This window comes from Mytilus edulis, chromosome 6 (assembly GCF_963676685.1).
Source record: "Mytilus edulis chromosome 6, xbMytEdul2.2, whole genome shotgun sequence".
Classification (NCBI taxonomy): domain Eukaryota; kingdom Metazoa; phylum Mollusca; class Bivalvia; order Mytilida; family Mytilidae; genus Mytilus; species Mytilus edulis.
The window spans coordinates 18,644,567-18,788,745 of record NC_092349.1 but is presented as its reverse complement, the minus strand read 5'-3'; the positions used below and the strand labels follow the sequence as shown (position 1 = coordinate 18,788,745).

The 144,179-nt window shown below is 32.7% G+C and overlaps 8 protein-coding genes across 9 annotated transcripts in view; 4 read left to right on the top strand and 4 right to left on the bottom strand.

Moving 5' to 3' along the window:
- Nucleotides 1–17,765, top strand: part of LOC139527284 (uncharacterized) — a 17,986-nt gene extending 221 nt beyond the window's left edge. The window contains exons 2-9 of the mRNA XM_071322629.1: nucleotides 811–1,384; nucleotides 2,102–2,287; nucleotides 3,782–3,889; nucleotides 5,087–5,298; nucleotides 6,190–6,580; nucleotides 6,939–7,070; nucleotides 13,040–14,780; nucleotides 15,976–17,765. Coding sequence (XP_071178730.1) covers nucleotides 841–1,384; nucleotides 2,102–2,287; nucleotides 3,782–3,889; nucleotides 5,087–5,298; nucleotides 6,190–6,580; nucleotides 6,939–7,070; nucleotides 13,040–14,780; nucleotides 15,976–16,135 — 3,474 coding nt within the window. The 5' untranslated portion in view covers nucleotides 811–840 and the 3' untranslated portion in view covers nucleotides 16,136–17,765. The remainder of the gene's footprint in view (nucleotides 1–810; nucleotides 1,385–2,101; nucleotides 2,288–3,781; nucleotides 3,890–5,086; nucleotides 5,299–6,189; nucleotides 6,581–6,938; nucleotides 7,071–13,039; nucleotides 14,781–15,975) is intronic.
- A 23,570-nt stretch (nucleotides 17,766–41,335) lies between these two features.
- LOC139527283 (uncharacterized) lies at nucleotides 41,336–61,048 on the top strand. 2 transcript variants are annotated; one of them, XM_071322627.1, is made up of 8 exons: nucleotides 41,336–41,455; nucleotides 46,033–46,059; nucleotides 50,793–51,179; nucleotides 51,839–51,922; nucleotides 54,362–54,436; nucleotides 58,232–58,480; nucleotides 59,760–59,792; nucleotides 60,304–61,048. In XM_071322627.1, the coding sequence occupies exons 1-8, from the start codon at nucleotides 41,350–41,352 to the stop codon at nucleotides 60,714–60,716; spliced, it is 1,374 nt and encodes a 457-aa protein (XP_071178728.1). In that variant the 5' UTR covers nucleotides 41,336–41,349; the 3' UTR covers nucleotides 60,717–61,048. The 2 variants fall into 2 exon arrangements, with proteins under 2 accessions (XP_071178728.1, XP_071178729.1); XM_071322628.1 differs by lacking the exon at nucleotides 51,839–51,922 and having other exon boundaries at nucleotides 41,337–41,455.
- A 3,863-nt stretch (nucleotides 61,049–64,911) lies between these two features.
- LOC139527282 (uncharacterized) lies at nucleotides 64,912–69,574 on the bottom strand. Its single transcript, XM_071322626.1, has 5 exons — nucleotides 69,266–69,574; nucleotides 68,427–68,545; nucleotides 67,314–67,429; nucleotides 65,881–65,999; nucleotides 64,912–65,247 (listed from the first exon to the last, which is right to left on the bottom strand). Exons 1-5 carry the CDS (start codon nucleotides 69,530–69,532, stop codon nucleotides 65,134–65,136), a joined length of 735 nt encoding a protein of 244 aa, XP_071178727.1. The 5' UTR covers nucleotides 69,533–69,574; the 3' UTR covers nucleotides 64,912–65,133.
- A 1,271-nt stretch (nucleotides 69,575–70,845) lies between these two features.
- LOC139527303 (uncharacterized) lies at nucleotides 70,846–89,822 on the bottom strand. The gene is made up of 6 exons (XM_071322656.1): nucleotides 89,747–89,822; nucleotides 75,032–75,309; nucleotides 73,292–73,404; nucleotides 72,696–72,811; nucleotides 71,810–71,934; nucleotides 70,846–71,113 (listed from the first exon to the last, which is right to left on the bottom strand). Exons 2-5 carry the CDS (start codon nucleotides 75,299–75,301, stop codon nucleotides 71,813–71,815), a joined length of 621 nt encoding a protein of 206 aa, XP_071178757.1. The 5' UTR covers nucleotides 75,302–75,309; nucleotides 89,747–89,822; the 3' UTR covers nucleotides 70,846–71,113; nucleotides 71,810–71,812.
- Nucleotides 89,823–92,860: 3,038 nt separating this feature from the next.
- On the bottom strand, nucleotides 92,861–97,692 carry LOC139527301 (uncharacterized). The gene is made up of 6 exons (XM_071322655.1): nucleotides 97,647–97,692; nucleotides 96,485–96,760; nucleotides 95,970–96,088; nucleotides 95,355–95,470; nucleotides 93,975–94,102; nucleotides 92,861–92,963 (listed from the first exon to the last, which is right to left on the bottom strand). The coding sequence occupies exons 1-5, from the start codon at nucleotides 97,683–97,685 to the stop codon at nucleotides 93,981–93,983; spliced, it is 672 nt and encodes a 223-aa protein (XP_071178756.1). The 5' UTR covers nucleotides 97,686–97,692; the 3' UTR covers nucleotides 92,861–92,963; nucleotides 93,975–93,980.
- A 4,030-nt stretch (nucleotides 97,693–101,722) lies between these two features.
- Nucleotides 101,723–102,292, top strand: LOC139526246 (uncharacterized). Its single transcript, XM_071321377.1, has one exon. The coding sequence runs from the start codon at nucleotides 101,723–101,725 to the stop codon at nucleotides 102,290–102,292; it is 570 nt and encodes a 189-aa protein (XP_071177478.1).
- Nucleotides 102,293–119,931: 17,639 nt separating this feature from the next.
- LOC139526013 (interleukin 17-like protein) lies at nucleotides 119,932–123,169 on the bottom strand. Its single transcript, XM_071321194.1, has 2 exons — nucleotides 123,099–123,169; nucleotides 119,932–120,648 (listed from the first exon to the last, which is right to left on the bottom strand). Exons 1-2 carry the CDS (start codon nucleotides 123,111–123,113, stop codon nucleotides 120,085–120,087), a joined length of 579 nt encoding a protein of 192 aa, XP_071177295.1. The 5' UTR covers nucleotides 123,114–123,169; the 3' UTR covers nucleotides 119,932–120,084.
- A 7,737-nt stretch (nucleotides 123,170–130,906) lies between these two features.
- LOC139526014 (interleukin 17-like protein) lies at nucleotides 130,907–131,768 on the top strand. The gene has a single exon (XM_071321195.1). It carries the CDS (start codon nucleotides 130,916–130,918, stop codon nucleotides 131,441–131,443), a length of 528 nt encoding a protein of 175 aa, XP_071177296.1. The 5' UTR covers nucleotides 130,907–130,915; the 3' UTR covers nucleotides 131,444–131,768.
- Nucleotides 131,769–144,179: the final 12,411 nt, after the last annotated feature.

Genomic DNA, 144,179 nt, shown 5'->3' with positions numbered 1-144,179 from the left:
TAAGATTGCTGATACATGTTCGACACTTCATCAATGTACCTGCAACCATGTTAACTCTTTATTTCTTCGGATGTCTACTTAAAGAAATGTATGGAAGCCAATATGAATGGCATTATAAATGAATCTGTCCCGATTGAACTAATGACACAGTGATCAGGTGATGTCATTCATCAATCCCTTTTCCATGGTGGCCTCAGCTATTTTGTATCATGACATCAAAATTTTAACGGGAACCATTATGATGTCCAGTAAATTGTGGACAAATAGCAATAAGGTGTATTTGAACTTGTCCCCACTATCATGTCAGACTATATTCGGAAGCTACCAGTAAAGTGGAACCCTGTTGATTTCACTTGACGCTACACTTACAACAGGTACTGCCTAAATCTTTCGTCTACTTGATTATAATAATTTAGAGAAGACTTGTGCATCATGTCATGTGTTTATTATGTTTTATATTGATAGGAAATTAAACATGTTAAACGAGAAATTAGCACATATATATCATTGCCATGATTACTGAGTTCGAAAGGAATTGAAAGATACTGGCTCAGGTTGTCTTATAATAATCCAATCATACCACATCTTTGTTGGATTCTCATTAGCAATTATACCACATCTCCATTTCCTTTGACTTAAACAAGTATTTCTCTAACATGTCTAACTGACTAATGTGGCAAAATATTAATTAATTAGAAATGGTCAAATGTTCATGATGTTATACAACATGATTACAATGTAAATTGTACATGATACTGTAACAACTCTTCATATATATTTGATATGTACATGTAGTATTTCTTCTTTCAGGTAAAGAAATAAAAAGCTCTTGTAATAAAGATGGCAGGCAACGGATCAGAGAAATCTAAAGACTTCCTTAATAGACTAGCTGAGTTAAAAAAGAGATCATATGAAGTAAAATTTGACCTTGATGGAAGTGATTACACAGCCGTTGAAAATATTGGTATTGGGGCATATGGAGTCGTTTGCTCTGCCATTCATAAAAAATCCCAGGATCGTGTTGCTATTAAAAAAATTCATAAAGCATTTGAATTTGAAAAAATCGCTACAAGAACATACAGAGAAATAAAAATATTAAAACATTTTAAACATGATAATATTATATCAATTCGAGATATTCTTAAACCTAAAGGTTCTGTGACGGAATTTATGGATATTTATATTGTGTTAGATTTAATGGAGAGTGATCTGCATAGGATAATTTATTCCAAACAAGAATTAACCGAAGAACATGTTCGTTACTTTTTATATCAGTTGTTACGAGGGTTAAAATATATTCATTCTGCAAAAGTTATACATAGGGATTTAAAACCTAGTAATTTATTGGTAAATGAAGACTGTCAATTGAAGATCGGTGATTTTGGTAAGTTTATCGATATATATCATGTACTGTGATTTATTGATATTTTCGTTGGATACCAATTTTTCGTGGATTTTGTGGACACAGGGAAACCACCAATTTAAAAGTCCAACAAATTACAAATTTACTTAAGGAATGTCTGCAGACTTTGCCAAAACCATGAAATTAAATATCCATGAATATGCAAGTTTTCTTCAAACCATGAAAATTGGTATCCACAATGTCAAAAATAAATGAATCCAAAGAATATAATTAAGGTATACCTACACATGCATGACAAGAGAACATTTGTATAAATCTAGATATATTGAAATGTTTTAGAGGTTTATTTTCTAAAAGTTTATCCTCTATACTCTTAAACTGAACTGTGAACACATACAATTACATGTAAGAATTAAATTGAGGAATGTGTCAATGAGACAACAACCAGCTGACCAAATAACAGAAAACATCCCAAGGCCACCAGTGGCAGTGGATCTTGAACAAAACAATAATATCTTAAATCCTGCACTTGGAAGCAGGCTTCAGCTGGTCCTTAAAAAAAATGTGTACTAGTTCATTGAAAATGGACGTCACACTATAATGCATGACATGACTAAAGTCCAAAACATGTAAATGAACTAAAATTAAAAACATTGAAGACTAGCAAAGGCCAGAGGCTCCTGACTTGGGACAGGCATTAAAATGTGGTGGCGTTAAACATGTTTATTTCTATTCTAGGTATGGCTCGAGGTTTATTGTCAAACCCAGAAGAACCTAACCATTACATGACACAGTATGTGGCTACTCGATGGTACCGAGCCCCCGAGATCATGTTGTCCATGGTGGAGTATTCATCGGGAGTAGACATGTGGTCTGTCGGATGTATATTTGCTGAAATGCTTGGAAGGAAACATCTTTTCCCAGGTATAGTTAGGATAAAAAAAATTAAAAGAATTTGTTTAACTTTGCTTTTAGCACTGTTGGTTTTATTCGTGAGGAGTCAGGTTTTTTAATTGATGGTGGAAGCTGGAGTGCCTCAATTGGAGCCTGTAGAAAACCATGACTTTTGACGGGGAAACTGACAATCTTTGTCAATTAAGATTGAAGTCTATCACGCCTGTCTAGTGGGGGTTTCAACTGACAACCTTAGTGTTAGCAGGCGAGGGAGTTTCTTGCTATATTAAAGACCCATTGGTGGCCCTCGGCTGTTATCTGCTCTATGGTTGGGTTGCTGTCTCTTTGACACATTCCCCTTTTCCATTTTCCATTTTATTTTAGTGTTTCTGTAGTTGAACAACTTACACCACTTGGTAACCTAGAACTGTAAGAATCTGATACAAAATGGATGGAAGAAAATATGGGTATATGCAATAAAGACAATGCTCAGCATAATACTTGTACAATAATTATATAAAAATTAAAAAGACAATTTTGGCATTCAAAAATAAATCTCACAATAGGTGTAATCATTTGTTCAGTTCTAAATAACCATGATGATTTATACATGACAGCTGACATCATGGACATATTGTGAATAAATTTTTCATCTACTGTAAAGAAATTATCATGATTATTGCGTGAATTTATGCTATCACAATTTTGTCATTTTCGAATAAAATGCGATTTTAAATTTTGCAATATATAGAAAAATCCTGTTTAATTCATATACAAAAAATTCAAAATGCAAGTAATGATATTGCCATTATCATGATTTAATAACCCTGTTGCATTTTTGGCAATAATAAAATCATTGCAACAATTTCTGAATTTACAGTATTTTATCTCCGCTGCATTGTGACAGATAGACAAAATAAGTCTTCACTCTCAATAACACTATGAACACCACTTCTCTGACATTGTCATGAGACTCATTGCTTGTACATCATGTACATTGTACATGTTGTAAGCTTTCATACTTGGTAGGACACTTTTTGTCATTTTGTGTAGCTATATATATAGTTGATCATACATCATAAACGCTACCAAAAAATCTGTACCTAAACATGCTAAATAGAGAAAAAAGCAATTATGATTTAGTATTGTAAACATTAAAGACACCAGCATTAACCCTGTTTCAGTGTGATTCACAAAACACCAGCAAAAGTGATTTTAAATCTTAAATTAACCGACCTAACTGACATAATTATGTACCTTCATGACCTTAGGATTTCTTTCTTTGTGCTATTTTGTGGCCAATTTCAGTGTGATCCCAAAACACCAGCAAAAGTGATTATCCACTCAATAACTTTAAAACTGTAATTCCATTTTAATTTGTATTAACATGATTAATGTGTAGTGAGGAATCCATAATATACATAATGTCTGCATAGTCTGAGAAATGAATGTACATGTATATGTTTTTGTGATATATTTTTGAAATACAACAAAATGTAATTAGTGTGTTATCTTCTATTTCAGGAAAAGATTATATACAGCAGATAAGATATATTATAGGTGTACTGGGATCACCATCGCAAGCCGTCATGGATTTATGTAACTCAGATTTAATCAAAAACTTTGTAAAGCGTAAGTATAACCAATGATTGCACTCTTCACTATGTACACAAATGAACACTTCAATCATGTATATCAAGTATACATTTGTATTCATTTCTGGTGCTTTCCCTATTTTTTAAGCCACAGGACACTTTATTGTATACAATATAAAAAAGAAGATGTGGTTTGATTGCCAATGAGACAACTCTCCACAAGAGACCAAAATGACACAGACATTAACAACTATAGGTCACTGTACAGCCTTCAACAATGAGCAAAGCCCATAAAGCATAGTCAGCTATAAAAGACCCTGGAATGACAATGTAAAACAATTTAAACAAGAAAACAAACGGCCTAATTTATGTACAAACAATGAATGAAAAACAAATATGAAACACATATATAAACAAACAACAACTACTGAGTTACAGGCTCCTGACTTGGGACAGACACATACATTAAAAATGTGCCGGGGTTAAACATATAAGTGAAACCCCAACCTCCCCCTAACCTGGGACAGTGGTAAAACAATACAACATATTAACAAACTATAAAAATCAGGTGAAAAATTCTGTTTGTCAATAAAAATTTAATACATGTAATATGACAATTCACTTCTTATGAAATTTGATACATAGTTTAACATGCTTAATAGAATTAATGGAAGAAAGCCCTCTTTTTAAATTGGAAGATTTTTGTCATACATGTACCTCAGTTGTAGAAAGTTTTACATGGAAAATTTCACATCTTTATTCAAATGTAACATTTTTCACTTTTAGCAAACTACTATTTGACCTCCCACCCCCAAAAAGTTAGTTTGGTCAAAAATAATTACAATACACCAAAAATACCATGATCATGATAATGACAATTGTGTGAATTACAAACTGACCTGTGGCTTTATTTGTTTTCGTCGATAGATGTTTTCATTGATAGAGGATTACATTTCTGGTATTGCCAAAATATCCATTCAAGCCTATAGAAAATAAAATTGAGAATGGAAATGTGATACATACATGACATAAAAGAGACAACAAACTGACCAAAGAGACTTAAAACAGCCAAATGTCACAAATGGGTCTTCAACATAGCAATGAACTTTAATGAAAGTTTGAAACCTTTCTTTACCTATACCATGTATACCCACAAAATCTGTTAATAATTGTCATCCAATGACTAATAATTAATGAATCCACAAGTATGTAAAATATTGGTTCTGCATTTTAGAACTTGGTAAAAGAGAAGGAATTGCATGGACAACTCTGTTTCCAAAAGCAAGTCGTAAAGCAATAAACTTATTGAGTCGTATATTAGTGCTGCACCCTGGTGAGAGAATAACTGTTGAGGAGGCTTTAAAACATCATTATTTGTCAAAATACCATGACCCGGATGATGAACCTGTTTGTGTTCCAGCTTTTAATTTTGATTTTGAAAATCAGGTTGGTACATCACATTCATGTTGCATTGTGTTACCTTCATATATTGCCCTTCTTATGATCATACCGGGGTATTAGGAATTTTTGTAAAAAATTCTAAAAATGATAGAATGATAGATGGGTACAATTGTGCACACAAAAAACAAACAAACATTACTTCTTTTTTTTATAGATTAGACTGTTGGTTTTTGTTTGAATGGTTTTACACTAGTAATTTTTTGGGCCCTTTATAGCTAGCTGTTCAGTGTGAGCCAATGCTTTGTGTTGAAGACTACTTTGACCTATTATGCTTTACTTTTACAATTTGTGACTTGGATGGAGAGTAATCTCATTGGACTCATACCACATCTTCTTTTATATAAATACAGTATTTACATTAATTTGCATGTTAATTGTTTATTTTATGATGTTTAGCACAATTTTTCAATACTCTGTTTGACCTGATGGCTATCAGATTAAACTGTAAATAGTATTTCCTTGAGTAAACCACATACTTGTTTTAGAACCTGACAAACTCAAATCAATTTATCAAAGAACTCACTGAAATATTTGTTCAATAAATTATTTTGGTGACCAGTGTTAACATGGTTAAGTAAAACATTAGAGTGATTTTTGCAAATTTTGGAGTGATAAAAGGTAGAATAACAAAAATACTGGAAAATTTTAATCAGAAATTTTGTAATCAAATCATGCAAATGGCAAAATCAAAAGCTCAAACACATCAAATGAATTGATAACTGAACTATCCTTGGTACAGGCATTTTCTCAAAAAAGAAAATGGTTGACTTAAAAAGCACTGATTTATTACCCAATGATATACATGATATAATACCTATGGTTTTTATACGAAGTAAATAACTGAACCCGCAGAATGCCTTTTTTTTTTTTTTACAGCAATTGAATTTAGAACAGTTAAGAGATATGATATATACAGAGAGTATGGAATACCACCAGCCTAAAACATTCAATGCATTTCTTCGTCCTGCCCCAAAGGAACCTTCTGTATCCAAGGCAACGGTAACCACAGAACAGGTTGTTCCTGAATCAAGCAAGGTCAAAGTTGAAGTAGGCAATCTAGAACCAAGGTCATTAGCTGATGTAGAAATGCATAGTGCAAAAGTTGAAGACTCCAAGAAGGAAACTAGTCACACAGTTGATTCTCAGAAAGCGAAAGATGCTACAAAATCTGAGGTCAAGGGTCAAGAAGGTCATACAGTTTCCTCCAACACAAAAGAATTGATAAAAGCAGCGTTAATGAATGCTAATCTGAGAAAACAAAGACAGGGTATGTCAGTATAATTTATCCCTTCAAAATATTTGCTATATAAAATAATATCAATGAGAAAAAAAATAGATTTGAAGTATAACCACTATGAGACCACTAACAAAATAGATATAGAAAAACCTTCAACAGAAGCGAAAAATTTTCTATAGAAAAAATTGTCTTTAAGATCAAACCTTCAACAGATCTAGACAGATGAGTGATATAGAAAAATAGTTTCTTGAGATCAATCCTTCAACAGAATGACAGGTGTTTATACCATTGGGTTAAAAATGTTTGCTAGATTTTCTTAAACTATTTGAATTTTACACTTAATGTATGTCAGATTGTCTTATAAAACTATTTGACTTTTTCACTGCAGAATCTTTAAATGAAGAGAACAATAAAAACAAGCCAATTACAGCTGCTCAGAGACAAAGAGAAAGAGAAGAAAAAAGGAGAAAGAAGAAAGAGAAATCATTGGAAAAAATGAAGAAGAAAAAAGGCCCCAAAGGTTTGAAAATGTTGTAATAATTTATTTTGAAGTAAGGCCACACCAATTTAATTTCTTGTTCTACGGATGTTTGGACTCCAAAATTTGGGGCGAGCGAGCAAGCGATTTGAAAATTTTAATAAAAAAACATTTAATTTGCAAATTTTTGAGGTGAAGCTTGAAAAGTAAAGGCGAGCGATTATAATTTTTGTAAACATAAAATAGTAGGTTTTGACAATATTAAAACTTGATTTATCACTTGTAATTTAACATTTCTTTAATTTCTGAAGTATTTTTTCCCTGTTCACCAAGAAATAATTAAATCTGGTCTATGTATGTGTGGATGACAATGAGACAATTCTCCATCCAAGTCATAATCAGTTTAGGGGCAACCCCTTAATGTTATAAATATCCCTTTAACATGTTTTATGAGGGATCAATATAAGTTATAATATATCTGTTTGTACAAAAGGGCTCATATTTTCTCAAAGAACTATATATCTATCTGGTATTAAATGGTCAAAACATGTTCAAGAATTTTGTAATATTCCTGGACTTTAACCATGTTAAATTAACACATTTACTTTAACAGTTTAATATTATTCAAAATAAGTCATGTAAGTGGACCCCTCTTTCAGAAAAAGTTGTTTAAAATATGATGCAACTCTCCTCTGTTTGAGTACAAAATTCTAAGTTTTCCAAGGTTTTGTATAGAAGAACTATACAAATCCTTGGTATTTCTATTTTCTTTTCTACATCAGTAAAATGACCCCTTGTCTAAGGGAGGGTTGTTCTCAACCTGATAATAACAAACAAAGGTCAAAGTACGGCCTTTTACACAGGGCTTTGACACAGACCAAGCAGCAAGCTATAAAGGACCCCAAAATTATTAGCGCACACAATTGGAACAGGAAAACCAACGATCTAATTTATATATCCAAACTGGAAAATACCAATGAACAACATCAACAAACTGCTGAACGACAGACCCCTGAATCAATCAGGACAGGTGCATAAACATGCAGCGGCTATGGATAGTTTTGTTTCACCAGCATACAATATAATTGCAGTTGAAGGCAAATCCTTATGAAGTTCTTTGTACTTTATTCTAACAACGAACATTTTTTATAGGGAATATAAGTAAGGGGGAAAGAAACCAATTATTTTGTTCTTTACAGGTATTTCCGCTGAACTTTATAAATTTATTTCGGAGCACTACCACTATAGATAAATAGGTTTCATGCTGAAACAAATATTCTCACATATATTTACACAGTGTGGTGGGGTGCTTTTATGTTTAAAATCGTTATATACAGGTTAGACTGTGATTTTAAAAACAAATGTTGATATCTTTTTATATTTTCAAAAAAAAAACGGTGCGGGAAATGGACATGATTACATTTCCGGATGCGGGAAGCGGGAATATAAAAAAAAAAAAAATCTGTTTTGAAAAAAATAGGTGCAGGCGGGTCTGTCGATCAAGGAATCAAATTGGTATGGCCTAAAGAATACAACTTTTCTTATGATTTTTAAAATTTTTTTTTTGGAATTCAAAGTTTTCAGCAGATGATATTTTGGTTTACATCATAATTTATGTGGAAATACAAAACAAAAAGAAGGATTTTTTTCACTATTATAATAACTATCTTTAAGTTAGTATTTTAAGGAATAAAAAATTGATAATACTATAAACTTGATTTGCCTTTCTGACAGCATCAGGTTTCCAAAATATGCTTGGAAATGAAAGCATTTTTTAAAAGAGCTGTTGACCTTTCCTCCTTTTGACAACCACTGTATATCTGTTAATTGATAACACAAGTTTTTATCTCTATGTTGTACTATTCATGAATTTGATTGCAGATCATGTGTGATGGAACTAAAATATTTTGAGTTATCTCCCTTCACACATAATTGCCAAATATTTTAAGCATTGAAAAAAGGGACTGTGCATTCAAAATATTCATGATGTAGGGTCTTTTTTTTTTTTATAAATATTTGACAATAATACTTATATATTGTAAAAGGGACCATGCATTCAAAGTATAGGTTCTTAATTGATAAAAATTTGACAATTATACTTGGGAAATATATTTTGTTAAGAACTAATGTTTTTTAATTAGAATTTATTATAATTAAGAAAAAAGTAAAAAAACAGCTTGAATTTCTTTTAAGTCTTGCTCAATTCTTCATTACGATCTAGAGGATCAAGTTTTGTTGAGTCAAATAAGAAAATCAACAATTTTAAACCTCCAAAAACGTTATCAAGGGGAATAACTCTAACTCATATTACGCCATACTGAACCTAACTATAGGAGATGTATAGTCAATATTATCATAAAAAACTGAATTATTCAATAATAGATATCACCTATCTTGATGAACATGAAGTTTAAGGAAAGTCCAGCTTCTGTTTGTTCTTTTTAAGGAGCCCCTGCATGGAGTCAGCCAAATGGGAATATAATCTGTGAGGAAAGAATTTTGATGATCAATTTCAGTTTCGATTAACTTTAAAATAAATTTCCGGTCTCACTAATTAGCGACAACAAGAATTTTAGCGACAACAAGCGTCAACAAGCGACAAGAAGCGACAACAAGTATTATTTTAGCGACAACAAGCGACAAGAAACTATTTAGCGACAAGAAAACATATTTTTTTAATTAAAATTAATTATTGCAATAAATATTAAAAGAATATGCAAAAGAAAATAATTTTAGCGACAAGAAAGTTATAATTGATAGAAAAAAATGAAACATTATTTACATAATATTTTATCATCTAACAGCCAGTATTACGTTTAATTATTGTGTTAACTGTTATGAGAACACTTTTCCTTGTGTTTTAGAACATATTATTTATCTTATAATTTGTTTTTTTTTAAAACTCTTTTCGTGCAATATATATATTAAGCTCGCAAAATGAATTATTTTTGCATCATTGTCCTGAATATATTGACACAAATTGTGAAATACAAAGAACTGAAATCAAACAAGAGGAAAAGAAAATTGAAATGTGAATGTTTTCATCTTTTTATTTGCTTATTGTCTCATTAAACGATATGTATCATGTTTATGCATATTGATTGAAGATGAAAGGAAATTAATGACAATCTTGAGTTTTCAACAGGTGTTCACTATTTCTTCCTCACAAATGTTTCCTTTCTTCGTCTATCTATATAATAAAACATTTTAATTAGACATATCTGCTCGTATATTTAAAAAAAAACATTAAATACAAATTTCTTTATATCTAATAAAAAAAAATGTTTTCTTGTCGCTTGTTGTCGCTAAAATAATTCTTGTTGTCACTTGTTGTCGCTTGTTGACGCTTGTTGTCGCTTCTTGACGCTTGTTGTCGCTAATTAGTGAGACCCTAAATTTCTAACAAAATTTAATTTGTCCCGTCATTTTCTGAAAATAAGATATATGTATCCTTTCTAAGAAAATAATTTTGATTCTATGTACTAACAGATCTTACAAGTAACAAAAAAAATGTGTTGTATGAGAAGAGTGAGAATCAGCAGGTCAGTAAACAGTTCATCAATGATTAACGACCAATAGGTCATAGGTTAATGTTAATGACCTCTTAAAAATAAATCTATAAAATAATAATCAAAAACTACTACCATGTCTAAAAGACTTTTTGGGGCCCTTTATAGCTTGCTGTTCAATGTGAACCACAGGCTCTGTGTTGAAGGCCGTACCTTGACCTATAATGGTTTACTTTTATAGATTGTTATTTGAATGGAGAGTTGTCTCATTGGCACTCATACCACATCTTCCTATATCTATCTACTAGCTTAGTCATTGAGGCCATGAATGAATCATAGATTCTCACACCCCTCCCCCAGTATTTTCAGAGCAAAAAATAAACCATTTTGACTGATGATTATTTTCTATTATTAGCTCACCTGGCCCAAAGGGCCAAGTGAGCTTTTCCCATCACTTTGCATCCGTCGTCATCGTTAACTTTTACAAAAATCTTCTCCTCTGAAACTACTGGGCCAAATTAAACCAAACTTGGCCACAATCATCATTGGGGTATCTAGTTTAAAAAATGTGTGGCGTGACCCGGCCAACCAACAAGATGGCCGCCATGGCTAAAACCAGAACATAGGGGTAAAATGGGGTTTTTGGCTTATAACTCAAAAACCAAAGCATTTAGAGCAAATCTGACATGGGGGAAAATTGTTTATCAGGACAAGATCTATCTGCCCTGAAGTTTTCAGATGAATCGAACAACCCGTTGTTGGGTTGCTGTCCCTGAATTGATAATTTGAAGGAAATTTTGCTGTTTTTGGTTATTATCTTGAATATTATTATAGATAGAGATAAACTGTAAACAGCAATAATGTTCAGCAAAGTAAGATTTACAAATAAGTCAACGTGACTGAAATGGTCAGTTGACCCCTTTAGGAGTTTTTGCCCTTTTTAGGCCATTTTTAACCATTTTTCGTAAATCTTAGTTATCTTGAGTAAAATTGTTTATCAGGTCAAGATCTATCTGCCCTGAAATTTTCAGATGAATCACACAACCCGTTATTGGGTTACTGCCCCTGAATCAGTAATTTTAAGGAAATTTTGCTGTTTTTGGTTATTATCTTGAATATTATTATAGATATAGATAAACTGTAAACAGCAATAATGTTCAGCAAAGTAAGATTTACAAATAAGTCAACTTGACCGAAATGGTCAGTTGACCCCTTTAGGAGTAATTGCCCTTTATAGTCAATTTTTAACCATTTTTCGTAAATCTTAGTTATCTTTGACAGAAATCTTCTACTCTGAAACTACTGGGACAAATTAATCCAAACTTGGCCACAATCATCTTTGGGGTATATAATTTTAAAAATGTGTCCGGTGACCCAGCCATCAAATCAAGATGGCCGCCACAGCTAAAAATAGAACATAGGGGTAAAATGGGGTTTCTGGCTTATAACTCAAAAACCAAAGCATTTAGAGCAAATCTGACAGGGATAAAATTGTTTATCAGGTCAAGATCTATCTGCCCTGAAATTTTCAGATGAATCAGACAACCCGTTGTATGGTTGCTGCCCCTGAATAGGTATTTTAAGGAAATTTTGCTGTTTTTGGTTATTATCTTGAGCAAAGTCAGATTTACAAATAAGTCAACATGACCGAAATGGTCAATTGACCCCCTAAGGAGTTATTGTCCTTTTCTAGTCAATTATTAACAATTTTCTTAAAATTTATAAATTTTTATTAACATTTTCCCCTGAAACTACTGGGCCAAGTTCATTATAGATAGAGATAATTGTAAGCAGCAAGACTGTTTAGTAAAGTAAGATATACAAACACATCACCATCCCCAAAACACAATTTTGTCATGAATCCATCTGCTTTCTTTGTTTAATATTCACATAGACCAAGGTGAGCGACACAGGCTCTATAAAGCCTCTAGTTTTTGAAGTTGTTAAATGAAAATTTAGGTATTTTTATGCCCCACCTACGATAGTAGAGGGGCATAATGTTTTCTGGTATGTGCGTCCGTTCGTCCGTCCGTCTGTCCGTTCGTTCGTCCATCTGTCCCGCTTCAGGTTAAAGTTTTTGGTCAAGGTAGTTTTTGATGAAGTTGAAGTCCAATCAACTTGAAACTTAGTATACATGTGCCCTATGATATGATCTTTCTAATTGGAATGCCAAATTAGAGTTTTGACCCCAAATTCATGGTTCACTGAACATAGAAAATGATAATGCAAATTTCAGGTTAAAGTTTTTGGTCAAGGTAGTTTTTGATGAAGTAGAAGTCCAATCAACTTGAAACTTAGTATACATGTTCCCTTTGATAAGATCATTCTAATTTTAATGCCAATTTAGAGAATTTATTCCAATTTCACGGTCCACTAAACATAGAAAATGATAGTGCGAGTGGGGCATCCGTGTACTGTGGACACATTCTTGTTTTATAATGAATAGCCTAACAGTGTTTAAAAAACAATTATAACAGATGTACCTTTTAATTTATAATTCAGGAATTGAAAAAGTACATTCATTGTTGACAAATGAAGACAAGGAAATGTTAGAGAGATGGGCCAAGATGCAAAAGAATGTCCAACAGATTGCGCCAAAACCAGACCCAAGTCAGAGTCAAAACAGAAACGAACAAACTATAACAATTATTAACATCCAACAACAGGTTATCACAATACCAAAACAAACTGAGCTTAGTAACCAAGGTCAACAGACTGCCGATGCAACATCTGTTGGAACAAAATCTTTCTCCCAGCATGCATTTGGAATTCAAAACTTATCTGGTCAGAGAGGTTCCCTACCGGTTCAATCTGACTTAAATGAAAGTGAGAAAATTCAAATTCCACCGGAAAGACGTGAAAGTGACTCGTGTGTTTATCAAATACATAGACAAGAAAATAAACAGAATTTGTTGTCTAATTTACAACAGAAAAATGTGTCTGAATCTACAAAGAAAAGTGAGAATGTTCCAGGATTTTCTACAATAAACATGCAAGATTTGAAATCACTAGGGATCACAAACATGCCATTGCAGGAACCAACTTCATTTGCAAATGTTGATGGGTCTTCAGATAAACTTCATACGAGTAGTTCTAATGAAACATTAGAGAATCCTAGTCATAACTTTACTAATAGAAGATCACCTTATTCACAAGGATCTCCTTCGAAGGACTATAGTAATAATGGGTCTCCTGAAAGTTATACGTCTCAGGGCTCGCCAGAGAATTTCCTAAATACCTCAGATAGTAGTGACCACAGTCAGACAAATTTACATGCTACGAATGTTTCTCATAGTGCGCAACCAACAGGAATGCAAAATTTTCAGAATTTTACTCAGAATGCTCAATTTACTAGTCAGAGTAATGAAATAAACTCAAATGCAGGAAATTTGAGTACCAATTTTTCAAATCAAATGACATCTCAGGGACTAATGTCTAATCAAACACAAGCACAAGAACAACTGCGTAGTAACCATGGTAACACTTCACAAAATTATACTAGTCAACAAACTAGTGAAGTTTTCCAAAATCAACCATCGAGAGAAATGCAACCAAGTTTTTTCAGCTCATCATATACCGACTCCTTCTTAGGAGGACAGTCCTTCCAAGATACAGGAAGTTTTCAGCCTTATGAAAGCCAACATAGTCATCAAAATAAACTATCAAGACGTGCGTCATCTAACCAAGAATTTTCTGATTTTACATCCTGTCAGTATGATGGTTCAATGTTAAACCAGTTTGCCCAGTCTTTTGAAGAAACAAGTAATATTCCACAGCAACAAAACTTTCAAAATTATGACCAAGTCAATAGTACAAAATTAAACGATGGATCTTTTTCAGAGATTGGTTCAGGTTTTATGAATCATAATCAAAATTTCCAACAGGATTTTGGCCTACCATCATCTTTTACAACACAATCAGGATTTATACCAAGTTCATCAACCAGTATACCCTTTCAAGGTTATGCATCAAACCAGCCGTCCACAGTTACCCAGCCATTACCATCAAGTCAGCTTCCTGTAGGAGACCGAACGATTCCATCAAAACAGCCAGCCCTACAAATCAATACAAACATGCCACCTGATCTTATTACTGTCTTATCAAAACAGTTTTCCAAATCCCAAGTGGAGGATCCCTGTCCCCCAGTTTTAGCCTTGACCCCTAGAGGTACTGGGGCAGGTTATGGATTAGGAATGGGGATGGATTTAGATTCACTGATTATGGATTCACAGGACACAGAATTGTAAGTTTTTAGATCAAGCTTTTTTATTTTGATTTGTAAATCTTTATGCATGGATTGTTATGAAACTTGGATAGAAGCTAACCAGAAAATAGCATCTATAGACATGAACATGATGACAGAAAAGTTTTTTTTCTCATAGATCTTCTCACTTTTTAAGTCAACATTACACTTCACACTGACTCAGACAAGACAGGATACTTTGGAACCTCTTACATATTTTGTTTTTAATGTCTGCATGTGAATATCATGCAATCACTATTACATGAATTAAAGATTGTCAAATTTAATTTATGGCTACTCTTGTTAAAACAATGTCCTAAAAACTGAAATAATAAAAACCTAAATAACAATAATCTTAATCATTTTAAGTTATATCAAGGGCCCTAACTCTGAATCTGTAGATTATGAATTTAGCCAGAACTGATCTAAAAAATATTTGTATATAATATTGTTAATGAACATTTTATTGTCAATGCCAAATATTGGTTAGATGGTTTAAGCATGAAGAAAATAGTAATATTTTACAGAAATCACTATGGTATTGAAAGTTTCAACAATTTAAGGCTCGTCATGGTCCTTGGACTTAGGAAATTCACTCAAATAATCATTTTTTTACACTTTTTTGTCATGCTTGACAATATTGACTTGATATTTTTTATATAGTTTTATCATGACAAAATACAGATCATGTTCAAATTTTGTTCTAGTATGAAGATTTTCTCCTGAGTTATTATCCTTGGACTTAGAAAATTCAATCAAATATATTAACCTGTTTTTATCCCTTTTTTTTCGTCATGCTTGAAGACATGGAAGATATTGTTTGATAATTGGTTTATAGTTTTATCATGACAAGGAACAGATCAAGTTTGAATTATGTTCAATCCGATGATTTTATGCAAATTATGGTCCTTGGACATCATCCAACAATGTCCCACATGGGAAATTTTCTCAAAAAAAATAATTAGTTTTCCTCCTTTTTTTCGTCATGTTTGAACATTTTTACTCAATATTTGTTATATTGTTTACACCATGACACATTATAGATCAAGTTAGCATTTTGTTATAGTACAATGCATTTTTAACCGGTAGGGGACTATTTATTGCCTAGCAATTCTCTCAGAATGCTTGTTTTTATTTACATGATATAAGCGTGTCATAACTTGAATTCTTGTAACTTTATCTTTGTACTTTTCAGAGGCAGAGCCGAGCCGTCACCATTGTCATCATCTTTGTTAACCGATTGGATGGATGTCACGGGAGATCTAAATATAGACATGGATGCGCTAGAACAAGAACTAAGTTTACAGTCGCCTATGACATTGTCTTATAGTGATCTCTCTATGTACCCATCATGATATAGTTATATAAATAGATGTGGATGCATTATAAAATGAACAAGTTGAGAACTTAGCTTACATTCGCCAATGACATTGTCTTACAGACCTCTCTCTATGTACCCATCGTGATGTAGTTCTATAAATAGATGTGGATGTATTAGAACAAGTGGAGAACTTAGTTTAAGTCACCCATGACATTGTCCTACAGATCTCTCTTTATGTACCCATTGTGATGTATAGTTCTATAAATAGACGTGAACTTTAGAGTAGAAACAATATTGATCAGGTTCCAGTTTTAAAAGGGGGTATGATAATAGATGTGGAGAACTATAATGGCCATTTCAGGATAAATTAATATAGCGTAAGCAATGCTTGTTTGCCAATTTGCACAAAGCATAGTGAAAAATTAACTTCAAGATCAATTATATGGTAATAATATGTAATTGCAAACAATAACCCTTTGTCACCTGAATTAATTACTTTATTTACACAGGGGTCTCTAAATGCTTCTGTTTGATGACTTTTAAAGAGTGTATGTTTAAGAATGTCAAAGGAAAATAAGATGTTTTAACAGTGATTTGTTTTATATCGGTAAAAAAGCATTAATAAAGTAGCAAATGGTTAATTCGCCGTTTCAGAATCTAATGCATTCTGGGTAATATTTTCACAAGCGTTCACCAAAACGTGATTAGTTTAAAACATTCTAAACAATGGAAATTGAGCCAAGGATGTAACGTTATTTTCATTTTGGTGTACGAGCAATGAAATAACCTATGATTCTTTAGATTTTGATACGGTTAATTGTGTAAATGGTTTACAATGAAGAAGAAAATGCATGGTGAATTGTGTATGATGAAATAGTGAATGTAGTGGTGAATTATTTAAATGATGATTGGTGAAGGATGCAATAAATAATGGTGAATTATTTAAATCAGTGTAGGATGTAGTGGAGAATGGTAAATTATGTATTGTAAAATTGGGTTTACTACCTGATAAACTTAAAAATACTATGTTTTTTTAATTTAAAAAATATTGAAATTTCTAATTGCACTTTTCCTGTATATGAATTGATTCATTGGTAATTTGAAGAGTGCAATATCATTGTATGGTTTGGGTGAGAAAGTTGAATGGTGTAAGTGGGAAGTTGACATGAATCAAGAACAGTATTTTGTGAATTTGTGTTGTATAGAGGTGACTGATGTCATACCTGGCAACTGTCACTATTTGCAGGGGGATTTCCCTGATGAAAGCACCCAAATGGTAATTTTGAAAGAGCAATTTTGTCTACAATTTTAAACAAAACAGATAATTTTACAATGGCTATAGGTTTTAAAAGTATGAAGAAGAAGAAAAAACAACATAAAAATACATTTAAAGGCCCCCTTGAAGGTTTCTTAGGACTATAAAAGCCATCTTGCACACAAAACCCTAATGGGCATTTTGAAAAGTTGACAGGTGTGATTGTGTCAGTGGAAGGTAACACAAATCAAGAACAATTTTAAGACATATCTAAACATGCTAAAGACATGCATCTGTGATAAATGTTACAAAACGAGTGCAGGTTACAAAATAGTGATAAAAGCATTATTTAGTTATACTTTAGATACATATATATTTGATTCTTTCAGAAAATAGATATAAACATTTATGTGTTGTTGTTTATAAGTATGAACTTTAGAAAATGTGTTTTATTGGAGAGGTTGTGGATGGAAATTTACTGAATAGAGAATTAAGGGAGCTACCATTTGATTTTTATGGGGGGGGGGGGCTAGGATGAAAAATTTTGTCCTGCATTTTTTTTTAGTTGTAATATCTGTCCTGCCTTTTTATTTTTCACTCTATTCGGTCCTGCCTTTTTTTTTTTTTAGTTTATCCTGTCTTTTTTTTTACCTAAATTGTCATCCTTACTTTTTTTTTTGCAAGTGTCTCATCCTGCCTTTTTTTTTACTCAAAATTCCTGTCCTGCCTATTTTTTTCAAATTTCATCCTAGCCCCCCCATAAAAATCAAATGGTAGCTCCCTAAGGGCAAAAAAGATAAAGAATAGAGAATAGGGCCAAAAAATATGAATAGGTAAAAATATAAAAAAAAAATAATTAATGCAGTTTTAAAATATAAAGTATAGAAAATGATGGGTAAAAGTATAAAAAAAAAAGAGGACTGTGGCCTACAAATTAAGGAACACAGAAATGAGGGCTCCCCTTCCAGATAGTCGTGTATGATAGTTGGTTCCAATGGAAGTTTCTATTTAAGGTTTATGTACCCTTCTGTAGCCGTTTTTGTACGAATTTTTCAAACCTCAATTGTATCAAAACTAAAGTTATAATAAATAATAGAGATAGGCCATTTAGTACATGTTCCATGGGGAAATTTGATGCAAAGCATTATTTTTTACTGTTTCATTGCATTTGATAGAAAAAGAGGACTTTGTGGCAAATAAATCAAGATTTTTATAGAAAATCCACAGCCTTTAATACAGAGATTTCTGTTATAAAATTTGAAACATAAATTACTCACTTGATTTTCTATGATGTGCTAGTGTTTATTTTTTACAAAAAGTTCTAAGTAACCTGTAAATTCCAAAACACCTCGTGCTGAGTCACTAAAGTCGAGCACACCCTAAAAGGTGTACTTGATTTTGGCCATATTTATACTTGTCTTAACCAAAAACTACATTTATAAACTTGTTTTAAGGAAATCAATGCTAGCACTGCATGCAATAATCCTATATCTATCAGTCATCAAATTGCCAAATATGAGAGTACAAGGATAAAGGCTGTGGATTTTCTATAAAAATCTTGATTTATTTGCCACAAAGTCCTCTTTTTCTATTAAATGCAATGGAACAGTAAACAATAATGCTTTGCATCAAGTTTCCCCTTGGAATATGTACAAAATGGCCTATCTCTATTATTCATTATATCTTTAGTTTTGATACAATTGAAGTTTGAAAAGTTCGTTCAAAAATGGCTACAGAAGGGTACATAAACCTTAATAGAAACTTCCATTGGAACCAACAATAACTTATTTTCCACAAACAATAGTATTGTTTGTGGAAAATAAGTCCTATAGGTTGCACTTTGTAAATACAGCTGTTTCTCAAACCATGCCTCTTTTGATGAGATATAGAATATTCATAGAAAATTAATTTTGTTTACATACTGGTTCCCAGTTCTGATCTTTAGGTTGCATCTCATAGAGACATAAGTTGGGAAAGTTACCAGAAAATATACATGTGAATATTGTTTATATTGAAATCTATGGTAACCCTACAGTCGAGGTAGGGATAGTTAAAAATTTAGTGTTAGTTTAAACTCTTAGAGGGGCATATAAGCGTTGGAAATATGCCACACAGCCCTATATTTTGACCTTTGAAAAAAATAGTAGTGCATATGAACTTTCCATTCTCGGATATGATTTTTTTCAAAACTTCATAGTAAAAGTGGTACAGTTTTAGCCGTAAAGGGAGTTCCTATGGATAAATGCATTGTCAATATTTAAATACAGAGATGCAACCTATATGTCATTCGAAAAAATCAAGTATCTTGTTGTTAGTTTCAGAGATTTTTTAGGTTTAAACTATGAATTTAATTATATAGATATAGGAAGATGTGGTGTGAGTGCCAATGAGACAACTCTCGATCCATCAAAATAACAATTTTTAAAAGTAAACCATTATAGGTCAATGGCTCACACCGAACAAAAGCTATAAAGGACCCCAATATGTTTGTATGAAGAAACTTGAATGAAATCCGATTAATGCAGGTTTTACTGTAGGACTTTGTGGATTGTCATTCAATACTGTGCACACTGTAAACTTTCTTCTCTGATACTGCTACCACACTAAACTTGAATGTTTCTCGTGTAATTTTGTTGAATTTTATATGCCCCACCTACGATAGTAGAGGGACATTATGTTTTCTGGTCTGTTCGTCCGTCAATCTGTCCTGCTTCAGGTTTAAAGTTTTTGGTCAAGGTAGTTTTTGATGAAGTTGAACTCCAATCGACTTCAAACTTAGTACACCTGTTCCCTATGATATGATCTTTCTAATTTTAATGCCAAATTACAGCTTTTACCCCAATTTCACGGTCCACTGAACATGGAAAATGATAGTGCGAGTGGGGCATTTGTGTACTGAGGACACATTCTTGTTTTATTTACAGTTTTTATACGCCCGTCAAAATTTTGACGGGACGTTTTATGGTATACAAATGTCCGGTGTCTGTCTGTCTGTCTGTCTGTCTGTCTGTCTGTCTGTCTGTCTGTCTGTCCGTCTGTCCAGCGTAAACATGTCGCACCGTAACTTGAGAACGACTTATCCAAATTTCATGAAACTTAACATAGTTGTTTCTTATGATGGTCAAATGATCTGTATACTTTTTGGTGAAAATAAGATTTAAACTTTTTGAGTTACGGCACTTTGTAACTAAAACAGGGGTGTGTTTTTTTTCACATGTCGCACCGTATCTCAAAAACGATTCTTGATTATGGCTTAAAACTTTAAACACTTCTTAATTATATTAATCTTAATATCTGTATACTTTTTGGTGATGATTCAAAATTTTATTTTTGAGTTATTGAGTATTTTGTAAAAAAGGGGAGGTTTTATTTACATGTCGCACCATATCTCAAAAACGATTTATGATTATTGCTTAAACCTTTACACATGTCTTTGTTATATTAATCTGAAGATCTGTATACTTTTTGGTGATGATTCAAATTTCATTTTTAAGTTATTGAGTATTTTGTAAAAAAGGGGGAGTTTTTTTTTACATCATCATCATGTTGTGCCGTATCTCAAAAACAATTTATGATTATTGCTTAAAACTTTACACACTTCTTTGTTATATTAATCTAAAGATCTGTATACTTTTTAGTGATGATTCAAAACTTTATTTTGGAGTTATTGAGTATTTTGTTAAACAGGGGAGGTTTTTTTTACATGTCGCGCCGTATCTCAAAAATAATTTATGATTATTGCTTAAAACTTTACACACTTCTTTGTTATATTAATCTAAAGATCTGTATTCTTTTTGGTTTTAATTCAAAATTTTATTTTAGTGATATTTAGTTTTTTGTAAAAAAAAAAACAGGGTTGGGGGTTTCACATGTCCCGCCGTGTCTCAAAAACAATATATGGTTATTGCTTAAAACTTTCTCAGAAACTATTTGCATAAAACTTCCACACAAGACGTCGGGCGTATCATGCGCTCATGGCGCAGCTGTTTATTTGGCTAATATTTCAAAAAATGTGCAGTTAAGCAAAAGTGACAAGTATTAGATTCATCAGAGGGTCAAGTTCTATTTATTCTGAAAATTTAAGGAAAATTGGACAGCCTATTTTAAACAGTTTATCACTGAATTGTCTAATCATGTCAATATCCACATTAGTCCTATAATATAAGACTCTGCAGGTTCGTAGATATCGCTTACATTTAAAGTTTTAATCGGATATATTTTTTTACTATAAATGTTGAACCTCATAAAAAAACGTTGAATGTAAATGATATGAACCTGCAGAGTCTTATATTATCATGTATTATAGGACTATATCCACATGTTTGATTATTTTCTTGAAAAATATTATTGATAAAGAGAAACTTTAAAAGTACAAATTACGACACAAATAGATCTACAAATAAAGTTCACTTCACAAATAGTCAATTGGCTGTTTATAGGAACTTCTGTCTTTGTGGGGGTGATTTAAATCCACTTTTGGCGAACTGTAGAAGATGGTGAGAATCCTTAAAAAAAAGTAGAATTCATCAGCAAAACGAAATCTATGAAAACGTCAACATGGCTGAAATAATTGATTTTTTACCCAGTTTTACCGAATCTACACTAGATCTAGACAGCTTTTGACCTTTAAAAACGATTTATCCCATTATTTTGTGTTTATTGTCGAGACTGCGACTTCTGATTCACTAAGCCAGAAATATGGGTTATTGATCTGATCTAAAGAGAATTTTATGGGGCAACAGCGGCATAAGCAAAATCTACTTTAAAGCTTTATACATTTCTGAGGGTTGATATACCTGGATGCTTCATACTTTGTATATAGTTTCCGTCAGTCATATTTCCATTGTTCTTTACTTCATTTTTATGGTTCAGTGCCTAATTGAAAACAGTTTTGACCTGACCTCGACCTCATTTTATGTTTCAGTGAACAAAGTTATGTTTATGAAGTCAAATCCATGTCTCAGAAACTATAAGATCCACTTCATTTGGTGTATGGATTATTTGAAAGTGTTTATGTCCAACTGTCCAACTGACAGGTGTCATCTTGACCTCATCTCCATTGTTCAGTTGTTAAAGTTAATTTTTGGTCTGTTTTTTGGTGGAAGAAGACTTCAAGTCTTCTGAAGACCTATGGTGTCGACTTTACAACCGTTACAATCTCCGTATACCGCATCCGTGTCTGTGCATTACAATTTCATTACAACTTCTGATTCTTGACACCATTTTTACACATGATTAAGCATCTGAATCTTTTTATTTGTAAATTAGGATTGAAAAACAAATCACTATCGTAAATATGTACCCTTTTATTTATGTAAATTATTAGATTTGATCTCATCTATTTGAACATTGTTTGTTTACTTGTATCCGGATGTTTTTAATGTAGATATTTGTAGTACGCATGCGTGAATTTGAATTTGGTCAAATCGCCCTGTGATCAAATTAATAAGCCAATCAAAAACCTTTTCTGAAGATTATTCTAACATGCTAGATTTTGAACTTTGATGTTTTCAGGTGTAACACTACAAATTCGGACCCGACCAGAAAGCACATACAGACAGTAGTATATTTTTAACACAAAATAGTTCCTACGCATGAGTGTAACTTTCAAAATATGTAGGATATTTAGGTATTTTTGGCATCAAATGAAAGCTGAAGCACTGGTGATCATTGTAGAACACTTTTGGACTTTTTAAAATTTTAAATATAAAAAAAAACTGCACCTTCATCTTGTAAAATCGTGAACATGGCACTGCCGCAGGTAAATGTTCATCTGCAAAGAGGGTTCTTGCACAGCTTAAGGATAAAAGCATGGCTGATTAGCAAAATTCAATGATGCAGTTCTACCATAAGGATAATACTGAATAGTGTTTTTTTCACTAATTTATTGACATAATACGTTATTTTTGTATTCAATTAAATAATTTAAAGCACAATGGAGTATTCTTTTTTTTCACAAAGACAAACACACAGGTTGGGACCCCCCCCCCCCCCCGCCATTATTAGTGGTGTCCCTTAACTGAAGGACTGTCCCTAAAACAAGGGTCATTTTACTGTTGACAAATAAAGAAAGAAAATTATTAAGATTTTTAACTCAAAAGTGGGAAAATTCATTATATTGGAACAACTTTTCTAAATGAGGGATCAAATTAATAAAGAAGAAATAAGTTTAGAAACATCACAAAATTCTTTTGACATGTTTTGACCCTTTAATACTTGATAGATGCATAGTTCTTGGGGAAAGTTTCATCAACCAATATGAATATCAAGGTGCTCATTTTTACAATGGGTTGTTATGTTCTTCCAATGAGGGATAGTCCTCATTTGGAGTGTCGTTCCTAACCTGTAAAAGGTCCATCTTTGTGCATAATTCAAAATTGGAAATTTCAACAAGCATCATATATTCTTACACAAGAAAATAAACCCTGGTCTGTTACCTATATGTTCATCTTTTCTACTGATTTAATAACTAGAATCATGCAAACAGACTTAAGAAAAAGCTCATCATACAAATATGACACTTTTTCTAGACAATCCAGATCGTGCAAAAAACTTCGCTAAAAATTGTAACCTTTAAAATTGTTGTCGTGCACTAAAAAAACCATGGGAACTTTCAAAAGTTGGCAGGTATGTAAGAAGTCTTACTATTTGTATGCCCAATTTATGGGCATTATGTTTTCTGGTCTGTCAGTCCGCCCTGCTTCAGGTTAAAGTTTATGGTCGAGGTAGTTTTTGATGAAGTTGAAATCCAATCAACTTGAAACTAAATACACATGTATGTGTTCCTTATGATATGATCTTTCTAATTTTTCTGCCAAAATGAAGATTTTACCTAATTTTCACGGTCTACTGAACATAGAAAATGATTGTACGGATGGGAAATTTATGTACTTATGACACATTCTTGTTTGAAGAAAAAAAAATACGCCATAACGATAATGGCACAACGCAGGCTGGGTTAGTGGGGCTGCTTTTATGGTAATTCAAGATACCTTTTATTCACCTTCTTCCACCTCAGAGCTATCAGCTCTTTGATTTTCTTATATTGTACAATGCATGCAATATGTCAAATATAGTTGGTGTATGTTAATATTTACGATGCACATGTCAGTGTTGTAGGATTTTGTTTTTACCTTGACCTCATTTTCACATTCAATATTAGTTAATGTATTTGTAGTACATGGCTCAGTAGCTTTTAATTGTCAATTCTTTTTGGTTGATTCAAATTCATTGCATATTGTAAAATGCTTAATTATTGAATCCCTGTACGAATAAGAAACAGATGATCATACAGGGGCGGATTCAGCCATTTTAAAAAGGGGGAGTTCCCAACCCAGATTAAAAAGGCACCCCCCCCCCCCCCGGGATCCGCCAATGCCATAGTTGATAACCTAGTGCATCCAACGAAGTACACATAAAAAGTAACAAACGACCGTCAAAGAGAATACAAACGTTGTTTAGTTATTGACACATTCCCTACATCTTTTTTTATTATGACTTGTAATGAGTAGGTTATATAGGTACTTTCGTTTTAATATTGTATTCATATTGCGTAAAAGATCAAACTTATTTGTTATGTATTATGTTTACTTGTTTTTGTTTAAGTGTCATTGAAATCGAGTTAATCCATTTAAATTGATATGTTATATTGTTTCTTTTTATGTTGTAATGTTAAAATACTGTCTCAGGTTAGGGTGAAGGTTGGTGCCTGCTAAAACGTTTAAACCAGCTACATTTTAATCCGTATATCCTAGGTTAGGAATCTGTTGCTCAGTGGTTGCCATTTGTTGGTGTGGTTGATAATCTGTGTTTCTAGTTTTTAAACATATATTAGAGTAAGACCGTTGGTTCACCTGTTTGGGTTGTTTAACACTAGTCAATTTGAGAGGGTGGGATCGGTGGGTTTTATAGCTTGCTTTGCTCCGTGTTGTAGGCCGTATATAGACCTATAAATATTTACTGTTTATACATTAGGACTTGAACGCTCATTAGCACTCATAGAATATCATTTATGCTTCTTATCAATAAATTATATTTTACAAAGACTCTAGTAAGAGATGTTTATCAATGGGGAATTTACGAATTAGGTATTATATGCATTATATCTTATTTTGAAGCACAGCCTTCTGGGTTGATGATATCCGCGAGGACAAGCAGTCCATTGCCATTGTCCGCTGTATCAAGATAAAGTGGCAGATCCAGATATATTCTTAAGAGGGGATAATAGGGGTCCCACTCCAGTCCAGCTTCGGTGATTCCATATATGATCAACCAAATTTTTCCCCCAAAAGAAAGGGACACAGCCACCTCGCCCAAACCCCTAAATCCGCCTTAGATATACTCGATAAAGGTAGATGATTACGATACTTTAAAGTGTTCAGTATGCCATTCCTCAGAACTAATACAGTTTTAAATGTTATCGAACAGTGGTCATCGGTTCTCTTTATTATGATAGCCATTAATTGTAGTCTTTTGACGAGTAGGTATTGGACACTTGTTTTTATCGTTTATCATAATGATTGTCCACATAACAGATAAGGTGCTAAACGACATCGTAAAAACAGAAGATGTCATTATTTAATTCAAATATGTCCATCAAAGGTCACTTGAAATATGTCGTGTTGACAAATAAACATAAATCACTGAAGACTTCTGCCTATAATATAAAAGAAAAATAAAAGAAAACCTAGCCTGATATATTTGCCTTTTTTGTTAGCTTGTTTGTGTGTAAAACATCTCTTATAAGGTCTTTCTGGTTAGTTATTTAAATAATCACATTTCTACATCGGTGGTCTCATAGGACTAGGAGTGACCTCAGTAGTGTGCCCAACTCGAACGTGGGAGTCCTTGGGTGATGGTTTGAATGGCGATTTGAGCGTCAATGAAAGAATTTTGTTGTCAGTGTAGCGTGCGTCTGGCGTACATACGAAATATTAATCAGGGGCGGATCCAGCTATTTTAAAAGGGGGTCCTAACCCAGGACAAAGGGGAGGGGGGGGGGGGGGTGGGTGTAACTTAATGTCCTCATTCAAATGCAATGATCGTCCAAAAAAGTGGGGTTACAACGCCCGGAACCCCCCTGGATCCGCAAATGTTAATTCATCTCTGATGAGTTTATTTACAGAATTCAAAACTCGAATAATGACTAAAAAATGCATAATGAAGGACAAGAAGCGGGAATGAAGAACTTAACAGGCATAAAAATAAGGAATAGAAAGTAAAGAGTGCTTAAATAAAGAGAGATTTTAAAGGATTAAGGTTTCAACTAAGCTTGGTATTGAAGGACAAAATAAGAAACAAAATCTGGTTCATTGGTTTAATAAGTTCAATAATTTCAATAACAACTTTTTTACGTTCTGAGGTTATGACCCTTGAAGTTGTTTTAAGGGAGCTACCATTCAATTTTTATGAGTCGGGGGATGGGGTGATGGAGGAGGATGAAATTTGAAAAAAAGGCAGGACAGGAGTTTTGAGGGATATAAATAGGCAGGATGTAAAAACTTTGCCAATAACCAAGCATCACCTTTATTTTTACAAAAATGTCAAGGCTAACTATTAAAAAAGGCGGGACAGAGATTACAACTGAAAATTAATGTAGGACACATTTTTTTCATCGGTGCTATTTTTGTAACTAAAAAAATACAGTTTTTGTGTTAAACACTAGACATGTTTTTGAAGTATTCGTCGTCCACAATATCTTTATTCTCATAACCATTGCAGATACATAGGTACAGATCGAGAGAGTGCAAAATATGTACATGAATGTGCATCTATTTACAAAACATACATAAAATACAGTGGTTTCAAAATAATATATATTTTAGCCAGGAGGACCCACATGTTTATTTATACACTTTATAAGCTTACATAATCTTTTTAACTCTGACTTTTTGTTTAGTTTGCACATCAGTTTTCCAAATTTTAGTGTATTAACACGAGCCAAACAGTACTTATCAAGGTATAATTTTCTGCTGTCGTTAAAAAATGGACATTCTAGCAGATAATGCAATTCGTTTTCAATGTTACTAATATTACAAAGATGACATTTTCTATCATTTCTATTAACATTATTCCACCTCCCTGTCTCTATTGGGAGTCTGTGGTTTGTGGTTCTATATCTACATAAAATAATACTTTCGTGCATATCCAAGATATCGAAATATTTTTCAAAATTTAATTCTATCTTAAAAATTCTATAATTTACTGCTTTTGTACTAGACTCTTGTAATTGTGTATCCCACAACTGTTTATATTGGTCTTGTAATCGCAACTTAAGTCCATTTTTAACCATATAGCACTACCAAAACGTTGAGAAATCCAAATATATGAAAACCACATTCATCCAATATATTTTTAACTTTACTCACAAAAAATGTACATGCATTATTAACAGTAAATTGTGTTTTTAATAGTTTATATGCGATAGAAGATAGCTTAGTCTCTTTAGCAGATAATAACCTACACCAATAAGACACTATTTTTAATTTAATATCAATGTCCAAAGGATATCTACCAAGTTCACCGTATACCATATAGATAGGTGTGGAATTTTTCAGTTTCAAAAGGAGTTTACAGAATTTCAGATGGGATTCTTTCTATAATTTCAACATAACCATGCCCCCAAATTTCACACCCATACCAAAGAATGGGTTTCACAACTTTATCGAAAAGATCTAAGTGGCATTGAATAGAAAGATTATGAATGCGGCCTGCTTTCAACACATTAAAACATATCTTTTGTTGCTTTTTCTGCTAAGTGTTTCTGTGCTATTTTAGTATTATTAGTTCTAGATAATAACATGCCAAAATAGTTAAATTCTTTTACAATTTCAATATCTATATCAAAATGTGACGGCATTCTTCCTCTAGAAAAAAATCATCACTTTAGTTTTCGTGACGTTAACTTTAAGCTTCTAAACATTACAGTATTCACTGAGAGAATCCAGTTGTTTCTGTAAATCATCGATCAGCACTTTCTGCCAACAGTACTGTGTCGTCCGCATAAAGGATTACAAACAGTTTTAAATAAATTTGAAGCTTGGACTCCATTTCTTCAGAAATACGCTCAAGCCCCCGCAGTCTTTTGTCCTCCAAAAAGTGTTCTAGGTCATTTACATATAATAGAAATAATATAGGGGATAAGTTTTAATGAACCTTGGCGGACACCTTTGTTACACATAAAATAGTCTGACACATTACTGTTATATACAATATTTGATTTAATATTTTCATATAAATGGATAATTACATTATACGTTTTCCCATTTATATGTTGAGTAAGCAACTTAAACCAGAGTCCATCACGCCAAATGGTATCAAAAGCTCTTTCAAAATCTATAAAGGCTGCAAATTACTTTTTTTTCTTTTGTTTCAAAACATAAAAAAAAAGCCGACAAAGTAAATAAATTGTCAGTCGTACTGTATCCAGATCTTAAACCAAATTGACTTTCATTCAAAACATCAAAATTTTCGACAAATGTCTTTCATTCAAAAGTGCAGTGAATAATTTACTCATACAACTTAGAATAGTAATCGGTCTAAAATTTTTGGAATTAAATCTATCTCCCTTGTAATATTGCCAATCAACCATTTTCTAGGTATTATGTACCTGTGTCAAATATCATATAAACACTTGTTCATAAAATAGTAAAAATACATCAACAGTAGATTTTATATATTCATTTATAATAAAATTGAGAATGGAAATGGGGAATGTGCCAAAGAGACAACAACCCGACCATAGAGCAGACAACAGCAGAAGGTCACCAACAGGTCTTCAATGCAACGAGAAATTCTCGCACCCGGAGGCGTCCTTCAGCTGGCCCCTAAACAAATATATACTGGTTCAGTGATAATGAACACCATACTAAACTCCAAATTGTACACAAGAAACTAAAAGTTAAAATAATACAAGACTAAAAAGGCCAGAGGCTCCTGACTTGGGACAGGCGCAAAAATGCGGCGGGGTTAAACATGTTTGTGAGATCTCAACCCTCCCCCTATACCTCTAGCCAATGCCGAAAGTCTGATGTCAGAAGTTGTAACCAAAGAAAATAAACAAAATGACAATACATAAATAACATAACCCTATCTTCACCACATGCTTTATTATTTTTCATTTTTCTAATACACAATATTATTTCATCCCTGGTAATAGGCAGATTTATATCATAATAATTCGACCCATGTTCATCTGGGTTATTACCAGGTTAATTTGTGGTAGCTGTGTCAACATCCAGTCAGGATTCTACTTCGTCAGAATTATCTCATTACGCCAGTTCATTTTCACAATCGTAGAAATGGAAGCCATTGTAGGGATGACGCGCTACCAATTTTGCTCTTGGAAATCGATAAATTTATCTACATTACACCATTACGATCCTTATATGTCAGTTGTATTTTAAAAGACAAATGTATCAACTAGCTAATGAGCAACAGTTAATGATCTTGTGTGCATTGATTCAACTTAAAACTATTGTCTGATCGGTTGTCAGGTGGAATTTTCGAAAATTCATAAACATTAAAAAAAATTCGAATTAAAAATTTCGTGGAAGGGCAGACTAGATTTTTTTTAATGTATAAAGACTATAAACCCAAGTTTTCACACACAAAAAATTAAAATTTTTCAAAGATATGCATTTTCATCATCCAACTTGAAAGATTGTCGTCAAGTACTTTCAGTAAAAAAATAGCTATTCGAACACACCTTCTCTGTTTTTTTGTGACTCATTAGATAGGTATTTCACTTGACCCATATATTTCATCTTTTAGAACTGTTATTTTTTTGTATTATAAAGTCAATCTGTAGCTTTGATATATAAAAATGATAGAATCTGAAGCGAGACGATGTATGAAATATTCTTACTTTGTACGATATCAAGACAAAATTTTCAACTCAAACACGCCTTTACATAAAAAGGTGCACTCGATTTTCTCTTTTCGATACAATTGTTACCCATTTTTTGGATTTTTTTCTTGAGTCACTTAATGGAAGGGCAGACACGAAATTTTTTTAACTAATAGATTGATATTTTTTCCGTCCGTGGTAATTTTTTCAAAAAAATCGGAGTTTATGCATTTTCTTCATCCAACTTGAAAGATACCAATGTCGTCGACTTGAAATCTAATTGTTCTGCTTAACTATGTACTAGATAAATCGAAAACTTATGCAAATGTAATTGAGAAGAAAATTGTAATTTTGTTTGTTTCGATTAACTTTTAAAAATTTTGTCACTATAGTAAACAATACAGTACACATTTATCGCCTTCTCTAACAAAGAGCTTCGATTCTTTTGTTCTATTTCAACCGGGTTTCCGACTGCATCTACAGCATAGATATATCAGGTTGTTGTTTTCTTTTCCATTGATTTAAAAGTTTCCAGAATTCTCCTGGAGTATTCAATTTTAAATTTTTAACACAAGAAAACACTATTTAATCCTCCGACAAGGTCAGTATGCGGTGGAAAGGAGGGGTACCATACATTTTGACTACTGTATGTCATTGTGGAACCAAGCAAGTTTAAACCCTCCTTAGAGGAACTCATTCTGAGGCTAATAGTGAACTGTGTATACTTTTCCATCATTTTTATTAACATATCGATTCCATTTGTCACATTTTTCAAATAATTTGTCTGTTCATCCTATCAATTACACTTTTATAATCATTAATCAACAGTCAATTAATAAAAATTACTTAAAATGCCTACGATGCATCTTTTCCAATTATGTATCAATTACATATCTTGATTAATGTTTATATCAATCACGGATTTCTATAGTTCAAAACAATCAAAAATAGAGATATATCATCTTAAATTATTTGTTCAAAGATATGATGTTTATTAAATGAATAAGATTGAAAAGTGTTTTTTTTTTTTATATTTTATATAATTATATTATTAGCAATATACGTATATTATGATGATTATACAGGTAGATCATAATTTACCTTTTAATAAATCAGACATAGTTTACCTTGATATATATGTTACAGTAAATAGGTGAAATTAGGAATTACACGTAATTACTAAACATTTCAGTAAATACCTGTAATTACTAGCCAATTTAGTAATTACATGTATTTACTAGTTGTTTCAGTGATTACTGGTATTCACTTATCTTTTTAGTCATTTTTACAGCTATTTACTAATATGATGTTTTTGTTTTAAAATTAAAGATATAATTCAAGATACCAAATAAGAAAGTAAAAGGGTAGGTATTTTAGGGCTTCAATCCTTAATTAAGGATTAAGGAATATAAGGCACATCAAAAGTGTATACTCTCTAGTGTTTGTGAACTGAAACTGGAAAATGGTTGTTTGAAAAGTTTTGAAACTTCCTAAAAATCATTTTCAGCATGCAAGACAATGATATCTATCCACTATTGAGAAATACATTTGTGAGAAGTTTATAGGCAACTCCGTCACCTCTTTTTGATGATAGACATTCGATAATGCCAAATTTGGTTGAATAATCTTGATAATTCTTAAAATCTCATAATTTCTTTAAATTAAAATCTCAAACAGGCATACTTGCCCAATGACACAAGTTAAATTCCTTTTACAAAATAGGTTTATTTAAGACTTCTTTTGTCAGACTACATGTTGCGATGAAGCTGACATTCTTCACAAGCTTTCTCTTTTTTTATGATTTTTCCAAGACCTCCAAACTTAAGTTTATAAACCTGCAATAAAATTTTATCATCGTTTTTACTTGTATAAGTCAACTAAATGGTCCATCCCTCTTGTTTTACTTTCAATGTTGTAATTCTGTTTCTTTTTGTCGAAACTGCGACTATTGTCGCAAAAGCAATAGAGATATAGCAAACCATTCTGCCATCAGAAGCGTCCACAAGGTTTTCAAGATTTCAAGATTCTTTATTCTTCAAACACCATAAAGTTACAATGGTACAAAGAAGTTCATCAAAAATTATATAACGATAAAAGATAGATAAAGATAAATTTATTTTATTATAGTGTCACATATTGATTGTCATAATAAAGTACACAATATACATATCATCACATAAAACATTCAATCAATACCCAGCCATAAAATTGACTTATGAGACACCTTTAAAACTCTATATTTACACTAAATTCTTATAAAAATCTGTATTAACACTAATTTACAAATACGTTATCTGTTAAGTAAAAACAAAATAAACTTGGCGATTAAAAAGTAATGAATAAAAATAAAGTAAAATAATGTTACTAGATCTATCACAGTTAATAAAATTGCAATCCATTGAATAAAAATACTTCAGTATAAAGTTATAAATTAAAATTAAAGAAAAAAATCAGGTTAACCTTAATCTTGTTTTAACACTAGTTAAAAGTGAAAAGTTTTCGACGTAAAAAGAATTTATGCAGACTCTTACAAAAATATTGCTGTATTTCTTCGCAGTTCATGATATTAACAAATTGATCATTTAAACTCATACTGTTAAAATTTTCAATATATTTAACGCATTCGAGTAAAAAGTCATATCTCAAATCTGAATATAATGGACATGTCATTAGAAAATGTTTTTCTGTTTCTTTTTCATCTAATTCACAGTATCTACAAAGTCTATGTTCAAGCGGAGTAGGCGGCCTGGAGTAACGCCCGGTCTCCAGGGCTAGCGGCAACGAGCCAGCGCGAAACATTGCCATGCATCGTCTCTGATATTTTGGAATGTTTATTCTGGTATATGTTTCAACATTAACATTGTCTTTATAAAGTCGATAGGTACGAAGTTTGTTTCCATTTACTTGGTTGCCTTTATCATTTAAAAGTTCATTTCGCCATTCTACATTGTCTAAGTTGATGAGTTTTTCATGGACCACTTGCATTGCATTGTTCACAGAAACGCCAATGTCCTGTACAACAATATTACTATCCACCTTGTCTACAATTTTATTCACCTCAAAAGTCCAACCTTTTCTTCTTCTGAATGACCATCTCCAAATCTTACTTAGGAGACGATTCTCATCAAGTCTATAACGTTTACATAGTAAGCGTACACACGATTTTCTTAGTTTAGTCTTGGTCGAGGTCCAGCCCATATCTCCTCGCGTCGCTATATTCGAAGTGTGTTTTCCTACACCCAAGAAGAGTTTACATGCTTTATTCTGCACGGTCGAGATTTGGCTAAAGTTTTTAAAGCCCCAAATTCCACTTCCGTAGAGGAGTATAGGCTCTACCATAGTTGAATAAAGTTTGCTAAATACACTGTGGGTCACACCACCGGCTGATATCACTTTTCCATATACCGCTCCAAGAGCTCGACTAGCTGACTTTGCGAGCTCTTTTGCATTCTTTTGAAACGTTATATGTTCATCAAGCCACACACCTAGATATTTGTACGAGTCTGTGAACTGTATCGATTGACCACCACAAGAAAATGTACTTCGTGAGATTGTCATTGTAGAAGGTCTGAAATGGACAACTTTTGTCTTATCACCATTTATAGTTAACTTCCAATTTTCACACCATTCGGTAACCGTATCCATCATTCGCTGTAAACTAATTTCACCAGGAGCCAGCAACACTATGTCGTCTGCATATAATAAAACACTGAGCATAGAGCTGTCCATCTGTAAACCACATTTTAGATCGTTGATTTTGCTGGCTAAATCGTTTATGAAAATAGAAAACAACGTGGGAGACAGTATACAGCCCTGTTTCACACCGCTAGAAACGTCAAACCACGGGGTATTGTCACTGTTAACCCGTACAGTACACTGTACATCTGTATAAAGAGATTGAACTGCACTTAAGAATTCACCACGGATGCCCAACGCTTGTAACTTATACCAGAGTAATATACGGTCTACCGTGTCGAAAGCCTTTTTCATGTCTATGAAACACGCAAATGTTGATTTACGCGATATTTTTCGGTCGTTTAGAGTCAAAAATAAGGAGTGAATATGTTCCTCACAGCTTCTTCCTTTCCGGAACCCGTTCTGTTCGTCACATAAACAGTCATTTTCTTCTAGCCATTGACTGAGTCTTAGATTTAATATAATACAATAAATCTTGCATGGTACTGAAATTAATGTTATTCCGCGATAATTTAACGGATTACGATTATCATCTGCATTCGGCTTCAATATCGGATTTATAACACCCATTGTCCATTGGGATGGCACTTTTCCCATACGAAAGCATCCACTTATAATTTCGAAAAGTAAGTCTACAGATACTTCATTCTTCAACACTTCGGCCGGAATGTCATCGATTACTGTCGCTTTTCTGTCTTTTGCACTGATCACGGCCTGTAATACTTCATCTCTTGTAATTGGCGCATTTAATTCAGATACGTCTCTTTCAGTGTTAACGTTATCGCTATCTGTAGGTAGTTGAGCTGTATTGTCGGACGAGAACAGAGTTTTAAAGTCATATTTCCACCGGTCAAGAACAGCTGCTTTATCTGTTTGAACAACCCCGTTATCATCAACAATTGCACACGGAATGCATTTTGAGCGTTCATTATGTATTCCCACTTTACCTATCGATCGCCAAAAGTCACGTTGATTCGAGGAGTATAGTTTATCTTCTAATTTTTGACGTTCCTCTTGCTGGTACCGACGTTTGAATTTACGATTGAGACGGTCAAACGCTTTCCTTTCTGCGCAGAATGCCTCTTTTAGATAACGCTTCACTGAATTCGATCCTTTACTTTTTAACCACTTTTTTTCAGCTATACACGCTTGATCCCATTGTCGGCTTAAAGTTTCATTCCAGTACGGCTTGTATAGAGACTTTTTCTGTTTCATATTTCCGTTTGAATAATTAATACTTGGTAACCTGTTATTCATTTCACAAATAATAAGCGATTGAAAGCTGTCATATGCATTCTGAACATCTTTTGTAATCCTCATCGAATTTTCAATATTACGGATGGTTTCGTGCACTTTACTTGTAATCTCTTCGGTATTTAGAAAATCATTTGGAATATCTGACACTTTATATTTCCGACGTTGATTGAACGTGTGGTCTGATTTCTCGTTATATTTATCATCACACATAGGCACGTGTATATCACAGTATAAAAGAGAATGATCTGGTATTTTCTCCGGGACGTAACCAATTTCAGCGATTAAATCTGACATTGACATAATTTTAAAATCTAAAATAGACTCGGTATCTTCATAAGGCACACATATATAATCCACTACGGATCTACCAGATCCAGAAATACATGTAAAATCACTATCATTAAAACGGCCATTTAGCATGGCAAAATTTACATCACATAGAAAATTAATAAAAACATCTCCTTGATGATTTTCAGTAGCATCAACAACTGTTCGGGGTTTAATTAAATCTACTCCTTCAATGTAATCTAAGTTATATCCAACACGGGAATTAAAATCGCCACATATCATAATTTTACCCATATTTTGGTATGTATATATATCCTTCAACAAATTTTGAAAAAATACATCCGATTCCAGTGACCTAGTTGATTCTGCGGGTGGCAAATAGCAAACTGCTATACAGAAGCATACATCGTTCACTTTAGAATTAAGTTTAATCCATAATACTCCTTCATATTCTGAACTCAAAATATCGCAATCAAAATTATCTAACAGGTCTAATTTCACTAGTAATCCTACTCCACCGGATCCCCTAATAGCATTTCTGTTAAGATTTTTTCTGTTATTTCCATAAAATTTAAAACCATTTATTTCCAAATTTTCGTCACGACGTAAAAAGGTCTCCGTGACGGCAAACACATCACAATTTGAATACTCCAGCACCAGTTTCCGGAACTGCGAGTTGTCGTTTGTCTTCAGTGACCATCCCCGTGCGTTCCAAACTCCAAGCCGCAGTAACTCCTATTGTTGTTTCTTGACGAGACGGTTGCCAACTATCTTGTAATCTTTCTCCTTGCCCATTTCTCTCAGAACTGTCCTGAAACTGGCTTGTAAGTTTCTTGTTTCATATGACTGATCATTGTCTATGTAAATATTTTCGTATTTCTTCACAGTTTTCAATTTGCGTTTGTTCTTCATAATTTTAGATTTATCATCATAACTGTTCGTTTCAACAATAACAATGCCAGGGTGTGGGCCTCTTGTTTCTTTTCGGTGCACTGATTTAAGTGTTATGTCCTGAAGTTCTAACCCGTCCTTAAGAAGTCCTTGTACCTTGTTAATTGTGACGACATTGTTATCTTTTTCTGTCTGTTCGTATATGAGATTTCTGATGACAAATTTATTTCTGTTGTTACTTTCAGTTTTTACAGTGTTTGTTTCCTTCATCGTTTTTTCCAGCGCTTGTATTTTATCTTGCATTGCTGTCATATCGGTTTTAACCTCATCTCGCACAGTGTCAATTTTCTGTTTTAGTTTTGTGTCGATCATTTCCGAGATTTTCTCTGACAGTTTTTCTGTAATTTTACGTTCAAAATTATTCTCCATTTCATCTATGCGACGTTCTAGTTTTTGACTCACATCACATAAGTTTGTTGACAATTGTAAGATCAAGGTCTCTATTCTATTTTGGGACGTCTCGTTAATCATGGGTGCGCTCGAAATTGTCGGTTTCATTCTTTTATTGTCACTTGAATTTTCTATGTAATATGCGTCTTGAAATGACAAATTTCTTTTTCTTTGTGTATTGTTAAATAGTTCACTACTCACATGACCATTGTGTTGATACATCGATGAATTACTGGACAATTGATTGTTTACATTTTCCTGTAAGAATGCCGGACTCGCTCCATTAACTCCACACACTGAGTATTGTGTATACTGATCCATTTCTATCATTAAACTGCTATTTACTATTGATTGTTCTTCACAAATGTATCTGGAGTATATTGTATATACTTTTCTTCACAAAAATCACTTATTATGCACTAAAATACTCGTAAATTGCAAACTTTTGTAAGAGCACTAAATTCAACACGTTCACTCTAAGTCACGTGAACAATCATATAACATAACACAAAACACACATGACAAGATGAGATGAAAATATCAAATAAAATAAAATAAACAGTATAGTAGCGAAGAGTTGTGATTAATCAGGAAGACTCACTTGCAAAGTTATAACCCTGATTAATTTGCACAGCTTTTTCAACTTATTTTTAATTTTTAACTGAAATGGTTTTTCAAATTTTAGTATGTTACATCTGTGCAAGAAAAAAGTATCCAAATATTGTGCTCGAAAAATTGCCACTATGTGGTTAACTGCATAGCAGTTGTAATTATGTGCTTATTATGACCTTATTGTGTTGTTCTCTGTTTGTTCACTGTCATTATTGTAATTGTATTTTATGTTATTTTGCTATAGCATTATGTTGCTTCTGCAATAAAATATCTTCATTCATTCATTCATTCATTCAAAGTTCTTTACATTTTGATTACTTTCTTAAATTATCCTGGATTTCTACCAAACTTGAACAGAAGCTTGTTTATGATCATAAGATAATTTTCAAGAAGTAAATTTTGTAAAAATAAAATTATTTTTTCCGTATTTTACTTATAAATGGACTTAGTTTTTATGTCAGTTAACATTACATTGAAATTCACACTGTGGTTAAAGTTTTTAGAATTTTAATAACTTTCTCAAAATATCCTGGATGTCTACCAAACTTGGACAGAAGCTTGTTTATGATCATAAGATAATACTCAGAAGTAAAGTTTGTAAAAAAATCCTTTTGTCTTAACAGTTAGTAAATAGGTGTAAAAAATCCTTTTTCGTATATTCCTTATAAATGGACTTCGTTTTTTTCAGTTAATATTACACCTACACTCTGCAGTTTTTTTTTTAAACATTTATTAGATTTCATAAACCATCCTGGATTTTAATCAAATTTGGACAGAAGCTTTTTACAGTACTAGTCAAAAGATAGTGTCTGGAGGAAAATTTTAATATTTTTTCACATTTTTGTTGCGCCTGCGGCTAACAGCAAAAGTAAGCGAGATAATGATTCCGCGAAACCTTACAATTTCAAATCTGAATATGAACATATCTTCAGCTAGGGGTTGAATTGAAGGTCACATATCGTATTCATTGAGGTCCATGAAGGTCACATATCGTATTCATTGAGGTCCAATTATTCACTTGCAAGTGCGCCAGTACAAAATTGACTGCCAAACAAATTATTAGCTGATCATATAACAACATTGTCTTAACAGTTAGTAGACAATAGACAATACTTTATTATTAAACCTCAGACACATAGGTGTACAAGAGGACATCATATATTCACGTATACACATGTTTATACATTCACACTAAACATAATAATGCTACATACATGGTAAAATATAGCAAAATGTCAATTTACAAACTACCATAACATTCAACTCAAAACAGTTTAGTTTTTAGTTTAGTAAATAGGTGTAAAAATGCATTTAAAAATTAGTAATTACTGGTAATAACTGGACCGTTTCAGGAATTACTTGTATTTACTAAGTGCATTGGGGATTACATGTAATTCCTAAATTTTAGTAATTACATGTAATTCATTATTTCACCTATTTACTGTAACATATATATAGATTTGGTATGAGTGCCAATAAGATTATTCTTTATTCGAATAAGACAAGTTATCATCTCTACATCCAAGTCAGAATTAATAAAGTAAACCTTTATAGGTCAAAGTACGGTCTTCAACGCGGAGCCTTGGCTCACACCGAACAGCATGCTATAAAGTGCCCAAAAAATTACAAGTATAAAACCTATCAAACAGTAAAACCAACGGTTTAATCTATTTAAAAACGATAAACATTTATGAACCACATCAACAACCAACAACCATTGATCGTCAGGTTTCTGAATATACATTGTGTTTGTCGCTGAAAAAAGAATATTTTAGCAAGAAGTAAAAACTATGTCTTCACATATGTCATAAAGGAACCGTCAAAGCTCAAATGTGCAGATAATTGTTTTTTATCATGTCCGCACAGTCAAACGGACGTCGATCCTCAAATAAACTTGATAATCTTTTTTAAATTTACGTTAACTTATAGCTATTTAAAAAATAATTAAACGACACTCAGAAATAACTTTGACAAATGAAGAAAATAGGCTATCAGGTCAGAAGTTAAGCATGCATGGTTTAATTGCTCCTTGGTAAAGTATCTTTCCCACTTTTGTATTATCGAAATTTCGTTTCGTTTTGTTTTGTTTTTTTTTTTGCTTAATTTCATATACATTTTTAGGAAGGAAAATATATAGTTATATCTTTAATTGGATCGACCAGTTTGAAAGGTTGGAAATTGCAACTATTTTTAAAGTTTTTTTTGTTTATATAACTCTTCAACTGTTCGGCTTTCGGCGTTTCTGATGAAGATAATTCCAGAAAAGAGCTTCGGACGTATGAAATTCATAATGTTTTTTTATGAAGAGGATAGACACAGAAATTAACCTTTGCATTAGATCAGCTACCGAACCCTCATAGAAATTTTGCACTGCTTTTATAACTTTTATACACAAGTTTCACTAGTAAAAAGACGAATAACCAAATGGAATTACTATGTAAAAATGAATTCTAAATTAATTTCTATTTTATAATATTTCGGACATCGAAAAACATCCAGTGGAAAATATTACAAGCTTATCAGGACAAACATATATTAATGGGATTTGATTATGATTGTTGATTTGTACAAGACTGATGTATAGACCTTGCTCATTGTTGAAGACCGTACGGTGACCTATAGTTGTTAATGTCTGTGTCATTTTGGTCTCTTGTGTACAGTTGTCTCATTGGCAATCATACCACATCTTCTTTTTTTATATTGACAGCTGAGTAGGACTTCAAGTATAAGTTCTAGTTCCTCTTTTCACCAGAACGCATACGGGTTCGACGACAAAATTGCAATTTCTAAAAATATTTATTTCAAATGTTCGTAAAATAGAAAGCATCAGAATCTACTTTTTCTATCATTTTCATGATTTTAATGCCGGAATTACAATAAATCGTCTCTAGTCAAAAACAACCAAACGCCGAATAAAACATGATATTGTGTGTTGAGGTATATACTGATCGCCCAAAATAATGTAGCCATCAGTTGCATGGAATACCAGATGAAATTACCTCGTTAGATACCAGGAAAGAATTTATATGCTTGAAATTAATAGACATGAGATACCATGTATACTGTAAACAGCATACGACAATACAACAACAAAAATGAATCGCAGGAATTGCCAAAAATTGACAGTGCTAAGACCAAAGAAACAACTAACAGGCTGGAACACCAGAAAATGAAACGACCAAAAAAGTAAACATCAACGCACAACTCATGCTCCAGAAACTAGATTGACGTCCTTTTTTGTGATTTGTATAAAAATACAAATCTGCTTCAAACTTGTATGAACACATATTTAAATTGTGAACAAAAGTCACTCACGGAATTGGTTAAATAGCAATTTCTAAACGTTCAGTAGCATGCATTTCTGGACACATTTATGTTCCCCTTTTTCACCTCTTTCAAGAAATAAAATAAGATGCATTAACCGTGTCCAAATCCTTACTGTATCTACGTATACCTAATTTACTGTGTCCACACTTTTTGTTCAAATAGTTGCCCATATGTTCTGTGATTTCGCGGGAATCTCATTACAAAAGCATGCATTTTATCAAAGGCGGATTTAGGGGGGGGGGGGAGGGGGCAGGGGGCTCGCCCCCCTTTTTGAGAAAAAAAACATTTTGTTGATAATATAGGAAATCACCGAAGCGTGACGGGGGTAGTGGGCCCCCACTTATGAAAATTTCCGCTAGATCCGCCACTGTTTATGAAAAATTCATTACATTGCAAGATAATCATAATGAATGATTTAGCGTGAACACAAATATAAACCACAACGTTTATCTACACACATGTGACGTACAGTGACCATAAACAGTGATTGCTACAAAATCGTTGATTAATTAGGGGAACGAGATTGATTGACTTTTTTTACGAGATCTGATGTCCATTTCTCTGCCAAGCTTGACGGATGTATATCATACAACCAATAAAATCGTTTTAATATCGCAAAATATGTATGAAAACTCTATGTTGTAACGGACCGTCAAGTAGAAAGCGTGATCAACGCCAGGATTTAACAAATATGGCGCTGGGCCAGGCTATCTTTCTCTTCACCGTCATTGGTATGTATCTACTTTTTAAAAATTTATTTTCTTCTCTCAAAATTATTATGATAAAAAGAGGAGACAAAATGCGATGAGTCATCGTTTTGCAGTGCTTAAACGTGTTTAAACATTTCTTCGATTATAGTATGAGCATATAGGACTTATTCACGTCTGCTTTTCGATAGAATGAAGAGACTGACATAAATTAGATGAAGAAAATGAAATAATTACTATTTTATAACTTTTGTTATGCAAAGGCTGCCGCTGATGTTTCTTGTTTTTTTTTTTGTATCCGTATGTATTTGTTATAAACATAATCGACAGCATTTTTCAGCTTTATTACAGCGACTGTCCGATTGCAGAAGAAAAATAATCTACTTGATATTTGCAATTGGAACCTTAAGAAAAATTCTGTCATGATTTCTAATAACTAAATACATTATGTTGAGCCATTTTTACATGTATGTCGAATACATGCAACTGTAACAGTACTGTTGGGGAAATTTTGATATTTTAAGAAAGCCACTTGTTTTAGGTAAGTCATTCAATATCGGACTCACAGGACTTTGACTTAAATCCTAATCAGTTCAAAAAGATTTCAAAAAGAATCCTTTACATGTATGTGCTTATCTCTAAAGGGATTCAGAACTAATGACATGTGACTTAATTAACTTTTATTTCAATATTTAGTTTGTTTTATTAGGTTGCTGGGACTTTTTTTATATCAAGAAATATATAAATGAAAACTTAATAAAACAAATTGAAATAATATAGTAGAAGACAGAGCTGAAATAGTGATAGAGGGTTGAACGTCCAGTGGGTGATAGTACATGCATATCAAGAACCAAGTTTTGCAAAGGCTGGACCGCTGAGCAAGATTTTAAGTGCACAATTTTGGTTTGGGTCAGCTGAGGATCCCCTCCGTGTGCTGGATATTTCTCTATGTTTAAGACCTATTTGTGGCATTCAGCTGTTGTCTGCTCCTTGGTCGTGTTGTTGTCTCTTTGACATATTCCCCATAACCATTCTCAATTTTATTCAAACTTATTATATCACAAGTTAACAGTCCTTCTAGAAACATGGAACGATTACACTTGAAAACATTATTCTGACTCCGTTGAGACCAGTCTTTATTTGTACTCATCAGTACCGCGTGCTAACAATACGATTATATCATAAAAAACAATCAAATACCGGTATTTATATTTCTGGCAGACCAAACCCAGATTTCTTATAACCAAGGCGAGCGACATTTCAAGTATTATACCACATATCAGTGGCGGATTCAGAAATTTTCATAAGTGGGGACCCACTGACTGACCTAAGAGGGGGCCCGCTCCAGTCACGCTTCAGTGATTCCCTATATAAGCAACCAAATTTTTTCCCAAAAAGGGGGGGCGGGCCCCCTGCCCCCCCCCCCCTAAAGCCGCCTATGCATATGTTGTTCTAAAAAAAATAACGAAAAACAAAATATTTTACTATCCTAAAGCTTCTCCACATCGTCTTACTAAAAGAGATAAAGTAGTAATAACAGATACTGATATTAGAAAGTTAGAAAACACGATTTCATGAGTATTCCAAAAGAAAGTGGTTTTTCCTTTTTCAACTGTTTTAGTTTGTTCTTACTGTTTCACCATTGCCCCTGGGGGATTGGGTGCTTGCTAACATGTTTAACCACGCAACATTCTGTATGACTGTATGTGCCTGTTCTAAGTCCGGACATTTATTATTCGTTTATTATTTTGTACATAAATTAAGCCGTTGGTATTCTCGTTTGACATTTGTCTTTTCGGGGTTTTTATAGCTTACTATGCGGTATAGACTTAAAGTTTGATTATTGTTAAAGGACGAGTACATATCTTAAGAAAAGATCTCCTTTTATGCAGTTGACACACATACCAATAATGAGGTTTATTACAAAGAGCATACATAAATTCTGAATTCATTTGTAAATCAGTTTATTATTATAAAATGTAAATAAACATTGTGTAAGCTATTTTGATCAATTATTGTCATAAATAAACTGGAAATAAACAGCCGTACATTCAACCCGTTATTTTGACAGCTAATTGATTAATTGTAAGGAGAGAAGTACTAGTCGTTAATTGACCGTTTCAGAATCTAAAGCATCATGGGTAATTTCATTGTTCGTACCCCAAAGTGCAAATAACGTTACGTCATTGGTTGAATTTCCATTGTTTATAACGTTTTAAACCAATCAAAACGCTTTGGTGTACGCTTTTGAAAATATTACCCAGGATGCATTAGATTCTGAAACGGCGAATTACAAATTGAAAATTGTCAAACACTTTCTCAGGAGAGGTGAATGTTTATTTTTGCTTCAGTCAGCATTTTTTAAAATTTAACACTACAAGGTTTGGGAAAAAAACAGTTTCCGAATATTTTTTTTTACCTGTGCTCAAACAGAATATTTTCCCCATCAATTTGGGAATCAGAAAAAAATACCCCTCTTTTGAAGTTAAAAGGTCGTTCCTTAAATATTTGACTCCCTTTCCAATCATTCATAATTATAAATAAGAAGTTTAGCTAATGTTAACTAATCCCTGTCCTGAATATTCATGGAATATTTGCCGCTGGCCGGTAATCAAAACCAGTCACGTTTTGTAAGAATTCAGTAATATTAAAACAAAAAATAAGATTTTGTATGATTGCCAATGAGCCATATTTTCACCAAAGTTCAAATCAAGTTGATGCAAGCAATTAAAGAAAACGCTACGGCCTTCAACAATGAGAACAACCCATACTATAGGTTCGGCAATAAGAGGTCCCTTCCAATTTGTTAGTTTCAATGCTTTAAACAGATACGTTTTAAGTTATTTAAAAGAGATCTCTACAAACTCGTTAAAAGGATAATTTAATCTAACTCGTGCATGGCTGTTCATCCTGAAAACAGGTGCAAATTTTCAAGAACAAATACGCAAAAAGAGTCCTGGCAAAATCAACAGGGTATACACGTCAAGCACTGGAAACTTTGTACGGTCTTACACAGCTACTAAACAATAAGATTGAGAATGGAAATGGAGAATGTGTCAAAGAGACAACAACCCGACCAAAGAGCATATAAAACCGCGGAAGACATATGTATACCGCTTGTATACTTTCTACAATTGATTGTTGGCTGTTTTCTGTTTAAAGCAGGCGAGGAGAAGGCGAGTTCAGATATTTTAAATATATTATCGCGAAAAATGTTTGAATATCGTCTGTTCTATAATATTAATGTAATAAACTTAATTGACATATTAAGACGGATGATTAGTAATGAATAATTATGAATGATATCTTTGGTTTAAAGACAGGACGCATATAATTATAATATATCATCCGGAATTAACACTTATATGACAAATTTTGCATTTTGATTATTTAAATATACCACATTGCAATAATATACAATTTAAATTAGTTTCCTCTACAGTTTTTTGTGATAATCGATTATCATTTATATCATTATGTACAGTGATAGTTGTTATCAATCATGTTGAAATAATTTAAGATATAATAAAATTGAGAATGGAAATGGGGAATGTGCCAAAAAGACAACAACCCGACCATAGAAAAAAACACAACAGCAGAAGGTCACCAACAGGTCTTCAATGTAGAGAGAAATTCCCGCACCCGGAGGCGTCCTTCAGCTGGCCCCTAAACAAATATATACTAGTTCAGTGATAATGAACGCCATACTAATCATTTCTATAAATCATATGAAAAATGATTTCATTATTATTGGTGACAATTTTTTTTAGGGGGTAACTAGCTAGTGGGATTTTCTCGCTGCGTTGAACACCTATTGGTAGCCCTCGGCTGGTGTCTGCTCTTTGGTCGGGTTTTTGTCTCTTTTACATATCCCCCATTTCCGTTCCTTCAAAAGTCAATCAAATCTTCTTTGATTAAAAAATCAAAACCGACAACACTGACAGTTCGTACGTCTATTGTTACTAGAATAATTTTATCAGGAACTGTCAGGCCTATAGATATAAGTGACAACCTTAAATTTTTGGTGGTCTTTTGGGCCGCAGCGTTTTTACTTCGAACGCAGGTGGTCGTAACTATGTTCACACACACGAGGGGCCAGACAAAAAGACTTGCATATTCGTATTTGTTATTTCCCTTGTCGGCTCAATCGCAAGTTGTCGTTGGTTAAAATAAATGAGGGGTCAGGCAAAAGACTTGCATATTGGTATTTGCTGCTCTTCTTGTCAGCTCAAAGCCCAAACTGTGTCAGGGAAGGGTGTCACCATCCTGTTATGTCTCTTTGTTGACTTTAAATATTTACATGTTTAACATTCGGCTCCTCACGAGGGTCAATATAAAAAAACAAATATATATAATATTACATACATAATGTTTGCCACTGGACGTTAAATCAAATACATTCAGCATCTTTGAGAAGAAACAAACTTAACAGTCAACATTTTCTTTACGTTAAGTATTGGTTGTATCATTAGGCTTATGTAATTCCTTATGTCGTCGACAAATGTTCAATTAAAAGAGTAAAGCAGATAAGCTCAACTGAAGTTCTGTATATTACTCATAAGTATACATAACCATAAAATGTTTTCTTTTTAACATTTCAGACACAATTTTAGAAACTAACGCCAGAGGTAAGTTACTTTATAAAGTTAAAACTGTTTTGTTTTTGGACCAATGAAATTGAATGTTACTTTTTTACAAGATCCTCATTTTTATTTTTCAGTTGTACCCATTCAGACAATCGTGTTACCATATTTATATGTAACTCCGGAGGAATCTACTTCAAATTGCATAATAATGAAGAATAAAGCAGTACAACTCATGTCTGCTGTCTTTGTTGTACTTACAGGCTCAAATCAGAACAACGGTGTTTATAATGTCGCTTATTACAAGTTTTATTTTTGTGGTAAAAATTAGCATCGAAGGACCGGTCATCGAAGGACGCATTTTAGGATGTTCGCTCCTATTGGAAATCTTGTAAAATTCCCATATTCTTACACAATTTATCCTTTTCCTGACATGTTGATTATTTTTATTTAAATAACGTGTGGTTCGTGCGATCTCAGTTCTTCATTGGTCAAAAGAAGGAAATATTTGCTTGCATATTGTTTTAAAATCATTAGGGAAACAGATTCCACCACCTGTATAAAATTCATGTTCATTTCTCATAGCTATTAAAAGTACAAGAGAGAGAATAATTTTCCGCCAAAATTTCAATTGCTTTTAATTATCTCGAAAATAAGCACATGGACCTTTTATTATTTCTGCTATTTTAAATTCCTTTATTAATGAAACGTAACGATCAATTTTATATTAAAAAGCTTATTATTTTAAAATTAAAAAGCAATAATCCTTAAGGTAACTTCAGATAAAAATTATGTCGAAACTACCCTTCTTATATTCACGGATTGGATAAATGGTGAAACAATTGTCGAATCTTTTCAATTTTATTCACTTTTTGTTGTTGATTTTTTTTGAAAGCATATACATAACTTATAACTTATATATACAACTTATATCGTTAATAAATAAAGATAACCGAGCAATTATTAAACACAGGTGAGACGGTATGAGTAGGTATTAGAAAAGACTTAACATAGAAACCAGATGATATGAATAATAATAAAATGGCTATAAATGACAAGTGTTACGTATTAGATACAACATTATCCAATCATGTACATCTTTACTCTACTGTTGCCCTCAAGACGCCATTATCTACATTTTAAACTGATTGTTGCCTTCAAGAAGATATAGGAATAAAGTCTCACGAAAAATATATCGGAAATCGCTTTTACCAAGCCAGGAATAATTTTTTTTTATGATAACTGTTTTCATACGACGTGTTGTTGGTTGAGGTTACAAGAGCGCAATTATTCGTAATGCATTTTCCATAGGGTACCACTAGTGTTCCGTATTTTTTTTCTCGAAGACTACACAAACTAGGGAAAAACAGGTGGCAGTTCCTGTTACTAGAAATGCCAGTGTTGCATTACAACCAACAAAAAATATAGGGTCATGCGGCTCAAATTGACTTAAAATGCAGTTGAAAAAGATCGTCTACTTTTTACGCTTAATGAAAAAGGCATATTTTTAATGGCTCCGACGTGCAGAAATTGAAGATATTTTCTATACTTCGTAAAATGTGAATATGATTTTCGGCAATTTTTAAACCTAATTGGATAAGCTTTCGATCAAATGTAATTCCAATCCTGTATCAACCAATCAGAAGACGTATAGGATTCTATTCTGAGTACCATCTTTAAAATGTAAACAAATAATTGCGCTCTTGTAACCTTGATGAAGTCTAACGCTTGAAATTCAGTATTTTTGTTAATGTTAATATAAAAACATCTGTGTTTTTTTGTTGTTTTTTTTTTATCATATTTACGGCTGTAATTTCTTTTTTCATATTTGTTTTTGATTCATATATGTATTTTTCAACTTTTCCAAATAAAGGGAGGTAGCTCAGGTAATAGGGGAGATAAATCAGATTAAATAATTTTATAAAAGAAAGTGTTTTGAATTTACTTATTTTAATATGTAGCAAGAAGTTCGGTGACCCCCTTTTTTTAATCTCAAAGCATGTTATAAGAGCTATCTTCTCGCATATTGTCTTTTTAAAAATTCTATGGTAGTTTTCTTTTTACCCCACGAAATTTTCCGTGCATAATCTATACAAAATTTTGCACAACCTGAAAAAAAGTCTGGTGACCCATACTTTCTATTATATTTTTGAATAAAAAGCATGATAAAAAATCATTTTGACAAAGAATTAAAATATTCTATAGATTTTAATTACGACGCCCTAGCTATCTTAGATATCCAAAACTACATAAAACAAATGCTTTATAGAATATATGTAAATGATCACTCCTTTTAATGTTATTTATAATTATTTTTTTTAAACTAGATATACATTTCTTTACATATATAACGAAACAAACACAAAGAAAAAGAATAATTTCCCAGCGACAATTATTTCCTATTGATGATACCAGGGACAAATTAATTTGAGAGGCCCCTCATGGGGAAGTCCTAGTAATCACATAATCACCATTTTTTTGCCAATATAATCACATAATCATTAAATATTTGCTTATCTTTAGTAATCAAATAATGATAAACTAAAAAAACAGTCCTAGGTAGTCAAATAATCATGAAATATTTGGCTTAATAATCAAATAATCATTAAAAAAAACGGCCAAGTAATCACATAATCAAAAACCCCATGAGGGCCCTCATTTGATTGATGGATATTATCTCTAAACGACTTTCACACGATAGCGTTTTTTTTATTGCCACGTAAAACTATATGAGAAATGTTCTTTCATCAAAACTACATAAAAAATTGGTCAGGTGCAGGGGACACACGTATGTATGTCCTTGCGAAAATTAAAATGTATAAAACAAATACCTCATACATGTTATACACTATACTCATAGCTATAAAGTCGTATATACTTAACAGTTTTATTACTATGTGTACATACCTCATACATGTTATACACTATACTCATAGCTAGAAAGTTGTAACTACATGTAATTAACAGCTTTATTATTATGTGTACATACTTACTTCATACATGTTACTTTAAGTACTACATTAAGAAACGGATTGATGTTATCGGCGATTCTGTTATACACATCTAAATAACTAAAAAATGACATGCCTGAAAAAAATGTTCAAACCACTAAATTTATATTTTCAAGGCATGTCACCTCCAGTGATGCAATGTCAATACATCTGGTCTCGCTCCATTTGGGATTCATGCAAATACCTCTGGTTTTTTTTTGCATCTTTTTATTGATGTGTTACAAATGCATTTAATAGGTTTGAACATTTGTGAACTACTGTTGCCTGTAGTTTGAATCTATTTTGTTTGACGCCATTTCATAGGTTATAAACATCTAAATACATGCAACTGAAAAATGACATGGCTGAAAAAAATTGTTCAAACCACTAAATAGATATTTTTCAAGGCATGGAGGTTATATCTTGAAGTTCGGATTACTTCGTCAAAATTATCTCCCCATTACGCCACATAATTTTTAAAATCGTAAAAATTGAAGCCATTGTAGTGATGACGTGCTCAATTTTGCTCTTGAAAATCTATCCACATATTATCATTTATACGATCCTTATACGCCAGTTGTATTTCAAAAGACAAATGTATTTACTAGCTACTTATCATCATTTAATGTACCTTTATGCATTTGGTCAACTCAACTTAAAACTATTGTCTGATCGGTTGTTAGGGGACATTTTCGAAAGTTTAAAATTATTCTAAACATATCATATATCCCAGAGAACTTGAAATTTACGATAACGGATTCTACAAAAAACAAAAGGTCTGCGTAATATCTTGATTGTTTTCTTTATGATAACACCAACGTTAGAATTCAAAGTGACAACTATGACAAACGTGATAATTTCAGTTTTTCCATTGTTAACTTTCCAATTCTTAGTAGTGAAATTCTCGCTTCTCAACCGTATGGTGTATACATATCTCAATTAATGCGATTCGCTTTTGCATGTTAATTTTAACTGCACCAACAGGTTTGACGTCATTAAAATGACTGAAATTGATGATAGATAATTTTTACGAACAACACCACGAGTTGATTGACCGATATGAATTGTCTGTATCACAACTGACTCACGTTGTTCATTAATTTATTACCAGAATGGTCATTTCATCTGTAAATTCACCGATTATGTCCTATTTTGTTATTGTGAAATAAGACGGAATTTAGTCGCAATAGAAGTGAGGCAATGTCAATGCATCCGTTCTGGCTCCAATTGGGGTTCATGCGATTACCTCTGTTTCTGTTTCTTTTCATTGGTGTGCTACAAACGCATTTATTAGGTTTTAACATTTGTGAACTACTGTTGCCTGTAATTTGAATCTGTTTTGTTTCACGCAATGCTGTGATTGTCATTTTTTTGCGACCTTCTTAGTCTTATAATTTTATCCCCCTTTAGAACTTTAATATTTTATATATTAGAAATACGTTTTTGTAAATACGAATTAATAGTTAGCGTCGTTCGGACAGTAAAGCAAATTTTGACGTACATTGCAATTCGAATAAGAATTGACGTTAGGACGTACAACGTTTCGAATGCGAATTAAACTAATTCGAATTAGTTAATGCAAATCAAATTCGAATTACGCGAGAACTCAGCATAAAGCTAAATTCCATTTTAAACCGGAGTAACTCATTAAAATCTGATGATGTCATGGTCACATGACAAAATTATGTCTTTGATCTGATACACAAAACACTGTCAGCCAATCTGAAGACGCTTTACATCCAAAATTAAATTACCATAACATATCTATAAATCTTTCCTACATTTCAGTTTCAACAGTGCAACAACCATATCTTCTTGGAACAGAGATCCTGATTCAAGATAATAATGGACAAATGCGGTCATTGGGACCGAATGAATTACATCTGGCTGGAGATGCAAAAGTTGGTCTACCAGGCGTCAAAAGTCTTCATGATATGCCTACCTTAATGCACGGTGAAGGGATGGATATACCTCATAAATCAGACCATCGATTTAATGGTCACGTGTCTAACAACAATGGATATGGCTACGGGGGCCAAGTTGGGGTTATCAATTTACAAAACAATAATTTCGGAAATAATGATAAATCAACACAGGTTATTCATTTACCACATTCTGGTTATAAAAAGGGATTTAATACTGATTTTTCCGGACCAAGAGAACATTTCAATAAAGGTGAGATTTCAGTCAAATACGTTTTTAAGGAATGGTAGTGATTTGATCAAGTAACAAAAAAATATAATCTATTATTATTTAAATTTTCAGCACAAAATGGGTTATTCTTGTTAAAGTATTTTATCCTTGTTAAAATGTTCATGTACATATTGTTCTACTTTATATATAATTTCTTCTAACTCATTGTCTTAAATTAACATACATGTACTGTGTTACAGTATTGAATACTCAAATTTTAAGATAATCCTTTCTACGGCGGATATTATTATCGTTTACCTTGTTTACATAACTGTTATGCAGGTAAAAAAATACTTGTAGAAACAAAATTGTCGAAATTATGGTGGCCTTCGGTTGTATTTTACTCTTTGGACGGATTGTTGTCTCTTTGACACATTTCCTATTTCCATACTCTATATTTTATTTTCCATATAATTTAACTGTAGGGAAGTACCTAAGTTAGTCATATTTTATATGTAATATAAAAAGAGGAGGACATTGTGTTTACTATTTAAAATTGGTTCATTTCAATAAGTCAATGATATTTCGTGTGCTGAATTGTTGATGCTTATTCAGTATATGTTTGGATGAGGTGCAGTATTAGTGTTCACACAATTTTTGTCAATATATATTTAAACAAAAACCCAACATACATTTAACAGGAAACAGACCACAACAAATACATAGACATTTTGAGACGGTAACAAATGAAATCTCCCGATATATTTCATCGGAGTCACACAGAGGTATTACCATACAGATCCAAGCTTAAGCTTTGCTTTAATAGATTGATTGTAGCAATAATTTAATCTTTTTCGATGTGTCATTAGCACATATGCACATTTACTCGTTCAAGCCTCACGCTGTACTACTTCTTGCTTCTTAGCTTTGCTTAGCTCACATTGTGATGCTTGGTTTGTAGTCACCTCTGTGTCTATCGTAAGCTTATAATTGTTGCTTCGTTATAGTTTGTGCATATGTAATTGTTAGCTTTAAACTGTGCTTGTTCTATTTAGTGCTTAGTTCGTTTCTGTGTGAGTTATATTTTAATGTTGTGTCGTCATTCTCTTATATTTAATGCGTTTCCTTCGGTTTAGGTTTGTGACCCGGATTTTTTTTTTTTCTATCGATTTATGAGTTTTGAACGTCGGTATACTACTGTTGCCTTTATTTAGTACATATTTTACTTTTATCTGTGATGTTTAGTTTTCATAAAACTTGTATATAGTTTAAGTATCTGCAAAACTCAGCATTAAGAGATTTAAAATGAAATATAATCCTTTATTTTGTTATCTCATTTCTCTTGCAACTCTAAACCTGAAAACCAAAAGAAACAGAATGATATAAATCTGAATCACATACGGCATTCTCTCTGTCTTATTTTTTAAAATGATAATTCATTTTTTAATCTCTTTTAAAGCCTTTTTGCAAAGCCTGCCAAATCTCGTTTAATCCATTGAACATAGCTTGCCAAATTAAGTTTTTATTGTATTTGTATTTAATATATTTTCCACTGGATATTTTATGACACATTCTTCAATCATTTTAAATTTTCCTTCCGCTATTTTTTTTATCCAAATTTTGTGGAATTGAGACTTCCTATGTTTATTATATTTATTTATGTTTCAAAGTTATGTTGTTGAATTGGAAAGTAAGACTTCTATACGCGTTGCAATAGATCTATGTAGTAGACATACATCCTTATTAAAATGTTACATAGAGCTTATTATTAACATATTTTGTACTCATTCCAGCCTAAATAATATAACTGCATGCTTATTTTAAGATGTAAAAATGTTTTCTTTGTATTATTACCCATTACACCATTAACCAGTTTTTGGAGGTATTCGTGTTGCTTAGGTCTTTGGTTTTCTATGTTGTGTCGTCTGTACTTTTATTTGTCTGTTTGTCTTTTTTTTTGGCGTTGTCAGTTTATTTTCAATCTATGAATTTAACTGTCCCTCTGGTATCTTTCCCCCCTCTTTTGATTATTATAATACACTATATTGCATTCACCTATTCCGCCTGTTCGACTCACAAACATTTTTTGCAGATACTATACTGAATTGTATAGCTTCATATAAGGTCAACTGATGAGGTGTTTTTACAAAGCTTTGAATTTTTCGAAAAACTAAGGATTTTCTTATTCCAGGCATAGATTACCTTAGCCGTATTTGGCACAACTTTTTGGAATTTTGGATCCCCAATGCTCTTCAACTTTGTACATGTTTGGCTTTATCAATATTTCGATTTGAGCGTCACTGATGAGTCTTATGTAGACGAAACGCGCGTCTGGCGTACTAAATGATAATCCTGGTACTTTTGATAACTATTTACATTTGGATCTGTCACACATTCGCAATCTGTTTGCATATACTTACCTTAAAGTTTTAATATTTTGTATACATTAAATTTTCGGGTTCTTTAAACTACGAGTAGGGTTCTGCCCTTGCACAACAAAAAAATGCAATTCTGTTATTAAGTTTGTATTTTGAACTGATATTCATAATTGTTATTTGTTTTAAACCATGCAATACCATGAAAATGATTATACAATGTATACTGCATCAAAGACATTATATGAAATATTTGAATCGACAGTTTACACATTCCCACCGAATGTACAAAATTCAATAATATTTAAAACAAAAACAAAAATTAACTGGCATTGTGTAACTCAGAAGTTCGATTTTAGAAATATGTTGAAATGTTAGCTTCAAAATAAAACCTTAAAAGAGAAACGAAAGATACCAAAGAAATGTATGCAATACTTTCACCGTGGCAATTATTTTAAGGAAAATTAATGTTAATACTAATATATAACATGATTTCTAGATATAAAACATAATAACAATCGATTCATACGATCATCAGTGATTCGTCTTTTGTAGAAGAAACGCCCGTCTGGCGTACAAAATTTTAATTATGGTTTCTATGGTTAGTTTATCCCTATTTACTAACAATGAAATTTTTTTACGGAAATCAGGATTGCACTAGTCTATTCATCATAGTGTAATACACTTTTTTGTATGTTTATGTAATCGCCGAATAAAAAGACAGTTATGAAATCAAATATTTTAATTCCATTTTGAAGTTTATTGTTATATTTTTTTATAGAAATTATAAAAAAAGACAAGAATTTAAAATGATATCCTACTTTTACTTTTACTTGTTTTCCTTCAAAGGAAGTTCTTTCAGTCACGGGGACAAGTTTGGACCGGAATTTTCGTTCAGAATGCCACAGAAACAAGATGTTGGAGGTAAAGTACAACTGTTTACATATTGGAAACCCATATATTTATTACACACGTGCATAGTTGAAAGATCTTTTGATTTTTTTTTACCTTAAAAGGTATTAAAAACAATACAATCAAGGTATAAGAAATGAAAAGTGGGATTACTAAATTGATTCTAGGAAAAGCGCATGTGGAATAAGTTGTTGTTCCAGCAAACACTGTTTTAAGCAACATGTTTGGTACATTTTGAAATCGTTATTCTAACCCCCAGGCTAGTCATAAAAAATGTATTATCACCTTAGCATATCTGTGAAAAGAAGGAAGGCTTTGATAATCATACATTTATATCAGTTTAGCAAATTTAACCACATGAGAAAAAGCGTGCATACACAGTAAAGCAAAGTTTGGAAAAGCTAGCGCCGCTGTAAAAGCTGTTAAAATGGTAAAAGTTTTAATATTTTGAAATAGTACTTGCATTGCTTTTTATTTAGGAATATTTGCGTGATAACGTTTGCAGCGACTACAATGGAGCGTAAAGATAATGCGGCGCATGCATATCTTCCTTGATCGACCAAAATAAAGAGGTGGCTCTTTGAAGTATAAGAGTCTTGGAGGTACTGTTTCGTTCAATTATATTGTTTTGAATAACTTTAGGATAAATTTAGATCATTTTAATTTAAAAAAAAGAAAGAAAAAAGACGGACATGAATGTGATTATAAAAGTGGCAAGAGCAAATACATTGAGCGAAGAGACCATTTAATATTAACATGTATGGTAAGAAATCTAGAAGGTAAGAATATAGAATCAAACTACATGTATTTTAATTAATCAAACGGACGGCAAAGAGGATAACTGAAAAACTTTTAAAACAATGCAGAGGGGATAGACATATCAGATAACACTGCAGAAGACGGCCGATTATTTTACGATTCACGATTTCATTAATAGTCATTTACGACCAATTTTACATACAACTGGATGGGTTGCATTTTATTAATAGCAATATTCTTTTTAATAAGAAAAGGAAAAAAAATCAATAAAGGTGAGGAGGAATACAAAAACATTATACAATTTGAATATATGACTGTACAGACACATAGATCACGTTAATCCAACGATAAATTTTGAACAATTTGAAGATATTTAACATGGTTAAATTATTATTTTGTATTTAATTCATTTGATGTTATTTCGCATAAATCAAAATAACCCTTTATTATTTTCGGCTGTTATGGATTTAGCTACAACACGAACGCTCAATCTCAAATGGGCGAAGCCAGAAATATTTATGTATATAATACGTGTGGATCTACTTGATTTATAGGGACATGCAAAAAATAGTCAAATTCATCTTATGCAACTTTAAAAAACCTTAGAATAAATTAGACAGAACTGGTAATGATAGTCCTAATATTATGAAAACCCAATATAGTCTTGAGTAACTGAACAATTTTTAGTTTCAAAGAATAACCAATAAATTATTGAATTTTAATGTAGTCAGATAATAAAAAAAGATCATATTATGTCAATTATTTGAATTGAAGGTAGTTCAACTGTGAAAGTGTGAGAGTTGTCCAGCAAAAGCAGGGTTTGAGGTTCTATCATGTACTCGCGCATGTTCCTTAGCGCTTCTTTGCTGCATGCAAAGCGTTAAAAAAATATTTTACATTTCGCTCAATACTTAGTAGATACCGCATTATGTTATGCATCTAATATCTTATATTTCTTTCTAGCTATATTGTTTATTTTGTAACAAATAAAATGTCAAGGATATGTGTTTTGTAATATTTTTCAAAACTGTAAACAAACAATTTGTGGTAAAGCAATACTGCTCGATCATCCTACCACTGAATCATCTAAAATTTACCTAAAATTACGATTCAATGAAAGATAAGTCTTAGATAAAAGAAGATGTGGTATGAGTGCCAATGAGACAACTCTCCATTCATGTCACAATTTGTGAAAGTAAATCGTTATAGGTTAAAGTACGGTCTTTAATTCAGAGCATTGGCTCACAACAAACAGCAAGCTATAAAGGGCCGCAAAATGACTAGTAAAAACCATTTATACTGGAAACCCAACAGTCTAATCTACAAAAAACGAGAAACGAGAAACTATGGTGGCCAGTTAAGGCCATTTCGCGTTTTCACCATTCATTTTCTATAAGGTGAAAACGCGAAGTCGAAAACTCGAAATCGGAAAAGAAAATTATTTCGCCTTTTTCGCGTTTTCGACTTTGTGATTTCGCGTTTCGCCCTATATTATATGAAGGGGGAAAACGCGAAATGGTATTAACCGGTCACCATAAGAAACAATTATATAAGTCTTGTTTCATGATTTCATCAATTATTTTATCAGGTCCAGCACCAGGAAAGTGTCTAACTTGTTGAACTTTAATTTTAATATTTATTTTATATCATAAGATAAAATTGAAAATGGAAATGGGGAATGTGTCAAAGAGACAACAACCCGACCATAGAGCAGACAACAGCAGAAGGTCAACAATGGGTCTTCAATGCAGCGAGAAATTCCCGCACCCGGAGACGTCCTTCAGTTGGTCCCTAAAAAATAAATATACAAATTCAGTGATAATGAACGCCATACTAAACTCCAAATTGTACACAAGAAACTAAAATAAAAAATCATACAAGACTAACAAAGACCAGAGGCTCCTGACTTGGGACATGCGCAAAAATGCGGCGGGGTTAAACATGATTATGAGATCTCAACCCCCCCTATACCCCTAGCCAATGTAGAAAAGTAAACGCATAACAATACGCACATTAAAATTCAGTTCAAGACAAGTCCGAGTCTGATGTCAGAAGATGTCACCAAAGAAAATAAACAAAATGACAATAATACATAAATACCATCAGTCTAATAGCAGTTTACTGACATGCGAGCTCCAGACTTCAATTAAATTGATTGAAAGATTATGTCTTCATCATATGAATATCAGGTACAATCTTTCCCGTGAGGGGTTTGGTATCATACTATCATAACATATATGAGAAGACAATCACCCGTGTCATGCCAACAACTGTTTTTTTTTTAAATAAATGTGTTTAGTTCCGATGCAAAGACCCTATAAGTGAATCAATATTAACGCCAAAATATGCAATATTTAATAACCTGACAACAGTATCGTAACTATATCCCTTTTTTATAAGTCTATGTAAAGGTTTTGTTAGCTTCTGAGGTGAATACTGACATTTTTGTGCTTCATAAAGAATACTTCCATAAAGTATTGGATGTGAAATACCTGAACGTATAAGAAGTCTTCATGTAGAGCTATATTTTTTTTTTATATCAGTTGATTTGATAGTATTCTAGCCAGTACTCCATTAAATAAATAAAATATGTTTCACAGTTCAGAAAAAGCAAAAAAAAAAAAAAAAAAAGAACAAACAAAAAACAAACAAAAAAACCCCCTAATGAATCAAATCTTAAATCATTAATTAAAAGGGGTAGCACTTTATATATGAACTCATGAATTACATTAAAAATTACGAATAGAGTCTCAACATGTAACAAGTCAAACTGAGTTATATAAGATACAAAATAAAATATACTACAGATATCTCTTGCATTTTAAAAAAAAATGTTTATACACCATGATTTTATAAATGTTAACTTTCCGATCGAAAGGAAAATTATGATATATTGCAGAATACACTTTATACTGAACATTTGATATTATTTTGAGCCTGAATAAAAGAAACAAGTGTCTTTAAATATCAACTGATTTGAAAAACCCATCGTTTAGAAATATATTTTCTTTTATAATAGTCCAATGAGAACTTTCTTTTTATTTATAGGCAGTTTCACAGGACCATCTGTTGATATTTCACCACCAGGACCTATTCAAGGACCAGTGAACCCTGGTCCAGATTTTGGCCCTGGTCCAGATTTTGGCCCTGGTCCAGACTTTGGTACTGGTCCAGGTTTTGGACCTGGTCCAAATGCATTCGATGGTCAATCAAACCAAAACTGGGGAAATAATGCACCTAACTTTCAAGGACCTAATTTCGCCAATGGAAACCAAGTTGGACCTCAAAATGTTGCCAGTATGTAATTAACATTTTATGATTTTGCTATAAAACGGATCTTTGAAAATCTCGAGACAGAAACTTTTCGCTCGAAGTATGATTCTGTAATTTGCATGTTGACAATATGTACTGCGTTTCGTCGTCTCATGGCGTCAGAAAAGAGTCGGAAGAGTCGCTGGGCTTCCAAATTGTTGTAAATCACAATATTTGCTAAAAAATACCTCATAAACAGGCTTTGAAAATTTGGTAGAAATGCATGCGTCCAAAATATCGTATGTGAACCTAACATTTTTTATAGATGGCAGCAAGGTAAAAAACTTTGACATATCTGGTTTACCGAAAAACTTCATTTATTTCAATAAAAACAAAGAAATGTACAAGTATTTGATTCCTAAATCGATTGTACAACAATTTACAACAACTGACATTGGAAATTTTGTAACATGTCGTATTTCTAATGTTTTGATTGGTCTAACTGTATGCTATTTTGGAATATCAAAGATTTCCTCCCGCCAAGACGATTTGTGTCAAAAAGTAGCTTTAGCCAAAAAAGTCATATACGAAATTTTGGAAGTTCAGTGACGATATGTATTTCATACGTAGATATGACTAGTTAAAATGATTACAGATAAACCAAATGGCATTGTCTATCTTGGTATATATATTAGTATTGAAACGGACCTCGTTGTCGATTTCTGGTAGGAAATCTGTGAAAGAATATACTTCAGTTGTATCTGTGGTAGCCTTATAGTCTTGTAACATTTGATGAATGTGATGAATGTTGTTATCAAACATTGCACAATTAAGTGAAAACATATCGTCGCTAAATTAAAGATTTTATAGGAAAAGAACAATTTACCCAAATAGGTTTTTTTATTGCATCTAAACATTTTACACAGGTAATCCTGATTCATTGTCTCTATGTTGAGTATGTATTCCTACACAGCGAAAAAGTTCTGCAGTTCTAAGATAGTATCGACAGAATCCTTAGTGCATTTTATTCAAATATTTTAAAAAGTTGAGTGATATATGTAAAATTAACCTAGATATTCACAAACCTAATCTCCTTCAGTTTCGGAATGAGTCGGTCGAGTTTACACGTCACTTAACTTCTAAAACATTTATTACAGCATATATTGAACGTTTGTTAAAAGCATTTTAATCTGTGATTTTTTCAAAAGAAATTCTATCAAGCTTATTAATTTGAAAAAAAATATTGACATGATCTTTAGTTGTTAATTTATGTCATTTGGTCTTTTTTTTTTATGTTATATTTATCAATTTCTAATCGTTCTAGATCAAGACTTTAGCATTGACTTAGGTCAAACAGGTAAGCTATATTTACAACATATATTACGTTCTACTATATATGTGACACATCAAAGTGAGTAGAAAAAACAAACACAAAAACTAAAACAGCTGTAACAATGTGTGTGCATTTTTCAACTTCCTTACATGAAATTTCATAAACAGCAGTTCTCAGCTTTGAATAGTCAATATTGAGCACCGATTATGCTGATGATCAATTCGAACTTAAATATGAATAAATTAATATGTTGGATATACTTCAATGAGACATCAACCAAACGATGTAAGTAGGATAGGGGATGTTTATGATTATATGGAGGGGATATCCTCCGTATCAGGTTTGACTTATTTGTGGTGTTGTTGCCCATTAAGGATAGATGATGTCAGCGATAACGTCATAGCGTCACGCCCGACGGCTTCTATACATGACTAAAGCTGAACACCTCCTACTACTGATGTATTATCCAACCAATATATCGTTTTAATCTTATATAAATGAAACTTGAAAGATATAATTCTCTGTTGCCTAATAGGAAATGCATGGGGAAATCAAGGATGGAATCAACAGCAAGGGCCTACAGGATGGGAACAAGGTTGGAATCAGGCAGGATGGAACCAACAGGGAGTGTTCCCTGGAGCAGGATTTGGTCAGCAGGGAGGAGCTTTCAATCAAAATCAAGCTGGTGTAGCGCAGCAACAAGACTTCAATCAACCATTTGGTAATCAGAATTTAGGAACAGGAGGGCCACTACCAAATATTGCAACTCTTAATAGTCCCGAAAATTTCCAATCAAGGTTTTTAGGGGGAGTGGTAGCACCAGTAGTAGCACCAGTTAAACCAATGGGACCATTGATGACGAAATCAGATGTTAATGTTGATACTATCAAACCAATACTTCCGGGAGATGTTGCCAAAGGTCCCGTGCCTTTGAATACGGTTTTTTAAAAGGTTTTTAGGATGTTCCACTTTTACTCAAAAATAAAGGGTAACTGATGTTTTTATTAAGTGTGCTGAAGAAAATATCTCTTGCAATTCACTCTATTTGATTTTGCATCGTTTTATTTTCGCATAAATAGGTCCATAAGGTTAAGGAGAAAAGTACATAAAATAATCAGGAAGTGACTCAAAATGAGGTTGATAAAGATGTTAAAAGGAATGTTAGCTTATTATTATTCAAAATTGCAGAAATACGGTTAAAAGTGGTTTATTTGAAATTCATCTTTACCAGTTGGAAAATGGTGTATTTACTACATTTGTTAATAAAAATATTAAAACATTTTGTACCTTTAAAATTTGGAATATTGCACAGCAGCTATTGAATTTTATCGCACTGCGGTTAAATTATCACGTTGTGATTGGTTTAAAGTCAACCCGTGGTGACCCCCATGGATCCTTAGGGGTTAGCAAATTTCATAGGGGCTTCATGACGTCACATCCACTGTCAATGGTGATGTCATGTATTAAAGTTGTTGTTTTTCATTGTTTGTTTTTCAATAAAATGCCCCATGGATTTTGCTAACCCTCTATGGATCTGTAGGGGGTCAGTAGCAAACCATATAACTTATAGTATCCAAAAGTATAACATGACACATTATATAACGCAAAATCACAAAAATACCGAACTCCGAGGAAAATTCAAAATGGAAAGTGTAATAAAATAGCAACATCAAAAGCTCAGAAACATCAAACGAATGGACAACAACTGTCACATTTCTGACTTGGTACAGGCATTCTCCTAAGTCGAAAAGGTGGAATGAAAGTGCCTTTAAAGCTAACTAAACCTCCTCTCATCGTAGAATCCTAGGTTAAACTTATGTATGCGTTTCGATCCCAGGAATAGATTACATGTACCTTGGCACACATTTTTGGAATTTTGGATTCTCAACGCTCTTCAACTTTATACTTGTTTGGCTTTATAACTATTTTGATCTGAGTGTCTCTGATGAGTCTTATGTAGACGAAAAGCGCGTCTGGCGTATTAAATCATAATCCTGGTACCTTTGATAACCAATTCAAACGGCCAAATATAGTACGCAAAACTTAAGTGTTAATCTATTCATGCGGTAGAAAATCTGTAGTACTTTGCAAAGTTTTTGTAAAAAGTTCATATAAAATTATGACTATGTCAATGATAATAATTCCACAACTAGGGTGGTGATAATCTTGGCAAGGAAATTTGCAGCAGCAGTGTCTTCAGACCAGTGGTTAAAAAATCTTATTATAGTTACCAATATTAAAATTTGTACGCTAGTTTGTTTATAAAAGACTTCTTAATGACGCTCGAATAAAAAATAAGTACCAACAAAATTTGCAATTTTCGTTTTAAAAATTGTGTCTCGTCAGTTATTTAACTAAAGGAAATAAGAAACAAAACCAATGTAGATGTTTTTCCTATGGTTATTTGTTTTGGCTTTTTTTAGTAAACCTTTTTTCAAACTTTAAGAAAGATTTACCTGAAAATGGCGAAATATATAAATGAGTAAAGGAAAACGGTAGAGAGAAGACTTATAAAGTCCAGATTGTGGTCACACGTCTTCTACTGAACGTTATGTATGAGTATATGACTCACAGAAAAATAAACGTTGATCAGCAATTTCAAGGACTACTGATCTGAGTGTTCATCCCACTCATGCATTACATTTGGCATAAAGGCTCGCGAGTCAAACATTAAAAATGAAAATGAGTAATTGTAAGGGAACACCATACCTACACAGTGTATACTGTCTAGTAATTGACATTCCCGAACTATAACAGCTTACTTGTAGGCTTTAGTCAGTGTACATTGTACACACACATACAAACCATTACAATAGAACAAAGTTAATAAAACACAACTGTAAACAAACTTCCCTTAAGTATAAAGGAGACTCGTTATATTATCTTCTTCTAGCACATCACAAAACGATTAGTCAAGATAGTAGGCTTATTATTAATTACACATACCTCATATTTCGGAATCTCCCATGTGGCATTCATATAAAATCAATGCAAATGACAAATTTATAATGGAGTCGAAAAGCATTTTAACAAAATCTTAACCCAAAAAAGTGACTAATCTTGATAGACAAACAGCATGGAGTGGTTAAATAAAGGCAACAGTAGTATACCGCTGTTCAAAACTCATAAATCCATGGACAAAATACAAAATCGGGGTAACAAACCAAAACTGAGGGAAACGCATTAAATATTAGAGGAGAACAACGACACAACATTAAAATGTAACACACACAGCAACAGACTAAGCATTGGACAAAAATCCGATCGAAGATACCATTGTGACATGCGAAACAAAACTCGAAAATAAAATAGATAACGCCATGGCAAAACTGAAAACAAATTACGAAAACCAGTGTAACAAGTCTATACAACATTGTGTAGAAAATCAAAGACCGAAATCCGCAGGTTATCTCAAGAGCTCTGGAAGGGAAAGCATGTGCCAACAGTTGTGTCGCTTGTGTTAAGTCCAACTCATGTGTTTATTTTCATACAACGATGTAATAATCGGGGAAAATGTACGGCAGAATGGCTACGACTATCGGAAATAATCCGTGGTCGTCCTTAGAATATCGTATCAACATTTGATCAACTTGGATATTGAATACGCGTATAAAGTGGCTTCTGGTATGCGTTACATATAAAAACGGAAACCAGTCGATTGGAAAGCTGAAATCATTTTAATTGTCGTAAAGTTGTTCTCTCAATCGACCTTCATTGTAATTTTTTCAAGTCAAGAAATAAGGTAGACTTAATCGTATATGTGGTATCCTTTTTGATGGGCGAGATGAGTTCAACGTAGTCACTACATTTTAAATTAAGTAACGAGATGTACTAAAGTGGAACATGAAGTTGAAGGATAATGTAAGCTCCATTTCTACTTATGAAACATTTTAAAAAAGAAACAACAACCGGTTTCAACAGAATCGTAAGTTGCGACTGTCGTTTGTATATATAGAATTAGAGTGCATTTCTTTCTAACACAAATGATGCAAACGGCTAAGCGCGCACATGTTTTAATCATTTCTTTCAAACATACGTTTGCAAAGTTTACATAAACTTTGACAAACTATGCAAACGATAAAAGTGAGTCTGCAGTTTGTCGTTTGTCGTTTGTTAGTACGAACGTTACATTTGTTTCTGACTTCAAACTGATTAAATGAAGTATCTGTTTCTACGTTTGTAAATACCGTGGATTCATTATTATTCGTTGGATATCAATTTTCGTGGGTTTCGTGGGTACAAGTGAACCACGAATTCAAATGTTCAACGAATTACAAATTTTCTGTGGCTTTGTGTGCACAGATTGACAAAACCACGAAATCAAATATCCACGAATATGCAAGTTTTGCTCAATCCACGAAAATTGATATCTACGAAAATAAATGAATCCACAGTAGTATGTTTACCAAAAACATTTGCATGCATTATTGAAAGTTCAAACAGGGTCAGTAAAGACTTATTAAACGATGCATTTGTTTCTACTTTTGTAGAGTTTAGAAAACAGCAACAAACGCGACACGACGTTTACATAATTTTGGTTAGAAAGAAATGCGGCCTTAATAAAACGCGATATAAGTGACAATGAGACAACTATTCATCTAAGTCATAATTTGTAAAAGTAAACCATTCTCATAGGCAAACAACCGATTACTGTAAAATATAAGGGTATATACACCACATGTACGAAGACACATTCTACGCATATTTTTATGGAAGCAATAAAAATTGGAAAATATCAAAAGACATTTAACGAAAAGTTATTAACTTGGTCCTGCAGGAAAACATTTCTAGGTATTTAACTATTGCCTTAAATTTACCATGAAAAATTCCAATCAAAATGAATAAGCATCTTATTTAATATATTTTTTCGTTAGGCTGTCCACTTTCACTAATTCAATCAACAGTGTAAGGATTGTCGTATGTAAAGCTAAGTACACTCGAGCTAGTGAAAAAAACGAAATTGAGCATTCGGTTATCAAGTTAAATATTTCATCAAAAAGAATCTTGATCAAACCATAACCAGTTTTTGCACAATGTGTGGACATAAGAACAAAAAGACGGTCGCTGACTGAAAGACAATATCAGACCATCACACGACGTAAATACATGCATGATTGGTGTGTAAAAAAGAATGTATAAAATGTAAACTAAAAAAATAACATTTTAAGTTAGATAGTACAACAATGATCACAATTCTTTAAAGTATATCATTTCAAAAAGATGGACGAATAAGCCATGCAATAGCTTAAAATTAATTTTATAAAATATGAGACTAAGTTGTTACATTCGGCACACTTCGGCATATTACACAAGTCTATGGGAGAGTACCGGAATCTGCCGAGGTTTGCCGATTGTTAATTGACAATCAGCAGCGGCATCCAACGTTTGGTATACAAGCTTCTCCTGGTTTACAACACTCTATTTTCCCAGGAAGATATTCACATCTCTTTTTTCCAGTACAATCTCTTGTTCTTGATACCTAAACGATAATAACAATATTGATAAAAATTATTTAGAACATGCAATTCGCATTGAGGAAACCGTCATATATATATAGACATTTCTGCGACAACGAGCACAAAGTTTTTTTTTAACATTTAACTTGAAGCAATATTCAACAATGGTCTTTTTTGCTGCAGCCTTAAAACAAATGCATCTCATCAAATAATCATTCCTTGAGGATATTATGACAATATTGTAACAATTCCTATATACTAATTACTTTCTTCGAACAGTGTCATGTAAATAACAATATGTCAAAGAACAAAAATAAAAAAAAAATCACGTACATTGTAGTTTATATTGTATGTAGAGAGCTTTATTGTTCTAAATGAGAAACTCTCTTTGGAGAAAGATATTATTGTCAATAATAATAATTATAGCGAAAAGTCGAAAACAAGAAAACGCGTAGTCGAAAACATGACAACGTGAAATTGGGGTGGGGGATTTTGAATATTCTCGTTTTCGCGATTTCGAGTCTTCGACTTCGCGTTTTCGCTTTTTCGACTTTGCGTTTTCGCCCTATATAATATGAAGGGCGAAAACGCGAAATGGCCTTCACCGGCCACCATAATCTTGCCGGATACATTTATCATAATTTATAGATACCTACCCCCAATGATTTTTTGAGTAAAGGATCGACGACTTTGTTCCATTCGGATACTGTCCAGGCAGGATCTGCAGCTACAACTACATCGTTAATCATGAACGTAGGTGTTCCAGTAACTCCTCCTACAAACATCAAAAGAACATACATATATGAAAGAACAATAGAGACCGGTAATGTAGTCATTTTAGTTGGTTGTTATTTGACATACTTGATTTTCATTTATTGTTTTATTATTAATCAAGCAGTTGGTTTTCTCGTTTGTATATTCTACATTTTTGTCATGACAATGCATTTTATACTTTACTATATGGTACTGCGAATGGATAACAACCGGCATGTGAAAAAGGTATTGACATGGACACCACAATGGACAAGAAAGCCTGGAAGACCGAAAGGCACATGGAGAAGAGATATAGCAGCAGAGATAAAAAGGCATGGTTACACCTGGAATCAAATAGAAAAAATCGCGAAAGATAGAACGAGTTGGAGGTCCCTTGTTGATGCCTTATGTGTTCAAGAACATGAAGAGGATTAAGTAAGTAAGTACTGTTTGGCTCACTATTGAAGGCAGTACAGTGACTAGCCATATCAATTGACCCCTGGTGGATAGTGTTCCATTGGAAATCATACCATTATAATATATCACTTTTGTGTGTAAGTTGTCCTGTTTATTGTCACTATTAGAAGTTGATCTATCTTGACAACAGCTAACAATATTATCAATAGAGCGTAGAGATGATAAGTGTTATCAAAGGAGAAAGGAATGTAAATGAAAATCAAAAACTAAAACTAAAAAGATGAAAAAAGCAAGATACCCATTAGAATAATAATTACCGAGAATTCATTACAAACAATGGCACCCATTTACGGATACGACATTGTTTAGATACTATAACGCCATAATAACGGTTTTGCACTTAATAAAGACTTTTACAAACATGCTTGCTTCAAAAAATCAGATTCCAATGGTTTTAATATTCTTTAACATAAGAGTATTACTTTTTTAAGTACAACTGTATAGCAACTTACACTTTTTGCAAATAGTATTTATTGGGTTAAGGTGGTACCCAACACTTTCGCTAAAATTAATTTGGCCTGTTTAATTTTCTTAAAATTTTGTCAATTGAAAGTATTTACTTTGATCCTTTAACAAAAATATAAAAATTTCAAAAATGTTGAACCAACCGCTTTTATCAGAAAAAATATACTGGTTATATAACAGTTTCACAAACACTTATTTTGATCACTGAGAAGCTTAATATTCCCTTAACAACCCAACGTAATTAAAACGTTTAGCTGATTTTATAGAGTTGTCTCCCTGTAGTGTTAGGTACCACCTTAAAGGATATTTTTTAATAATTTCTAAACGACATATTTTCTTCTCTGGCATTATATGGTTCGTGATGATTCAGTTATAATACAGAATTAACACTTACTTGAGCATGCGTACTTCCATGCAATTCTACAATCTTCGTTTACCATTTCATCAGTTGCCAGTTTCATAAATTCTGTTTCTAGCATTCCCATGCTTTTTGCAAGTTCAGTCATTTTCCTGAGAAAAAAATACAAATTCTGATAAAAAAAAAATGTCTACCAACTATATTTGTTTTTGGCATTTTGATTTTTGTATTCACCTTGGAAATTTGCATTGTATCATAATATCTGTTGCAAAGCATATATGAATAACAAATTGACGCCATGACGTCGATGTTTCAAATTAGGAGATAACTGTGTTGTATGTCAAGCTCTAACGGTATCAATTGATAATTTGTTGTCGCAGATTAAATTTACAGGTATTTGCGACCAACACATCGCTAATTGATGCCGTCGGAGCTTAAACTTCAATATAGACTAAGTTATCTCCATTATAACGAAAATAACAGAAAAAAAAAACCGTTAAGGATGTACTTAGGTGAGGTTAGGTGAAAATTAATAATTTAAGAAGTTAAAATTGATACCATAAGCTGGTAGAGCATCAATTAAGGATAAAAATAAGCAAATAATATTGATAGGTCATGGACCTCCTTTTCGAGATATTTGAGATTTAAAATATGGCGGGAAAAGGCTGACTCAGACTTTTACCTTATATTTGCATTGGTATTATAAGGTCTCAAAACAAAAAAACGAAAATTAAGAATCTTCTAAAATTTTGGTAATTGACCTTTCATGAACTATTACGTCTTATATGAAAAAATAAATGGGTGTTATGGGGCAAAATATTTTACATTGTATTGTATGGAAAAACACCAAGGAGTCCGAACATTTGACCCAAATTCCAAAACCTCACCTAAGTACATCCTTAAATCCTACATTTTAAATCTATCATACGTCGTCAGTGCTTGCGCGAACGTTTTCATGGCATCAATTGTGAATTCATGCCATAAGGGTTAAATGGTGTATCCAATCAAAATTAACGTTACAAAAAAATGTAGTAGTGTAGTGTCAGCCGAGAACCGGCTCATGCTGTTAAAAATTTCCATATTTCACGTGACCGTTTTATATCAGTTGAACGTTATTAATACGCTAACTTTGTGAAGAACTTTACTTACGTGACTACTTGTGCCTGTGTTAACGTCACATCGGAGAATTTGACAATATTGTTGTAAATTTGTTGTACCCAGGTATATGTCATATTTGTTTTTGTCAGCTGGTCAACAGCACGTGTTCCCTGAAAACATATATACACAATTGATGGATACAGTGATTATAAAAATAAGAAGATATGATATGATAACATTGTAAATAGTTATACGCTTTCTTTATGATAAAAGTTATATGACTGCGTTATTGTCCTTGGCTTGTGTTTATATCTGAAATCTGTTAATTTACCAAATTGAATATTGTTGTAAATAATAAACTCATCATAGATACCAGAATAAATGGCGATAAAATAATGTATGTTGTTTGTATTTGCAATGCTTGAATTTCAAACTGTCTGTTGTGTTGGTTTTTTTTAATTGTCATACAGTTATATAAATAAAAGAAGATACTAGATATACGTCAAGTAGACAGCAAGCGAACGACAAAGATAACCAAGAAACATTATATGAGGTTCGATTCTCCTTTAGTTGGTATCTTCAGACTTTTGAAGATACTGAAACTAATTTTTACAGAAAAATGTCTTACAGAACAGTTGGCTGCACTGATCACTATATAATAAATATATGAGGGTCTGGACGGGTTTACAGAATAGAGGCAAATCATACAAAAGATAGTCTAAAAGATAAACTTGTTTTAGATATATATATATTATGGGAATGTTACTTTTAAACGCAGATGGTATGTATTTATTTCTTAAACATTGTGTTAAAAGCAGTAAATTCAATCATTATCTCTCAAGATTGCATAGGAATAGTTTTATTACTAATATGAAATATATTTTACTCACCATTGCAATCAAGAATGAATTGTGATGATATGGTAACGGGAAGAGGTGGATTCGAAGTCTGAGTTGTTTTGGACCATAGTAATCAGCTACTTTCTGTATTGTTGGAAAGGTCTCAGCGCTGTCTGGACACAGATTGTCAAGGTATACATCTAGATCTACTGGAGCACTGGCGTTTCCCCACTTGTACACAAATCCTAAAGGTCTGTGTGGTATCGGAACTTGCGCAAATGCAACAGGTAGTAAACACAAAATAATTTTACAAAGCATTTTCAGTGTGATGATTTTAAACGAAATGATAGAAGTTCAATTGTGTATCTTTTATTTAAACAGAATAATCACATGAAATAGCCACGATATCAGCTGACAACAGATAAATTAAATATAATCTGTGTAAATACTAGTATGATATCAAATTTAATGTGTAATCATGATTGTACAAAATTTTAATGCTTTTATTGTAAGTATCGTACTCAGCAGTTATAACAAAGTTAATATGTTGTTTTTTTGGTGTTTAAGGATGTACTTAGGTCCTTGGTTTCCCTCTTACGATACTAGGTATAAGATGTTGCCCATAACACCAATTTATCTTTTCATATAATACTTAAAAAAAAAAACTCATAAAAGGTCATTAACCAAAATTAAAGCAGACTCTTGATTTTCTTTCTTTTTACTTGAGACCCGTGTAATGCCAATGCAAAACGTTTCCCGACATATTTTTAAAAATCAAATATCTCGAAAAGGAGCTCAATAAGACCTACCAATAGTTATAGCTTATTTTGATCCTTTTCTAATGTTCTTTCTGATTTTAGTTTCAATTTTAAATTCTTGATTTATTTAATTTCACCTAAGTACATTCTGAACAAAAAAGAGGGGCGAAAAATACCAAAGAGACAGTAAAACTCATAGATAGAAAATAAACGGACAATGCCATGGGTAAAAAAAGAAAAAGACTAAATTTACAGGCAAATTAAAGTACACAAGAGAAAACTAAGGACTAAGCAACACGAGCCCCTACAAAAACTGGGATGATATGAGGTACTCCGGAAGGGTTAGCAGATCCTGCTACACATGTGGCACTCGTCGTGTTGCTCGTGCTGTTATTATAAACTCGGTAAACAATCTAATTCGATAGGTCACATTCGTGAAAAGGTACCAGGATTGTAGTTATGGAACATATTGATGTATAATGGGAGCTGTAAAAAGAGAATAGAAATGTATGCTTTGATTTTCTTTTTGGAACAAATGGAAGATTTGCTGATGTTTTGGAATAGGTAATTTTTCACTTGCCATATTATAAAATTGAGAATGGAAAGGGGGAATGTGCCAAAGAGACAACAACCCGGCAATAGAAAAAAAAACCAGCAGAAGGTCACCAACAGGTCTTCAATGTATGTTTAAATCTTTGTCACATTGTTCAAACACTACAGAAAAGGAAAAAGGGAGACACAGAACTTCGTTACAAACCAATGGCATAGGGACATCTATACAAACGCTGGTTTGTACAGAAACTGGAAAATTCTAACAAAACAACAATTAAAAAAGTTATCTAAAACAAGCATTTATAATATTATAAAAAATATACAATTTAAAGCCCGTCATACATTCCGGATTTTTACTGCGGTCCTTAATAAAACCATTCCCAATTAAATGTCAAATGTCAAGACAGCCTCGATAGTATCTTGGTCCCCTCCTGTCGGGTCAATCAAAAGACTATAAAACTGCTTTTATATTTACGTCTTCTTTAAGCACACGGCTTGATTAAAGAGAACGCCCGAGCAAAGACTTTTCGACCCCGAGTCTGACTAATTATCCGGTGGTCTGCTATCAAATCGTATTAATTGTCTGCACCTGAAATAAATAAAAAATATGAGTTCAAAATAGTAGAATTGATAAATCAGCAAATGAATACTTGTCAGTAGCGGATCCAGAAACTTTCCTAAGTGAGGGCCGACTGACTGCCTAATCAGTTCATGCTTCAATGATTCCCTATATAAACAACCAAATTTTTCTCAGAAAAGGTGGGGGCGGGCCCCTGGACCTCCCCCTAAATCCGCCTCTGCTTATTTAAATAGAATTTGAAATTAGATGTGAATGTTTTTTTTCTCTAGTTGTTGAGAGAATAAAACGGTTATTAAACTAAAGAGGGTAATAATAGATAATCGTGAATTATAACCAAATGGTGAATGTAAAGATAAATCGATTGATCTTTTATGACGTGAAATGTATGTGGTGATGTCATAATTATAATATCAGAAGGAAGCAATAGTCTGAGTCATAATTCAGATGTGAATAACGAAAACAGAAAACAAACTAACCATACTTTTTTAATAGAAAATCATTTTCTGTTGAGGAAAGTTTTAATCATTTTCTGTTGAGGAAAGTTTTAAATTGGCTACGGATTAGAGAAATATATATAAAAAATATTTTTCAGAAATTTAATTCAATTCTAGTTTAGGAACAAATATTTTTTTTAATTACAAATGCATTTACAGCAAATTATACCAAATGGTAGAAAAGGGTATTATATATATACAAGCTGATTACCTTTTATACTTGGTTCAGTATCGGGTCGATTATTTTAATCCAGTCAGCTTCTGACCTTTTGGCTTGGTCATCGTCTGCTACTACAACGTCATTTATCATAAATGTAGGAGTTGCTTTTATTCCCCCTTAAAAGAAGATATTTTAAATTGGTGAATTAGCATTGTAAGATATGATGTGGCTTAACATTCTAGGAATTTATCACAAGAGAGCAAAAGTATGCAAAAATAAGTATGGCCGTATACGGTGACCTATAGTTGTAAATGTCTGTGTCATGTTGGTCTCTTGTGGACAGATGTCTCATTGGCAATCATACCACATCTTTTTTTCTTATATAAACAATTCAAGATCGGTACACGCGAGTTTTAACGATCATCAAAAAGTTAAACATGAATGCTTTTTGATAGACTGCAAAACACAAGTATTAGTTGTTGGTATTTTTATATTTTAATAATGACGGTTTTTTTTTTTAAATGAAAAGTTGTCAAAGGGTAACAACAATCAATAGCACAATAAGAATATACATATAGAGGCCCGCATCCTATTTAACTCGCCGTTTCAGAATCTAATTCATTCTTGGTAATATGTTTTAAAAGCTTACACCAAAACGTTGTGATTGGTTTAGAATGTTCTAAACAATATAAATCCATCCAATAGCGTAACGTTATTTTCATTTTGGTGTACGAACGATGAGATTACCCACATTCATTTAGATTCTGAAAAGGCGAATTGATTCATGTCGGGTCGTTATATAGCCGACTATATGGTATTGGTTTTTTTACATTGTTGAAGGCTATAATTGCTCACATCTATTGCACAAGTTGATTTCTTGTACTTTTCTCTCTGCAGATTTAAAAAACATTTATTAGAAGAAAATAATCAATCTTACTCGAATAACCATGTTCTCTTTCGACTTGACACTCGTGTCTGGTTCGACTATTTGTTAACATCTGTTTAAATTCAGCTGCTGACAGTCCCATGCTCGTTGCTAGCTCTACCATTTTCCTTTGGAAAACATTTACAATGTCACAAGATGATTTTAGAAATTAAAACGATACAACAGTTAATACTGAATATAACTCTCCTTCTCCATGTTTTGCAGAAACGGTTTATAATGGTTAAAATAGTTAACGAGCAGCAAAAAAGATGCAAATTCATGTATAAACAAGATTTAAAAATAAACAAGATTTTTTTAAAAATCAAAATAATATCATCAATTGATACCCATTGGTAGTATCTTTCGAGTTCGATGCATTTCCATCAAAAACTTTGGTTTTAGTGAACATCATTCGTGTGTTTAGCGGCACATCTTATTCCTCTTGCAAAAATAGCACAATAGTACTGAAAAAGCGTTAAACATCAATCAATCAATCAATCAATCACATTAGATTGTAAAGAAGGACTAATGTTTATTATATACACTGTTATTCATTGACAATGATTTAATCATTAATCAAATATAACTTCAATAGATAAAGTACATACGATATAGCTTGGTCCTTGGTGAGTGTCTTAAATATTTCAAAATGGCTGTATATATTTTGTGTCCAGATAAATGTCTTTCTTCCGTTTGTCATCTTGTTAACTGCATGGGTTCCCTGTTAAATAAAAAAATGTTCTGTATGTAAAAACATAAGTTACATGTTGGAATATCGAAAAGTAAAAATAACGGAACCAATAGCTGTTTCCTCGACACTAGCAAGGTTAGTATAGGGGAGGGGTGCAGTACTAGTTCTGTATTGTTTTTGTTTTTCATTCATTTTTCTTTGTTTTTGTTTTTATTTAGGGAGTTCGCTTTTCAGTTTCAAAATAATTTACTTTTTAAAACACTAGTTTATATTTATAGGGGATTAATAAAGGAATCAAAAGAGCAAAAAAAATATAGATCAATGTGCTTTAAGTTCTCAAAAACTATTAGAAATGATTAAAATTTTATAAGACTTTTACAGATGGCTTATCATTATACATATAAAAGATTTATAAAAAGAAAAATGGGGGTCAATGGGCAAATTGTTTAAAGGCATTCGAATGTATAAAACCAGAGGATTCCAAAAATCTGACAAAATTCAAAAAACATGAAAAGCGAACTTCTTAAAAGCGATTGTCTTTGGTATAAAACTCTATTATAATACTTTATCCCTCCGATGTCCCTGATCAATATTTATTGTAAAAGGCTCCTTGAAATTAAGATTATTTTAGACATAAAACTTTCAGAGATATTATGTATCCTCACCACCATAGAAGGATTGCAATTGACAAAGTTTTTTTTAAATTATTTCCTCAATTTTGGTAAACATAAAATGTTACTATTGTAAATTTTGATGTGTGTGCATCGTTTCCCAGAAATCGAAGACAATATTATACACTGAATTCACCGTTAAGGAATCTAATGCATTGTGGTGTTTTTTTTTAAAGTGTACACCAACACATTGTGATTGGCTTAAAATGTACTCCAGAATGAAAATTCAACCACTGACGTATCATTTTTTTCGTTTTGTTGCACAAACAATGATATTACCAAAAGTCCTTTAGTATCTAAAGAGGGTAATTTAACGAAGATATTTTTGATGTTATCATCATGATTTCAGTTGCCAATAGTTACTACGGGGTCAATGCGACCTTATTTTCTGAGACATTTCCTCCTACTTTCCCATTCATTTGAAAGAACTTTACCCTCAATTATTTTTTACTGCAGACAAACACACATCAAATGTTGAAGTTACAGAAATATATGAGCGTAACTATGTTGATTTGAATATTCAGGTATATGCCCTTTGGTGCATATTTATTGTTTCTTTTAAGACTTCCACATTCAGATGGGCTAAAGATTGAAGCTAGTCTAACCATATGGAAATATCAGTAAACTGTTTGCTAAAAGCCGTACGGGTACGATCGGTAGATCAAGAAAAACACTAAGTTCGCATTATTTTTTTTCTTGATTATTATCAAAACTTGAAAATATAGCATAAAAAATCAGACATTCAACATTTTTTTGTAAAGTAAACCAGGGAATAATATCTTTTTTTTTTAAAATAAAAGATGGATTGGTTCGGGGTTCTGTGTTTTCTCATCATTTGTACAACTACCCCTTACTCTTTTGTGGAATTTTGTGATTTTAAAAATGCTTCGCGAGAATTAATGTTTTATAGTAAAGTAACAATTTCCATAATTCCTTATGAAAATTTCAACACGGAGGCTTATATCTTAAAAATCATCAGGACTTACCATAGTAACTAGGAAAGAATTTCTATGATACGGTAAAGGAAACAGATGCATGCGGAATCTCAACTTGTCCGGTCCGTAATGGTCTGCAAGTTTTACAACGGTTTGAAACGCAGCTTTGCTGTCTGGACAAAGAGGTCCCATGTAGACATCAAACTCGACTAGCGCAACATTGCTGCTTTGTGCTCCATAAATAAATCCCAATGGTCTCGAAGGCACAAGCGTAGTTTCGTAAGCCAATGGAAGTAATAATAAAACAATTTTAACGAGCATTTTTTTCCCTGCAATTAAAAATTAGAAACCTTAAATAAATCGCCTTTTCAGATTCTAGAGTACTATGGGTAATCTTATTGTTCGTACACCAAAATGAAAATAACGTTACGTCATTAGTTGAATTACGATTGTTTATCACGTTTTAAAACAATCCAAACGTGTTGGTGTACGCTTTTGGAAATATTACCCATAATGCTTTTGACGTTACGTACGGTGTTCGGTTTAGTAATGATAACGTTAGTTGATGTCGTTTTTCAATTATTTCATCCTACTTCTGTACCAAACGTCAAAGCTTTGCAGCTTTTTATAAGACGGCTTTCATTTTGATGTTTAACTATATATTTAAAAAAAACAAACCATGTTAACATTACTGATTACTAGTATATATTTTTGACATCATATTCTTAACAAAATGAAAGTGTATATTTCAAATATTTGTCACTGCCCAAGCATGTCAATTGTTGCAAAATGCATTTATATATCCTCTATGATTCTCAGAATTCCGTCATCACAAGTATCTAGGACTAGGCATTTATATCGATTGGAAACAGCCAGTACCAAAGCTTTTTGTGCTACAAGAGTATAAGTATAGATTCCTACACTGCAACAAGTGTATTACGATATTTCTCCACTCGAGACAGTTAAATTTTATTATTTAAAGCGCGAGGCTTGCCGAGCTCTTTAAGTAACTAAAATTTAACTGTCGAGAGTGGAGAAATATCGTAATACACGAGTTATAGTGTAGGAATCTGTTTCTCTAATGATTTTTATCCTTCTTTTTCAAAGATTTTCAGAAACTTGTGTTCTTTATATGCGACGTCATCAGGCATGGTCGCCTTTTTTCATGACGTCACAATAGGAAAATTCAGAAGAAAACAAAACATTTAGACGTCATAATCAAATTTCGACTAATCATTTGCCGAGAACAGATTTTTCACTAGTGAGGAGAAATATTTTTCTCACACCGGTCAGGAAATGTGAAAATAGCACAAAAATTAGAGAAATGTTATTAACCCACCTTCAACTAGTTTTCTAACTACAGTTCGCGAATATAATTTCAGGGTCTTTTTATTCGTATTATCAACATCTTAAATATGTATCTTTCAAGATGATTATTATGAAAAATAATCCTTGTTCAGGTCAATCGCAGCAACAGCTACTATTTATCCTCTGTTTGCTTTATCTATAATTCTAGTTTCATCCTCAGATTTCAAAATGAAAACGGCAGTTTAGAATTGTTCATTTTATTTAAAATTCAAAAATCATCTACAGTCCTTGAAATATAATGATTAATTTCAAATGCGTCTGTTTGTCGGATGCGTGGAAATTACTTTTAGTGTATACAAAATATACAATCGTACTAGCAGACGCATCTACACAAATGTATGTTACTAGAATCCAAAAAACGAAAGCTTCGGCATGTTTAAAGCTTGTGCTACATATATATTCATCCGAAAATTTAGAGTAATATTTTGATAAATTTACATTTTCTTGTTGATTTAAATAATTATTCCAAAAAAAATATCTCCCAAAATAATATCATCACACAGAACGTGCCACATGCTAAAGACACAACATGCTACACTTTGGGGTCGCCCCGATATTCCGACACCCCGTTAGTCCGACACTCCATTGGTCCGACACCCCAATTGTCCGACACCCCATTAGTCCGACACCCCGTTAGTCCGACACTTTTAACATAGATTATGACATTATATATAACTATGCAAATGCTTGAAATACTGAAAAACATAATTGCAAACTACATTCGTACATTACAAGATATATAAAATTTACACTCGAAAACATGCTAACAAATCTGTTCCTAGTGTCAATTTCTTTTTGGGATGTACAAGTACCCGGCCACGTTCACTTGTATTTTTGTCCATTTGATGAGTTAAGCCATTTTCAACTGATTTGTATAGTTCGTTTTTAAGTTGTACTGTTATACATTTGTACCACTGTCCCAGATTAGGGGGAGGGTCGTTGGGATATCGCTAACATGTTTTATCCCGCCACATTATGTATGTATGTGCCTGTCAGGAGCCTGGAATGCAGTGGTTGTCGTTTGTTTATGTGTTAACTATTTGGCCTTTTAAAGCTGACTATGCGGTATGGGCTTTGCTCATTGTTAAAGATCGTACGATGACCTGTAGTTGTAATGTCATGTTGGTCTCTTGTGGGGAGTTGTTTCATTTGCAATCATACCACATCTTTTTTTTTTATATATACTAGTATATATATATATATATCGTCACGATTAAAACAACGTCATCACACAATTTTAGGGGAAACAAGTTCCATTTCAGGGAATCGACAATCACAGTTGACTTATAAATTCCTAAAAGGTGTTTCATATATCCACTTGTTGAAGCCTACCTGAAAATTAGCAAAATCATAAAAACTTTAAATGAGGAACGTCGATTTTGTTACAGTAATATCTTCTGATTACTTAACTTTTAGTTCAAATTATTCTATTTATGTTATCAACTACTCCTTAATTCTATTCAATGATAACGAAGCTGTTCATTAGACTCCGTGTAATATGACTATCATATGCTAATAAATAGGTTCATTTTTAGCTTACCTGACTTGAAAGGTTAAGTAAGCTTTTCTCCTTACTCTAACAAGGCGTCCGTCGTCCGTCTTCGTCGTCGTCTGTTAACTATAACAAATATCTTCTTCTCTGAATCTAATGACCCAATTTTAACCAAACTTGGCCACAATCATCATTAGGGTATCTAGTTTAAAACATGTGTCCAATCGATGACCACGCCTGCAAACCAACATGGCCGACATGGCTAAACATAGAACATAGGGATTAAATGCAGTTTTTGGCTTATATCTATGGAACTAAAGCGTTTAGAGCAAATCTGACAGGTGGCCAAAATGTTTTTGGATTTAGATTTATCTGCCCTGACATTTTCAGTCGAATCCGACAACCCGTTGTTAGGTTGCTGTCCCTGAGTTTGTAATTTTACGGAAATTTTGCAGTTTTTTGTTATCATTATAATATCTAATATTTAATATTATTAATTATGATTGTAACCTTGTTTTACATGATTATCTAAGCATCAGTAAATGCCGGTGTGCGACACAGGCTCTTGAGAGCCTCCAGTTGAATTATGTACAGTTACGAGATGACAGTATATATTGTCTATGTATGTTATAAACTACGAGGTAGTTTTCAAAGGAAAATGCCTGTATAAGTACGTCCGTAATATTATGTTAATAAGGAGCATGCATACAATTCTTGTAGTGCATTCGCGTGCATTATGGCCAATATGACGACCCATGTATCTAGGTACCTGCGAACGCTGTTATATATGCGTTATATTATCATGACTATGATATGCATGATTTTTACTGATATATATTTCTCAAGAAGTTTGAACATTTTGACAAAGAAATGTTGTATACTCTTTGGTTGGGTGGTTGTCTCTTTGACATATTCCCCATTTCCATTCTCAATTTTATTAAAACAAATATGCTCTTAAAATTTCATTGGTTATATTAATATACCGTACAGCAGGTTGTTTTCGCGTGTGTAACAATTCACGATTTTCATTGAATAAGGTATATATGCGAAATATTTTGGAAGTTATTATTTTGGCGGATTCATAACTTTAATCATACCTTTGCATGTTCACTTGCGGAATTTAATTTGGAGATTTTATTCTATCCGCGAAAATTTACACCCCGCAAAAACAACCCGGTATCCGGTATATGAAGCGATAAAGAACTCCATTTTGCATTCGATGACGTCAGCGTATGTAGATTTATGCGCAGCAATACTTGTTTAACGCACAGCTGCGCCATGAGCGCATGATACGTCTGTCGTCTTGTGTGTGAATTTTTATGCTATTATCAGTAATTATAGTTTCATATATATGGCGTGACTGGTGAGAACCCTCCTTTTTTTTATATAAAACAATTAATAACTCTAAAATAAAATGTTGAATCATCACCAAAAAGTATACAGATTTTTAGATTAATAAAACTAAGAAGTATGTTAAGTTTTAAGCGATAAACATAAATGGCTTTTGAGATACGGCGCGACATGTGTTAAAATTACACCCCTGTTTTAGTTACAAAGTCCCGTAACTCAAAATGTTTTAATCTTATTGTCATCAAAAAGTATACAGATCGTTCGATAATCAAAAGAAACAACTATGTTATTATAATTTTCATGAAATTTGGATGAGTCGTTCTCAAGTTATGATGCGACATGTTTATGCCGGACAGACAGATGGACAAACGGACAGACGGACATTTGTTTACCATAATACGTCCAGTCAAAGTTTTAACGTGCGTATAAAAACAAACACAGAACTGCCATAACATTACTTTCAATACTTGAATTGCATTTATTTTGTTGATATTTTGATACCTTGCCTAGCTAGATGCGTTTTGTAATAAGATATATGTACGTGGTTTTTGTCGAGTCTGCTCGACATGGGGATAGTGATCCGGCGGCGTTAGCTATCTTTTTAAAAGCTTCATATTTTAGAAGGTGGAAGACCTGGATGCTTCATACTTTGTATATAGATGCCTCATGTTACGAAGTTTCCGTCAGTCACATGTCCAATGACCTTGACCTCATTTTCGTGGTTCAGTGACTACTTGAAAAAAAGTTAAGATTTTTTGTAATGTTAAATTCTCTCTAATTATAAGTAACAGGATAACTATATTTGGTATGTGCGTACCTTGCACGGTCCTCGTGCCCGTCAGAGAGTTTTCACTTGACCTCAACCTCATTTCATGGATCAGTGAACAAGGTTAAGTTTTGGTGGTCAAGTTCATATCTCAGATACTATAAGCAATAGGTCTAGTATATTCGGTGTACATGTCCAACTGGCAGGTGTCATCTGACCTTGACCCCATTTTCATGGTTCAGTGGTTATAGTTAAGTTTGTGTGTTTTGGTCTGTTTTTCTTATACTGTATGCAATAGGTCTACTATATTTTGTGTATGGAATGATTGAAAGGTGTACATGTCTAGCTGGCAGGTGTCATCTGACCTTGTCCTCATTTTCATGGTTCAGTGGTCAAAGTTAATTTTTTGAGTTTTGGTCTTTTTTTTCTAATACTATATGCAATAGGTCAACTATATTTGGTGTATGGAAATATTTTATAATCTATATGTCAGTCCCGCAGGTTCATTGCTCAGTGTTAAGTTTTTGTGTTTTGGTTTGTTTTTTTTCTTAAACTATAGGCATGCAATAGATCAACTATATTTGTTGTATAGAAGAATTGTTTGCTGTTCATGCTTGCCTGGCATGGTTCATCTGACCTTGACCTCATTTTCATGGTTCATTGGTCAATGTTTAGTTTTCTTTGTTAATGTTAAGTTTTTGTGACAGTTGTAATAAAGCTTTATATTTAGGACTATCAACATAAAATCAATGATTAGTGAAGAAGGCAAGACATTTCTGCGTGTGCACTCTTGTTTTTCTTGGTTCCGTGAAATTACTATTGCACAATCGAATACCGGTAACAAGTAAGAATATAACGATCTTCTGATGAGACTTTCTTTGTAGTGTTGTTTATATCCTTCCAGATCACCTAGTTACATTTCAGGTTGTGAGTGCGAGTTTTTGTTTTGGACAACTTTTATTTTTCTTAATAGTCAAATTGAGCATGGAAATGGGGAATGTGTCAAAGAGGCAACAATAAGACCAAAGAACAGACAACAGCCGAAGGCCATTTATGGGTCTTCAATGCAGCGAGAAACTCCCGCACCCGGAGGCGTGTTTCAGTTTCAGTTGGCCCATAAACAAAAATGTATAGGGATTGTTTTACTTGAACATTTGTATTGTCCTTTTTTCTTATATTCATAGTAGGTCGATTTCTTTTGTTGCCTTTGATATAGATACTCTAGGGGTACCCCTTCATCTAAGTCGCAAAATTGTTCACTTTTATTTCAAAAACAATAGATCTATATAAAAGGACAAACAAAAAGCAATCAAACAAATACGGAAAGAACTCACAGTTTTCGGTTTCGGTCAAACTAACCAATGAATCTTTATCTGTAATCAACAATATTGAATCAATTTATTTACCAATAAATGAGTTGAAGTTGAAGATTTTTGTTTGCATCTCCCGCAATGGAGGCAGTGGCGGATCCAGAACTTTTCCTACGGGGGGTGGGGGGTGCGCCCGCTCCAGTCATGCTTTAGTGATTTCCTATATAATCAACCAAATTTTTTCCATGAAAGGGGGGGGAGCCGGACCCCCAGGGGCCCCCTGGATCCGCCTATGGGAGGGGTGAGGGGTAAGCAATTCCGTTCGGATAGCGAGTGAATTGACAAGTTAATTGATGTGGAAAGTGTGTGTTCAAAGTTTCGGTATGCAAGTTATCTTATGTTGTTCCTCGTAAAGATAAATATTGACATAATAGTACTATCGATGTGTCCCTGATTGCTCTAAAAAACTGGTCTAACACTAGGTTCACAAATTAGTAAGTTTCTGTATATCAGCTTACTACTATTGGTCGGGATTAATTGTATTGTCGGACTATTGGTGTGTCGGACCAATGGGGCGTCGAACTAATGGGGTGTCGGACCAGTAGGGTGTCGGACCAATGGGGTGTCGGACTATTGGTGTGTCGGACCAATTGGGCGTCAAACTAATGGGGTGTCGGACCAGTAGGGTGTCGGACTAGTGGGGTGTCGGACTAATGGGGTGTCGGACTAACGGGGTGTCGGAACATCGGGGCTGCCCCCTACACTTTCAGTAAATGGGAAATACCAGTGGCGGATCCAGGGGGGGGGGGGGGGGTTCCGGGGGTGCGCACCCCCCCTTTATTTTTGCCGATCAATGCATTTGTATCGGGACATATGTTTTGCACCCCCCCCCCCCTGCACCCCCTTTGCCCTGGGTTAGCACCCCCCTTTCGAAAATTCCTGCATCCGCCCCTGAATACAATTATATATTATAATGTTACATTCACGTTTCGTTCAAAAATCGTTCAATTTGGACGTGGTAACATTTACGGGAGACACGGACAACTAGATGGAAATTGATGAAAAATTTGGCGTGTCCTAAGTTAACCTTGAAGGCTTAACCAAATCTTTAAAAAAAAAATCGCATTTCAGTAATAACATTTGTGTGCATAGTTCATTTGTCTGTCACAAATCTAAAATACCCTAAATTATCATCGTACTAAAAAATCTTGAACGATGGCTCTATGGTAACATTTACGGGAGTCACGGAAAATACTGAAAAAAAATAAAATGGGAGAAGCTATGTTAAAAATAAAAATATTTTTGTAAAATTCAATAAAATCACATTTTTATGTAGAGGTGGCGAACCTTTCCTATTATTTATATAAAAATATTATAATATTGAAGTGTTAGCTTTCATTTTTGTGTACTCGAATTTTCAAATCTTACAGCTATATGGAATTTCGAAAATGGCTGCCAGATTGCGAACTGACAGGATATTTATCGTGACCGTTTAACATAATAAATATGATCATATCATATCCCATCTGTACAAATTTTATCGAAATCCATTCAGTAGTTAGTATTTTTTCTTCGTTTTTTATTTGGATGGTTGGCGCTTGTTGTTACGTCTTACATGGCAAATACGGCAAATTATGAACACAAAATCATTGTTTAATCATATAATGAGACACAACATTAAATATATTTAAATCAGGTTTTATTTAATTTCGATTCAAATGAAGTTACTATTCAATAATGCGTAGATTTGATTTGTTTTTGTCATACTTATGCATCAAGAAATGGTCAAATGAAACATAGACCGAATACCACGTGCGTAACGTCTTTAGATTTAAAAAAAACGGCTAATTCTGAAGATAAGAAACAGAACAACATATATATGTGTGATACAATTATTTAATAACATAAATGGTACCAATGCTCTTGCACCAGGCGCGCATTTCGACCACCAATGTCTCTCCAGTAATGCTCGAGGCCAAAATATTTGAAAATCTAAAGCTTATTAAAAGATTAAGAGCTATCCCCCCCCCCCCCCCCCCCAAAAAAAAAAATGACAACTAAGTATAGCTAAAGCTACATTAAAACCTATGACAAATATATGGTGAATGTATACTTTACTTGGAAAAATCAGATCCTTAAATGTATAGATTCCACAAATAAATCAAATTAGTAAAACTATATAGTAAAACAGGATACATCTTCAAAATGAGAACAAAATGGAAACTTTTGTCTGAATAGGCAAATGAGACTACTGTTTCAAATAAGGGCGAAGGTTGGTACCTATTTAACCTTTAAACCCGCTGCATTTGTTTGCACCTGTCCTAAGTCAGGAATTTGATGTTAGTAGTTAGTTAATTATGTGGTTCATACGTGTTTTTCGTTTTTTATATAGATTAGACAGTTAGTTTTCCCGTTGGAATTATTTTACACTTGTCATTTTTTAGCCCTTTGTAGCTAGCCGACAGCAGTGAGCCAAGGCTCTGTGTTGAAGACTGTACTTTACCTATATTTAACAAATTGTGACTAGATGAGAGAGTTGTCTCACTAGCATTTATACCACATCTGCTTATATCTACTAATTTAAACATAACGCGAGGGTACCCAAATTGAACCTATTTTGACAGTTTTTTTCACATAGGTTTTATAATGCTCCAAACAAAAGTTCTGGGTTTATTTTCTAGATGTATCATAATTTACTACTTAAGAATTGAATGCTTCTTTTTGTAACTTCATTGGGATGTAAAAGTGTTGACCGAAGTACATTTTGTATGAAGCGCGGAATCACTGTGAACGTTTAGTTCATATTGGAGCATTTGCATTATTCACGTATCTGGATACGCGCACGGATCGACGCATACGTATCGACCAGATTTGTTTAAAAAAATGATTTAGCCCTGACCTCAATTAAAACAATGATTAAAATTAAATGCATAAACTAATATCTTCATCGGGACCAACTTGACTTATAGTTTATCCTGTAGTTTCCTCATTTACGTGTTATACGATACGCTCGATACGGATACGCCAGCAAATACGTGAATAGTGCAAATGCTCTTAGACTAGTAGAGAATTTGCATTAATCAAGTATTTGGTGGCGTATCCGAATCGACGTATCGCATAACACATATACGAGGAAAGGGTAAATTAAATCAAGTTGGTCCCGATGAAAATACTATATAATGCATTTTATTTTAATTGAGATCGGGGTAAAATCATTTTTGTAAATAAACCTGTTCGATACGTATACGTCCAGTCGGAAACCCGGTTGAAATAGAACAAAAGAATCGAAGCTCTTTGTTAGAGAAGGCGATAAATGTGTACTGTATTGTTTACTATAGTGACAAAAATTTTAAAAGTTAATAGAAACAAACAAAATTAAAATTTTCTTCTCAATTACGAGGTGTTTTATTTTAAAAACACCATTTGCATAGGTTTTCAATTTATCTAGTACATAGTTAAGCAGAACAATTAGATTTCAAGTCGACGACATGGGTATCTTTCAAGTTGGATGAAGAAAATGCATAACCTCCGATTTTTTTGAGAACAAAAAAACACGGACGGAGAACATATCAATCTATTAGTTCAAAAATTTTCGTGTCTGCCCTTCCTTTGTGTGACTCAAGTAAAAATTCAAAAAAAAGGGGTAACAATTGTATCGAAAAGAGAAAATCGAGTGCGCCTTTTTATGTTAGGGCGTGTTTGAGTTGAATATTTTGTCTTGATATCGTACAAAGTAAGATTATTTCATACATCGTCTCGCTTCAGATTTTATTATTTTTATATGTCAAAGCTACAGATTTTCTTTAAAACACTCCGGCCTCACCCCCTATGGATTTTACTAAGGGAGCTACCATTTGATTTTTATGGGGGGGCTAGGATGAAAAATTTTGTCCTGCATTTTTTTTTAACTGTAATCTCTGTCATGCCTTTTTATTTTTAACTCTGTTCGGTCCTGCCTTTTTTTTTTTTAGTTTATCCTGATTTTTTTTTACCTAAATTGTCATCCTGACTTTTTTTTTTTGCAAGTGTCTAATCCTGCCTTTTTTTTTTACTCAAAACTCCTGTCCTGCCTATTTTTTTCAAATTTCATCCTAGCCCCCCCATAAAAATCAAATGGTAGCTCCCTAACCCTCTATGGAACCATATAACTTATCAAACTCCGAAACAGTGGTGACGTTGCTTCGCTAAACTATCATTGACTTGAGGCCGGATCGGTTTGGGGCCGGAACGACCGGATACCCATGTATAACACAAACAGCTAAGGTTAATGTATTAGAAAGCCAGGAATAGAGAATGATAAAACATATTGTGGTTCAATTTTAATTTTATTTTCTTACGGTGAATAGTGGAGTGCTACCATTATATAACAGTAGAAAATTCAATAATAAAAAAAAAAAATACGGGAAAATTTCCCGAATTTTTCATTGTACTAATGAACTCAAAATCGTTCAATTTTTTTTTGTCGTGTTTTGAAATCCCGGATCGGCGCAGAACACATAACTCTACTTCCTTCTCTGGTCTTGTTGTCGTGAGACTTTGATTAGTCTAGTAAAATATAGGAACTCAAGGAACACAATACCAATATTTCATTTTTAATCATTCTTTGTCTTTGGTATGAATAAACGTTAGGCCTACCTGATGCATTGCGTTTCTTTGTTTACATTGAACATGACGTCATAACTTAAATAACGTCACAAGTAAAATCCCTAGCAACTGAACCAAAATCGGAAACGTTACGGTATTTCCGTATCTTTTTTTTTTAACAAATATTTAAATTACAAAAAAAATAATTTAAACAAACTTCGTCCCCATTCACAGGTAACGCCTGCCTCATATTATAACTAAACCACAAATTAACAGGTTGGGAACAACCCTTCATATATATACTTCTTATATTTAGGGGTACATTTCAATTTTGTTGTAAAAACCCATTTTTGTTACAAAAGGGCACACATCTGTATTTTTGAAGATAAAATAGCCTTGCCCGTGTGACCTCACAATTATTTGAACTCATCTACATTGAATGTTTCCACATTTAAGTTATGTTTTTCTTTTTAATATATTATAAATGATCACTTGCAGACTTGGCACTTGTCCGAGCCGAGGGACAGTGACTGATTTCAGGCCTGAGCGATTCTTTTTGTTAGGTGGTGTTCCGAACCCGATTTAGGACTGGACAAATATTTAAAAGAGCTGTCAAGATCGAATTATAATAAAAGTTATAGTGTACAAAAATATATATTTCCACGATGTTTCATAATTTGTTTGATTAGTTCAATATAAATAGTTGATGGAATTAATTTACTCACTGGGCAACAAATGGAATATTATACTCTTTCCAAACCCAACAGGCAGATTGACTATAATATTATTTCCCTGGAGAATGTTTTCTATGGAGGAAATTTGTTCATGTTTCAGTGTCAACTGTGGATACAGCTGACATTGTACGTTCCGTATCGTCTCTGTAACATCCATGTTGGATTTGACAAGGGTCAAATAAGTATACATACACCAAAATATATCTCCAGTTTAAAATATCATTTTCTAAAAATTACTGCTAGCTTATATTGTGGTCTTTAAAATCTGTATTCAATTATTAATATAGTATAAAATTCCATACAAATAAAAACAATTTGGACATATTTAATTTTTTTTCAAGAATGTTGAAAAAAACCTACGCTAGCGTTAGGAGTTGGTGGCAGTGGTTAAAGTCAACGTAGCGTAGTAAAGAGGACGTAACCGCTGTTTCGGAGTTCGATAACTTATAGTATTCTGGGTAATGGATATTCAACCAATGATGTTGTAATATCTGCGTTTATTCCGGGAACGTCACGCACAAACCTTCGGGACATTTACTTGTTACGTAACGTCGCTACGGCGATACCAATTGTATATTTGTCAACCATTATTAAATTACTATCTGAACCATCAAGTCTTACTCCGATCTTTCAATGGCGACGAGGATTAAAAACAAAGAAAAAAGCAGTGTTTAGCAGCGTAAATAAAGAGAAAATTTACCGGAACACAGAATTGAAAGAAGATAGTGCTAAAACAGGGAATTAAAAGAAGATACTGATAAAATAGAGATTATGGACCGAGGAGAGCCCCAGCAGATAACGGTAATTACGGAAACTAGAAATTTACGATCACAACCATTTATACAGTCGGATGATCAGATATCTACAGGAAAACATTGGGAAGAATGGATGGAAAGTATAGAGAGGGAATTTAGATATTTCAGGATAACAGAACCTGCAGATAAAAAGGATGCATTAATCATTTATGGAGGAAAAGATATAGCAAGATTGGAAAGAAGCCTAAGAGATGAAGAAGGAGAAGATGAGTATAAAGTCTTAAAGAACAAATTGAATAAATATTACTTGCCAAAGAAGAACAAACATCATGCCAGGTATTTATTTTTAAAAATGAAGCCATTTAGAGATGAATACACAGTAACATATGTAACGAGACTGAGAGAAAAGGCACATGCGTGTGAGTTTGAAGCTACATGCGATGAAAGAATATTGGAACATTGCATTCAAACCATAACCAATCAGGATTTGATAAAGAGGGCTATAAGCAAAGGATGGAATTTAGATAAATTTGTGGAAGAAGCAGGACAGATGGAAGACACATGTTTACAGATGAAGGATATGAAAGGAGATCCCAGAGACATCGGTACGTTTTCAGCAAATAAAATTCAAAGCAACAGGTCAAACTATAGGGCACATGATGTTGAAGAAAATTGTGGTTATTGTGGATTTGATCATGGTGAGGGGAACAAATGTCCGGCATATGGTAAACAATGTAGAAATTGTGAAAAATATAATCATTTTGCATCAGTATGCAGAGCTGAAAAGAAAAAACAACAGTACAGAGCTGGCAATTTTAGACGAGAAGGAAGAAGTGTGAAGAAAACAACAGAAGAAAAAATTGAGACAGATTCGAATACAGATATATCAGATTATGATGAAGATGAAGATTATTTTGGAGAAACGACCAAACATATAATGAAAATAAGAAAGGTAAAGACCGTACAAGGCATAAGAGACATGGACAAAACAGTGACGGTAAGAATAGACGACGTAGATGTGAAGGTGGAACCTGATAGTGGAGCTGATGTAAACGTAATGGATGAAAACCAATTTCTAAAATTTCAGAGTAAAACATATGGTAATCCAGTATTAGAAAAGAGTAAAATCAAGTTGAGCACTCTGCAAAATTCATTACCAATCAAGGGAGAATTTAAAACTATCATAAGAAACAAAACATGTGGCACAGAGACAAAATTCGTTGTTGTAAAAGGAAAAATCAATTCTCCACCATTAATTAGTAAATCCACTTTGATTGAGCTAGGGATGATACAGATAAGAACTGATGGTTCTTTTGTAAAGAAAAACAAATTGAGAATACCAGACAGTGGACCAACTTTCAACTCCGAGAAACATAACCAAGTCACACCAGGACGCCAAATAGCCAATAAAGAAGTTAACTTATTAAGAAAACACAGCAAGAAAACACAGCAAATATCAAAGGTAAAAAAGAAAAATACATATACAGATAAGGAGCAGGAGATTCATAGAAGATATCACTCAAACTTAAATGAGGGGATAAATGAAAGAGACAGACAATGCAAACAGAAACTCAAAGGGTATGGTGAAAACAGAAACAGGAAAATTAAGAAAATGGGCCCCCCGCAAGACATGCGCGGGAGGGGGCAGTGGACATACAGAATTATGGGCCCCCCGCAAGACAGGCGCGGGAGGGGGCGGATAAAGAGAACTTTGGAAAAGTCAGGAAACCAGGACTGAAACATAAAGCATAAGAACCAGGAGACCGATACATAGTGAACATTATAGAGACTATTATAATTTATACAAATTGAAAGAAAGTGAACATCTATATTTTATCTTTATTACAAAAACATTAATAGTGAACAATACAGAGACTGTGATAATTTATACAAATTGAGAAAGTGAACATCTATATTTTATTTTATTTTTATTACAAAAACATTAGTGAACAATACAGAGACTGTGATACTTTACTTAATGTAATCAAACTTTATTTTACACATTTTAATTTACATTTATAAAGTCATTTTCTAATTCAAAGTTAAGGAGGAATGTAATATCTGCGTTTATTCCGGGAACGTCACGCACAAACCTTCGGGACATTTACTTGTTACGTAACGTCGCTACGGCGATACCAATTGTATATTTGTCAACCATTATTAAATTACTATCTGAACCATCAAGTCTTACTCCGATCTTTCAGATGTGACGTTGTTTACATTTTGGGGTACGACCAATTTTATTACCCATATTTGTATGTAACAATTCTTTTTATTGGCTAAAAGTTCCCATCCAATCCACGGTTGACATGTCGTAACTAAGGAATGACTAGCCATCTCGAGTTGCTTGGATTAACAAAATTAATGTTCGATCACTACAATATTATCGAAAGAAAACAACACCTACCTTTGGTGAAATTGTCTCCAAATTTGAATCTTAGAACTCAGTTTGAAGGTTCTCATCTGTTTGACGTCACGTTTATAACAGTGACGTCTATTTTCGCCAACATTAATCGTGAAGTTTCACGAAATTTAATTGTATTTCATATTTATACATTTTTTCAGGCTCTAACGTAATATTTCTTTTTTTGTAATTCATGAAAGTTAGAAAAGTCGCTGCCGCGTCAGCTTGGCGGCCTTTATCATAAAAATTACCAATTTTAGTAACAATTACTGATCATTACATGCTGTCTATCTATGTGTAAACGATTGTTTAATATGTTATTTATCTGATTTGAGTTTTTTCAATGATCTTCGAAAGTTCCTTTTCGTCAATTTTTGGGTGCCGACTTTTGGTTGAAGTACAACCGATGAGTTTAATGTAGACGAAGCCGGCGTCTTGCAGCCTAAATTGTATTAAAATAAAGAAGACTTGTATGTGCCTGTCCCAAGTCAGGAGCCTGTAATTCAGTGGTTGTCGTTTGTTTATGTGTTACATATTTATTTTTCATTCATTTTTATATATAAATATTTTAGTGTTCTCGTTTAAATTGTTTTACATTGTCATTTCGTTACCTTTTAAAGATGACTATGCGGTATGGGCTTGGCTCATTGTTGAAGACCGTACGGTGACCTATAGTTGTTAATTTGTGTGTCATTTTGGTCTCTTGTGGACAGTTGTCTCATTGGCAATCATACCACATCTTCTTTTTCATATTGGTATGATTACCAACGAGACAATTTTCCACCAGAGACTTACATGTATTGACCACAGACACCTGTCTCAGATTTTTTTTTTCTCCATATACCTTAATACCTTAATGTAACACAAGGTACTTTATTCGTATTTTTGAAAAATGTTAGCCGGTCGCGAAATTCCGTTAAATGCCGATTTCGCGGTTGTCAACCCCACTAAAACTTGTCATGTCATAATAATTTGATTTATCTACACAATGGTGTATAGCACGCCTACCTTTATTGTCGGAATCATCCGTAGCAATCCTACCAAGTGTGTCAATCGTAATTATTTCGTCTACCAACGCCAAATTGAACACATTAAACTCGCAGTAAATGATTAAATATGAAAATTATTTAAAAAAAACTTTTAGTTTTTGTTTGATTAGTACTTATCACCCAGTTAGTAAAATTGTAGTTAAGATAGCGTCAAAAAAATCTTACAATTGGTATTTGTGGTATGTCTAATAAGTTACGACTTTCTTTTTTTAGAGACAAATTTTCCCATTACATCAATGTCATTCAGACTCTCTGTGGAGCATCTTCACAGAGCGGGAGTGGATCGTAACCCTTGGCTAGCGAAGATGCTCTGGAGGGATTGTGATTGATATTCATATGATGAGGACATAATCTTTCAATCAGTTTAATTTAGGTCTGCCCTGGAGCTGTCATGTCAGTAACTGCTAGTAGTCCTTTGTTAATTTGTGTATAATTGTCATTTTGTTTAATTTTTATATATTTACTTTCGTAACTTAATTTGACATCGGACTCCTCTTAAACCGAGGTTTACTGTGCGTATTGTGATGCGTTTGTTTTTTCTACATTGGCTAGGGCGTATAGGGGGAGGGTTGAGATATAAAAAATATGTTTAACCCCGCCGAATTTTTGCGCCTGTCCCAAGTCAGGAGCCTCTTGCCTTAGTTAGTTTTGTATGGTTTTTAATCTTTGTTTCTCGTGTATAATTCGTAGTTTAGTATGACGTACATTATCACTGAACTATATAGTATACATATTTGCTTAGGGGTCAGCTGAAGGACTCCTTCGGGTGCGGGAGTTTCTCGCTGCAGTGGAGACCCATTGGTGGACTTCGGCTGTTGTCTGCTCTATGGTGGGGTTGTTGTCTCTTTGACGCATTCCCCATTTCCATCTCAATTTTATCTCTTTGGACTTTACGTATGAAATGGGATAAGATTAGATAACTCTGAGAAACATATCGACCTTCCCATAAAATTTGACCATCGGAAATCGAGATATAAAAAGAGAGCGGGGAGATCCCTTTTACTGCGAGTTGTTTGTTTCCAATTTTGCGTCGGAAGACGAAATAATAACGATTGACATACTTGGGTAGGATTGCTACGGATGATATTGACAACAAAATCAGGCAAGTTATACGCCATTGTGTAGAAAAATCAATTTAGTCTAAGATTTCCGACATAACAAGTTTTATGTGGGGTTGACAACCGAGAAATTGGCATTTAACGGAATTTCGCGATTGGCTAACATTTTTCAAAAAAGCGAGTCAAGTACCTTGTGTTATATTTTAAATAAGGTATATATAAAAAAAAAAATCTGAGAAAAGTGCCTGTGGTATTGACGTAGAAATTTGCAACTGTACTTGAAACTGAAAAATATTTTTTTTAACTTCATGACGATATAACAAACTCTAAATATCCTCTTGTATAGATCTAGACAAGCAGTAAGAAATTTTCACAAAGAGAAAAGGGGGGGGGGGGGGGGTTCTACATAGACTAATTCCTCGTTCTTTCTACAGTAACTTGTTTGGAACTTTGCCATAGGAACTTGCCGTGGAGTACCGAATGTGTGGTTGGTATGGAAAATACATTAAGGGGCAACTTTGAACCAAAAAAAACATAAGTATAGTTAAACACTTCAGATCACCATAATTTCGTGAAATGAAGAAAACGTTTAGATCAACTCTTCTATTGCATGGTCGTAATACACCAATTATCCAATAAAATAAGCTCAATATTTAAACACACACGTTTAAAAGTTAGGACAAGAAATAGTTTCAACATACAATGACTATAATGGTGACCGGTAAAGGCCATTTCACGTTTTCGTCCTTCACATTCTATAGAGCGAAAAACCCAAATTGCGAAGTCGAAAACGCGAAAACGCTCACTCGAAAATGCGAAATCGGAAAGACATTTTTTCTCACGTTTTGCGCAATTTCGACTTCGCGATTTCGCTACATGTATGCATCGAGATCAAGGAAACTCACAAGAAGGACAACAGCATTCAGAACAATTAAACTTAGCAATATCTATATTAACTAAAAGAAAGTTTAGTGTTTTTTATCAATGAATTAGCGAACGTTATTGAAAAGTCACATTGTCAGATTTTTTACTATATATATTACATGAAGATAATAGTACAACAATGCATGAACTCAGGTTTTGTTATTCTATATCGCAATTTTTCAACTGCACCTAAAATGAAAAGTGAATTCATTAATACGCTTTTACATATAAATCAATCAATCAATCAATCAATCAATCAATCAATCAATCAATCAATCAATCAATCAATCATTTAATCACAAAATATAAATAGAAATCTGTAAACAAGTGCCCTATCGATCTGTATGTTTTATTTCTCAATGTCGTTGGGTTGTCGTCTTATTTACCTACGTAGTATACCCCTTCTTTTAATCTACCCCAAAGGTGACTGGGGTATAGAAATATGGTCACTTGGTCTTCTCCCGACCGGCAGTAAAACGCTTGCTGAAGTGGGGAGTCCGTTTAGCTGTGCGGGATGTATCAAGCTCGCAGTCACGTCCGTCAGAAGGGGACGTTAAATCCGATGTCTCGTGTAAAGAGAGTGCCACGCTCTTTGCACGTTAAGAACCCTTGCAACAACTCTTTGAGGGGTCCGTAGGTGGCCTGTTACAAGGCAACATTTCTGTCCCTATCCAATATACCCTCATTTTCCAGTGGCAGTTCAAATTTCCCCGACCATCATCGTAGATGGCCTCTATTACAACAACCTACGTATTATATTTATTGTGAACTTGTTCTCGTCCTGAATATGCATGAAATATTTGCCACTGGACGTTAAGCAACCAACAATCAACCTTCTTTTAATCATATGTAAAATGAACAATCAAATTGAGGAAACCACATGGGCCGTAAATAACTGGCAGATCATTCATATTAGTAAATTTGGTATTTTCTCCCCTTAATGTGAAAACATGTGTTTCTTGTCTCTGCTTATTTTTGTTGACCCTATGTGTCGACTTCGGTTTATTAGATAATGTCACTTGGACTTGAATCACTTCTGCATACATATATTATACATATTTTGATATCAAATTCAGATATTTAGTTGTGTACGTATTTGAAGATTTCAGATTTATAAACTAAAGAATAAAAAATGTTTTGAATCATCAAATGCATTTACATAAAATTTTGCAAGATAAAAGACGACATCATACAAGCTACCTATAATTATACTTGGTTCAGTATTGGGTCGATAATTTTAATCCAGTCAGCTTCTGACCTGTTGGCTTGGTCATCTTCAGCCACTACTACGTCATTTATCATAAATGTAGGAGTTGAAGTTACTCCCCCTGGAATAAAAAAGAACTCTGGTTTACAAGTATTGTAAGATTGGGGAACACTGTAAATATTCACATAACATAATCATACATATAAATAATAACCTAGTTTTTATCAATATTTTTGACAAAAATGTTATTAAAAAACAAAATGAGAAATATATACCATTTCTTTTCAAATTGTTCCTTCATTTTAATATAATAACATTAGATGTATATGTTTCATTATTATACGTTATTTTGATTGGCTAACAGCAATCTCGTGTCATTCTTCATTTCAAAATGAATTGCATGAATTGAATCATACATGATGACACACGTTCCCACAAAAAAATGCACCAAAAAAATATTAGAAAAACATTAATCGTGTTTTCATAATCATTGCGAAAAAATGTAAACATTCGGCGCTTCATACAAAATGTACTTCGGTCAACGCTTTTAGACCCCTATGAATTTACAAAAAGAAGCATTCAATTTTTTTTTTATTTTAAACACAGTTTCAAGTCAAAGAGATGATTAAGGATGACTGTACTCAGATGAGGTTTTGGAATAAGTGTCAATGTTCGGACTCCTCAGTGATTTTCCATACGATACAAGATAAAATATTTCCCCCCATAACACCTATTTATTTTTTTAATATAGAACTAAATAGCTCATAAAAGGTCATTTGACAAAATTTAAGCAGATTCTTGATTTTAGATCCAAATAATACCAATGCAAATATAAGGTTAAAGTCCGAGTCAGCTATTTCCCACCATATTTTATAAATCAAATATACCGAAAAGGAGCTCCATGACCTATCAATATCATTTGCTTATTTTGATCCATTTTTAAGTTAGCTAATACTATTCCAGCTTAAAGTATCAATTTTCAGTTCTTGATTTATTTGATTTTATCTTAGATCACCTTAGTACATACTTAAGGCGTCGTCTTTTAGCTCCCCATGAAATTTTAATTTTGGGGTTGTTATTTCATCTACGACACTAAACCATGCATGTATACATCGTGTATTCATATAGATACGATTCAAGGACAGAAGGAAAAACGGAAAAATAACGATAAGGTAAACAGCAAGTTTGTGCGCATGTGTCAAACATATTTTGTTTATATTTGCGAAATGAGGACGTCATTTTAGAATTATTAGGATTGCAGATAATGACTGGGCTAATGATTATCAGCATACAGTTGTATAGATACCATAAGTTGAATTATTATCTAATGTCTTAGATTTAAACATTGTTAAGGAGGAAAATAAAATGCTTACTCGAACAACCATGTTTCCATTCGACTCGACACTCATGATTGATTCCACTATTTGTTACCAGCTGTTTGAATTCGACTTCCGGTAATCCCATGCTCTTTGCTAGCTCTATCATTTTCCTTTAGATAAAGAACAATATATCACAGAGAATTATAACAGCTCAGGGAAACAAAATATAAAACAATAGAACTGAATATAATTTTCCTTCTCCATTTTTCGCAAAATCGATGTAATGGTTAAAATAGTATATGAGCAGATTAACTGATGTAGGTGGACTTAGAAGTCCAACTAATGCATCAGTAGCGTTTCAACACTGCGGTTTGCGAGTTCGAATTCCGTATTTTTAAATTAAGATAGTCAGTCAAACTGCCAAAGATCGTTGATTCTCTTTAACATTCCGGCTTTCTCTACCAATAAAAAGGGACGGACATGAAATAGGAACATAATGTTGAAAGTAGCTATAACCATCAATCAATTAATCAATCAACCAATCAATCAATCATTTTATATTGCAAGGAAGGTCTAAATAAATGTTTATTAAACATGTATTTACATCGTTATCAAATGACCATGAATTACTAAATATAACTTACATTTGTAACTATCTAAAGTACGTACATTATAACTTGGTCCTCGGTAAGAGTCTTATCATAAAATATATCAAGATGGCTGTATACATTTTGTGCCCAGATAAATGTCATGTTCCCGTTGGTCATCTTGTCCACTGAATGGGTTCCCTGTTGAATAAATAATATTTATCCAAAAGGGAAAAACTGTGCATGCTGTTATATCGAAATTTCAAATATTGGAGCTGATTGGAGGTTATTTCCATGACACTAGGTTATGGTGATCCCCAATTTGATGAAAAAAGTTTTGTGGTTAAGCAGATGACAAACAAAATATTCTGAATCTTGAGTTAAAACCAGAAGAACGATTCAGTCAATGGAAACTTTTTAAGTGTATTTTTCATTATTTTTAATCTTTCTCATTTGAACGGTATATTTTCTTAATTTCAAATAAAAGTCGGAGTATTGAAATTCAAATGTTTGTTTTTCTTCGACACAGCCTTTACCATTCCGTACAAAAATTTCTACGTAAAAGTTCGTAATTAAACCAAAACAATTAGAACTTACCATGGCAACTAGGAAAGAATTTCTATGATACGGTAAAGGAAACAGATGCATGCGTAGTCTTAACTTGTCTGGTCCGTAATGGTCTGCAAGTTTTACTAAAGTTGGTAAGGCAGCTTTGCTGTCCGGACAAAGAGGTCCCATGTAGACATCGACCTCGACTGGCGCAACATTTGTACTTTGTTCTCCATATATAAATCCCAAAGGTCTTGGAGGTACAGGAGTAGTTTCGAAAGCCAATGGAAGTATTACTAAAATAATTTTACCGAACATCTTTTTCTACAATAAAATTTTTAGAAACATAAAATAATTCAAAAGATAAGAAACAGAACCACCTATATATTTGTGATAACATTGTTTACTTATGACAAATTTATCTTGAGTCTATATTTTACTGGGTTAAATAATAATGTTGTTTTATGTACCGAATCTGAATCAAGTTTTATCATTTTAAAAGTGCATAGCCATTTTTTTAATTTGCAAATCTCTTATACTAAAATTAGATTGAGAGGATGTGGTATGAATGCAAGAAATCAAATGACAGAGCAGCAAGATATCTTAAATCGGTTTCAGACAATTTTGCACTTAGCTATGTCTGACAATAGTTATGTTTGGACTTGCAGAATATCATCACTGTGCTATCTTGGCCTTCCAAATCACCGGACTTTTAAAATCCTAATGATTAGCCATGGGATCAACTGGATAAACATGTGCACCAGCGTCAACCCCCGCCTCAGACCCCGAATCAGCTTCGACATATGCCACAGATATAAAGACAAAAAAAAATACACAGAAACAATAGTCTTCAATTTTAAATCATGCCATCAGATCTGAAATTTTATTTTGAAATTCAGACAGGTAAAATATGATAAATTTGTAATTTGCCTTTGTTTTAAATAAATTTTTCTTTTCATGAAAATCATACATGTACATGGATACAAATGTGTGGTAACGTTATTCCATAATTTGAACGTGTTGACTAAATATACTGCGCTTGATCGCTAAATACTGCGTTAGTAAGTAAGTGAGAACGTAAGTAAGAAATTATTTATTATAGTTACATGTGTATCATATTAACATACATTTATACAAAATATGTAATAGGTGAATTTGAATACTCAACTCCGGTCGACAGATTGTTCCAGTTGAATCAAAATATACCTACTGAATGAACTGTTATGTCCCTGTACGAGAAGATAAACATAGTACTAATACATGTATATAAAATGTATTTCTAACAATATTGATTAGTTTCTATTAATGTTCATCAGTGTAAAACTTAGTAACATCTGAAATAAAAATCTGTTCCAAATAATCAATAGCAAGATAAGTCAAGCAATTTATGTATAAACGTTTAAAATAAATAACTGTTGGGAAAAAACCCCTCACAAGTGAACGTCCATTTGATTTTCTTGGGAGGACGCAGGAGTATTTTGAAAATGGAGATACTGGAATAAAAAAGAAAGAACATGCATCGGAAAAGATAGAATAAATAGTCAATCCGCAAAACAATCTATTTGAAAATTTAGATCTCTGTACATTCTTTATCTTCATATAAGATATATCCATGCTACCACTGATGCGTATATAGTTTCACTGTTTCAGGATTTCGCATGTGACTTTTTAAACCAACGTATACGAGCATGCGAATTACGAAAATCTTAATTTTAATTCTGACATCCATATGCGACCTTAATCCCGACCTTGCGAGGGCCTTATAGCCAGACCCCCCTTTTCCCACATCATCAGCTACATTAAGGAATGTTTATAGCAAAGATCATTATTGTCAGCGACGGAGTCCTAGTGTCCTAGTAATAGTATTACGCAATTATCGATTCGAAAGGATGTATGGTAACAAGAGACCATAAAGAGATCAACATGACGCAGCTGTTTGCTGGTGTATTGACATTGTTCTGCTAAACAATGCTTTTATCTGCTCTATGGTCGGGTTGTTGTCTCTTTGACACATTCCCCATTACCATTCTCAATTTCATGTCTACTTCATCCATATTTTTCACAACTTTTTGAAATTTTAGGTCCTCAATGTTCTTCAACTTTGTTCTTGTTTGGTTTTATAACTATTTTGATCTGAGCGTCACTGATGAGTCTTATGTCGACGCAAGGCGCGTCTCGCGTATTAAATTATAATCTTGGTACCTTTGATATCTCAAAAGTGACTATGACAATGCTGACTACAAAACTTTTCGACGAAAAAGACGATTTCATCTTTTTTTTTATATTTTCAATTTCTATGTAGCAACATTCAAGCAGGAAATGTTCATGAAGTATAAATCTTTTGTTTGTTGCGACATTCAGAAGCTTTTGTTTCCTCTCATGATTATCTTGATAGAGGGTTTATGCTTACCAGACAGATATTTAGCTAAAGATTCAAATAGGTCGAAGTCGAAATCATTCCTACCATATTTTGTTAACAGAATCTAGAGTTAGTTGGTTGTTATGAAAAATATCTGATTCGCATGCAGATTACAACGGATATGTCCCTTTTGTGGTACTTGTTACTTCGAAACCACCGAATTTTGACTTATGAGTTTAAATATCCTTTTTTCTTCCATCTGTCGTTTATAGCTTTTTGGTACATTGCTTTAAATTTTCGTGTTTGTAATCGGACCGTTTAAAGCTTTGCGAGTAGACATTCAAATGTGAACTTTTTACCTAGCTATAAAACCAGATTTCATCCACCATTTTCTCCAGATCAAAATGCATGTACCAAGTCAGGAATATGACTGTTGTTATCCATTTCATTGATGTGTTTGAGCTTTTGATTTTTGCCGTTTGATTAGGGACTTTTCGTTTTGATTTTTCATCGGAGTTCGGTATTTTTGTGATATTACATTTTTTTGTAATGATTTAAAGCAACAGAAATATCCTGTGGTTACCATTTCTTACCGCAAGTTTTGCAAGCAAAGGAAAAAAAAAACACCTTTATATCCGGACATTATAGATGCGGGTAATTCGTCGATAATACAGTGAGAAAAAATAGTCTTCTAAAAATTACTTGACGTACTGTTATTTTTATTGTATTTGAACTATAGAGTTGTCCCTCTTGTTTCACTGATCGAACAAGTATGTTTAACCACAAGACTCAGTGTATTACCAATGCATGATTACATAAAAATCTTAAACCAATATTTGTTAAATATACCTTGCACATAAGGAGCTGGTTACTCGCAACTTTAACATATTTCAAATTCGTGAATAAATGAAAACAACACTCAAAGCAGAATATTTGAAAGCATATTGAGTATGAGACTCGAATAATTTGAATTAAGGATGGCCGCGGGTACAAAAATTTCAGCAAAAAATTTAACATTTGTTTCTTCGTAACAAATTTTATTTATTACACTATTAGTTATTACTTTATGATATGATACAAAAATTAAACAAAAACATTGATTCGGTTTGGCCCCAGATGACTTTTAAAATGTTTATATTATTGAAAAAGCTCCAAATTATCTCCCTTTGGTGCAAAAATGCTATTTTTTTTGGCATTAAAATTGAAATATCTTTTTTTACTCATCGGTGACCCATATTTTTTATTATTGTTTTCAAATAAGCTATACATAAACTAAATAATTGTAAAATTTAAGCGATTTCTGTAATTAAGTTCTTTTTTTATTTCGATATTACCTCTTTTTCTCCTATTAGTTCAACACAAAAAAAGTACCTTTACAAAAATGTATGCTTCTTTCGAAGGCAGATTGTGAGCGTAAATGATCGGTGACCCCTCTTTTTTATTTTTTTTCCTATTAGGTATAAGATAAAGTTTATTTATAGAAACATTAGCGAAATCTTATATTAAATAAAAAAAAAATGATTTAGACCCGCGAGTCCCCATAAGAAACAGTCGAAAGGAAAATAAACATGATGTTTTTTTAAGCATGAAAAATTAACTGCGGAGTACAAACAATTAAAGGCAAATGAAAACTGTTAATTTACTTTGCTATCGTAAATAAGTTCCAATTAAATACTTGACTTTCACTACTTCAAGAAAGTTATATCGAGATAGCAAAACACAATCAAAGATGTTTTTTTTCTCTGTATGCATTTATATTGGAAAGATAATTTTCCTGATCACTTTCTGTTAAAAGTTTGTATATGCGCACAACATGCTATTACATTCAAGCAGTTACTACAGATTGGAAAATAACTTGAATGCCTACATGGTAAATAAAGGCACCAGTAGTTTACCGCTGTTCGAAATTCATAAATCGATTGAGAGAAAAACACAAATCCGGGTTACAACTAAAACTGAGAGAAACACATCATATATAAGAGGAGAACTACGACACAACAGAAACACAACATTAAAATGTAACACATACAGAAACGAACTATAACATAACAATGGCCATTTTCCTGACTTGGTGCAGGGCATTTTGATAATAAAAAAAAAAAATGTGGGTTGAACCTGGTAAGTCAAGTAATTTATAATAGAGCGTTTGGTATGTAACCTTGTATGTTGAGCTACGATTATTGGTTGCCTCTGACAAAATTTTGTCATATCGTCATGTATGACACAACTGGAAGGAAAAGATAGCCCAACCAGAACAAACCCCATCTCTGGACATAAACTACAATAAGACATTCTTACTTTCTGATGTTGCCTAATTCAAACTATGAAAACGTGAAAGTCAATGACCCATTACTGACCATGTTAGGCATTTGTCAAAATCAGCTACATACCAAATATCATTGACTTGATATTATCAGTTTCCCTTACACTAACCTTATAAATTTAAACGATGTCAATAAATAATAAATGACTGAAGGGTATTTTTTAAAACATAAAATCAACATAGAATATATAAGATGTACCTTAAACCCCCGTCACACTGAGACAAAGTCCATGAAGTTTCCACTACGTCTTAATTTTTTTTTTAAACGTAGTAGAAACTTGCTCAAATTCGATTGATAATACCGTTATTCGGTCTCTAACACGACCCTTCTACGTCCTTACAAAGACCGCACCACGTTCAACAAGTGTTTATTAGGTTCGTGTCAAGTCTATATAACTTCCATCAGGTGTTCACTACGTTCTTACTACGACCATCAGGTGTTCACTACGTTCTTACTACGACCATAAGGTTTTCACTACGTTCCTACCACGTCCTTACAACGTCCATAAAGTTTTCAGAACGACCTCTGTAAGTTCTAGTTACGTCTTAACTACTCCATACAAAACAGAAAAATTCACGGGCATTTTTTATTTCATTCAGCAACATGCCAGCTAGAGGTCGCGGAAGAAAGAGTAAAAGTGGAGTTTGTAGGAGTACACCCACATGTAATCAGCGAGAAATTGCTGAAAAAGAAGCAACACCCGAGGAAGAACCAACAATTCATGCACAAAATGACTTAGAGGGGGGACATAGTGAAGATGATACCCAGTCAGTTCAGTCAGACTTTGCTAGTACTGATGCTCCTAAGGCAAGTAAAAAATCGAAACCAGTTATTGATTTCTCACCAGAAGAGGAGCAAAGTATGATCGAGTGGTTAGAGGCCAACCCAGTTTTGTATAATAAGAAGTTAAATTTATATAAAGATACGGCGAAAAAAGAAAAACTTTGGCGGGATAAAGCAGTTGAGATGGGAAAATCTGTCGATGTTTTGAAGATATGGTATTCTAGTTTGAGAAGTAGATATGGAAAGCTCAAGAAGTTACGATCTGGTTCCGGTGATGGTGAATTAACTGAGAGGGACGACTGGGTGCTAAGCAATTTTGAGTTTTTGAGGCCACATATCTATGAGGTTCAGAAGAAAACAATTGTCAGCGTAAGTATACGAGAAATATAATATATATCAAAGACAATCAAAGTCATTGAAGGGGTAAGGTAGAGACAATGTCTTTACTTAAAATATAATTTGATACTGAAGTTTTAGAAGAAGTTTGGCTCAGAAAGACAGAAAAAATAAATATTTACACATTATAGCATAATGTAAAGTTTATGGAAACAATAATTTGCTCTTCGTAAAAAATGTCCCACACTGCCTTGCAAGTTGAATGGTAGGTCCCGTATTAACCCAAAAAGTCTTATTTATTGTTCCTTGACTATCAGTACATCTTGCGACTATGGTATATTCTTTTGTTTTTGTTTCAAATTTTTCCCTCTCTTTAAATACTGTAAAAGTACCATGATCTGCTATTGTTCATTGGGAACCAATTTTCGTTGATTCCGCAGTTAGCTTAAACCACGAAATCCATTACCAAACGAATTTCTTATTTTCTCTGACAACCCTACGGAAAGTGCGAATCGATAAATTTAATTTCTACTTTAAACACAATTAGCGATATAGTTAATTTATATAGAAAGGTCATTTCTACTATAATCATTTGTGATTATAGTACAAATGACCTGTCTCGATTCGCGTGTTTATGGTAGAAATGACTCCTCGATGAGTCGCATTACTAATGCTATAGTAGAAATGACCGTTCTCGATTCGCTCTTTCCATAGGATGATGACTAATACTGAAATTTATTTGAAACCACAAATTAAAAAAACCCACGAATCCATGATATTTAACAAGCCACTGAAATTGTTTTCCACGAATAAAAGTAATTTCACAGTAACAGATTTATAAGTCTCACAACGAATCGAATATTGTCAATAAAGAACTCGATTTCTTTTCAAATTATACAAAATTGCCAACGGGCATGTGTTGAATTGGTTAAGACGTAAAGTACAAAAAAATTTAGTTGATATGTAATGTTGCTCAATATTCTCGAATTGCGAGAATACATGTACACATGAACCACTGAGAAAAATCCCTTGTAATTATGAAAGAGTGATCCTGTATTTGAAGGACATCTAATGGCTATATGTTTGCCATCGAGAGCACCACAGGCATGTGGAACATTCCATTTTCGCTGGAACTCTTCAGTAATATCACGCCATTCGCGCTGTGTGGTGGGACAAGAAATTGCTTCGACTTTATATTCGTCTACAATGGCTTGGCAGACTTCGGGAACAAACATAGAAATTGTATTTCGGGCAACTCTAAAGTCGTATTGTAGAGTTGGATATTTATCCCCAGAAGATAAGTGTCGTATAGTGACAGCGAGCTTCAGGCCTGGTTCCAATGCTTTTCTAAGCCGGGTATCTCTCCTTTGAATTCTGGGACCTACTCTATTCAATATTTCGTCGAACATCTCGGGCGGCATTCTCAGAAAGTTGAAAAACGACTGTTGATCCTCCATTCTCAACTCCTGCATCAGTCTGTCATAGTGGCCAAACATAAGCCTTCTTTCCTTAGTAAGCAAGGGACGCACCCACCATGTTCTGGATCTCCTTTGTTTTCTTTTTATCCTGAAGCAGAAAAGCGCAACTTGAGCATCAAGAAGAGCTTGTTGTCCTTGTAATGATGTATGAAGTAGAAGTAAATCTTGTTCCATCGTTCAACAGTACAATTACAAATGATTCCGTCTTAAAAAAAAAACTATATATACCATATTCAACACGGGTAATAGAGATCCGATGCAAACCTGCTGCAAACGCACCGCAGACGTGGTAAAGACGTACTGCATACCGATAGGTCGTACAAAGAACATACTAAGGTCTTTTAGAACGTAATAAGAACGTAGAATAGTCTTCGCGAGGTCGTGTTGAAAACTTCCCTAAATCACCAAGTTCTAAATGACATATGAAGAGTAATTTATAACTAAAAATGTGCCATAAGCAATATTTGATTTGCAGCAGGTCAAGTTTACGAGTTTATTCCATCTACGCCAATGACTTACAACCTTACTATCTGCCTACCATTCGTTAGCACCTGAGATCACTGGCAGTTTTTGATGAGGTTCGTGTTGTTTGGTCTTTATTTTTCTATGTTAAGTCTTTTGTACTATTATTTGTCTGTTTATCTTTTTATTTTTAGCCATGGCGTTGTCAGTTTATTTTCTATCTATGAGTTTGACTCTCAATCTTTCGTCCCTCTTTTACGATTTTTCATGTCATTTAGCCAAGATGCTGCCCTTCTATCCTGGGTATATTGGATGAATCTTTTTTTTTAAATTCTGCCTGGTTCTTATAAATTGCTGTACTTACCACCTTACATATGTATGTCTTTTATGTATTCAAATAAGTTTGAAAATAATTTATTCCATTCTAAGAGAATACTTTCTTTCATTTTTGTGTAAGATTTTATGTCATGAATTATTTTTTTTCGGTTTATAACGTACCTATAATTACAATCGTACCGACTATAAAGATTAAAGATCACCTTATTGAAGGAAACAAATTTTTACTTTTACAGTTGAAAAAATCACATAAATTATATAGTTTAAATTCTATATAAAGCTTTTCCTTATTACATGTCATTAATACATTTTTCTCTATCTAATGACAATAAATTTCACATTATCAAGGTTATATATATATTGAATGGACGAACACCGAATTTTATGAATTGTTTAATACTTTCCTTTATATACAAGGAAGATTAGATAGCAAATGGTAAGTCAAGCAGTTTATAAAAGAGCGTTTGGTATGTCACCTTGAATGAGAAGATGCGATTATTGGTTGATTCGGACAGAAGTTTGTCATAACGGATACCATATCGTCTGCATGTGACACACGTGGAATGAAAATAGAGCCCAACCAGAGAGAAGCCCATCTCCGGAAATACACTGAAATAAATTGCTGAAGTAGCTATTATTAAAGGAATATCTGGTATTTCTGCCATATCGGATTGTAAAATAGCAGAAAATAATTGGCTCTGATCTATAATGTAATATTCAAATTTTAAGAAAAGAATGTAAATCATTTTTATTTCAACTTTTTATTCAAATGAGGACAACATTTGTTTAATCATATTCATTTAACTGTTTTATTCAAGACAGAATATATTATTTTTGATTTTTTTGCCATTTAAGGGGAGATAACTTTGATTATGAAAATTTTCGATTTTACAGGCTTTTTTGTTTTGTATTCAGAAAAAAGCCGTGACCCCAATTGTTTATAAATTTTCTAAAAGCACACTATTAAAGCTGTCTTCTCATAATTTATTTTTGAAAAATACGTTCGTTTTATTTCCTTTGTATCGAACAAATTTCGGGTTTCAATGTATATAAAACATGTAGCAACAAAATCTGACAATCTTGTAGTTTGAAAAAAGCCCCGTGAACCATCTTCTTTTATAATATTCCTGAGAAAAAAAAAACATGATACATTTTTTAACTTACATTATTGAAATTAAAATAAAAAAAGTATTGTTTTGTTTTGGATCCTTTTTTACATTGAAAAAGGGAAATAGGTTACAGTACGGTGCACGGTATAAAAAGGTTATTGGCAACTACTCTGAAGATTGTCTGTACTACAAAGACAAACACGAGACAAATTTATCAAACACTAGTCTAGTGAATAAAGGCAACAGGAGTATATCGCTGTTCGAAATTCATAAATCGATTGAGAAAAAAAAAATCCGCGTTACAAACTAAAACTGAGGGAAGCACATCAAATATAAGAGAACTACAACACAACAGAAATACAACATTTTATGAAACACACAAAAGAAACGAACTATAATATAACAATGGCCATTTTCATGACTTGGTACAGGACATTTTAATAAAAAAAATATGATGGTTTGAACCTGGTTTTGTGGCATTTCAAACCTCCCGCTTTTATGTAAATATTGAATATAACATTAAAATGACACCATTATATGACAGGACTACAATACAAATAAATGGGAGAACATATAGGACAGATAAACACTGCATATATAAATACATGTATATTAAATTTATAGAACTTAATGATACCCGTCAATACAAAAACTAAATAAACTAAAAACAAAACTTTTTATTTTTAACATGTTTAACAGAAAACGTCATTGTAACCTGGTTAATGATTAATCACGTGAACGTCGGAGGGCGGATGGAAGATTTTCGGAAGGGGTTTGAGTGTTATTCAAAAAATGGTGAATAAAAAAAAAAATATTTTGGACAATTTTATGCTGAAAAAAATCTATAAAAAAATTAAGATAAGTCCTTTACACTCCCTACACCTCCCCCTACCCTAAATTGAATCCATATAATTTTTAAAAGTTTTTTATTTGATTAAGTGTTCTTTCACAGCTCAAATGTAAATTTAAGTCAAATGGTATCATTCTATATCATATTTAAATTATCTTGTTTTATTTCTATAGAATAAGTTGTTTTATTATACTTTACGAAATAATGCCATATTTTGATTTGCCAATACAAGGGAGATAACTTATTCCATCCTATGTCTAATCGGTAGACAATGTTTGAGATTGTCACCCTCTGTTGAGACCAATCAAATATCGATAATTTATGGGACAAATATTTGAATTTACATCAAATAGTTAAAGACAATGCTCAAGTTCTACGTTCTGGCTCAGAACTCTTTTATATAGTCAATATTTAAAATAAAATGCGACAGTTGAAGACAATAATGATAGGTCATGCAGTATAATAAAGTAAAAAACACATAGCTAAAAATGTATAGACCAGATTAATACTCCTCGAAAAAGTATTGTCAACCTTGACTTCGCCTCATTATCAATATTTTCTAGGGGTAACAATCTTTACTATCATCCTATCAGTTTAAATATGTGTTATTTATAATACATAATGACAAATAGAAAAATCATTTAAAGTATACCAGTTGATTTGTAGGAACTGACACAATGAGCTACATTCTTTATTACTGTGAAGTTGTCAAATCATGACCAAGGACACTGGTATGAAATGCAATACTTCTTCCAAATATTTCACACAATTATACCATCCATAGATCCGGGAAAAAAATCTCTTCATATAAAACCATTCCATCATAGATAATACACGGTGTCTTATGTTACAAGCATTCAATTTGGTTCTGGTTCACATAAATTACCGACACATTTTTATAATTATTATTTCCTGTATATATTTAAAGACCATATAATTTCTAAAAACTCTGGAAGTATTTTAACAAATATTTGGAGTTTTCAACATGGACTGAAAAATACACATCCGCACGGCATTTTTGTCTACTGTTTATTTTTCTGAAAAATGGTAACGCCTTTCTAACATAAAGTTCAATTGTGATTGAAATTATGCAAAACAATCCCATGAATTTCCTGTTGTTTATAAATATGCAAATTAAACAGAAACAAACGATGGGATCTTTTTCAAGGATTTGGTTTGTTTTTTATTATTTGACTTTTATGAATTTGACCTTGAACAATAGAAATCAAAACTCATACATTCAAGAGAAACTGACAGCGCCGTGGCGAAAGAAAAACACGTCAAAATAAGTCATCAAAACCTTTAATATATAAGAAATAAAGACTTCTGATTGTGAATACAAAATTTTTTCGTTAATTTCGTAGAAACAAAGAAACCACGAATTCAAAAGTTCAACGTATTACAAGTTTACTGTTTAATTATATGCAGACTTTTGAAAAAACCACGGCATCAAAAGTGGGGCGCAAAATAGAAGAGGGACAAACAGACTCACTGAATACACACACTGTTGTATGCTACAAATTTATCAAATAATGTTATCTTCATAGAAAGACAACAATAAACATATAATCTATCAATGTTGTACTTAAACCTTTAAATTCTATATTCATATAAAACAAAAGACGACGTGGTATGATTGTCAATGAGACAACTCTCCACAAGAGACCAAATGATATAGAAATTAACAACTATTTGTCCCTATACGGCCTTCAACAATGAGAAAAACCTCACCGCATAGTCAGTTAAAACTCTGATATGACGAATGTAGTATAATTCGAACGAGAAAACATACGACCTGATTTATATAAAAAATGATGAACGTAAAACAAATATGATATACAGCAACAAATACCAACCAATGGATAATTGTTTCCTGGCTTGGGTCAGACACATACAACATGACTGTATATTCTATTGTAAAGAAAATATATTTTGTGATACAGAGTTTATCTTGAATGTAGTATTTGCTTTTGTCAGTATATGATCAGTATTCTGTTACACATTAAAAACAGCTGCATATTTTGTATTGGTCTCCAGAATTTTCATTTTATAGAACGTTTAAGTTGTATGCTGATTTATGATTAGCCAACTTATTTTTTTGTTGTTAGGTTGTTGACAATATTGGTTACAAAAATCTTTGCCAAGCTTGTGTCTGGTCATTGTTTATTGGGTTTGTCATGTTTACACCTCCTATATATGCATATTTAAATAAGTTTCTATAAAATAAGACAAGCAATAAGAGAATTCGTCATTTTATTTTTGTGCAAGACTTTATGTCATATTTCAATTCATAACGTACGTATATTTACAATCTTACCGACTAGAAAGATTAAAGATCACTTTTTTTAAGGAAATAAAATGTTACATTTACAGTTGAAATGATATACTAGTAGTTTATATTTTGAATAAAGCTTTTCCTTATTACTTGTCAGTAATAAATTTTTCACTTTCTCACGACAATAAATATACATTAGGTTATATATATCATTGAATGGAAGAAAACTGAATTTTATGAATTGTTTAATACTTTCCTTTATACAAGGAAGGTTATTTAAAGTATATAGCCATGGTAAGTCAATCAATTTATAATTGAGCGTTTGGTATGTCACCTTGAATGAAAAGATGAGATTATTGGTTGACTCAGACAGAAGTTTGTCATAATGGATACTGTATCGTCTGCATGTGACACAACTGGGATGAAAATAGAGCCCAACCAGAACGAAGCTCATCTCCGGAAAGACACTTAAATAAGTTGCTGAAGTAGCTATTATTAAAGAATATCGGATGTTTCTGCTATATCGGATTGTAAAATAGCAGAAAACAATTTGGCCAGATCTTTAATGTAATATTCAAATTTTAAGGGAAGAATATGATTTATTTAGTTTTAATCTAAATGAGGACAATATGTGTTTTATCATTATTATTGACTGTTTCTTTATAAATACAGAATATATCATGTTTGATTAAATTTGTTTCAATTTTATCATTATAAGCGGAGATAACTCCGATAATGTAACTTTGATTTAAGGAACGTGTTTCGATTTTACATATTTTGTTTTGTATCAAGAAAACATCCCGTGACCCCATTTTTTTCTTTTAATTTTGTGATCCCACATTATTAAAGTATTTTCTCGAAATTTGTTTAAAAAAATACTTAGTTACGTTTTATTTTCTGAAATTGTATCAAAGAAACTTTCGGTTTCAACGTAAATAATCTTTACAAAATCTGAAAATCTTCACAGTTTGAAAAAAGCCCCATGAACCATCCTTTTTTTAATATTGTAATATTTAAAAAAAGAGGCAGGATACATTTTTATAACCTACATTTTGATTTAAAAAAAAAAGATATAATTTTGATTTATATCCCCCTCAACCTTAAAATACGACAATAAGCTTCAATATGGTGCATGGTATACAGAGATAAAAAAAAAAAAAAATAAACTTAACTAAATATAGCTTTCTAAACAGCAATAATATAATTTTACAATCCAAGTGATCATTCATTTACGTTCAACGTTCAACGTGCATAGTCAGGGACACGTGCAGAATTTTCGGATGGGGTTTGAGTGTATTTCTTAAAATGAAATATGAATATAAAATTTGTTTTGGACGATTGCATGATAAAGACTTATAAATCTTCAAGTTTATAGTACGTCCTCTACACTGAATCCGTTACTCATAGTTATCATTTTGAATGCATTTACATTGTACCCTTGGCTAGCTCATTAAAAACCAGCAGCTTTGACTTATCGATTGGTTACATGTAACTGTTTGAACTAACGACTCTAGAAGGTGATAGTGAGGTTTTTTGTCACTTGCATAGCCTTTATATTTTACTATTTACTGTATTTTATTAAGTGTTTTACACAGCTTTTATGTTCTCTCAACTGATAGAGTATCTGACATATGTGTTGTTGTTTTGAATTATCTTATATATATATATATATATATTTGCTCTTTTAATCGTTAACGATTTTGGTTTGTTTCGCTCAAGTCATCCAACATGTGTCATTAATCTACGGAACTTAAGAACTGTAAGGCAATATTCCATGTATGTTACAAAATGTGTAATAAGTTTGTTTTTTTAAATATAACATGCCTGCAAACGTTTGTTTTTTCAACTATACTCCTTTCAATTTTTTACTTTCTTTACTTTTTTCTGTGTTTCTTTATAAAATATTGTTTTAAGTCTTCCACTTCATACTACATGTACTATTTCTATAGAAATTAAAATGTTGTATTATTATACTTCACGTTCAAATGTAAGGTTTTGATTGTTTAATACGAGGGTGGTAATTAACTCAATCCCGTGGCTATGCGGGAGCAAATTTTGACTGTCAGCCTCTTTTGAAGACCAATCGAATATCGATAATTTAAAGAACAATCATTATTATTTGAATTTACGTCAAATAATTAAAGAAAATGCTCAAGTTTTACGTTCTGACTCAGAACTTTTTTTTTTATAGACTGTCAATATTAAAAATAAAGTTCAACCGTTATAGACAATAATGATAGGCCATGCAGTATACTAATTTAAACTAGAACACACCCGCGAAAATGCATTTAGAGCATGGTTGAAATTATGTAAACTGTTGTAGGTCGGGATTTTTGTAAAAGATTTTATGTCTGGAAACTTTCAGAAAAGGTATCAAAATTCATAGGTTCTTGAAGACAGGACAATTTGTTTAAGCCCTCTCCCTTTTTTCCAAAGTCCGTAATTTTTTTTATCTTTTTTCTGTTAACTTCCATTATTTTCGCGTTTCTGTATATTATGAACATACGTATCAATTTCAAGTTTCTTCTCCACGGCGATCACTGCTATATTTATATTTTATTAAAGAGTTTCTATCAACGCGAAAAATGTTTGTTCTGTCCCCAATTACTCTTATAGATGAAAAGGTATAGAACAGATTGGTATCCCCCGCAAAAGCATTGTCAACCATGGCTTCGCCTCAGTTGACATATTGTCTAGAGTAGCAATCTGCACTATTAACCTTACAGTAATGTGTTATTTACATGATAATAAATGTTTTATTTAAAAGTATACCAGTTGTTTTGTAGGAATTGACACAATGTGCTACATTCAATATTACAAACTGTCAAATCACGATCAAGGACACTTGTATTAAATACAATACTTCTTCCAAATATTTCACACATTGCTATGTCCTATAGATCCGGGGAAAAAATCTCATTACATAAAAATTAAATATCATTCCGTCATAGATAATACGGTGTCTTATGTTACAAGCATTAAATTTGGTTCTGGTTCACTTACAGACACGTTATTGTTTATTATTTCCTATGAATATTTAAAGACCATATAATTTATAAAACTGATTTAAACTGGAAGTATTTGTTCAACATTTGGTGTTTCAACATGGTCTGAAAACTTACCATCCGCACCGGATTTTTAAACGATAGCTGTCGTGTGTGTTTTTTTTTAAATTAATGGTAACGCTTTTCTAAAGTAATGTTTCATTGTAATTGAAATAATGTCAAAAATCCCCTCAATTTCCTGTATTCTATTAATGCAAATTAAACAAAAACAAACGAGGGATCTTTTTCACGGATTTGTTTTTTATTATTTGACTTTTATGAATTTGACCTTGAACAATAGAGATCAAAACCCATACATTGAAAAGAAACTGACAGCGCCATGGCGAAAGACAAACACGACAAAATAAGCCAACACAACACTACATACATAGAAAAATAAGGACTTCTGATTTTGTATACAAACTTTTTCGTGGTTTTCGTAGAAACAAAGAAACCACGAATTCAAAAGTTCAACGTATATAAACAAGTTAACTGTTTAATTGTGGGAAGATTTTTGAACAACCACATCATCAAAAGTAGGGCAAAAGATAGAAAAGGGATATGCAAACTCACTGAATACACACATTGTCGTATGCTAGAAGTTTAACAAATAATGTTATCTACATAGAAAGACAACAATAAACATATAGTCTAAAACATAAAATTTTCAATATTATACTAACCTTTAAATTCTTTATTCATATAAAACAAAAGACGACGTGGTATGATTGTCAATGACACAACTCCACAAGAGACCAAATGATATAAAAATTTACATTTATTAGTCACCTTACGGCCTTCAACAAGGAGAACACCTAACCGCATAGTCAGTTATTACACTGGTATGACGAATGAAAACAAATATCTGGCACAAGCTTGCGTCTGGTTATTGAAAATTGGGTTTATCATGTTTACACCTTACATATATGTATATTCAAATACATTTTTGTTAGATGGGATAAGCAATAAGATAATTCGTCCCTTTATTTTTGTGCAAGATTTGATGTCAAAATTCGATTTAGAACGTACGGATATTTATAATCGTACCGAATAGACCGAACATCACGTTATCTAAGGAAACTATTTAATTTTAGATGCATGTGAAAAGATCGATATAGTTTTATATTTTCAGTTTACCTTATTACATGGCATTGATACATAAAAGTCTTTCTCACGACAATACAGGTTATACATATATATATATATATTGAATGGACGAACACTAAATTTTATGAATTGTTTAATACTTTCCTTTATATACAAGGAAGGATCCGATATACCACACGGTAAGTGAAGCAATTTATAGTAGTCGCCTTGAACGATGAGCTCACATTATTGGTTGACTTTGACAGAAATTTGTCATAATGGATACTTTTATCTGCATCTGACACAACTGGAATAAAAATAGAGCCCAACTAGAGAGAAGCCTATCTCCGGAAATGCACTACAATAAATTTCAGAAGTAATTATAAACTTTAAGGAAAATCGGGTGTTTCTTCCATCTTAGATTGTAAAATAGCAGAAAACAATAGGTCAAGATCTAATAATGTAATATTCAAATCTTAAGAGAAGAATATTATTTATTTTGTAACTTTTTATCTAAATGAGGACAACATGTGTATATTCATATTTTTGGAACTTTTTCTTTCTTTTTAACATGTTAAAAACAGAACATATCATGTTTGATTATATTTATTTCAACTTTGCCATTTAAGGGGAGAAAAGTACCGATTATCAGGTTGATGTTATTAGTTAAATAGTGTGATAGTGACCTAATACGGTATATATATGTGGTCAGTAAATTCCATATGCAGTGAGCACGAAGCTCGAATCCCCATATGGAATTTACTGACCCCATATATACTGTATTACGTCACTAGAACCCTATGTAACGAATTTATCTTACCGACTGTCTTAAGGGCATACGATACAGTTTTGATCCCGTATTTATATTTTGATACAAATTTCCATATAGACTATTTTTTACCTGATTGAATCAAATATGATTAAATCAAATATGTAATAAAAATATACCTTCATGTGCTACTTTTTGAGTAAAACGAGGTCGACATTTTGTACATTTGCTTAAAATTCAGATTTGTCTTCGTATTTTCCCTTTCGAAAGAAAGACATAACTTTTTTGTTTTAAAAGATACACGCATATTGGTTTTTTTTTAAATAATTTGTAATTTATGTTTTTTATAAGTATCCTAAAAATATACATTTCTTTTTCAGAAATAACTCATATTTATCAAATGTTCATGAATGTAGAAAAAAAACATCATCTTTTGCTGTTTATTTTTTTTTAAATGCACTATTTACGTTTTCATGAAAATTGGCACACATAATCTTCTCGCGTAATCAAACCAAATGGCATTTTGAAAAAGAGGGGTTCATGAACTCGTTTTCAAGTTAAATAAGTATGGATGATAAAAATCAGCCGAAAACTTAATCTTTTCCCGATAAGTCGTAGTTTGACTTCGCGAAAATAACAATTTACGTTAGCAACGTCATTATCTCCCCAGTAACTGTATCGTATGCCCTTAACGTGTGAAAGTACGACTAGTGACCTATCAAAATGTGCTAGTCTTCAATACTGTTAGCATTAATAAACTACTTCCATTGATACTACAAAAACAGATGCCAACAATAACAACTTGTTAGGTTTAAATGTGTTTTATGAAGTTATTTCAATCTTAATCATCAATTTCTTCGTCTGTTGAAACCCTTAAGATTTTTTCTCAGTACCAGTTTGTTTTTATAAAGGAACGTAACACCAATACTAACCGTGTATGAAATAAACCCCGCCTCCCATCTACCTAATATGGAATATAAAGGGACGTAACACCACTTATAACCGTGTATGAAATAAGCCCCGCCTCCCTACTTACCTAATATGAAATATACACGGTCTCCACGCGGACGCTTTTAACCAATCATATTCCTAAAAAGGTAAGATCATGTAAAATATCAGCTGCGAGTCTAAAGCTTTTTGTCGAGTAAGCGCAGTGAACAAGATCATAAAGCCTTGAATTTCATATTGTGTCAAGCAGCTGATATTTTACAATATCAATATGCAGATAACCTGATAATTGATTAATCGGGATGTCTTTGCGTCTTTTGTAAGCATTTTCTTAGTTATAACAGCAACCGGAAGATGACTTGATAAGTTTGGGTCAAACTTATCAACGTCGGTTCAATTATTATGACGTCGCTGATATGTCAGGGTCTAAGTTATTAAGGCTGAGTCAACGTATTTGACGTTACAAAGCCATAATATGCCATTTTATTAGGAGCTCAGCAGAGTGATATAGCCAGTGGGACAACCGATATTCCGATAATGTAACTTGTTAAGAGGAACGTGCTTTTGTTTTGTTTTAATCTTTTGAAAGCACATTATTAAAGCTATATGTATGGTCTCATAATTTATTTTAAAAATTCTTTCGTTTTATTTTCTTTTTATCAAACAAATTTCGTTTTTCCATGTACATTATCTTTACAAAATCTGACAATCTTTCCAACATGTAGTTTGAAAAAGAAGTGAATGGTTATTGGGAATGTTTCAAAGAGACAACAACTGAACCAAAGAGTAAAAAACAGCATGATACACTTTTATCACCTACATTTTGAAAATTTTTGAAAATATGCCTTGATTTTGATTTAGATCTCCATCTATCTAAAACTACGGAAATAATCTACAGTATGGTGCACGGTATAAAAAGGTCATTGGCAAATACTCTCACGATGTTTTGTTCTATCTGTATTAAAAGGTCAACAGGAAACAATTTATCAAACATTAGTAAAATGTACAAACACTTAATAAACTATAAAAATTAAAGCTTTCTATTTTTCTGAAACAGCAAACATACATTTTTGTATAACCAGGATAATCAGTAATTTACGTAAACGTTCATAGTAAGGGGCGGGTGCAATATTTTCGGATGAGGATTTTGTGTAAATCAAAAAATGGAACATAAATATAATTTTGGACGATTGTATTCTTACAAATGACAAATCTTTAAATCAAAGTACATGTACGTCATCTACGTCCCACTCCAAAAACTGAAACGTCCCTATTAGTTATCATTTCTATACGCTTTTACATTATACCCAAGGTCATCAAAAGCACACAGCTTTGACTTATCGACTGATTACATTGTACAAGTAACTGTTTAAATTTATGACTCTAGAAGGTGATAGTGAGGTCTTTGTCGATAGGCATTATTTGCATAGCCTTTGTATTTAACTATCTACTTTATTTGATTAAGTGTTTTTACACAGTTTTTATGTCCATTCAAATCAAAGAGTTTCTGACATTTTCTGTTGGTGTTTTGAATTATCTTATTTGCCCTTTTAATCGATAACGTTTTTTGGTTTGTTTCGCTCAAAGCATCCCAATGTGTCATTAATCTACGGGACCTAAGAACTGTAAGGTAATTTTTATCTATTCGCATGTGTGTTACAAAATGTGTAAACAAGTTTTTGAAAAAATATACCATGTCTGATAACGTTTGTTGTTTCAACGAAACTCCTTTTAAGTTTTTATTTTCTTTACATTTTTCTTCACTACTATTTCTATAGAAAATCTTGTATTATTATACTTCACGTTAAATGCAAGATTTTGATCGGCTAATACGACGGAGATATTTTACTCTTTCCCGTGGCCAAGCGGGAGACAGTTTTTGAATGTAAGGCACTCGTGAGACCAATCAAATATCGTTAATTTTAAGGACAATGATTTGAGATTTCGTCAAGTAATCAAAGACAATGCTCAAGCTTTACGTTCTGCCTCAAAAATTTTTTGATAGACTGTCAATACTTAAAATAAAACTTAACTGTAATTTACAATAATTATAATGATAGGCCATGCACTATAATAAATTAAATAACATACTTGAAAGGGTATAGAGCAGATTGGTATTCCTCGAAAAGGCATTTTTAACCTTGACTTAGCCTGGTTGACAATATGTTTTAGGGGTAACAATCTATACTATCATCCTCTCAGTTATGTGTTATTTATGATACACAATGACAAATAGAAAATTTATTTAAAATATACCAGTTGTTGTTTAGGAAAAAACACAATGAGCTTCATTATGTATAACTGTGAAATTATCATATCATGATCAAGGACACTGATATGAAATGCAATACTTCTTCCAAATATTTCACACAATTATATCATTAATAGATCCAGAAAAAATTCTCGTTATATAATATCTTTCCGTCATAGATAATACACGGTGTCTTATGTTACAAGCATTCAATTTGGTTCTGGTCACTTAAATTACCGACACATTTTAATAATATTCTATGAATATTTAATTACCATATAATTTCTAAGACTGATTTAATCTGGCAGTATTTTGTTAATTTTTTGGAGTTTTTTACATGAAAAATACACATCCGCAAGGCATTTTTTTGACGATTTTTGTTTGCTGTTTAATTTATTTTTCTGAAGAAATGGTAACGCCTTTATCAAGTAACGTTCCGTTGTGTCTGAAATAATAAAAAATCCAATGCAATTCCTGTTTGATATTAATGCAAAATTGATAGAAGCAGACGATATGATCTTTTTCACGGATTCTATTTTTATTACTAGTATATGACTCCTAGGAATTTGACCTTTAACAATAGAAATATTAAAAGAGGCGGAAGATATCAAGGTGACTTTTAAAACTCGTAGATCGAAGTGAATCTGACATAGCCACCTGAGCCTTTTGTAGATGACTATGAGATGTTGGCTTTACTCATTGTTGAACGCCATACGGTGACCTATAGTTGGTAATTTCTGTGCCATTTGGTCTTTTGTGGAGAGTTGTCTCATTGACAATCATATCACATCTTCTTTTTCGAATAAATATGATTATGTAAAATTGGGAATGAAAATGGGTAATATGTCAAAGGGAAAACAATCCGACTAAAAAGCAAAAAACCGCGGAAGGCCTTCAATGGGTCTTTAACACAGCGAAAAAAATTGAACACGGAGGCTGGTTTCAGCTTTCAGACTTATCGAATACCACGTAATCAATTCAAGTTTTCCTTAATCCATGCACGAAAAAAAGTACCAGCGAGAAAAAAAAAACGAACCAAAAGTACTAGTAAATACTCTTTGAATAGCTCACAAACCAATCAAGAAAAAGACGAATAACAGTTCACAAAAAATCAATCCCAAAACAATACACAGACAACGAAAATGACTGACCAACACAAACCATTATAGCTTAAAGTGAGGGTCATTTAATTTTAGTGCTATGTAAGGTTGAGCTTCTGCTTCACAAGCAACAATATATCATGTAATGTAATGCGTCAAGTTATACAATCAAGAAACTAAAATCAAAAAGGTACGCTTAGTATCTATACAATAGACACGAACGATTAAGAGTGGAGAGTTGTCTCATTGACAATCATGCCACATCTTCTTTTTTATATCTACCTTAAGGACAGTTCACGTATATCAAGAATCTGACGTTTTCCTTGGAATTGTCTTGCATATTAAGCGTAAGTTTGATCACGTTTACTTATTGCGGATTGGGAAACAAGTTAATAAAAGGAGTAGGTCCGGTAAGGGCCGATTTTGGCCTCAAATTTCAGGTTCATCTAACAAAAGTATTTGGACACTTTTTGAACACGTAAGTGTCTATTTCAATTGATTCGATTAGTTTATGTGAAAGATTTTAACTGATTTAGTCATTAAAAACGCTCTCATTTAAGCTTAAATATGAAAAATCTATCAAATATGCCAAAAAACGTCAATTTTCAGATGATATTGGCCAAAATGAAAGTGGCCGCATCCGTGTTCATCCTCAACCTTTATATATGTTTTGTATTATCATCAAATACAACTTACATTTCAATATTATGAATGAACACGAATGCGGCCACTTTCATTTTAGACGGAAACCGTCTAAAAATTAACCAAAATGCTAAAGTTTCGAAGATTTCAGTAATTTAGCATGACTTAATGATGCTAGTACGCGATATTTGTGCATTGTATTGTCAAAAACAGTTCATATTTATGTAGCAAAATCATTTTACTTTCCAAAACATAGCTTAAAGATTACATTTTCACAATTTTGTAAAACTCCTATATTTTGGGGCCAAAAAGGGGTCTTACTGAACCTACTCCTTTATATTAATCCCTCTCCACTTTGCGGTTGCGAGTGCGGCCTTATAACAGCATTAGTCTGCTTTTTTACGAAATCTACAAGGGTGTCTTTAACGTGTACAATATATTGCTCTCTCTTAACACGGGTCAGCCATTTATCGTTCCCTTCCGATGGGCTATCATTGTTACTCAAGACCATACTCACAAATGGTGTCAAGGGAGAGCCGAAAATTAGGTCCTTGAATTTTTTTCCCCGGAATGTGAATCGATCCAGGAACCTTTGTGTTTGTAGTCTGATGCGCATATCACTACACCACGGCTCTCTAAAGAATTTGGAAAGCTAACATTTCTATGGGAACATTAAGTCATATTTTAAAGAGAGGAAAAAGATATGAACGACAGTTCTAATGAAAACGTCAGATTCTGGATAAGAGTGATTTTTCTGTAAGCTAGATACAATGTAAACCGCCATATTGGATTGTACTATTATAATAGCAGTATATAGTCGAACTAGATCTTTGGCCAAGTTTTCAAATTCCTTTTTTGCAGACATATTTGCAATTTATGTGTAAGACTATTTAATTATGTAAAGAAAAATTAGTGATGTATCTAAATCGTATAACAATACCACATATTTGGATTTAATAATCATTTTTCAATTTTACCATTTTATGGGAGATAACTCTTATAAAAGACGTTTTTTTCGTGAACAGTCTGTTATTTTGCACGACTTGTAGTTATAAAAAAAAACCACGGTGACCCATACCTTTTATTAATCCTTTGAAAAAGGCATAGTTATAAATCTTCATTTTGGCAAATTGTAAGAAAATTTATTTGAGGAAATACAAAATGTATATACCGATGACCAACCTTAAACGTATTCTTTACAAATCATTGCGAAACCCCAAAGGAGTTTCTATATCAAAAACAATTCTGGTGACCTGTCTATTATTTAGATATATTCTAGGTACTCATCGTGCTCTGTGTGTGTGAACTAGAGGGCTATATGGTTTTTCTAAACAAAACTAAAATTCATAAATGTAAACATTTTAATTGAAAAAAAAGTCAAAATAAATAAGCAAATATTTTGAAATGAACACATTTCATGTTTGCATATGATTGAAATATCAGTCCACAGGACTTGACAGAAACGTCCACATACTGTGGAACATGCTAAATTGTCTCTAAACCGGTACGGGAACATCATTAGAAGGAGGGTCAGCTGGTGCACTGTTCTCTATTTCCTTTGCTTGGGCGCAGGTATACCCTATGGGTAACAGGAAATGTTGTTCTTCATATTGATAGACATTATCCACACATCCGGTTCTCTTGAGTATCTTTACCTGGTGATGGATCCTCTCACAGCCCTGTTGTCCGTCAGAACCAATACATGTTCGGCATCTGGTGTTGGCGAATTCAATTTGATTGGGATATCTTTCGTTGCTCCAATCAACATCGATAAACCATGGGCAGGAACTTCTAAACATCACCGGATAGTTACCCTTGACAAATGTGGAAGGACATTTCTGCTTTATAGCATGTGTATTTGTAAATGTGTACAGAAAATTAAATTCAGCATCCAGATCTGTATACTCGTGTGGTATGAGCAAGCGTTTGAAATCTAGACCACTGTTCAACTTTTCCAAACGTTTTTGTAGATCTTTTGGATCAAGGCACTTTTGATCCCTTATTGCTGCACAGTCGCCAATAGACCAGAAGGCACATATCAGCATCCCAAAAAATAATATCTGAAAAAAGCAAATATATCATTAACATGAAATATCTGTACAATAAGTTGCATTAACAACGGTAAAGTCTTCAAATTAAGATTTTTTTATTATCTTTTTTTTTCGTGTATTATTTTTTCTGGTAAAAATCATCAGATATGATTAGTATAAAAGTTTGAGGAGTCAAAATATAAAGCATACAAAACAAGAATGTGTCCCAAGAACACAGATGCCCCACTCACACTATAATTTTCCATGTTCAGTGGACCGTGAAATTTGGGTAAAAACTCTAATTTGGCATTAACATCAAAAAGATCATATCATAGGTAACATGTGTACTAAGTTTCAAGTTGATTGGACTTCAACTTCATAAAAAACTACCTTGACCAAAAACTTTAACCTGATATGGGACGAACGGACGGATGGACGAACTGTACGACGAACGAACGAACGGACCCACAGACTAGAAAACATAATGCCCCTCTACTATCCTAGGTGGGGCATAAACATAAAAGCAAACAGTGCCTAAACATAAGACCAACAATCCTCTAGGGTCTCCTTTGAATAAATGAGTTGCAACATTAGTTGATGTGCATTTCGGACAATGTGTAATTGTAAATTAACAAACATGATGCATCGTATATGTCATGGTAATACTTAACACTGCTACTGGTAATTTCACTAATTACATTTATGTTTACTTAGCAAAATTGTTTGATAGAGAATATTTTATTTTCCAACCGTGACGGCCTAAATGTGCAGAATAATTTCACTATATAACGTTTAAGAATAATATGAAAGTAAGTAAAAATAGTTTTAAACAAACTAAGTATAACATATATAGATATAGGAAGATGTTGTATGAGTGCCAATGAGACAACTCTTCATCCAAGTAACAATGTTAACTTTTAACGTATTAAAACCATTATAGGTAAAGATACGGCCTTCAACACGGAGTTTAGATTTTACACATTTTAAACCTAATTCAAACATTCAAGAGCTATAAACAAACCCTCGAGGAAAAGAAACGCGTCAATCAACATCCCGACAAGGAATCTACGAGGAATGTACATAACAGAGTGACATTATGTTTCCTTTTTTTGTTTGGCGGGAGTTACATTTATGTTTACATGTATATGACAACTACTTATAGGCATTGCTATCACATTTTCAGTAAGTATCTGCTGTTTTATGTTGCCTTGGTCATAAGACCGGGGTATTTTTGCTAAGATATTATAGTTCACATTGATACTAGTAATTTTTTATTAAGGTTCCACTAAAGTCAAAATATAGGACACTTCATAAACATCTAAACTTTGCCTGTATTTTTCAACCTATAATGAATAAATTCATAAACTATGAGAACATATGTTCACTTAAACATACTTTACATATACACACTGTGTAAATTGTAAATAAACTTGAAATTGTTATCTTGTGGCCAAACCGGTTCTTGGGGTGAACACTAAATTTTCAAAAAAATCTGGAGGCCTGCAAGACGACTTAATTTGTTTAGAATTGGTATGGACTGTTATATCTAATGCAGGACAAGCTCATGTTGATTTTTCATAAAATGTATTGATGATTAATGAACGAATATCGAAGGTACAATACAGAAATTGGACAAATATGCCATTAAAACATATGTATGTATGTGACAAATCAACATGAGCTTGCCCTGCATTACATGTAACAGTATTCGTCCATACCAATTTTACGCAAATTAAGTCGTCTCGCAGGATTTTAACTACTTTTAATCGAAAGCTTATCCATTTGGGTTGAAAAAAGACAGAAAATCAAATTCATATTTTACACTTGAGATTGAGAATTGAAAAGAGGGATATGTCAAAGATACAACAACCCGACCAAAAAGCAAAACACAAATAAAGACCACCAATGGGTCTTCAACGCATTAAGAAAGGCAAACAAGTATATTCAATTTCTGTTTTTGTTTTCTTCAACTGCATTTTTCATTAAATTTTGCCACTATTTTTTTGGCTGTTTTACAAATTGAATGCTAACATTTCTAGTATCAGGAACTGTTTATACCCATTTTTTTCAGTTATAGAGTCTTAAAATATTGAACACCACTGATACACCCCATGCAAAATGATTTACGAATAGATGCGTTTTTGTAAACTATGGAAAATGTAAAATATCAAAATATACCAAACTGCAATGAAAGTCTCTTATAAAAAGTCCATACCACCATTGAAACCATTCGTTATCAACAGTACTATTTTTACAAAATAAAATAATATTTGTCCATACAAAAAAATGATACACTTTGAGAAGGTGAGACAGGCTTTTGTAGACTGTAATGTTCATTGAACCTATATAAAATATCTTTTAAGAGAAAATTTTGAATACACAAAATATGACGGCTATTATTACTAGCCATAAACCTACCGTAATGACTGTTTTATCAGATGATAAAATTGTAATATGATAAATATGAGAACTGCACTTACTGTTTGAATTTCCATTTTATGTCTTAATGTTTTAGTATACTGCTAGTTTAAAATGGTACAAAGTTGTTACCAGTATTGTTGTAAACTTATAATGAATTCTTATGTTCGTTATGTGTTATTTATACTATCAAATTAATCGGATGTGCATCCTTGTTCTATTTCAAATAAGTTTGTCTTTCCCACTAAAATACCATAAAATTTCAAGTTGCAACCATAAATTTGTGATTGAATTACAAAAGAGACTACATGATATAAATGTATATGATAACCATATAACAGAGTAAAAGTCATAATGAGGAAGCTCTGGTCAAGAATACTTTATTGCATACGATGAAATCGGTCCGTATTGGATCTTTCTTTTCTGTTAGACATCATAAGGATGTACAAAGCCATAACATTTATTGGACATTTTGAGACAAAATATCATTTTACTGTGAAACTATTATTAATACCTACGAAATATGACTCTTGTCTTATCATTTGAATTTGTAATTTCAATTTGAAATGTGATAGCACATGTATTGTTAAGGTTTAGAGATATTGCACAGATGGTTAGTTTAAACTTTATTAGGGGGACTAAACATCTGTATTTTATAGTATTTATAATAACATTGAGAATGGAAATTGGGAATGTATCAAAGTCACAACAACCCGACTAAAGAGCAGAAGACATCCGAAGGCCATCATTGGATCTTCAACACAGCACGAGTAACTCCAGTCTCTGAAAGAGAGAGTTGTATTTCGGAAGTTAAAATGACGCTCTGAACTACAATCTGAATACCGACCTCCATAGTCTACAGTAATATTCGATTTGAAAGGTCCCTTAGAACCCTTCCGACTACAGTTATGATTGATAAAATCATCTGATACTATAAGGCAATGTCATAGCCAACGTTTTCAATTGTACAAACAGTTTGAGTATACATGAAAGTTCATAATTTGATAACATACATATTCATTTTTTGATACAAATAAGGCCGTTAGTTTTCTCGTTTGAATTACTTTACATTGTCATATCGGGGCTTTTTATAGCTGACTATGCGGTATGGGCTTTGCTCATTGTTGAAGGCCGTACGGTGACCTATAGTTGTTAATGTCTGTGTCATTTCGGTCTCGTGTGAAATGATCTAACAACGTCATATGGAGTGTATTTGTCCTTTTTAACGCTACTGTGTCTTGTAGTGATATAAGATGAACAATTAAGAAGCAATATATATTTTTTTTATTAAACGTATCTAATTTATATTCTATTTATATAAAAAAAAGTAGTTCTTAAAATACTATAAAGCCATATGACAACTGAAATGGTAAAATGGAAGAATACAAATTTGCAAACTCATTTGCAAGTTCGATGCTTATAAAACGTTGATAAAATTGAGGATGGAAATGGGGAATGTGTCAAAGAGACAACAACCCGATCAAATAAAAAACAACAGCAAAGGGTCACCAACAGGTCTTCAATGTAGCGAGAAATTCCCGCACCCGGAGGTGCCGTTTTCTAATAATCGATAGATAAACCTAATTTCATTGTTTCTTTCTTTCTCTCTGTGTTATGAAGTGATAAGGATGATAAGAATATGATTGTTGATAGATTAAGGTAGTTGACTATTTTTTATTCGTCGTGTTAAAGAAACAAAATATTGGTTTGTTTGATTAAATTACATGTTTACTTTTGCAACATCTTTATTTCATTTAAAAATTTGATATCGTTTCAGCAATATGAAAAAAAACCCAAAAGATATTAAAATAATGGAAAGTAAAACTTTGACACCGGAAGTAATTGATACAACTTCTTTGTCATCACTTCTGATATTAACGGGTAGAGTTTCAAATAAAACATTTAGGAATGGAGTACTATATCATTTCAAATTTATTTCACGTTATCATTTCCATACAATGTTTGCCACATGGTTCATACTTTTAGGTACATAACAACATGATAACGTGAAATAAATTTGAAGGAAGCAACTCTCGATATCCAAAAAGCCTCCCGCAAAACTTTCGTTTTTTAAATATTAAAACAAAAACTACGGATACATGTACGTTCCATAGACCACAGTGTTGCCTTTTGTTCCTCTTTCCTTGTCTATTTGATCGTGGTATGTAGGCGAAAAGCAAGAGGGAAATTAAAATACATGCATTTTTTGTCGATCTTAAAATACTGGCTTGAATCTAGTGCATGCTTGCCTAAGCCAGATTTATACATTTTGGTTTAATAATATCTTTCAACTCAATTATTGTAATGGTATTTAGCTGTTTTGATTCTAGCATCACTTATAAGTCTTATGTTAATAAGACAAAATGCACGTTTGCGCAAGTAAATGCTAGTATATAAGCCTATCACATTTAATGAATGATGACCAAAAGCGCCTTCTCAATGATGCATTCATATTTGTCAATACGCTTTTTGTTTTTTATATACTTTCAAGCATTCTGTAATTTCGACTTTTAGAAGTATTGGTGTCTATAGGTATTGCAATAATTGTGTCTACATCTTGTATAGTATGTACAATGACTTAAATTGATATTTATTCCACATGCGTGGCATTGGGCTGTTTTCTGCTCCTTGGTCAGATTATTGTCTCTTTGGTTAATTCCTCATTTCCAATCTCATTTTATATGCAAAGAAGTCTGTGTTTTGTACATAAATATAGCCGTCGCTTTTCAATTTTGTTTTGCTTTTAATTTTGTCCTGTCGGGCCGTTGCATTTTTTGGTTTTGCTCATTGGTGAAGACCACATGGACACCTATCATTACTCTCTTATAGATAGTTGACTAATTGGTATAAAAAAGAGCTCTCTGTGGCATGACTACTAATGAGACAACTGTCCATCGCTGTTCTATATATTTAATCCTAATACCTAATATTCTTTAAGATCATGGGCAGAAAATATAACGCAATGACATTACGCGTCTATGTCTATATCATGTGCGTCAATCTATCAATGAAATTTGCACGCGACTTCACACAAGATAACAACTGTCACAGCGTTTTGTATGTGTGAAATAATTATACTTCAGCATTTTATTTAATTCATATTTTCAACCATAAAACATGTTATTAAATTGCCAATAAAACCATTCGTTTTTTATACTGACATTATTAGCTCGGATTTACATGTCAGCTCGCCCTAGCCAAACTGTATGTAAAAAAATGTATCCTAGTCATTGTCCCCATGGGAATCTTAATGTGGATAAACACATTTTTTTCCATAGTACTATATTGTCTTTTCAAACTACATTGTAATAATACCTTATCTTCTAACTATTTTTTTTATATTTGTTCTCTACCATACAAGAAAATATCCTGTTTTGAGAGTCCCATTTACTGACTCCACCCAAGAATTTCATCAATTTTGGGTTGTCATGTTTAGGATAATAAATATTACTTTTATATATATCATGTTACAAAGGTACGTGTGTCCTTCCTTTCGGGTGTTAATAACATAGGTTATGGTTAAATACTATGATTATATTGCGGTTGACATATTTTTAGCCATCATAGGAAATATATATTTTTTTTCCAAAAAAAATAAAATAAATAAATGTCCGTTTTCTCTACATCCTATGGAAATTCTATTTTTTATGTTTTCGTCTTATATATAAGACAGAATTGTCTTTTCGAATCATTGTGCCATTTTCATACCAGAATAATTTCATCTTCTTTACAACAAAAAATGATTGCGGGACACGTAAGTTATCAAAGACTGTGCAATCTACTACACAGTCGCACATTATTGTGGCTACATGTATTAGGCAAACAACCAACAACTAAAATAAATATACAAGACACAATTAAGAAATTTACATAATTATTACCATTTACATAGACGCAATGTCAGCTATTGCTACCTTTTAGTGTAACAGAAAAATGACGTTAAATTGGAAACACGTTTTATCTAATTCTTCCTGCTTTCCTTTTTGGGTAAATGCAAATTATAACACACAAGTATAAATGCCATGAGAATCCAATCCAATATGATTTTATAATTAACATAGGATATTCAATTTTACTGCTAGTAATTATGTGTTTTTGGAGGAATATTGCTGCATTTATATATTCAACCCGAAAATCAAATCTCTGTTTTTTTGGCCGTAAAAGTTTTGTGAAGGCATGAAAGTTTAACTCGGACATTTCCGCAAGACATTGTAAATCTATTGTTTTGAATTGAGTACATGTATGTAGCTCAATTTATTTTTCAATTCGAATTTTGGGAGCTAACACTTAGTACAAAGCGATGGTGCTTACAATTTAATGAATTATTTGTCAAAATTTTATTTTTGAACTGAAATGTTTCAAGTTTCCAAATTAAATTTCCGATGGGACATTTCCGTACATCATATTCTTTTGAAAATATGTATGCAAATTTTAAATGGAGACAGCCATGTTAACCAATACTGAAATATATCACGTCATACAATGTTCATGCAAAATTTCGAAGAGTTGCGTGAACATTTCGCGAATTGTTCGAGTTTTATGTTTCGAGTTTGTTACATGGGACAACGCTAAGTAAACGTTTTTCGGATACATTTAATCGGTGTCTTCCTAAGCCTATGAATATTCTATTTTTATTCTTTCTCTATCATAATATGAAAATTTAAGAATCAATCTTTATTTTCATGTGTAATTTGAAATATTTATTTCAGCATTTCTATAAAAATTTTCCCGTCAAATATTTACTTAACGCTATTTTTCGTGGTAGTAGCAATATCTTACGTTGCGTCATAAATATTGTTTCAGATCGGAGGTTGCGTCATAAATATTGTTTCAGATCGGAGTTGTCCTCCAAATTTTGTTTTGTGTTGTTGGATAGCTTTCTAATTCATATACACGATCTATAATTTATTCCAAATCCCGGCAACAGAAAATTGTCACTTCTTTTTTAGGTGTGCATACTTCATATTTAGTTCTATTCTGCATTTATAACATAAAAAATCATACCAGAATTTGATTTCCGTTCGCTTCTATATAAAAAGCTAAATTTGAAAGGATTTTAATGGGCTAATTGCTCATTTACCTATTGTTTAGTAAAATATTTTTAAACATAAATTCACATGCCTTACTTTAAATTTATACAATAAGATATTGAAAAAAATAGTTATTACAAGTGCAGAGTCCGATTTAAAAAAAACAACAACACTTGAACAAGTTTATTATAGTATAACATGTAGTCTGTAATAATCTTTCACACCTTTTGGTTTTTCATTCAAACGTTACGCACGCTGTTCCTACAACACCGAGGATTTAGAACAGAATCTTCGCAATTTCCTCCGCAAAACAAAACAAAAATGTTAGCAAATACGAACCAATATTAAAACAAATTCAATATATGTTTTAAATTATGTTTATATAGCTCTTAATCATAAACTAAGTAATATCTAGTATATTTGAGGATTAAAAGAACAAAGTTATGTGAAAAAACAGATGTCCAACGTTACATTAATGAAAAACTGTTTTAACTCTTATGTATAGTGAATCTATTTTTTATTCTCTGATCTTTCTGAAACTTGGCAGGAACAACGAAGTGTTTCGGTTCTTTGTGGTGTGCAAGCCGTTATTTTGTCAAATTTCATTTGACTCGGTGGCTGCATATTAAGCCGGAATAAGAAAAATGTCCAACGACTTTTTTCGTTAACTCGACGACTGAAAGTGAATTTTATAAGTAGATATAGCGAAAAATTAATAAAAAGAGTTAGACAATAATAACATCTAACAAAAGAACAAATATTTGCCTCATTGTTAGTGAGTTCAAATATTGCAGATTCTATAAAATCTTCTCTACACAGTCGTTTTTCAAGCGGTAGCCATTTTGTCCAAGTTGATATTTAATTTTTCAAAGCAGTTAACGCGTATTTTTTAACTGATATTTCAATAAATTATTTATAATTGATCAAAACAAAAGTTAGATACACGAAGAGTACAAAATGCCAAAATTCTTTTCTTATTAACTTCATATTTGGGTCTTAAAGGAATAAAATGCTTCCACACATTACAAAACGATAGCCAATTTGTCCAAACGTCTTAAAACGTCGAAAAATCCGAAAAACGCTAATTTCCGACGTTACCATGGTTACATGTGCTAAAGTTTCAATTAAATGTTCATGATAATAAAAACAAATCGTGTGGTGAAATTTGTAAAAAGATGTTAATGCAATAATGGCTGCCGAAAAAAAAGAAAAGTGTATGTTGCTATAGACTCTGTCCGGCGACATAGATTCGACACAGGTTAAATTTTAAAATTTTTATTAATCGTTTATAGCTTTTAACGATTTATTTAAAAGAATGAATGGTGAAATGGAAAAAAAAATCTCATTACATGAACTTCGTTCAACTTTTGAAAGACAAATGGAGAAACCAAGACAGTCCTCTGAATGTAAAATGCGAATTTTAATTTATGTTGCGGAAGTACTCCGAAATAGATCATTTAAAGTCGTCACTTCAGTAAGGTGCATTCACCAATATTAGAAGACTTAATACAAGTCCACGGAATGTTTTACTTGGCGATTTGTCCTGCTAATCATGTTATAACTGTCGTGATGAAAGTCATTCCTGTACTAGCGAGGCCGGGACTTTTTGTCCATATAAACTTGTGCATGAAATGGAGATAGTTGAACGACTAATCTCAAACAGCGACACAAACCGTTTTATTGAATTAATAAAACTCGGGATTATATTAATCGCTTTTACGGACGATCCAGGAGTAGATTACTATATTTTAAAACGTATATCAGAAGTTAAACAATTTAAGCAAGCAACTTATTAGATGACTTTGGAAATAATTGTCAAGCCAAGGTTCAAGTAATTGATGGGATGTAGTTCGACAAATTATGTGCCAGGGAAAATACAATTCTATTCAAATTAACTAAGGGTAAAAAAAATTCCATTTACCTCAGAGTGTCAGATATATTTGTATTGGGGTATATTAAGATATAGAAACTTTGCAATGACTGATGATATGCACCATGAAAGTTAAACATCCTATGATAAAAGTTTTGTACATCTAAAAAAAGAATTTTTTTTTATGGAAAACCGTATACATGTACTTCAGTCCCATTTTCCCGTCCTACATTACTTGCAACAGTACTGCATTTTTAAGGTAAAATAACTTAAAGGGTGCACATTATTAAATCAATTTCCACAACTTGAGGTAATTTATGATAAAATGACATCACAAAAAGAACAGAACCAACAACATATAAAAAACGAACAAAACTTTATCGAAAATTAATCGAAGTCAAAAACCCTCTTTGACGCTGCATTTTTAGTGTAACGTCGTGTTGTAGGAACATCGTGCACAACGTTTTTACAGTATCTTTTGTTATTTTCGTAGTGTTTGGAAATAATGGATGCCAGTTATAAGCCTTAACAAATGAAAATAACGAACTCTATTGTCTGATATACCCTCAACATTTAAGAAAAAACCTCTTAATAAAAAAATAGATGTCGTACATCGAAATGAGAAACCGTTGTATACATGTATATGACAGCCACTGGGAAATGCTGATAGATGTGTAGTATATACTTTGAACAAAGCATTCATTTCTTGTCTGGACTGATTCATATTCGAATTTTGAATATAATTATGGTATCCACGCTTTTATAGTGTGATTGTAATGTTTGCAGACCCATTAAAATAAATTCAACGAACATCTAATTTCCATCGTATCTATTCAACACTAATCAGTTCGTTTAAAAATTAAACATATAATGCTAAAACGTCAGAAATGAGTACCAAATGTTTCTTGTAAAAATTACAATTGCTTTTGTATGTTTTCAGACTGCCACCTTCTTTCTTCAACTGGTTATTATATTCCTTATGTACCATGACTCTGCATGCAGGCAACGACTCTGTTCAGAACCAGACAATCTCCATGAACGTTTTCTTAGAATAAACAAAGGACTTGACATCAAAAACATTCTAATGGTAGACCATCAATATAACAATACCCAAGACATTTATCAATTACAATTTCTCAGCAAGGCGCATGACATAAGTAGAAAGTGTCCATCGACGACATTAAAGGGAGATTACCCGGTCATGTTCCGGTCAACATGTCCGTGGTTCCTTGATACTGATACTAATAAACACAGATACCCAAAAGATATTATATTTGCCAATACAAGATGTAATAGAGGATGTATAGGTGGAAAGAAAGGACAAGTCTGCGAGAAAATCCAAGTTCCAATTAAAGTGTTAGAGCAGACGTGTTGCAAACATCATACATTCCAATATGAGGAAGTAGAAATACTCCTGCCTGTGGCGTATACTTGTACTCAGTTAAAGGAAACAACGCGAAGTATAGAAATTATGTCTCATGGAACAGAAATTCCAATTGCCTTATGAATTACTGTCTCGAATTTCATCGTCCTACGGGTGATGTCACAGTTTCTTCATTTGTCATATATTTTGTGTTGCTAGTTTCATTAGTAGTCTAACATGCTTAATTCTTAGTGTAACTTTTGAACATAACTTATTATCCTAAAGACAAGAGTGTTTGTTGCAGCAAGTGATCATAAGAGTCCTACTTATAATCATCTATGTTACATTAGCTCAGATGTATGTAACGTTACGATATTAAGAGAAAATTGGTTATTATAAGAAAGTCTGTTTTATTAGAGTTTAATGTCAGTTTTGAAGAAATAGGGCTTACTTGTCACGTTCTTTTACTCCTTTTATACTGTCATGTTTGTTGCATGAAAAGGTACAATGCAAATTATGCTTACCAATCTGGAGCCCTAAAAAGTAATTCCGGTTTCAATAGGAATTTGTATCACCAAACGTTTTTATTTTTGGACTTATGCTGTTCGAATACAAATCTTTTAATGTTATTGTTATTTGTCTAGTTTCCTGTACACATCTTACAACGTTTATGTCCTGTAGCGTCCTCAAGACTTTTTAAAGCCCTTATTTTAATATGTACATTCTGATTCATATGAGTAAAAGATCAAGTCAGCTCGGAATGCGCTCAATTAGGCTTATCTGGATACCGATTGTTTCGTAGAATAATCAGTCCCGTGACATAACTGAAATTGTGGTGTTGACGTGAAAAAGGTCAGAATTTTGATAGTCTGTGCTTTGATTTAAATCTTTTTGGAATCATTGTCTTGTGTTCCGCCTGCATGTCTTCAACAAAAGATATAAAAAAGAATGTTTACAACTTTCCCCACACGAACAAAAAACCGTGAAGGCGACAGCAGGTTCCTGCTATTAAAATCGCGTAAAATTGATAAAGAAGAGACAAGTCAACAAACATGAAGAAACTTCAAAAGGGGCGACTAGACAGGATTAGCGTCTCCTGCTTTGCATTCAACACCCTTGAATTACACATGTACAGAACTTATACTACAAAAACTCTTTTTTTGGTAAAGGTAACGTCAAGACCAAATTTGTTTTTAATACAATCAATTTTGATATTGAGTTTGAGTTTGTTGTCAATTTCAAAGCTTTTGATTGTTTTTCCATTATTTCAAAAGGTTTAAAAAACACATTGAAATGCGACTCTCTGGATTTTGGATTCGAGGCGAATTGTTGTTTAATATATTGTTTAGACACAAGTGTATTATTTAAGATAGTTTATTGACCTGTACACGTCTAATATTTATGTCTTTAGGTTGATGTCTGTTTGACTTATAACCACCGCCACCTTTATTTCTATATAAACAATAACTTATGCATCCTTAAAGAAGCTCTAGAAAGAATGAAGCCTAAACGATATAAAGCAAGAACGTTCTGTTCAAATCTGCTGGTTGCAATTTAAACATGATTATAAACATAGAGATAAGAAGATGTTGTATGATAAGTCGAGCATTGAGCGAGCATCCCAGACTAAAGCCGCGATATAGCCTTTTTGTGCTAATGCGGCGTAAAGCAACCAACAATCAATCAATCAATCAATAAAGCCACTATTGAATTGTTTTAATGCTGTATAGAGTCGTTACAACTGAAATAATTGCATTAAATATACCTTTTATGATTTCTTTTCATTATATTTTCGTTTTCACCATAGTTTTCGAAATGTGCAACTTGAGATATCAAGACCATATTAAGAAGACCGTATACGATTTAATAATATTGTATCTTTCATGCCAACTGTTCTTCGTCATAATCCATTCAAACTATACAAGGAACAATCCGCATTTTTACTTTTTTTTCTTCAAATATGCGAATATAAGCCTATAGTATAAATAGCAAATTAAATGCGCATTTACAGTTATTTTAAAACAAAATATCGGATTACATAATGTTTAATACTGACAAAACAAATCCACATTCCAATCAAAAATTTACCACACGTGTATATGCAGACACATGGGCTTGATTCATTTTGTCCAATTACAGGGTACATGTTTGACATCATATAAGTCGCCTTGGATAAACAATGGGAAATGAAGGGGAAAAGTGGCGGATTTACAACAATTAATATTTCCCCGTACTATGTTACATACTCAACAACACAAGAAACGCACAATTTTCTTGAAGCCGAATGATATAAGTACATATTAAAAAATATACTTCTAGTTTTCTTATTTACCGTTGAAAACCTTAAAGAAAAATAAACGAATGTTTCTTTTTTACGAGTTTGGAATATTGCTTGATTAATGGTGTTTAACACCACTATCACCACTATTGGCTTCACAGAGGAGGTCGAAGCCAGAGAGTTTGCCTTCTTATCATTTGTTTGTTTGAACATCTGCATTTTGTGCATGTATCCTATTCAAGATTGGTATTTTCTAAAGTATTTGCTCTCTGACATGACTAACATATAGTCTCTATTTTAGTTAAACATTCGTGTATGAATTAATGATGATTAAGTTTTATTTAGTGATGACTTAGTTGATTGTTGTTTGCCCAACGTCCAGTGGCAATTTTGTCATGACTATTCACATAACTTGTAACAATAGTCAATTTCTGCAAATTGAATTGATCAGAAAGTTTGACGAAAACAAATTTAACGAGAAGGGCGAAAGATACCAGAGGGACATTCAAACTCATAGATAAAAAAAAAACCTGAAATACCATGGCTAAAAAAAGACAAGTAGAAAAACTATAGTACATAATACACAACATAGATAACTAAAGACTTAGCAACACGAACCCCACCATAAACTGGATAATGTCAGGTCACTATTTTGACCCTTTGAACTATAATATCTGAAGGTATGACACCTCTGTAAAATAACGTCCAATGTATGAGAAAACACAAGTTTGACGGGATGGATGTTTTGCTTCAAGAGAAAGGTGAAATATACCAGAGCGACAGTCAAACTTATAGATCGAAAATAAACTGACAACGCATGCATGGCTAAAAAAGAAAAAGACAAATAATAGAACACAATACACAACATATAAAACTAAAGACTAAGCAACACGAACCCCACCAAAAACTGAGGGTGTTCAAACTTCTTACTTCTAATGCACACCTATCAAAGTTATAAGGGTAGGTGAAATAGGACAGTATTTTCACTTGGCAAAAGTACATCTCTCATAGAAGTGGTACTCCCTTTATACGAGGCAGTGGTATCGACTTCTTTTATTCTATACCGGACGTGGATTTGTACGTATACATCCCGCTTACCATAAGGACACCCTTCTTAGACATGATTTTAACTGTTGAATAGAAGTCAAGTCAAGATAGTTTAACAGGTTGGCACAAAAACCATACAAATGGTAATACAAGCACGGAACTTTGTAAGAACTTGCCTTTATGTGCATGTAATCATATTAAGGGGATTTGCATCAAAAAAATTCTTCCTATCATGGCGGTTATCTAATAATCTTTGATTTTCAAAATGACGTCTATATCCAAGTAAAAGACATCAAATGCATGTTCTCTTTGGCATAAAAATTGCTTGTCTTTTATTCAAATTGTTAATTGATTGAGTGAATGAAAGTTTATTTATCTAATTTGAATACAACTTCCGGTCGAATATCGGTCGATCACTCACTTCCGGTTTTAGAAATATTATATCTTACATATGACGCATCCCTATATCACGTTGCAAAATGTGTTGGTCTGGTTTCAATTTCCATAATTGAACAAAATGATGTCAATTTTAAATTCAAGACGACCACCGTGAAAAATCCGTAAAATATGTTAGCTACCCTTCTTAATTATGCTTTTCAAAGTACACCATTAAGAACGTACATGTATGTGCCAAATCCTATACTTGTATCACCACGAAGAATGATTTTGTCAAATGGTACTGACCCGTCCCACTAAGAAGACATGACTATATATGACCATGACTTTATTTGCCTAAAGGTAAGATGGCACTCTATGCCCCCTGAATTACTGAATAGTTGAAATGATTTGTGAGTGTAGTCGTTTTCACATAAAAGACGTTGCAGTCAAATAGGTGCTAAAGAACTAAATCTAATGTCATTGTAAAGTTGTTGTGTTCCACTTGTTTATGAGTATACTACATATACCCCTTCATATTATGATGTTGCATATAATCCCCCTCAATATAAGTTGATAAGCTATTATCATCTTATGACGAAATAGCAAAAGCTGGTCTTGTTGCCACCCCTATAATTTAATGATTAAAATTGTTATCAGAGAAGAAAGGTTTTCATTCATTGAACATTATTAATGCGAATAATTTATTTTGTTTCAGGAAATCCGCTTTTTTCCTTTATAAATATTTAAATTTCAAAATAGTTTTATTATGAATGAAATATATTTGTGAAAACACATGTACATTGAAATAAGAAACAAATCATCTGCAATGAAAAATCAAGTAAGGCACTTTCATTTTTTTGTTCGTAGAGTGTATTAATACGCGAATTAATGAAACCATATATATTAACTGCATAATCGGCTTGAAGGGAATGTTTGTTACATAAAACTTACGCCCTTTGTGCAAGATAAAAAGTGTCAAAAGCAAAAACTAAGCAATGTAAGAAAAAATTCAAGTGATTAATGACGCACATGCCTTATCGATTGATTATTGTAAGTTCGTTCATACAATTGTTGAAAACGTATATTTTAAATCTTACTAATACCTAAACAGGTACTTGCACGTAATTTTTAATCTAAGAAGATGACATTCAGCAGTTATACATTTCTCACTCTAACTCATGTCATTACGCAATGGTCTTATTCACATAAAATATGTTTCATACTTGACCATAGCTTTTCTCTTTGGAGTTTTAAACAAGACGTATTTCTAATGAGTGAAATATATTTAACTTTCAGGTCATATACAGTCTATTATTTTCATTGTTAATACAATTATTAGAGGCTGCTCCTGTTTTCAAAAACTCATCTTGCAGCGACCCTAACGACACTTTCCTCCAGTCACGCTTCAATGAGCTCAATAATGGACTTGATATGCGAAAATTATTTCTGGATTCTGATTGGACAGAAAATGATATTGATGCCAGGTTTAACGCATTAGTCAGTATGAGTAATTCCCGTGCTTCCAGTCCAAGTTTCTGTACGGTTACAGGGAAAGGTAACGACCCATTGATGTTCAGAAGCCTTTGTCCATGGACGATTGGATCAGAAAATCAACGTGATGGTATATTTCCAAAAAGTTTATATTACGCCAAAACAAACTGTACAAGTTGCATCGGGTCACATAAAAGTTGTGAACCATTAAATTACAGAATTAAAATTTTGGAACGCACAACGCAGTGCAACAGTGATGGGTTGTACGTTTACAAGGAAAAGACTCAACCATTACCGATAGCCTACGTTTGTGCCCAGGCTAGAGAAGTAGAGCAAACTGGCCAATCAGTGACGATAGCTAGTATTATTGACGCCCCGGTACCAGTCCGTTAATTATTATATTGTTATCACTTTTATTTATTTGTTAAACTGTTATAACTCTAATTTATTTGTCTGTGTTATACAATGAGATTATACATTGTTCAATATTTTTAATATTTTCAATTCTTTTAATATTTTTATACAAATATACATTTATATGCATTTTTTTCGGAAATAAATCTCTTGTTTGTTTTTAAATTTGTCATTTGTTTCATGAAACACACACAATACAGGTCCTCTTTTAATATATTTAAGAGGTAAACAAAAGTTACAATAATAACACTAGACAATACTAGTACACTTCATATTTTATTTATTTATCAAATTAGATACAAATATTGAAAAAAAAAACGTCACACCAAACACATTTGATGCTTCTGTACCGGTTTTCTAGATAAGCTTCATGTTCAATTTTTATGCTAAAATCTCAAATTCTTGTAACCAATGATGTTTGAATTTAAACTTTAATTATTGAGAAGCAAACAACAAAAAGGAACCAAAAAAAAAAAAAAAAAAACCCAACCCCAAACTAATGTCAACATTTCAAGAAGGAGTTAGAACTTTAGATGATAGACCTTGGTTCAGGAAGATAACTCTTGAAATCAGTCATGCGTTTGTAAAAGCCAAGTTTCATCAGCTTATTCTAAGCATAAATTTTTTTTTTATCTAAAACAGATTGGAAATAATCTATGTAACCTAGAAGCTTAGAATATATTTATGAAAATGGTTGACACAAAAGAACTGATAATTTTAAGAGTTATTTCCCTTACTGACCTTGGTCTACATCCATGAGCCTCTTAATAATTCTTAACTTTATCAATACATGGAGAATACATAGTAAAACTTGAAATTGTTGCTTTGATGCATACAGTCGAGCTTCCGGTTTTGTTAGTTTTATGGAATTCCCCATTCTAATTGACCTTGAAGCCGGGTATTTTTGCCATTACACTTTCATACCAAGTCTTATCATACTGAGATTCGCTGCTTGATTTCTCGTTCCTTGTATAGAATGAATCACTTTTGATCAACAGTTTTATCAAGGCTTAACATAAACATGATTTATTCGTATGATATAAAATTGAGATTGGAAACGGGAAAAGTGTTAAAGAGACAACAGTCCGACCAAAGAGCAGAACACAGCAAGAGGCCATGCACTAAGGGGTCTATAACGTATCGAAAATCAAGCAACTGGATGCGGGATTTCAGCTGCCCTCTTAACAATAACGTATACTAGTTCAGCAAAATGGACGCCACACTAAACTCCAAAACAAATGTAAATGAAAAAAACCAAAACGCACAAAAAAGATTAACAAAGGCTAAATATAGAATCCTATCATCACAATCATAGATCGAAAATAAACCGATAACGCACATTTTGCTCCTGTCCCAAGTCAGTCTTGTTTGCTTTTTAATTTTAGTTCATTTATATATTTCGGAGTATAGTATGACGTCCATTATCACTGATCTATTTTTTTTTTATTAAAGATCACATAGCTATGAGCAATGACATGAGAACTTGGAGTCAAAGAACTGAGTATATGGATGTAAAAAGGGAGGGGGTTTCCTTCCTTCACTTCTTCAAACTTTATGAAAACAATTTAATAAGTTGTTGAGGCATTTTTCTTTATCTTTTAAAAATAACGCTTATTCTTTGAAATATCATGAAAACCTTTTACTATATGATTTATTTGATTATTTTTACATGGTTCATTTCTGTAAAGTATTTTTACTACCTATTTTATTTTTTAAATTTTCATAGTTATTCTTTATTCTTTTTTCATCACGTTTTTCTTCACTGCTCTTTTTTTTTTTTTTTTTTGCTCATTTGTCTGTTTTCTTTGATTTTTTTGCCATTATTCATTATTCTAAAAAAAACATCCAGACCCACAAAATTCAATTAAGGACTAATAAATAAAAAAAAAATTTGTGTGGTGCAATCTAGTTTAGTGAAAAAAGAGGAAAAACCCAGAACGATAATCGCCCAAAATTAAATGTTTGTTATTTTTTTTTAAATTAGATTAAACAAAACACTTTCTTTTCTTAGGTATAAAGAGCAATGAAAAATTCGATAAAACTCATAAAATGATTATTTGGCCAAGAACTTGAAATTTTTAGCTAAGATGCTAGGGAATTAATTGATATCATCATTTAATTTTTTGAATTTTGACCCATTTACAGGACCAAGAGTCCTCAACGCACACTTTTTTTTTTACAAATATACCAAGTGGGCAATAAAAAGAATCCATGCATTTCGTTTCCTTATATTAGATAATAATTTTTCAAATGACCCGAGAGAGTAAGCAGTGAACAGCCAGACCATTGGTAAACTGTGTGAAACAATTATACAAAACGTATTCAGAATTAGTATAATTAAGATACAATTGAGAATGGAAATGGGGAGAATGTCGAGGAGACAATAACCCGACCAAAGAGCATCCGGAGATGGTGCTCAGCTGGCTTCTTTATAAATATTTGTACTGGTTCAGTGAAAATGGACGTCATACTAAACTCCAAAACATATAAATGAACTTTTAAAAGAAAACATACAAGACTAACACAGACCAGAGATCTTTACATAGAGACCTACAGTTTATTACCAAGAAGACATGTTTTATAGCTGACTATGCGTATTGGGCTTTGCTCATTGGTGAAAACCGTACGGTGACATTAAATTGTTAATTTCTACAACATTTGGTCTCTTACGGAGAGTTGTCTCATTGGCAATCATATCACATATTCTTTTTTTTCTGTATAATCAGTGTAAGGCTATTCTAATATGAGATTGTGATAGAAAAAATTATAAATTTCATTTCGAAGTCAGCAAAAGATAGCGCATAAATAAAAGCATTAATAAAAGCATACGTTTTAAATCTTAACTAAGCACATGCCTGTGTGTTCTTTTGAAAACAAAATATACGAAATATAACACAAATACTGCTTTGGCCTATAACTAAATCCCGACTTCTGATTTCTACCCTTAAATTAAATGGTGAAATTGTTATACATCTTATCAGATTTTATCACAAAGCGAATGTTCATGTACCTTATAAACCCGGAAGTCATCATTCACCTGTGACTGTATATTTATGTATGGGTATCTTGTATCAACACTGACATTCTTTATCAGTTGACATACCTGTCGTTTAAATTGACAGACAAATATTATAATGGGAAACAAACTTGCTTGTTCAATTTAAACGAGTGCTAAAAATGAAATTAAAAGTGGAAGTTGATAATAACAATTCAACACAGTCACTGTCAGGTGTAATACAATCGCATATTCTACCTTTATTGATACAAGCATATTCTTGTTTTTTTTTTTACCTGAGTTTTGTCAATTTGAAATAAGATGAGATTATCGCATAACTACCAATATTATCACGTTATAATGTATAAAATTATATAGTATTTCTAATTTATTCTTAAAAAAACATTACAAAAACTACATAGAGATTCAGGCTGTAGGACCCGAATTTTTGTTGATGTTCGGGTTGCTTAGTTCTTGGTTTTTATGTGAGTTTTGTGTACTGTTGTTTGTCTGTTGGACGTTTTAAGTGACATGGCATTATCAGATCGATCAGTTTGACTACAATGTACCTCATTGGTATATTTCACCTCACTTTCACATTTGTTGTAAAATTTCGAAAGAGGAATGCAGTTAACTAATGCATAGCTCTGATGCCATCTACGGGGTTGGCTTTATGTTTAATTTGTTTACTTTTATTTTATCTGCTGTTGATGTTTGTATAAGGCTATCGAATTTCAAATAAATTGGTGCCGAGCATCACTGAATTGTCATTAATTACATGAATGCGCATTTTGTGCTGTGCTATGTCATTGGTACTGTTAATGTTATTCACATAAAAAGGCATATATCACAACTTCGATCGAAATTGTTAAAAAAAACTGTTCAATATTGTAGCAGATATCTATCTGTAGAACTGACCCTCTCGTGGGATTAGTTTTGATATACTAGTTACTAATACGCAAGATATCTATTCACTATTTAATCATGTTGTTATCTTTTCATTTCATTGGTCTAAAAAACAAGAAACTCTGATTGGTTACGCTCGAATTTCGAATATCGGATCTCGCATGATCTCTCTGGGCTTTCGTAGATATATTTTTATGTTGAGTGATGTACATGTTCTACGCAGCTATGCTAGCTATAATATATGTTTGTTCCTATCAAAGTACCAATGAAAATCAATTAATTCATTACAGTGATATAGATAATACAGTATTGATGATCAGTAGTCGAAATCTACGTAGTCCTACGTAGCAGCTATGATATTGAACACACCCCTGTATTATTTGTTTTGTATATGTTTATATATACGGTAAACAGCCCAGGAGAGGTTATGTTTGTATGTTTAAACTTCTATTCTATTCTTTTCAATGCTACTGATAGAAATAGATATTTGACGACTTCTTTCCCTAAATTGAAGATAAATACAAATATTTTAACTACACCATAGGTTCACGAACCAATTTGCCTGAAGCAGGTGTGTGGTAGATTTATCTGCAATGCGGAAGTAAGCTAATGGATATGTAGATACATATAAAGTATACATAATTTAAAGGGAAGACGATATTGAAGTGTTAGATAAGTTCCCGCTTACCTTTACCTTGGTTTTTACAAACTAGTGACACTGTACTTAAATTCAACAAAGCGTTTATTTCCTGTTTTATCATTATGAATGGACGTAAAAGTGTTTCAATAAATTGGTATAGTTATTATTTTAAGGGACGACGTCAAAAGTTCAATGTAGGATAAAAAAAACTTAATTCATATAGTTTTTTCACTGACCCCCTACCCCACCTCTTAACTTAATTTGGGAAAAATTGATTGACCAATAAGGGCATATATAAAAACATGTAAAAATGATGTCAGTTAAACAAAAATTGCAGCAAGTTTTACCCCACCCACCCCCAAGCTATTCGAATTAAGTTTTTTTATCCTTAATTGATTTTTTGATGTCGTCCCTAACATAATGGATTATTCAAGAAATAAGGATTACGCATAATCACTTTTAATCTCATCTTTTTACAATATCATTGATATGATTTCAGGATTATCATACAGAGATACAACAATCAACAGTACATTAGCTCAATCACAATAAAAACGAACAAATATGTAAACAAACAGTGGCACAATAACACAATGATGGGATTTATAAGTACAGAGCCACGTCAAAAGGTCAACATTTGAAAAACAATGCTTTAATTCAAGTGGACATTTGTGGCATTAACTAAATAATGTGAATCGAATAGATGTTGGTGTCGGAAAGGACAGTTGTGCATAACTCGATGTCATTCAAATTTAAATGAGAAAAATAGAATATTGTGTTTAACATTTGAACAGTTTTGTTTAAAAGATGTCATCATACATGTAATCCCTGACAAAGTTTTCTAGAGATCATGCATAATTCCTAAAAAGATATATATTATATTTATACATAAAAAGTAAATCACAAAAATACGTAACTCCGAGGAAAATTTAATCGTCAAGTTCTATTCAAATAATTTAATTTTGTATGTAACGCGTCTTCTGATTGGCTGACGTTATTTTGTTATCAGCCCATAGACATAATTCAGTCATGTGACCGTGACGTCATCAACGTTTTTTCATGGTTTTCTATGGTTTAAAATCGAAATAACATAAAAAATGTGGTGCACACTGTTAAATAACCCGCTAAGCGCGTTTGTCAGTGTGCACCACATTTTTTATGTTATTTCTTCATAGACAGAAACAAATATTACAGCATTCCTTAAATGGCAAAATCTAATGACAAAACACATCAAACGAATGGACAAAAACTGTCATATTCCTGACTTGGTACAGGCATTTTCAAATGTAGAAAATGGTGTATTGAACCTGGTTTATAGCGCCAAAACACTCATTTATATGACAGTCGCATCAAATTCCGTTATATTTACAACGATGCGTGAAAAAAACCAGACATAATAAACAAAAGTCAAAACATGGGAACAACAGAAAAGACAAACAGACAAATAATAGTACACAATACACAACATAGAAAACTAAGAACTAAGCAAGACGAACCCCACCAAAAAACTGGGGGTGATCTCAGATGCTCTGGAAGGGTAAGCAGATCCTGCTCCACACATGGCACCCGTCGTGCTGCTTATATTATAACAAATCCGATAACTAGCCTATTCGGTTGTTCACATTCTTGAAAAGGGAAGGTTATTGGAATTACAACATAAGGAACATATCCGATATCATCTGTGAAATGGTTTTAACGTTCAACCAACATGATATGTTGAAAACAATACATAAACATGCATTCACTATTAACGTCAATGATAGTACAGCTCTCTAAATCATAACTGTAAAATATAAAGATAGAAACAGTAAGTACAAGGACACATCCGACTGTTTCCACAAAGCTCTAACTAATGTAATAAAGCTAGCTATTGTCTCATTATAAAATTGAGAATGGAAATGGTTAATGTGTTAAAAAAAAGGAACGAAAGATACCAGAGGGACAGTCAAACCCATAAATAGAAAATATACTGACAACGCCATGGCTAAAAATGAAAAAGACAAACAGACAAACAATAGTACACATGACACAACATATTATACAAGCAAAAGATTAATCCACACGAACCCCACAAAAACTGGAAGTGACCTCAGGAGCAGATCCTGCTCGACATGTGGCACCTGTCGTGTTGCTCATGTTATAACAAATCCGGCAAATAGTCTAATTCGGTAGTTCACATTCATAAAAAGGAAGGGGAATGTAGTTACGACGTAAGGAACATATCCGATATCATCTGTGAAACGGTTATTTCTTAACGGTCAACCAACTCGGGATTGCGTCCGCAAATTTACGAAGGAATGATTTCAACTTCACCAGTTTGATAGCTTCCTTATGAGCAGCAAACCTCTATCAAGAAAATCTGGTAGGAAATACAAGCACGGGAATGTCGTATCATTTGGGAGATATATACCCCGTATGCAGGGGCTGCTTGAATGTTGCTACATAGAAATGGAAAGTTCACAATTGGAAAGCTGAAATCATCTCTTTTGTCGTAAAGTTTTGTTTTCAACCGACCCTCATTGTCAAATTCTAGATGTAAGTCAAGATATGAGGTCGACTCAACTGTATCTGTTGTATCCTTTATCTCTAGTTCGATTAGATAGATGCACTGAACAAATTCACCAATTTTTGAATTATTTAGTGAGAGAACATCATCTATGTAGCGGAAAGTAGAGTTAAAGGATATTGCCTACTTCTTATCTTTCTTCCTAAGAAGTTCCTGTATGAAGTC

Coding starts and splice junctions, on each gene's coding strand:
- LOC139527283 (XM_071322627.1), top strand. CDS start 41,350: ATGAAAACTCTATGTTGTAACGGACCGTCAAGTAGAAAGCGTGATCAA. Junction 51,180..51,838: donor AAGAGAACATTTCAATAAAG/GTGAGATTTCAG, acceptor TACATTTAACAG/GAAACAGACCACAACAAATA. Junction 51,923..54,361: donor TTCATCGGAGTCACACAGAG/GTATTACCATAC, acceptor TTTCCTTCAAAG/GAAGTTCTTTCAGTCACGGG.
- LOC139527282 (XM_071322626.1), bottom strand. CDS start 69,532: ATGCTTTGTAAAATTATTTTGTGTTTACTACCTGTTGCATTTGCGCAA. Junction 68,546..69,265: donor ATTCATTCTTGATTGCAATG/GTGAGTAAAATA, acceptor ATATGTTTTCAG/GGAACACGTGCTGTTGACCA. Junction 66,000..67,313: donor ATGGAAGTACGCATGCTCAA/GTAAGTGTTAAT, acceptor TGATGTTTGTAG/GAGGAGTTACTGGAACACCT.
- LOC139527303 (XM_071322656.1), bottom strand. CDS start 75,301: ATGCTCGTTAAAATTGTTTTATTATTACTTCCATTGGCTTACGAAACT. Junction 72,812..73,291: donor ACCAAGGACCAAGCTATATC/GTATGTACTTTA, acceptor TGTTTTCCAAAG/GAAAATGGTAGAGCTAGCAA. Junction 71,935..72,695: donor AAGAGAACATGGTTATTCGA/GTAAGATTGATT, acceptor TCTTCTTTTAAG/GGGGAATAAAAGCAACTCCT.
- LOC139527301 (XM_071322655.1), bottom strand. CDS start 97,685: ATGTTTATCTTCTCGTACAGGGACATAACAGTTCATTCA. Junction 96,761..97,646: donor GGGACATAACAGTTCATTCA/GTAGGTATATTT, acceptor ATTTTATTGTAG/AAAAAGATGTTCGGTAAAAT. Junction 94,103..95,354: donor ATGGAAACATGGTTGTTCGA/GTAAGCATTTTA, acceptor TTTTTATTCCAG/GGGGAGTAACTTCAACTCCT.
- LOC139526246 (XM_071321377.1), top strand. CDS start 101,723: ATGCCAGCTAGAGGTCGCGGAAGAAAGAGTAAAAGTGGAGTTTGTAGG.
- LOC139526014 (XM_071321195.1), top strand. CDS start 130,916: ATGTACCATGACTCTGCATGCAGGCAACGACTCTGTTCAGAACCAGAC.